The sequence below is a fragment of the Schistocerca piceifrons genome, chromosome 2, assembly GCF_021461385.2.
Source record: "Schistocerca piceifrons isolate TAMUIC-IGC-003096 chromosome 2, iqSchPice1.1, whole genome shotgun sequence".
In the NCBI taxonomy this organism is placed as follows: domain Eukaryota; kingdom Metazoa; phylum Arthropoda; class Insecta; order Orthoptera; family Acrididae; genus Schistocerca; species Schistocerca piceifrons.
Window position 1 is genome coordinate 547,513,511 of NC_060139.1, and position 144,179 is coordinate 547,657,689.

General features: G+C 39.9%; 1 protein-coding gene across 1 annotated transcript; it reads left to right on the forward strand.

Annotated features, from left to right (window-relative positions):
- Nucleotides 1-33,226: 33,226 nt before the first annotated feature.
- Nucleotides 33,227-102,811, forward strand: LOC124775573 (forkhead box protein J1.2-like). The gene is made up of 4 exons (XM_047250403.1): nt 33,227-33,407; nt 40,187-40,344; nt 102,251-102,436; nt 102,521-102,811. The coding sequence occupies exons 1-4, from the start codon at nt 33,227-33,229 to the stop codon at nt 102,809-102,811; spliced, it is 816 nt and encodes a 271-aa protein (XP_047106359.1).
- The last annotated feature ends 41,368 nt before the right edge of the window (nt 102,812-144,179 follow it).

Sequence of the window (144,179 nt, forward strand, 5' to 3'; positions counted from 1 at the left end):
GATGATGATGGCATTGAAACAGAGGATGACACGCGTAAAGCTGAAATACTAAACACCTTTTTCCAAAGCTGTTTCACAGAGGAACACCGCACTGCAGTTCCTTCTCTAAATCCTCGCACAAACGAAAAAATGGCTGATATCGAAATAAGTGTCCAAGGAATAGAAAAGCAACTGGAATCACTCAACAGAGGAAAGTCCACTGGACCTGACGGGATACCAATTCGAGTCTACACAGAGTACGCGAAAGAACTTGCCCCCCTTCTAACAGCTGTGTACTGCAAGTCTCTAGAGGAACGGAAGGTTCCAAATGATTGGAAAAGAGCACAGGTAGTCCCAGTCTTCAAGAAGGGTCGTCGAGCAGATGCGCAAAACTATAGACCTATATCTCTGACGTCGATCTGTTGTAGAATTTTAGAACATGTTTTTTTGCTCGAGTATCATGTCGTTTTTGGAAACCCAGAATCTACTATGTAGGAATCAACATGGATTCCGGAAACAGCGATCGTGTGAGACCCAACTCGCTTTATTTGTTCATGAGACCCAGAAAATATTAGATACAGGCTCCCAGGTAGATGCTATTTATCTTGACTTCCGGAAGGCGTTCGATGCAGTTCCGCACTGTCGCCTGATAAACAAAGTAAGAGCCTACGGAATATCAGACCAGCTGTGTGGCTGGATTGAGGAGTTTTTGGCAAACAGAACACAGCATGTTGTTATCAATGGAGAGACGTCTACAGACGTTAAAGTAACCTCTGGCGTGCCACACGGGAGTGTTATGGGACCATTGCTTTTCACAATATATATAAATGACCCAGTAGATAGTGTCGGAAGTTCCATGCGGCTTTTCGCGGATGATGCTGTAGTATACAGAGAAGTTGCAGCATTAGAAAATTGTAGCGAAATGCAGGAAGATCTGCAGCGGATAGGCATTTGGTGCAGGGAGTGGCAACTGACCCTTAACATAGACAAATGTAATGTATTGCGAATACACAGAAAGAAGGATCCTTTATTGTATGATTATATGATTGCGGAACAAACACTGGTAGCAGTTACTTCTGTAAAATATCTGGGAGTATGCGTGCGGAACGACTTGAAGTGGAATGATCATATAAAATTAATTGTTGGTAAGGCGGGTACCAGGTTGAGATTCATTGGGAGAGTCCTTAGAAAATGTAGTACATCAACAAAGGAGGTGGCTTACAAAACACTCGTTCGACCTATACTTGAATATTGCTCATCAGTGTGGGATCCGTACCAGATCAGGTTGACGGAGGAGATAGAGAAGATCCAAAGAAGAGCGGCGCGTTTCGTCACAGGATTATTTGGTAACCGTGATAGCGTTACGGAGGTGTTTAACAAACTCAAGTGGCAGACTCTGCAAGAGAGGCGCTCTGCATCGCGGTGTAGCTTGCTCGCCAGGTTTCGAGAGGGTGTGTTTCTGGATGAGGTATCGAATATATTGCTTCCCCCTACTTATACCTCCCGAGGAGATCACGAATGTAAAATTAGAGAGATTAGAGCGCGCACGGAGGCTTTCAGATAGTCTTTCTTCCCGCGAACCATACGCGACTGGAACAGGAAAGGGAGGTAATGACAGTGGCACGTAAAGTGCCCTCCGCCACACACCGTTGGGTGGCTTGCGGAGTATAAATGTAGACGTAGATGTAGACAATTGTAACTAATATTTTTCCAGCATAAATCGGTTCCACATTAACACATTAGCATATCTACAAATTTTCGTTGCCACACAATGTTTACAATCCACACTGTACCTCTGTGAGTAACTGTACTTTAATTACAACCACCCAGAACCTATTTAAATGGTAAGTGGTGGTTACTTTTATAGATCTGCATCTCAAAAAATAAGAGTATACATGAAAGTGTAGGTGGCTCCCCTCTCTGAAAGATTGTTGAAAGTGGAGCATCTAAGCCAATATGCATTAATTTTAAAAATGCGAAGATTTAGCTATTCATAGCCTTTCTGGGTGGCAAAGACGTATGAAATACAGAGAAGTAACAAATTCTTACGGAAAAAACTTAGTCATATGTGGGCTAAGATGGAAGTGTCAGCAATGATCAATGTGAGAAAGATGCAGGAGACAATGTAAACGACTGCGTCAAACACAGACACTATAACGTTTCTTAAGGATCTTGTCTCTCTGTGGCAAAGCTACAGACCGAGGTTCACAGACGATTTATGTGGCCGAAGTAAGCCACAGAAGAAATGTATCGAATGGTTATACTTACTTCGCAAACAAATCCGGAGGTAAGCTAGAGCTTGAAACGTTTGAGGTCTGAACATTACAAGGAAACTGAAGAGCCTAAAGAGAGATAATGAAGTTGAAGTGTGACTTAATGGATATTATTAAAGACATATGGCAGAAGGACAGACTTTATCGGGTTATAGCAACGTCGTCAGTGAAGGTTGCAATAAGTGCTGTCGTCCTTATGAATGGAAAGTAAATTATTATGAGCAACGCAGTGATAGAATTATTTTTGTGAGAATTACATCGATGTGAAATCCAACAATCATCGTACAGGTTTACATTTTATGAGTAAACAGAATGAATGTATAAGGAAAGAAAGGAACTGATTAAGTTTAAGAAGGGTTATGAAAATGTTATAGTAATGGGTGATTGGATCGGGGAGAGAGTGGGAAATTGCTGGAGAATATGGGCAATCACACTGTCATAGATTCAAATCACACTCGTAATTCCATTCAGAAATCCACAGTGGGTTTACCATGACGCACTTGAACAACACGACTAGGTCCATGACGTCTCGTATAAACACAGTTGGTTGCTTTTGAGGAAGGGACCAAACAACAAGGTCATCGGTCCCACAGCAGTAGGGAAGGATGGGGAAGGAAGTCAGTCATGTCCTGTCAAAGGAACCATCCCAGCATTTGCCTAAAGCGTTTTAGGAAATCATGGAAAACCTAAATCAAAATTGTAAGACACGGGTTTGAACCATCATCCTCCCAAATGCGAGTCCAGTGCGCTAATCACTGCACAACCTCGCTCGGTCGTACAAACATAGTAACGCAGACAAATTAAGACATACAGCATCATATACATAAACGATGAATTAATAAAGTTTCTTAAAAATCTTGTCTCTCTATGGAAGAGCTACAGGCCAAGGTTCACAGACTGTTTAGTGTGGCCAAAGTAAGACACAGAAGACATGTATCGAGTGGACATACGTAACACCCAACATAGGATGAAAATGATGGGAAGTGTTAGACAAGAATAAACAACGAATAAATTCTGCTACCAAAGGAACAAGAATACATAAGAGGGACGAAAAAAGGAGACCTTCAGAAGTGCTGGCGGAGAAATCTTCTCTGATCAGAATATGTCTGTTGATATCAAATACTGAACACTGACTGAAACTTAAGCTCAATAGCACAACATTATGAAAGCGAAACGTGTTCGACAGGAAAAAGACCATACGAATTTATTTATCAGAACAATAAATTGATGTCATCTCAAAAGTGATTTAAGAGAAGAGGGCTAAGATAGGTTTATAAAAACAACACAAATATGTTCTGGAATGATAGAATGAAAATGTAATTTGATGAGAAATTCTTACAAGATGAAGGGACACTATATGTGAACATCTGGAATAGTTAGGCGTTATAAAGACCCAGAGAGCAAAATTTGGGCTAACATATGCAAAATACATTACAGACAATAGTACATGTTGGAGTAATTCATAGATACACTATGTGGTCAAAAGTATGCGGACAATCCTAAAAACACACGTTTTTCATATTAGGTGCATTGCCCTTCCACCTATTGCCAGGTACTCCATACCAGCGACCTCTGTAGTCATTAGACATCGCGACAGAGCAGAATAGGGCGCTCTGCGGAACTCACAGACTTCGAACGTTGTCAGGTGACTGGGTGTCACTTGTGTCATACGTCTGTAGGCAAGATTTCTACACTGCTAAACATCTCTGGGTCTACTGTTTCTGATGTGAGAGTGAGGTGGAAACGTGAAGGGACACGTACAGCACACTTATGTGCTGCCGACCTCGTCTGTTGACTAACGGAGACCGCCGACAGTTGAAGAGGGTCGTAATGTATCATAGGCTACATCTATCCAGACCATCATACAGGAATTCCAAACTGCATCAGGATCCACTGTAAGTACCATGACAATTAGGCGGGAGGTGAGAAAACTCGGATTTCGTACATGATAAGCCATACGTCACGCCAGTAAAGGCGACACGACGCCTCGCATGGTATAAGGAGCGTAAAAATTTGACGATTGAACAGTGGAAAAACGTCGTGCGGGGTGACGAATCACGGTACACAATGTGGTGATCCGATGGCCTGGTGAATGTCATCTGCCAGCGAGTGTAGTGCTAACAGTAAAATCCGGGTCGGTGGTGTTATGGTGTGATCGTATTTTTCATGGAGGGATCTTGCATCCCTTGTTGTTTTGCGTGGCACTATCACAGCACAGGCCTACATTAATGTTTTAAGCACCTTCTTGCATACCCACTGTTGAAGAGCAATTCGGGGATGGCGATTTCATCTTTCAACACGATCAAGCACCTGTTCACAATGCACGGCATGTGGCGGAGTGGTTACACGACAATAACATCCCTGTAATGAACTGGCCTCCACAGAGTCCTGACCTGAATCCTATAGAACACCTCTGGAATGTTTTGGAAGGCCGACTTGGTGCCAGGCCTCACCAACCGACGTCGATACCTCTCCTCAGTGCGGCACTCCGCGAAGAATAGGCTGCCATTCCCCAAGAAACCTTCCAGCACCTGATTGAACGTATGCCTGCGAGAGTGGAAGCTGTCAACAAGGCTAAGGGTGGGCCAACACCATACTGAATTCCGGCGTTACCGACGGAGGGCGCCACGAACTTGTAAGTCATTTTCACCCAGGTGTCAGGATACTTTTGATCACATAGTGTACACATGTCGGACGATATTTTCTTCACTAGTATTTGGCCGGAAGAGGAGAAGAGGTCATAGACGTAAGGTTCTTCATCACAATACAAGTACTTTATGCTAATTTCCTGGATTAAACACCAACCTTCTCGCAGTTTCTAATGGAGTGAGGTCATGTGACAGAGGTGATCTGCCCTTCGTATGAGTACTTTAAGCTCGGTAGCCTCCTTTGTGTTGTTCGACAGGAGAAGGGCGTATTCCGGAAACGAAAACGACTTTCACCTCTCCATTCTCTCATCACCATCATCGACAGTTGGAAACTTGACACTACACTGTACAAATCCATTAAAGTCACTTAAACTTACGTAAGAACATCTCACACATTTGTCACTCTCCAGTATTGAAAAACGACGTTTCCAATTGGGAGGCTGAACGTACCCCGGTACTCTCCAGCCAATAATATCGTGCTATTATTTTATCACACTGAAAGAAATGTGCCGTACTTGATGATTTCTGTATTACAATTTTCATGCAATAAAAACATGTTACTTACTACCGCCACCAGAATAAACATTTACCAAAACAACGTAATTTTCTATACGATTTCTCATTATTAAATGACAAAATGGCGTAACGCTGCACAAAAACGTTAGTTGTCTTGTATTTTATTAACAAATGCATCGTGAGTGTAGCTGAATCTCTTATAATACAGTAACCTTCAGAATTTATTACATCTATATAATATAATTATTACTGCAGTCATTAACAACTAACAAGAATGAGTATTTGCATAAGTGTCCATCGCTTGTCCTGTCTTGACAAGTAATCTTTTCGGGCATATCATCAAAAGCACACAAAGTGTATATATTACGAAACAAAAAATTGTTGTGTAAAGTTATTTCGCAGAGTTGACGACTCAACGTCGTATGAGCCTTGACATGTTACGTTCCATAGCATGTTTTATCTAATACCATTTGCGGTTAATAAGGTAACACGCAGATACACAAATTAAAGTAACTCTGAAAATAATTAACAGAGAATAGTAATATCTATGGAGTGAGCATTTAGATGTGCAGAAAGACATTTTTGTTGCCAACATAAGACTCCAACAGTCACATCGAGAACGGTACGGCGTTAAGGTTTGACTGCAAACGCTTTGCAGATTTTGAATGTAATTGCATTACTAGTAGAGATAGGTCCAGATCAGAAGTACCATGTATTTTGTACATGCGTTTTATGGAAATCTTAATAATTTGCATTCAATACCTGGGATGGATTTGGCCTGACGCGTTTAAGGGGTAAATGTAAGGTCGTTTCGCTTATTTGCAGTTAAGTATCGCAGCTCAAATGCCGCTATTTTCTCGTTACAGAAAAACAGGGGATGCCCACTGCTGTAAAGGTTTTAAACTATACTTTATGCTACTGATGCATTTTTTATGTATGCTGCAAATTGGCTTCCTAGAACACCAAATCGAAACCGTACCGAAAACATCGAATTATGAGTTACGACTTTTAGTAAATTTTTGCGTTTTTACTTTCTATATATTTTTATATTTCTAATCTTTATCATCCTTCGAGAAACTAAAATATTAATCGCACGTATTCATTTTCATTGCCCTTGGTTCTAGTATTACAGTTTCCTTTTGTGACTACTTAAAAACAAAACACCAAGGTCTGGAGAGCTGTATAATCTAGAGGTCATGAGTCAGACTGCCATGTATAAACTTTGCTTGCTCGTGAAAATTGTCGACATTTGTTTACATTCACTAGACTAACTGATAATTCACTACGACACTACACAATTTATAATTGACTGGTACCACATTGCCATATTACGCAATTTATCTGGCGCTTGTCTCGTAAATATAGGACCATGCAGCCACATAAATTAGCCCTTACGATTTTATGTCTTCATTACACTGTGTCTCTATAAAATCAAAACACTAAAAGGCGCTTACTATTAGTACGATAACTATAAGCAGACCCGGGTCCATGTAGAATTACCCATGAGCCTTATGTTCTAATATTGTCCTCTACAATTTTAGGAAAATTATTCCCTCAAGGGCAGGAAACTGGAATCCTGTGTTTGTATGTATACTATGAAGTGATCATACAGATGCACAGGACAGGATTTTTGCCGCCAAGATACATTGGCTCCTAGGTCACGTGACCGTATCTATGAAAAAATTGTTGCTGCTTACATGTATTACGATTTGCGTCTGTAAAGGGACCAATTATTCACCATTGCTGTTACTAATAAATAAATGTGTAAAAACAGGACAAAATGTGTAGATTAAAGTTGCGTCCTTTGCGCAAAAGTTAAACAACTGAGTTACACCAAAACTTACGCGACATTACCCGTTGGGTGTAAGCGATATGAGCAGTACGCATTTCAGTACACAAATAGCGCACAATACTGGCAGACAGTAAAACAGCTAACTAATGCAGATAATTGATCATTTGTGCCACGAAAATTAATTCTTGCCGTCTGTACTTAACGTCATTTAGGATCAAAGAAATCAGTTTAATCACTAGCACACTATCTGTGGACACATGTATGTAAAAACTGTGCAAGTTTTGTATGTCTTGTATATTTACCGCATAGCATAATCAAGAGAATTTTTCCCCTGTCAATAAAACATAAAACTATATATGTTAATCACTAATCCGTCACTCTGTGGGTGTTGTTGTTGCGGTCTTCAGTCCTGAGACTGGTTTGATGCAGCTCTCCATGCTACTCTATCCTGTGCAAGCTTCTTCACCTCCAGGTACCTACTGCAACGTAGATCCTTCTGAATCTGCTTGGTGTATTCATCTCTTGGTCTCCCTCTACGATTTTTACCCTCCACGCTGCCCTCCAATACTAAATTGGTGATCCCTTGATGCCTCAGAACATGTCCTACCGACCGATCCCTTCTTCTAGTCAAGTTGTACCACAAGCTTCTCTTCTCCCCAATCCTATTCAACACCTCCTCATTAGTTATGTGATCTACCCATCTAATCTTCAGCATTCTTCTGTAGCACCACATTTCGAAAGCTTCTATTCTCTTCTTGTCTAAGCTATTTATCGTCCATGTTTCACTTCCATACATGGCTACACTCCATACAAATACTTTCAGAAACGACTTCCTGACACTTAAATTTATACTCGGTGTTAACAAATTTCTCTTCTTCAGAAACGCTTTCCTTCCCATTGCCAGTCTACATTTTATATCCTCTCTACTTCGACCATCATCAGTTATTTTGCTTCCCAAATAGCAAAACTCCTTTACTACTTTAAGTGTCTCATTTTCTAATCTAATACCCTCAACATCACCCGACTTAATTCGACTACATTCCATTATCCTCGTTTTGCTTTTGTTGATGTTCATCTTATATCCTCCCTTCAAGACACTATCCATTCCGTTCAACTACTCTTCCAAGTCCTTTGCTGTCTCTGACAGAATTACAATGTCATCGGCGAACCTCAAAGTTTCTATTTCTTCTCCATGGATTTTAATACCTACTCCGAATTTTTCTTTTGTTTCCTTTATTGCTTGCTCAATATACAGATTGAATAACATCGGGGAGAGGCTACAACCCTGTCTCACTCCCTTCCCAACCACTGCTTCCCTTTCATGCCCCTCAAATCTTATAACTGCCATTTGGTTTCTATACAAATTGTAAATAGCCTTTCGCTCCCTATATTTTACCCCTGCCACCTCCAGAATTTGAAAGAGAGTATTCCAGTCAACATTGTCAATAGCTTTCTCTAAGTCTACAAATGCTAGAAACGTAGGTTTGCGTTTCCTTAATCTAGCTTCTAAGATAAGCCGCAGGGTCAGTATTGCCTCACGTGTTCCAATATTTCTACGGAATCCAAACTGATCTTCCCCAAGGTCGGCTTCTACTAGTTTTTCCATTCGCCTGTAAAGAATTCGTGGTAGTATTTTGCAGCCGTGACTTATTAAACTGATTGTTCGGGTATTTTCACATCTGTCAACACCTGCTTTCTTTGGGATTGGAATTATTCAAAAAAATGGCTCTGAGCACTATGGGACTCAACTGCTGTGGTCATAAGTCCCCTAGAACTTAGAACTACTTAAACCTAACTAACCTAAGGACAGCACACAACACCCAGCCATCACGAGGCAGAGAAAATCCCTGACCCCGCCGGGAATCGAACCCGGGAACCCGGGCGTGGGAAGCGAGAACGCTACCGCACGACCACGAGATGCGGGCTTGGAATTATTATATTCTTCTTGAAGTCTGAGGGTATTTCGCCTGTCTCATACATCTTGCTCACCAGATGGTAGAGTTTTGTCAGGACTGGCTCTCCCAAGGCCATCAGTAGTTCTAATGGAATGTTGTCTACTCCCGGGGCCTTGTTTCGACTTAGGTCTTTCAGTGCTCTGTCAAACTCTTCACGCAGTGTCATATCTCCCATTTCATCTTCATCTACATCCTCTTCCATTTCCATAATATTGTCCTCAAGTACATCGCCCTTGTATAGACCCTCTATATACTCCTTCCACCTTTCTGCTTTCCCTTCTTTGCTTAGAACTGGGTTTCCATCTGAGCTCTTGATATTCATACAAGTGGTTCTCTTTTCTCCAAACGTCTCTTTAATTTTCCTGTAGGCAGTATCTATCTTACCCCTAGTGAGATAAGCCTCTACATCCTTACATTTATCCTCTAGCCATCCCTGCTTAGCCATTTTGCACTTCCTGTCGATCTCATTTTTGAGACGTTTGTATTCCTTTTTGCCTGCTTCATTTACTGGATTTTTATATTTTCTCCTTTCATCAATTAAATTCAATATTTCTTTTGTTGCCCAAGGATTTCTACTAGCCCTCGTCTTTTTACCTACTTGATCCTCTGCTGCCTTCACTACTTCATCCCTCAAAGCTACCAATTCTTCTTCAACTGTATTTCTTTCCCCCATTCCTGCCATTTGTTCCCTTACGCTCTCCCTGAAACTTTGTACAACCTCTAGTTTAGTCAGTTTATCCATGTCCCATCTCCTTAAATTCCCACCTTTTTGCAGTTTCTTCAGTTTTAATCTACACTCTATGGGTATAGTAATCTTGTAGTTGTATAAACAACGGTACCCCTACAGTATATATCGCTCCAAATACACTACGCACTTGAGAAAAATATGCGTTTTAATGTCTAATTTGATTGCCCCAATGTCGAAAAACATGCCACAAACTTCCAATACGAGAAATTTTCTGTCAAACTGCTTCGTAGCTTTTAGACCAAATACCGCATGAACAAATTGCATGAAGTGAGAGTAATTTTGATATCGTAACAGTTAGTGTAGGCCATGTACCTGAATAATTACTGGCTGTATGTTCGGAAATCTTATCAGCTTTCTGCAGAAATGTCTGCATTCCTTTAAAAAAATCGGCGTTGTATGTCTGTTGCTTCAGAATTACTTAGTTTCTTCATCATCCTTTCAACGAGATACGAAAGTACTGCATCTTTACGCTGTGGAATCTAAAAAATACTTTCGGGCATTTTGTGCCGTCGATTTGATTCTCAAATTTTTTCGGAGACTAGATTTGCCAGTCACATAAAGGCAGCCTTACCCGAAGGCTGCGCACGCGATCCGTCACTACGCTAATTATTAATCTGCACTCGAAACTACTACATTACTAATTTTAGTTTGCATACAAACTTGGGCAACAACCCGGTTTTGTGTGAGTGGCAGGTTCCTAAAGACATGTGACCTATATGTTTTATTGGCCCTCCATTGAAGTTGTATTGAAAGGACTTGACGTTATCATGAGTTTTGCGAATACGAAAGCTCGGAAAGTATAGTTCCTGTAAATATTTTTGAACTGAATTACTAATTAGGCCTCTATGTTTTAGTGTTATTTGTGTGATAATAAATGAAGATTCTAAAAAGTAGATTTTTCGTGTAAATACTGAAACAGAATTAATACCGCGCTAAAGATTTGATTTTTTTTCCCGATGGATTGGCCATTCACTGAAGTTCAACACCATCTGTGGCCGCCAAGGTAGTGCTTCAACCCAGGCGACGTAAGGGCTAGGGCCGTTTCTGCTATCAGATTTATGTAACTTTAAACATATATAGGTTTATTTGAATGTGTAAAACTAAAGCTCAAACAAAAACTGATGCGTTCTAAATTTTTATAGAAATTCAGATAGTAGGATCGAGCGACTTTGACAAAGGGCAGATTATTATGACGCAGAGTCTGTGGACGAGTATCTCGAGAATGGCGAAGCTGGCGGAATGTTCACCTACTACTGTCGTGAAAATCAACGGAAAGGGGCAGGACAGTGAAACTACCACCAGGCGCTAAATGGTTGGACATCCTCGACTCTTCACAGAAAGTCGGGTTCGGAGGCTTGTCTGATCTGTAAAGTAGGATAGATGGTGATCTGTGGCATCTCCCCGAAAGAGTACAACGCTGGTGCGCGCACAATTGTTCCGGAGCACACCGTTCATTGCACACTGTTGGGCATGGAGCTCCACAGCCGACCGCCCCTAAGCCGATCCGCGCCGTTGTGTCCAGTCTTTCTAGGAAGAATTAACCGTTAGTAGCTGAGAAGGGAAAATAATAATACTGTGTATAATTAAGTGCATATGATTTTAAATTATTTTAAAGCACTAAATATAACAAATCATTAACATAACACTGAGTGTATTTTCGAACATCCATCGTAGTTCTATTTTGCGCGTTAGAGATTGTCAAAAGAATTTTATTTACATGTTCTGTTCCATCCTGTGTGTTGTGCGTTATTACAAACTTGCACCACAGTATTGCTGACAGAGATGTTGCTTTCCATTGCCCACAAAGCTCGCAAAATCATTAATTTTGTTGATATAGCCTCGCGCCAAACGGCGTAAGCTGCTAAAGTGAAAGTCGAACGACAACTCTATACTTTCGAAGACTGACAGCAGTTCGTTTGAATTAAGGCTAGTGATACTACTTACTTAGCGACACGCCAGGATAGCCGAGAGCGCTAACGCGGTGCTTCCTGGACTCGGGTAGGCGCGCTGGGCCCGGATCGAATCCGGCTAGCCTGGATGTGATTTTTAGGCCGTTTTCCACATCCTACTTGGTGAATACCGGGCTGGTCGCCACATCCCGCCTCAGTTACACGACTCTGAGACATTTGTAACACAGTCACACTATTTCCCGATTTACACTAGACGCAGACAGCTCGGGTACACTAATTCCATCCTAGGGGGTATGAGGTGGTGGCAGGAAGGGCATCCAGCCACCCCTAAAAATTAACCATGCTAATTCCGTACTTAACCCTACGCACAATGCGGGATAAAGACAGTAAAAAAAAAAACTACTTACTTAGTCCCGGTTTTTGTGATTATGTTTTATGTTCTCTCCGCTATTTTTTTAAGTTTAGCGACAGTGTGCTTCTACAGCATGTTTGTCGACCATGTCTCAAAGCATTTCTATAATCTTTTCAAGTCTGTTGTAATGTTTAACCTCTTTACCTCCAGATGTCAAAACTGTGGTGACGAAAGTCATGGCTGTGGTGACGAAAGTCATGGGATAGCGATAAGCACTTATATAGATGGCGGCAGTATAGCGTACACAGGTATAAAAGGGCAGTGCACTGCCAGAGCTGTCTTTTGTACTCAGGTAACTCATGTCAGAAGGTTTCCGACGTCATTATGGCTGCACGACGCAATTTAACAGACTCTGAACGCGGGATAGTAGTTGGAGCTAGACGCATGGGACTTCCCGCTTTGGAAATCTTTAGGGAATTCAATAATCCGACATCCACAGTGTCAAAAATGTGCCGAGAATACCAAACTTCAGCCATTACTTCTCACCACGGACAACGCAATGGCCGACGGCCTTCACTTAACGACCGATCAACGGAGGACGTACGACGAACGTATCCTTTAGGACAGTGCGGTGAAATGTGGCGTTAATGGGCTGTGGCACCAGACGACCGGGCCGAGTGCCTTTGCTAACAGCGACATCGCTTGCAGTGGTTCTCCTGGGCTCGTGACCATATCGGTTGGACCCGACATGACTGGAAAACCGTGAGCCTGGTCAGATGAGCCCCGATTTCAAATGACTCTGAGCACTATGGGACTGAACTGCTGAGGTCATCAGTCCCCTAGAACTTAGAACTACTTAAACCTAACTAACCTAAGGACATCACACACATCCATGCCCGAGGCAGGATTTGAACTTGCGACCGTAGCGGTCGCGCGGTTCCAGACTGTAGCGCCTAGAACCGCTCGGCCACATAGGCCGGCGGCCCGATTTCAGTTGGTAAGAGTGTGTGGGCAGACCCCACGTAGCCTTGGACCCAAGATGCCATCAAGGCACTGTGGAAGTGGTAGTGGCTCCATAATGGTGAAAGCTGTGTTTACATGGAATGGACTGGGTCCTCTGGTCCAACCGAACCGATCATTGACTGGAAATGGTTATGTTCGGCTACTTGCAGATCGCTTTAACCATTCAGGGACTTCAAGTTCCCAAACAACAATGGAGTTTTTAAGGACGACAATGCGCCATGTCACCGGATTACAATTTTTTGTGATTGGTTTGGTGAGCATTCTGGACAGTTCGAGCGAATAATTTGGCCACCCATCGAAAATTTCTGGAACATAGTCGAGAGGTCAGTTCGTGCACAAAATCCTGCACCAGTAACACTTTCACAATTATGCACGGCTGTAGAGATAGCAGGGCTCCATATTTCTGAAGGGGATTACTGACGACTTGTTGAGTCCATGCCATGACAAGTTGCTGCACTACGCCGACCAAAAGAAGGTCCGACACAATATTAGGAGATATCCCATGATTGTTGTCATCTGAGCTTAAGTTTGTAATTTGACATATTTTACTTCTTAACGTAATGTCTAGTAATTTCTAATCAGTTTCAAGACTGCCCGTGTAAGTTAGAACCTGTAACGGTGGCAACTGCCCTACATACCAGCAAATGGGAACGATGATTACCTTATTCTTTCTCGTTAGTAAAATATGTCATGAGCTGGGTCCGTCTTCTTGGACACTGAGGTGGCTAGTAATAATACAGTTAATTAGAACACTCTGAATAGGTATACTTAATTAATTACAACAAAACTTATCGTTGCTCGCCAGGCTCGGCTGCACCTACGAAACTGCACACGTGGACTTGCGGTTCAGAACACCCTAAATGAGCCACTATTACTGAGTGGCGAATTGATAGAAGTGCAGAACGGCCTTACTGCGGCTTTACTACAGTCACTAGAAAACTCAAGTTCGTAGACACTAGTTAACACAGCTCTGATGGCGTTGGCGCGTAGGCACAGTTCACAGGAGACGATGTCTCTGCACTCACCGACAGTTGACACGGGCAGTGACACGGCGAGTAGGCACAATAACGAATTACTCCGACAGGAACTTGCTGGAAGTGGGCAGGATCCGACCTCAAACAGACCCGTCCTCCTGGTCTCTGGCGACGCTATTTCAGGGTAGAGGCGCGGCGTTGGCGCCTCGGAAATACGGGAGGAAAAGCTTCTTCGTAGCATGTCATTTTCGCCTAGTGGTACCGCTTTGCTGTGCGGTATCTCTGCGGTGCTCAATATTTCTTGCGCCGCCCTCGATTCTCCATGCTACCACTTATTGTTGCAGAATAGTGACACGAATTATTTTCAGACGAATGTAAAAAACTGGTGGAAGTCAATCTCGAGGAAGATCAGTTTAGGTTTCGGAAAAATACGGAAGTGTGCGAGACAACACTGGCCATATGACCTCTCCTAGAAAACAGATTAGGGAAATGCAAATCTACGTTCATACCATTCGAAGATTTAGAGAAAGCTTGATATTGTTGACTGGTCTATACTCTTTACAATTCTGAAGGTTACAGGGATAACATAATGGCCGCGTAAGATCATTCACACCTTGTACAGAAACCAGGCTGCAGTAATGAGTCGAAGGAAGCGGTTGTTGAGAAAGGAGTGAACAGGTATATGAGTCATAAACACAAAGATACGTGAAAAACTGCCGCATCGTGCATGCCGTTTATATTTAGCACTGCTTTGCTGCTTAATCTACTCGCAACACATTTCCCAGACAGTTATTCACACATGTCGCTGAATCTTCCTGTAAAATTATATCGTTGTACGACACATATGACGTCATAAACATTGAGCTGCATGAAAAGGAAAGTACACCGCGAAATTCGCGAAATATATGTGAACACAGAGGTAATGGGCTCATATTCAGTCAGATTATGTTTTCAAAGACTGTTTTCCGATGTTTCTTTTTACATCATTATTATCAACGAAGAATGAGGTACGTAATTATATGTGGACGTGACAAACAGGCACATATTTTGTGGGTCCTTTTTTCGTAAACTTAACGGAAAAAAAAGTCTTAGGAATTTTTCTTGACCTAACTGTTGTCTATAAATCAAACTAAAATGAAAAAAAAAGGTGCTGAAAGGGATATACCAACATCATCAGCAACTTCTCCGGCTGCAATTTGGCCATCATTCGTAATTTATTTCTCCTCTTCCACGATTAAATGATGTACGGAGACGTCCAGGGCTCTCGCCATCTTCAGTGTCTTAACGGCCTTCTTGGAAACGCTTATACCACTCGTAAGCCCTTGTTGTACTCACTGCAGACCCGCAGAAAGCAATATTTAACATTTCTGTGGCTTTGCTGCTCTTCATTCCGTAATTATACCAAAATTTAACACAAATTCTCTGATCCTTGTTTATGCAAATTAAAAACAGCCGACTACTAACAGATATTTCCTCACACCTTACAACAGACTAAATATCCGATAAGGTTAACTCTGTACAGATGCCTTACAGGCATGTTTATCAATGCAACAACGCAAAAGTCGCGCGAATCAGTCTAATACAGTGTAAAATACGCAAATGCCCGTTACTTTTTGGATACACCTTGTATATCATTTTCCAAATTTCGGGACTAACTCCAACTAAGGGTTGGGTACCAGAGTAGCATGGGAACTAAAGAGTATCGAAAACGGCTGTGAATTATTACAGAACTTAACGACTTACTTTAACACTGGACACTGGCTTGCGTGAGAACGTACTCACAGCCATGGGCTTGTGATAACCGGTAACATCCCAACTAGGTAAAGGCGCCCATGCACACACTTTCATTTGGCCCCTGAACGGAAGCTTCTCATCAGCTCGTAGCACATAGACTGCTGAGACAAGATCCGCCTCATTTGCCCAGAGCACCCGGCTTATAGCGTGTAAAGGAAACGAATTGTAATGGATTAACGCGTCGCAGAAGTGACACGAAAACTTGTGGCGAGTTGCTCATTTTTGTAAATAATATCAATCACTACGCACAGCAACGCACACAGATCAACGTTGTATTCTCAATGGCTACTTGTTTTTAAGACAAACAATACTGTTACGTACCTGAGGTTGACAGCGAGCGTAAACGTTACCGAACAGCAGGAAGACAGCCGACTTCAGCGATCACTCAGGGACCAAGTGTAACTAATGTCAACAAATCTGACACGGTTTACGAATTCGCGGGTCGCTCCGGCAAACTACAAGAAGTTCAATAACGGAAGACAGAAAGTCAAGACCGTCTAACAAGAAGAAGAAAACCAGACTTTCTGAACGTAGGCAAAACTACTGAAATTATCAGCATTCCCCTTATTTACACACTCGTATAGCCACAGTCTGCATATAAGACTACAATCGCAGTGCTGTCCGCCCCTGGTAGCGGAGTGGTCAGCGCAACGGAATGTTATATCTAACGGCCCGGGTTCGATTCCCGGCTGGGTCGGAGATTTTCTCCTCTCAGGGACTGGGTGTTGTGTTGTCCTTATCATCGTCATTTCATCCACCTCGACACGCAAGTCGCCGAAGTGGCGTCAACTCGAAAGACTTGCACCAGGAGAACGGTCTACCCGACGGGCGCACGGCATTTCTATTTCCATCGCAGTGCTAAGTGAAATACTGCACACTTCGATTTCATACAGTGTCAATTATGACGTTATCAAATGTCCTATTACAGTTCTTCAGATGTAGTTCTCAAGGTTTCGGACGTATACTTTTCAAAAACAGTATTTTCTGAGTTGCAGTTTTTTTGGATGTTATGCCGAAGCACTGTACTATTCACTGATGTAAAGAAATTAGTATTATTATTACATTAAAATATTTCATATTTTTACAGTAATTAATGAATTTATTATTATAATATTAAAAAAAGTTTATGTATTTTATCTTTTTAAAATTGTAAACATCTGTGTCACGTTAAAAGTGAGAATGACGGCAAGTTACATTTGTGAGGAAGGTTGAGAAGGGGCAGGGGGGCGTGAAGACAGCAACAAAAACACAGTGACCTGTAGGCTGTAACCTCTCTCCAGAATCGACCCCTGGACCCGCCCCTGATTGCAGAATATGCATTTACATCTATTCCTTTAAACTTCATAAGTATGTCCATGACGCTCTTCCTCGAGTCAAACAAACCTGCAATTATTCGCCCTGCCATTCTATTTGGTATGCGTCCCACACATTTGACTTAACTGAGAGAGTATGGTTCGTATGAGATTTAGGCATGTTTCCTTGCTTAAGGCAGGGTAATGTTCAGATACATGGGGATAGTGTCTGTATTCACGTTTATAGTAAGTAGTTTTTACCACCTGTGTTCCTAAATATCCATCCTTGTTCATGGCTCACAGATCCAGTTACACGTTGCCTAACTAAAGACTTCCAGGGGCAACAAAAATTTGATTTTCAGTTTGTCGAATACTTGTTGGCCCAACTTAAAAATTTAAAATGCTGCCAGAATCTACTCAATAAGAGGTATGATTTTATGTTAACGCTTAAAACGATAACAGAAATATTACACTAAGAAACAGTGTATATGTTGTAAAACACTGTAAATTCCGGCGCGCATATTACCATATATTATATTCATCCCGTATCCGTAAGCAAGAGGGGCGGAGCACTTGTTTCCTCCCCCCGCCTAGACTTTATTCATATACTAAGAAAATAACCATCAATTCTCTAGGATATAAGATTTTTATGTGATATATTAAAATTAGTTCTTATGTATCGAAACCGACCAACTCAATGTCTTGCGCCACACCCTTATACTATCCCCTCAACTCCTTGGAAAAATTTCTGCGGACGCCTATGCCGTATCTGAGGATAGCATGTAACAACTTCCAACAGACTTTACTCATAATTCCAAACTTTTCCCCGCTTTTATCCACCACATGACGGTTTTAATTCATTACTTCTTTAAAACTAACTCTGTGCGCGTCGCCGGCCGCTGTGACCGAGCGGTTCTAGACATTTCAGTCCGGAGCCGCGCTGCTGCTACGGTCGCAGGTTCGGATCCCGCCTCGGGCAGTGATATGTGTGATGTCCTTAGGTTAGTTAGGTTTATGTAGTTCTCAGTATAGGGGACTGATGACCTCAGATGTTAAGTCCCATAGTGCTTAGAGCCATTTGAACCATCTATGCGCGACGCATTTTGTAGACAGTCAACATAATGTCTGGCGATGTTTAATCGCAAGACGTTTTGCGATGATTTTTGACTGTCGATGAAACCTGGATCCATCATTACACACCAGAGTCAAAACGGCAGACAAAAAAGTGGACAGAGACTGGTATAAGTGCACTAAAAAAGACAAAGACCATTTCGACAACTGGTAAGGTGATGGCCACTGGTTTTTTTCCCAAGGTATAAGCCTAATAGATTACTTGGAAAAAGGAAGATCTCTAACTTGACCCTATTATGCTTCATTGTTGGATCGTTTAAAACTTGAGCAGACTGAAGAACGCCGGCCGTGGTGGCCGAACGGTTCTAATCGCTTCAGTCCGGAACCGCGCGACTGCTACGGTCGCAGGTTCGAATCCTGCCTCGGGAATGGATGTGTATGATGTCCTTAGGTTAGTTAGGTTTAAGGAGTTCTAAGTTCTAGCGGACTGATGACCTCAGGTGTTAATTCCCACAGTGCTCAGAGCCATTTGAACCATTTTAAGACTGAAGAACAGGATAATGCACCATCCCACACATCAGCGATAACAATGGCGAAAGTGTATGAATTGTTCTTTGAATTGATTGCTCATCCACCCTATTCGCCAGGATAAGCCCCAAGTAACTTCTTCATGTTCCCTAATTTGAAACTTTGGCTTGCTGGGAAGGAATTTTCATCAAATGAGGAAGTGATAGTTCCACTCAACGAGTATTTTGCACTCTGACAGAACCTATTTTTCCGATGGGATGAAAAAGTTGGAGGATCCCTGGACAAAGTGTATATCCCTCAAAGAAGACTATGTCGAGAAGCAGGTGAGTTGTTTACGCAACATACATTTTTTCTTGCTTTTTTACCGCTCTCATATGTCAAGGGCGTTCCAAGCATGAGAGGGCAGTTTCCGCTCTGCCAAACTAGGTTTCCACCTGTACGTTATTTTGGGCAACTTTTCCACATAGCTTATGAGAACAACAAATTATGTGAAAGTACTTTATTTCACATTGATTTTTTCTGGGATTAATTTTACGTAAATCATTAAAAGTCCACAAAAGTTGATAGCAACTTTCCATATAACGAATTGGCTGCCTAACTGAACCATGAAAAGAGTATTCGTTTTTGACGTAACCTATCCTCAAAGATTAATATTCACAATAAATTTAAAAAGCAATGTTGAATTTGATCGTTTAGTTAACATAGCTGAAAATTTAAATCTGCAAAAAACTCTTTTTAAATATGAACGATCTTTATGCGGAAATTGAATTATGGAACAAATTATACGATCAAATATATACTTCTGAAGCTTTCTCAGAGTTATCTACTGCACAAAAATGCCAACATAATAAGACAAATGATGATTGTACAATTCCTACAAATTAATTTCATTTTTGTTCTCGATTCCCACCATTTCGGCTTTCACAGAGAGCTTTTTTCTGTGATGAATATTAAGTCTAAATGGTGGGATGAAAGAAACGAAATGTCTCTGAATTTGACAAAAAATGAATTATTTATTCGTCTCAACTTAGACTCAGCATTGGCGTCACCTACCTCGCACACTGCTTCTTCATAGTCAATTCTCCGTGCAGGATTTATGCACTCGCTCAGTTGAGCAGCCTACACTCTCAGCAAACTCACGAATTTTTATTTATCTGTCTTGCATTACCATATTGCGGATTTTAGCAGATTTCCTTTGTGGTGACTTCAATTGGACGACCGGAGCACGCTTCGTCTTCGGTGCTTGTTCGACCACGTTTAAATTCATTAATCCAAACGTAAATGGTCTTCAGTGATTGTGCGGAGTCCGCGTGAACTTTATTCGATTCTGTTTTGATCTGTCCATTGTGCAATGTCAATCACAGTCGACATCCTGACCAATTCAGACGGCTGTCAACAATCGACTGTCGTGTTTAAATTCTTTATACGGTCGTTGGAATAATCATACTCACCAACCGTAAAGGCGCTATAAAAATTACCTGTTCTTTCATGGAAATTAATCAGACTTATCAATCCACCCTCGCATGCAGTGCCGTATATGCCTACATATAGATTTCAGACCCACACAGTTTTAGTAATAGTTAGCGGTTCTGGTTTTTGATCGTGTAATATGACTATTTTAGTTACGGTAAACACAGTTAGGATATGCAGCTCAATGTGTGCATGAGAAATACGCCAAACGAAAATGTAAATCGATATCAAGTTCGTGGCCTAGTCATCTTAAAAAAATATATAAAAACCGCTGGGCATGGTACTGAATTTTAATTAATTGTGTATTGGATATTTCTGTAAATAAATTATATATTTATTTAAATAAATTATATATTTATTTAAATAAATTAGATATTTCTTTAAATAAAAATACGAATTGTCGCTAGCGTGGTGTAAAAATTCACTTACTTGTTCTTACTTATCAACTTTTTTTCCTTAATTGCCAATAGAAGTGGGAGCTGATACCAAAACAAGCAATGTCCGCGTAGCTCATATAAATGATTAACGCAAGGTACAGTCTTTTAATTAACTTTAAAATGGTTATAAATATTTCTTTAAATAAAAATATGTTGCTAGAATGGCTCAAAAATCAAGTGAAACATCTAGTTCTCATTTTAATTTTATTCATAATTTTTACCACTTGTAAACTTATTTTTTGATCGTCAAGAGAAGTGGGAACAGGTTTTTTTTTCTTTTTTTGTTGTTGTAGGGAAGTAAGCTATCTCCGCACAGGGCGTAAAACGATTAACGTTGGAAAAAGAATGACGTTTCGCGCTTTGTAGCGAGCACCTGCCTTCCGTGAGGGTAGTGAGCCTTCTTTCCCGACAAAGTGTCGATGAACTAGGAAATGATTCGTCAGTCATTCATTATAGCTCAAACAACTCGATGCGGCATAAGGAATTGAATTACGACACGCAACAACGTAGCTGTATTCACGGATGGGTCTAAGGAGGGGGATTCCGTTGGCTGCTCTGTTGTTTTCCCTGATCGTGTCCTCAAGATTCGGTTACCTTCAGACTTCACTGTCTTCGATGCCAAATTATAGTCGATCTTGAGGGCGCTGCAACGGATGTGCCGTGCCTGCTAAATTCCTCGTCTGTTCCAACTCTCTGAGTGCCCTTCAGCCTCTGTAACACCTATACCCAGCAGATAAAGTAGCCCGGGATATACAGGACGCTCTTCTCCACTTACAAACGTTGGGTAATAGGTCACATGGGTATAAACGGGAACGAAACGGAAGATGCAGCAGACAAGACGGCGTTCCGCGACTATCAGTTCGTTCAGTATACCATGTTACCGCATCGTGACCGAGTAACTGGAATTGACAGACAATAAGCTGCGTCTAGTAAAGTCCACAACACGGCCTTGGCGTACCACCTTGCAGCCACGCAATGGGATGAGGTCCTTCTCACTCGTTTTCGCATAGGACACAGTCCTACGACTCATAGCTTTTTGCTCGGACGAGGGGACCATCCTATGTGTGGTGCTTGCGGCGCACGGATCACGGTGCCCCACATTTTAGTAGACTGTATTTTATATTCAGACAAGAGGGCAGCAGCTTATTTGTCATTCGATTTGTCCTCAATTTTAAATGACAGTGTCACGAACATGGTAGGTCTTTTTAAGTTATGTGCAGTGTCTGACTGCTTTCCTAAAATTTAAGAGCGACAATGTTAATGTGTTTTCAGGGTGCTTGGTTCATCCACGTTTTTTGTAAGTGATCAGCCTGTCGCATACACCTGTGAATCTATTTTAGTTTTCCTCTCGTGTTATTCGTGTTTTAATCGACAGTTTCAGCACATCTCACCGTTTTTACCCTTTCTTACATGGTCTGAGCTAGTGCAATTCTACGGGTGAGACTGAGAGGGAGTGAGTGCAATTTTATCTCGTATTTTTTTATTTCTATTATCGCATTTTGTACGTTTTAACCGCACTCATTTCTAATAACCTTTGTATGTATGCGCTATCACTATGTGAACTCAGGTTTTGCAAGCCTCTTGCAGGATCTAATCGTAACTTCACTAACGATAACTCGTTTACGGCCATCACCCTAGTGAAGGAGCTACAAAAGAGTAAACTAACTTATGTAGGAAGGCACAAGAGAAACACATGAAATTCTAAAAGAATTTCTACCTTAAGCAACGAGAAAGGTACCTTACTTCGTGTTTGGTTTTCTTGAAAACATAACAACAGTATCACATGTGCCTAAAAGGAATAAAGCTATAACTTTGGTGTCCTTTATGCACCATGCAGCTAAGTATCAGAAGAACCAAAAACCACGAATCTTTTTTTTTTTAGTAGCTCCGAAGGCAGTGTGGATGCTCTTCGTTTTCTACGCTCTGATGAACATTTCATTCATGACGTCATCGGTAATCTATTTGGCCATTCATCCACGCCTACAGAAAGCTCTACTTTACTCAGCACCTCAAAAAAAGAAAAGTATATCTAATATCTTGAATAAAAGTCTTCCAGTGACAAGTCATCCGGTCTTAGTAATATACACTCCTGGAAATTGAAATAAGAACACCGTGAATTCATTGTCCCAGGAAGGGGAAACTTTATCGACACATTCCTGGGGTCAGATACATCACATGATCACACTGACAGAACCACAGGCACGTAGACACAGGCAACAGAGCATGCACAATGTCGGCACTAGTACAGTGTATATCCACCTTTCGCAGCAATGCAGGCTGCTATTCTCCCATGGAGACGATCGTAGAGATGCTGGATGTAGTCCTGTGGAACGGCTTGCCATGCCATTTCCACCTGGCGCCTCAGTTGGACCAGCGTTCGTGCTGGACGTGAAGACCGCGTGAGACGACACTTCATCCAGTCCCAAACATACTCAATGGGGGACAGATCCGGAGATCTTCCTGGCCAGGGTAGTTGACTTACACCTTCTAGAGCACGTTGGGTGGCACGGGATACATGCGGACGTGCATTGTCCTGTTGGAACAGCAAGTTCCCTTGCCGGTCTAGGAATGGTAGAACGATGGGTTCGATGACGGTTTGGATGTACCGTGCACTATTCAGTGTCCCCTCGACGATCACCAGTGGTGTACGGCCAGTGGAGGAGATCGCTCCCCACACCATGATGCCGGGTGTTGGCCCTGTGTGCCTCGGTCGTATGCAGTCCTGATTGTGGCGCTCACCTGCACGGCGCCAAACACGCATACGACCATCATTGGCACCAAGGCAGAAGCGACTCTCATCGCTGAAGACGACACGTCTCCATTCGTCCCTCCATTCACGCCTGTCGCGACACCACTGGAGGCGGGCTGCACGATGTTGGGGCGTGAGCGGAAGACGGCCCAACGGTGTGCGGGACCGTAGCCCAGCTTCATGGAGACGGTTGCGAATGGTCCTCGCCGATACCCCAGGAGCAACAGTGTCCCTAATTTGCTGGGAAGTGGCGGTGCGGTCCCCTACGGCACTGCGTAGGATCCTACGGTCTTGGCGTGCATCCGTGCGTCGCTGCGGTCCGGTCCCAGGTCGACGGGCATGTGCACCTTCCGCCGACCACTGGCGACAACATCGATGTACTGTGGAGACCTCACGCCCCACGTGTTGAGCAATTCGGCGGTACGTCCACCCGGCCTCCCGCATGCCCACTATACGCCCTCGCTCAAAGTCCGTCAACTGGACATACGGTTCACGTCCACGCTGTCGCGGCATGCTACCAGTGTTAAAGACTACGATGGAGCTCCGTATGCCACGGCAAACTGGCTGACACCGACGGCGGCGGTGCACAAATGATGCACAGCTAGCGCCGTTCGACGGCCAACACCGCGGTTCCTGGTGTGTCCACTGTGCCGTGCGTGTGATCATTGCTTGTACAGCCCTCTCGCAGTGTCCGGAGCAAGTATGGTGGGTCTGACACACCGGTGTCAATGTGTTCTTTTTTCCATTTCCAGGAGTGTATGTTAGGAGTTCCAAGTGCCCTAGACAAGAAAAACAAAACCGTGTTGTTGAGTATGCAAGGCAGCGATAAGTGGAGATTGTAGTAGTTGTGTTTGTCACGTTATTAATAAGCGTTATTCGGATAACAATACCAGACCACACACGTGCGCTACGACGTCTGCAATCATCCGTCACCGATCGCCCTCCATGTCCTAACTTGGCCTCATCCTATTTTCATGTTTCCAAAACTTAAATAGCATATTTCAGGGCTATCATCTGATAATTGTGAAGCGGTGCAATCGGGGGTGAGGAGGCCTCGTCAACAAAGTCAAAAATTCTACAGTGAAGGTATCAACAAACTGGTCTCTCTTTGGGAGGAATATATTCGTCGTCAGGGTGACTATGTTGAGAAATAAATATGTATACATGTAGAATAAAGCTTTAGCATTTTGATAACTTTTGTTTTATTTAAAAAGTATTAGTTTTTACATAAATTTTACTTTTCAGCATACGCTAATACTGCGACATGGGCGCTCTTAACATCGAAAAGTTTGAAGTTGGTTTGGTATCGCGTAAAAGGTATTTCTTCCACACCAAATGTCGCTCTAACCAGGACCCATAAAATCTTTGACTTCCAGACGGCAGTTTCAGATTGTTGAGCTCTCCGGAGAAAAGCATTTTTGCAGATAACTTTAGTCGTTAACGAGATATTGCAGAAACAAGATGTCTTGTACAAACTTCCAGTATGCTTGAATATTGTCTTGTGATCCACAATGTCTGACAAACAGCTTCCTGTCGGGGTCAGTGTGGACCCCACTTGTTGACTGGTGGCATACCTAAATCACACGACCATGGTACACGTCGTAGAGGGGCGTTCAAAAGTCATACGAATGTATTTTCATAAAAGTTTTTTTTGTCGCAACAGCTATATTACCATCAGTATCTTATATTACAATATGTTATTTTAAAACTGAAATATTGATTTTTAATGGGTATGGGTATTAAGTTGTTTTTTATGAATATAATTGGCCATATTAATGTTGGTAAAGCATGTTAAAATTTTCGTTTTTTTAAGTTTCATCAATTCACTAAATCGTACGATTGTACAGAAAAATTTTATACATTTAACTACTGGTAAGTAACCTTAAATGTTTCGTTATAGGTTTTTAATGCGAAAATTGCCAAAAAATACAATTTTTCCAAATTAGTTTACTCAAAATTTGGCCTGGTAGGGCCAAGGATCGTATAAGACCTGAGTGACACAAGCTGCCTATCAGGGCCCCAAGCAGAGAGGCGACCCCGAGTGCAGTACTTGTATACAGTGCATATCACATATAGTACTGGAAACTGAAATGAGTGAATGTGTACAAGGTTAAAGGGTGGGGGTGAGGGGGGGATGAACACTTGTGTGGAAAAATGTTCTCGTTTGTTTCTGGGTAGTGCACACATCATAGTTTGAGCACGAACAACTCTATTTCATCATGGACTGTGCAATGTTTTTGTAATTATTGTACACCATCAGATGTACTAGGCCATGACGCACTTGCTGTTCAAGATGACAGTTATTTCCTGTGGAAAAGTTAGCCTGAGCTCCTCGTAAAATGTCAGAAGCCCTGGCTATACACAAAACTTCAGTTAAAGAATGATTGGATTGTCTTAATGCTTGAACACACACTTCATTGTCCTGTGTCAATCTGGTCACCAAGTCAGGTGTTAATGATTCTGTATTCAGTTTTCCACAAGAACACATGACTGAATTTTCTACTCCAAGTGAGTTACTAGTGTTCAAGGGCAGCACTGAAGAATTAGGCAAAGGGCTAAATTTTTGCACAAGATAGAGCTATGGAGTTGTAAATAATAGAAATGCTTACTGTCTCTCGGGGCATTTTATGTCACTTGCCAGAAAGTGAAGTGCTAAATGACTTTAGTTTACTTCCCAGATGTCCTGAGCTTCATTAAATGGTCAGAAAGCCAGACTGCCAATGATTGTAAGTGTGCTGGATCCGACAGCTTCTGTATGGACTCATGCTGCGATCAAGCTGTTGTTTTCAGAGCATGAAAAACTGCTTTTCCATATTGTTAATAACACTCAGCAAAGTGGCCTGAAAATTCCTGTTCCAGCATAGTGAGGATTGTGACTCCAAACAATCTACATCATTGCTGTTTTATGTCTGCTTCTTCAACAACACAAATTAAGACCTATTAAGTACAAATGAATCAAAGAATATAATAGATCCTGAGCCTTCTTTAACTATGAAGAAACAGAGACTTCTGGAGGTAGTACTCTTCGAAATTAAAACAGTCTATAGATTTACCTGCTGAACTGTTATTGCTGAAGAATGTTGTAAGTGTGTCCAACTGGGAAATACTCTTGTTACATACACATACCATCAGTTTGCTCAAAGAAGGCACAATGTGCAGTCTAATGGAGAACAGAGACACCAGTGCTTTAAGAAACAGACGTGATGTTACATGAAAACAGAGCATAACATAGACCAAATCAATGTCCGGAAAAATAGCAAAGAACTACAAGGTCTTCATAAATAAGTGTACCAGATAGCATGTAGTACACAACAGTGAGGTGAAATGAGTGGAATTGATGTTATCTGCTACAGTGCATAAATCTGTCACTCATTACCCTTGTGGCCTGGTGCTGGTAAATGTATCACTAGTAGGTTAGATTAGATTAATTATTCATTCCATAGACCCACAAAAGAGGGGATCCTCCTGGGTGTGGAAAATGTCAGATAAACACATTACAAAACTGTAAATAGAAAAACTTGAGTTTCATTAATTTTAATGATCCTCAGCCAATAAACAGTAAAATTATGTACATGAGTTAAAATTAAACATCTAATATATACAGGTTTATTACTTACATCTGCTTTCATTAAATCCATCATTCACACAGTAGCTAGTTACTTGGCTATTACACCCAAGTATTGTCAAATATTAAGTAAATTATTCATTTCAATGTTACTCAGTTAAGAACAGTCAAATTATGTACAAGATTTAAAATTAAACTTCCACTATTTACAGACTTAAGACTTACATCTGCTTTCCATACATCCATCATTCACACAGTAGGTAGTTACTTGGCTGTTACAACCAAGTATTGTCAAAAATTAAAGCATAATAAATTTTCATTAAAATGGTCTACTGCATCTGTTGAGAAATTCATGGATTGATTAGAAGGAATTGGTCACCAAAAATTCTTTTAAATTATGCTTAAATTGTGCCTTGTCTGAAACTAAACTCTCAATGGTTGCTGGTAATTTATTGACAGTATGCATTGTTGAATACTGGACTCCTTTCTGGGCAAGAGTAAGTGATTTTAAATCTTCATGTATATTGTTCTTATTCCTGGTATTGATACTGTGTACTAAGCAGTTAGTTGGAAAAAGAGATATATTATTTACAACAAATATCATTAAGGAATAAATATACTGAGAAGCTGTTGTTAGTATGCCCAATTCTTTGAATAGGTTTTGACATAATGTTTTGGATTTGCTCTACACATTACTCTTATTATATGCTTCTGTACTCTAAAAATTTTTTCTCGGTTTGTGGAGTTACCCCGAAATATGATACCATATGACACAATGGAGTGAAAATAAGCAAAATATACCAGTTTTTTTTATATTGCCTATGTGTGACATCATTTGCATTGCAAACACAGACTCGTTTATGCACTCTAGCAGCTCATTAGTATGTCGCTCCCAACTAAGTTTATTATCAAGTAGTAATCCTAAGAATTTTGCACTCTCAGCTTCTCCTATTTCCATGTCATCATGTTATATACACACACTAGAAGGAAATCTCTTGGAAGTTCTGAACTGCATATAGTGGGTCTTTTCAAAGTTTAATGACAGTCAATTGGCAATGAACCACTTATTAATGTCAGTAAAAATTTGATTAGCTGCCCTTTCTAAATTTTTATTTGATTTACTATTTATTGAAATGTTTGTATCATCCGCAAATAAGACAAACTTGGCATCTGGTAATCGAACAGATGACAGGTCATTAATATACACAAGAAAAAGTAGTGGACCTAGTATGGAACCTTCGGAAACACCACATGAAATTTCTTCCCAATCAGATGATGTCTGATTGCCTACTGCTGAAGTGCTACATAATGACACCCTTTGTTTTCTATTAGTAAGATATGACTGAAACCACTATGCAGCACTACCAGTGATGCCATAATATTTTAATTCACTTAAAAGAATGCTGTGATTCACACAGTCAAAAGCCTTTGACAGGTCACAGAATATGCCAGTTGCCTCTAATTTGTTGTCTAATGAATTAAGGTCATTTTCACTGTAAGTGTAAATTGCCTTCTCAATATCAGAACCCTTAAGAAACCCAAGCTGTGACTTTGACAGTATGTTATTTTCACTAAGGTGCTTAAGTAGACGACTGACCATAACCTTTCCAAAGATTTTTGAAAAAGCTGGCAAAAGTGAGATCGGTTGGTAATTTGATGGCATTTCTTTGTCCCCTTTCTTGTGGAGAGGTATAACTTCAGCATATTTAAGCTAGACTAGTGACCAACCAAACATACATGTAATTATATTGAATGATCAATCAATATGTCCAGTGGGATTACAAGACTTATTCACAGAATATCAGGACAATTTGGAGCTGTACAGAAGACTTCCTAGATTCCAGTGTTTGTACTTAATGGGGAGATATCATCAGAAGTGAAAGCAGTGTGTGTGATAAGACCATTATCATTCATATTGTGTGTGAATAATGTGTCAGAAGATAATTTTAGCTCTCTGAGATGATAGTTATATAGGAAATCATGTGGCTAGAAAACAGTTACAGAATGCAGCTGATACACAATGTGCATGAATATTATGTAATCCACACAAACATACAAAGAGGCCCAATATTTCATTACAATGCCAGTAATCATTGACAAATGTCAAATGTCTAGAAGTATCAGTTGGGAGTAGTTTAAGGTGAATCATGTTGGAACTCCATAAACCTATTCAAATACCATTCAACCACAAAAGACGTAGCATACGAAATCTTTATTATCCTCTTGCTTGGGTGTTCTTCATTGGACTGGAACAGTTACCAATTTGATTTAACAGAATAGAGAAAGAAGAATCAAAGAAGAGTTGTCCAATTTTTCATGGGGTTGTTAATTTGATGTGAGAGTGTCACAGAAATGTCTAACAAACTTCAAAGAGAGATGTTACAACAAATAAGTTTTGCATTGCGTAGAGCTTTTATCTCAAAATTACACTAGCCTACATTCCATTATTAGTGAAGAAATATCCTACCTCCTCCAATATGCATCTAGTGTAATGGTCATTAAAGAAAAATTAGAGAAATTTTGACATATAAAGAGACATACCAACAATTTTTTATCCCATACACCATCCATGAAAGAACATGAATGGAAGAGATTGATTCAGGCACTCTGTGTACCTGGCCTTCCACCATAGGTTAAATTGAGACTTGTGTGGTACAGATATCTATATTAAATGATATTAGAAAAAAATTTCTTTAAACTTTTCCTTCAAGAAAAATTAAAAGTAAAATAAAATACGTCAAATAAAATACATGATAGAGAACTAGTTTAGAAGTGGAATTCATTGTAGTTTATTTATTTGTTTGCTGTCCATACAACAATCAGTTTTCAGAATTGTCATACATTTTAGTTCACATATACAAAATTTTGGTTAACATACCGGATGATCAAAAAGTCAGTATAAATTTGAAAACTTGAAAATTTGAAAAATTGACACACATGCTTGGAATGACATGAGGTTTTATTAGAACCAAAAATAAAACAAAATATTGCTAGAAGCGTGAAAGATTTCTTGCGCGCATCGTTTGGTGATGATCATGTGCTCAGCCGTCACTTTCGTCATGCTTGGCCTCCCAGGTCCCCAGACCTCAGTCCGTGCGATTATTGGCTTTGGGGTTACCTGAAGTTGCAAGTGTATCGTGATCGACCGACATCTCTAGGGATGCTGAAAGACAACATCCGACACTAATGCCTCACCATAACTCCGGACATGCTTTACAGTGCTGTTCACTACATTATTCCTCAACTACAGCTATTGTTGAGGAATGATGGTGGACATATTGAGCATTTCCTGTAAAGAACATCATCTTTGCTTTGCCTTACTTTGTTATGCTAATTATTGCTATTCTGATCAAATAAAGCGCCATCTGTCGGACATTTTTTGAACGTTTGTATTTTTTTTAGTTCTAATAAAACATCATGTCATTCCAAGCATGTGTGTCAATTTGTACCTGTCTATCTACATTATTCCGTGACTTATTCAGTTTTCAAATTTATACTGACTTTTTGATCACCCGGTACATAGGTGCACACATTGATATAAATAGTGAAGGTGAGAAATCATAATTTTTTGTTGAAAAAACAAACTTGTGCTACATACACTGTATTACAGAGAGACATTGCAAGTTGAAACAAAGATCAAAAATTACCGTTTTTTGTTGCAAAAACAATCTTGTTCTGTATACACTGTTTTAGAAAAGGATATTACAGTTTGAAATCTTCTACTGAATAACAGCTTTTCTTTATTAATAAATGTTTAAGTTTATTCTTTAAGGTATTTAAATTAGCTGTCTTGAGATCAGATGGTAATCTGTTATAAAAGATTGTCCCTACATTTTTTTTATATATTATTATTATTATTATTATTTTTTTTTTTTTTTTTTTTTTTTTTACTTGCAGTTCTGTGAAAGTTTGCCCTTCCACGTGTATCGAACCTATTTACATTATGTTTGTTACATTATATTCTGGAATTTGTTTCATAAACATTATTGCCTGCAGGACATACATAGAGGAGATGGTTAGTATTTTATATTTTCTGAAGATTTCTCTGTATTGAGAGAGCAAAAAGACAGCAATTACTTAAGAAGTAAGGACTAAAATAGAAGCCTGGCAGTATATCACTTTCAAGTACTTTTTATCAGTACCCTGTCATAATTTCTGAATAACAGTTGATATCTCTCTGAGGAACTTAACTGAAGCATAAATGTCAGCCTCAACTCCAGAAATCCTGCAAATCACTGTCAACGACACTAAGCATCGACTAAATTCACTAAACCAAGCAAATACTGTCCTGTTATCACATGTTACTCTTTGCTGATTTATATGTTTGTTGTCTGATGATAGAATATACACAAATTGATCAAAAGTATCCGGACACCCCCAAAAACATACGTTTTTCATATTAGGTGCATTGTGCTGCCACCTCCTGCCAAGTACTCTGTATCAGCAACCTCAGTAATTATTAGATGTTGTGAGAGAGCGGAATGAGGCACTCTGCGGAACTCACAGACTTCGAACATGGTCAGGTGATTGGGTGTCACTTGTGTCATATGTCTGTATGTGAGATTTCCACACTCTTAAATATCCTTAGGTGCACTGTTTCCAATGTGATAGTGAAGTGCAAACATGAAGGGATACGTACAGCACCAAAGCGTAGAGGCTGACATCGTCTGTTGATTGACATAGACCGCCGACTGTTGAAGAGGGTCATAATGTGTCATAGGCAGACATCTATTCAGACCATCAAACAAGAATTCCAAACTGTATCAGGAACCACTGCAAGTACTATGACAGTTAGGTGGGAGGTAAGAAAACTTGGATTTCATGGTCAAGAGGCTGCTCGTAAGCCATACGACACGCTGGCAAATGCCAAATGCCACCTCGCATGGTGTAAGGAGCATGAACATTGGATGACTCGACAGTGGAAAAATGTTATGTGGAGTGACAAATCATGGTACACTGATCCGATGGCAGAGTGTGGATAATGCCCGATGAATGTCATCTGCCAGTGAGTGTAGTGGCAACAGTAAAACTTGGAGGCGATGATGTTATGGTGTGGTTGTGTTTTACATGGAGAGGGCTTGCACCCCTTGTTGTTTTGTGTGGCACTATTGCAGCACAGGTCTCCATTGATGTTTTAAGCACCTTGTTGCTTCCCACTGTTGAAGAGCAATTTGGGGATGGCGATTGCATTTTTCAATACGCTCAAGCACCTGTTCATAATGCACGGCTTGTGGCTGAGTAGTTATACGACAATAACATCCCTGTAATGGACTGGCCTGCACAGAGTCCTGACCTGAATCCTATAGAACACCTTTGGGATGTTTTGGAACGCCGACTTTGTGCCAGGCCTCACCAACCGACATCGATACCTCTCCTCCGTGCAGCACTCTGTGAAGAATAGGCTTCCATTTCCCAAGAAACCTTCCAGCACCTGACTGAATGTATGCCTGTGAGAGTGGAAGCTGTCATCAAGGCTAAGGGTGAGCCAACACCATATTGAATTCCAGCATTACCGATGGAGGGCTCCACGAACTTGTAAGTAGTTTGGGCCAGGTGTCCGGATACTTTTGATCCATAGTGTAAGTGTTATAAAGTTATCTTTATCATACCTCACAGCAAAGAAAATATTGCTCTACACTCTTTATCCTGTTAATAAATAAAGTGTTGAAATGAGAAGTAATATGCACTGAAGTCTTTGTTGTGTGCTTATGTGATTTCAATGTCACAATTATAAAGTAATCTCTGCTGCTTCACCTGCATGCACATGATAGCAGCTAGTAGAGTGAAGCTTGTATAGCAAGAGTTATAAACAGTAATCACCTATACTGACAAGGGAGGAATTATGTATGACAATTGTGTGTGTGTGTGTGTGTGTGTGTGTGTGTGTGTGTGTGTGTGTGTGTGTGTGTGAGCGTGCTGCGCGCGTGATCGTCAGGGGAGGGGGAGGGGGGGAGGAGCATGCACTTTCAACTAAGTATGAGTCACTACTATTACTATTAGAGAAGTATTTAGTGACTATTTAAACTGGACAATTAAAGATAACACTGTGAAGTCTTTTTAGATTTTACAAGTTGCCACTTTAAAACTGCAGTGGATCACTCATGAAAACATTTCTTTTTATATTTGCAGTAATGTAACAATTTTGGCACAATGAGCTCGGAATTTACGGAAGGAGGCCATGCTGGGAGTGATGTCGATCTTACCAGCCTCAACTGGCTACACAATCTCAATATCATGAGTATCTCATCTTTGCCAACACCACCGTCCTCACCTGGACCATCTCCACTGCCCGTTCACACTCAGCAACAGCCACTACAGCGAAATTCTCACTGTGAGTTCCACATTACCAAACTTCTCTTGTGATCTAGTATAAGTAACTAATTATTAGTGTGTAATCAACTAATTATTAATGTGTAAAACATAGTAACTATGGAATTACATACATACAGATTCCAAGAGAGCGAAAAAAGCGGATGAATTGTGTATTGGAAGTCTTTTCAGGTAGTCAGATTTTCTGCACACTGCATAAAAGCAGTTATGAGATGAAAAATAAAGAAGAAAAGAGGTGGCGATAGTGATGTAGAGACTGACATTCAGAAACAGTTTGTAGTCAGCTCAGTTTACTCTCTCATGCTCAGTATGGGTGTTTGCCAACATATAAAAAACATTGTATACACACACACACACACACACACACACACACACACACACACACAGGTATACAGCTGCATTGTCCTAGTGCTGAAACCCAACTGGGATGAGGGATTATGTTGGAGAGATGAGAGAAACAAATTGGTAGGGGTATGGGAAGGGAAAGTAACAAGAATGACGGCTGAGGGAAGAAGAGGCAGTAGGGGAAGGCACCTCTAGCACCAGTGAGCTTTCCCTGGTGTGGGCAGAGTAAGTTTCACGTGGTAACTGATGGTATAGGAGATGTGATTTAGGGAAAAGCAGTATAGACCAGAGAAAGGTGGGGGACATGGAAAGAACCGGGTGGATGAAGATTAAAAATTGAAGGATTGGACTAATGTGATGTGGAAGAGTAGGGGAGGTGAAAGTATGTCATTAGGGGTGAAGGAGGCTGTTGAACAGCAGCTAATGTTGTTTGAGGATGGAGGGATTGTGGGGCTGAAGTGCCTGTTGTAAGGATAGTTTGCATCTATACAATTTACAGTAGCTGGTATTGAGTTAAAGGATCCAAATGAAACGGATTGTGAAGTAGCCATTAAAGCTGAATATATTGTGCTTAGTGGGATGCTCTGCCATTGAGTAGTCAAATTTGCTCCTGGCCGAGTATGACAATGGACATATAGGCACCTGGTAGGTGGTCATGCTCACATAAAAGGATGTAAAAAAGATGCAACAGATGACGAGTGCTCTCACATGTGGTCCTGCACCTGATGGGGTAGAGAGTGCCCTTGAGAGACCTGGAATAGGATGTTTTTGTTGGGTTAATAGAACAGTTCTTGAAACTACATCTTTCATTCACGTGGCATCTACATATTTATCAACATTCTGCAAGCACCTTACAATGTATAGTGTAGGGTACTTCTGGTACCACTAACTGATCCCCCCCTTTCCTGTTCCACTCATGAATGGCACATGGGAAGAATGGTTGTCGGTAATTTTCTGTATTAGCTCTAATTTCTCAAATTTTCTCATCATGGTTATTTTGTGAGATGGGAGTAATATGTTGTTTGATTCTTCCTGGAAAGTTCTCTCAAAATTTCAAAAGTAAATCTCTCCATGATGTACAACAACTTTCTTGTAGTGTCTGCCACTGGAGTTTGTTGAGCATTTCTGTAATACTCTTGCACTGACTAAATGATCCCTTAATGAAATGTGCCACTCTTCATTCGATCTACTTTATCACTTCTGACAGTCTTACCTCGTAAGGGTCCCAGATTGATAAATGGTACTTGAGAATCTGTTGAACAAGTGCCTTGTAAGCCGCTTCTTTCATGGATGAGTTACATTTCCTTAAGATTCTGCCTATGAACGTAAGTCTGGCATCTGCTTTTCCTTTTTGTTTTATTTATTATGAATTACCTCGAAGAAAACTGTCTATTGACGCACAGTCAACACGGGTTTAGAAAACATTGTTCCTCTGAAACACAACAAGCTCTTTAATCACATGAAGTGTTGAGTGCTACTGACAAGGGATTTCAGATTGATTCCGTATTTCTGGATTTCCAGAAGCCTTTTGACACTGTACCGTACAAGCGGCTTGTAGTGAAATTGTGTGCTTGTGGAATATCGTCTCAGTTATGTGACTGGATTAGTGATTTCTTGTCAGAGAGGGTACAGCTCGTAGTAATTGATGGAAAGTCATCGAGTAAAACAGAAGTGATTTCTGGCGTACCCCAAGGTCGTTTTATAGGCCCTTTGCTGTTCCTTATCTCTATAAACAATTTGGGAGGCAATCTGAGCAGCTGTCTTAGATTGTTTGCAGATGACGCTGTCATTTATCGACTAATAAAATTATCATAAGATCAAAGAAAACTGCAAAACAATTTAGAAAAGATATCTGAATGGTGCGAAAAGTGGCAGTTGACCCTAAACAATGAAAAGTGTGAGGTCATCCACAAGAGTGCTAAAAGGAATTTGTTAAACTTTGGTTACAAGATAAATCAGTTTAATCTAAAAGCTGTAAATTCAACTAAAGACCTAGGTCTTACAATTACAAACAACTTAAATTGGAAGGAACACACAAAAAATGTTGTGGGGAAGGGTAACCAAAGACTGTGTTTTATTGGCAGGACACTTAGAAAATGTAACAGATCTACTAAGGAGACTGCCTACACTAAATTTGTGCGTCCTCTTTTAGAATGCTGCTGCATGGTGTGTGATCCTTACCAGATAGGACTGACAGAGTACATCAAAAAAGTTCAAAGAAGGGAAGCACGTTTTGTATTATCACGAAATATGGGGGAGAGTGTCACAGAAATGATACAGGATTTGGGATGGACATCATTAAAAGAAAGGCATTTTTCGTTGCGATGGAATCTTCTCACGAAATTCCAATCACAAACTTTCTCCTCCGAATGCGAAAATATTTTGTTGACACCGACCTACAGAGGGAGAAATGATCACCATGATAAAATAAGGGAAATCAGAGCTCGTACAGAAAGATATAGGTGTTCCTTCTTTCCGCACTCTATGCGAGATTGGAATAATGGAGAATTGTGAAGGTGGTTCGGTGAACCCTCTGCCAGGCACTTAAATGTGATTTACAGAGTATCCATGTAGATGTAGATGTATGTGGTCATTCCACTTATGGTCACTCTGAATAGTTAATCCTAGAAATTTGGCAGAAGAAATGTTTACATCAATTTGTCATCAGTAGTATAGTTGTGAAGTAGTGGATTTTGTTTTGTGTGTTTGCACAAAATGTTACATTTATTTACATTCATGGTCAAGTGCCAGTGCCTGCAGTGTGTTTTCGCAATATCTTACATTTATTTACATTCTTGGTCAATTGCCAGTGCCTGCAGCATTCATCAACCCTCTGTGGGTAACTTCGCTCTTTTATACATAGCATTGCTACTTTCTTATAGACAACTACATTATCTGTAAACAGTTGTAAAGAGCTTCCAAAACTTTCTACTATATCATTTATATACATTGTAAACAGCAACAGTCCTACCACACTTTCTTGGGGTACTCCAGAAATTGCCTTTACATCAGATGATTTTGTTCCTGTTGATTTTGTTCCTTTAAGAGTGACATGTTGAGTTCTATCTGCAACAAAGTCTTGAATCTAGTCACAGATCTGGTCCAACACTCAGTAAGCTCATATTTATTTATTCCACTAAACGGCAACATGGGGCAGTGTCAAATGGATGCTTTAAGTCAAGAAACATGCCATCAGTATGAGCACCTTCGGCTATTGTGCTCTGAATCTCACAGAGGAACAGAACAAGCCAAGTTCCACAAGATCTCTGTATGCAGAGTCCATGTTGATTTTTATTGAGGAGATTTTTGTTCTCCAAAAATGCCATAGTTCTTTAGCATAAGACATGTCATATAATTCTACAACAGATTGATGTCAATGATATAGCCCTGTAATTATTTGTATCTGTCCTGTGACCTTTCCTGAAAATGGAAATGACCTGCACTTTATTCCAGGAGCTGGGTACCCTCTGTTGCTCCAGAAAACTATGATAAGTTGCTACTAGAAGGGGTCCAAGTCCTTTCACATAATCTTTGTAGAATTTTACAGGTATCTCATCTGGCACTGATGCTTTTCCACTACTAAGCAATTGTTGTTGCTTTTCCATTCCATGACTGTTATCTCAATGTCTGCCATTGAGTAAATGGAGGGACTGTATTATGATCTTCTATGGTGAAACCATTTTTTATTACCAAATTCAGTATTTCAGTATTCCCTCTTTTATCTTCCTTTTCAGTGCCTGTATGATCACTGAGTGATTAAGTATTTACTGATTTTATGGAAGACCAAAACTTATTACTCATATTTTCCAAGCTAGTACGCATATTTTTCAAGCTGTTTTCCAAGCTTTGCAGAGGCTCTCCTGCATACCATGAGCCATGCCTGAATATCTGTGCTGGTATTGCCATTGGCTGGCACATAGTTTTCAGAACAGCCACCCAGTTTCAAAACAGTGAGCACACAGAAGCAGAGTGAAGTATTCATTCTGAGAACAGCCTCTTGGCTGGGGATAAGCCACATCTCCCTGAAATACTTTTTACCTGAAGTGACAGTCCAGCAGAAGTATGCAGGAGGGCTTCTGTGAAGTTTGGAAAGTAGAAGAGAGGTACTGACAGCTGTAGAGGTGAATCATGAGCTATGCCTAGACTGCTCAGTCAAAAAGAACATTATTAGCTAAAGGCAAAAGTTGAGGTCCCAAATTTGAGTCCTTGTCTGGTCAACAATTTTGATCTTCCAGAAAATTTCATTATTCATTCAGTTTACAACAACTGCTTCACTTTGTTAATGTATGGTTTGATTTGTTGCATAACCCATTGTGCTGTTATCTATAGAACATGAAGATGAATGAATAACAAACGTGAGCCGTTCACTGTGAACCTGTTGTGGGCTTGTTAAACTTTTGTCTTGACTGCATGTGGTATCACTGGTCAATATGGCTGTGTTATAAATAAACATTATAGTTTTAGAATGATCGTTTTATGTACTTGAAAGATCATTCAAGTCAATCAAGTATTGAAATGGAATGAGGATTAGACTTTGCACAATACCATATTTTATGTTTCCTGATTCTTAATACACTCTTGTGATACCTTTTTGTTTATGTTTTCATGTCCTTTATGTTGAGGAGATGAGACTTCACCTGTGAGAGGGGCAAACCCTAAGCACAATGAAGTTTCAGTTTCACTAGAAGTGATCACCATTAATTAAATTCAAGCCCTGCTTTAAACTACAAGATTTTCAGTAATTAAGAAGCTTTTTACCATTTTTGTTCAGCATTTTGTCTTCAAGATATCAACGCTAATGATTGTATAATTTTTTTTTCTTTATCTCTGATTATTTGCCCTTTAAAATTTCATAATAATAACATAAGTAACTGCATGACATTTGACTCTGAGATTTGAATATATACTTTTTTTTCTGAAGGCCGCGCTACTGTTTGTTTTATTCAGATTCTTCTTTCTGTCTGCATTTATTGAAGTGTGAGGGTTAACAACAACATACTTTTTGATTTTGGGAAGGGAAAAAATTCTGAATCAGACGTTTAAAAAAAAAGCATGGTTATTAGTCATATTATGCTCTCATCAACTGCGAGATGAAACCACTGACTTGTGACATTTGTTTTATTTATCTTTTTACATTTGGCAGTGCAATTCTGGGTCTGAGCATTGATGAAAATTTGCATCTCACAGTGGAAATAATCAAAATTTGCTCTAAAGTTTTCATTGAACATAAAGACCTCTTGTATGTACATAATCAGTTACAACATATTTGTATCATTCAGAGAAAAATGGTCCCAGTGTAGCAACATTTTTGAAGAGGCTATCAGTAAAGTGTTATGCTGATGGTATATGTTCCAGCTATCAATAATGAACCAACAGATTCTTTTAATAATTATTAGTGTTCTGCATTGAGATTATAAATACATTACACAGCTGTGAAGAACAACAGATGGAAGGCTTTGCTGTATTGAGAGAAATAGAAGTTATGAAACATAGTGGCAGATTAAAACTGTATGCCAGACTGAGACTCAAACTCAGCAACTGGACTTTCACGGACCATGGTATTACTGGGCAGAGATCTCTAGGCACAACGTATGACAGTTGTGAAAGATTTATTCCAGAAATGAATATTACTTTATGACTAAGAGGTACCCTTAGAAATTATAATTTCAATCCCCTGAAAAGCTAAAATAAGTGTAGGTGATATGGGTTGGAAATTGAATGTTTCTCACGTTTTCTCTCAGTCATCCCTTCCTGCTATGTATCTCATTTCATGCAAGATTTTTTACAACTTACTTTCCTTGACCTTCTTTTCCCTTTCTTTCTGAGCTTTGAGAGAAATAATCTGTTTGTAATTGTTTTGTGTTGACTCTACCATTGATTTCATTTCCTGTTGGTGAGGATGATGACATTTTTAACTGTTCATATTCACATGTTCAGTTTCTGTATTCCATTTATGTGAGATACTGTGCACATCAAAGTGCTACTTTGTACCTTAATGTGATTTTAAATTTGAAATAGTAAACAAAGAGTGACAGTTGCTGAAGAGATTCATATAGTCAATCAGTAAGTGGATGTCCTACAACCCTGTCAGATGTAAATATGAAACCAGAGGATTAATAATATTATCAAATAGTTGAGATCGTAATTACATCATGATTGAAGGACACAATTCAGTGACTACCAGGCTCTGCAACTAAAGTATTATTTATTAGTAATATTGGTTATTACTACAGGGAGGCACCTTAAAATAGGTTTCAGAGCTAACACATTGGTTGTTTGCTGTGATGGCTTTAATAACAGTCACTGTTTGCTTGCTGTATCATTTTACAAATTGCTAATCATTTTTAGGAGACTTGGTAGCACTTAAATATGAAAATAATAAATTATATTTCTTGAAATTCATTCCAGCTACAGTACCTGTTGCAAACATAGAAGATTATCGCAACTGTGGAGACCGTAAACCTCCTTACTCCTATGCTACTCTGATATGTATGGCCATGGGTGCCAATAGCAACAAAATGACGCTTTCTGCTATATACAGCTGGATTCGTGAGAACTTCCTTTACTACCGAAATGCTGATCCTAGTTGGCAGGTAAGGAAATTATGGAATAAATTGATGTCTGTTTCTGGTTTTTTTATTTGTTTCGGGCTTCTAACTGGATGTGTCCCAAGTTTCTGTTTCTCATTTGCAGCTTCCCATTTTCCTTTTTGTTTGAACTACATACACCATCTCTTTCATTATATTTATTTCAATTTTTAGTTTTATTTTCATTTTTTGCTTTGTTTTGGCACTGTTGAGTGCTTAATAATCAGTCTGCTTCCTTAACTGAATGGTCAGCACATCTGCCTGCCATGCAGTGACCCTGGATTCGATTCCCTGCTGGGTCAGAGGTTTTCTTCACTCGGCAACTGGGTGTTGTGTTATTCTCATCATCATTGACAAGCAAGTCGCCAGATGTGCGGTCAACAGAAAAGATTGCAACTCAGCAGCTGAACTTCCCTAAGTGGGACTTCGGCCATCAGTGTCATACAATCATTTCATTTTCATTTCATTTCACCGTCAACATCCAGATACGACTGTCTAGCAGACTTCCATTGAATTTTTGCAGTCTATACTAACAATTTTCCACTGGAAATCATCCAGCAGGTGATTAGCAGTCTTCGTCTTGTAGGAAGGAAGCTAGGGGGGGAACACTTGGGATCATCGATGGATTTAACAGGCATTTATCATAGGGATACACCTCAAGGCAGGCAAAGTGGAACAGAATGAAAGGAAAATCAACAGCATTTCAACCTGACCTGTTATGCTACTATGACATGGAATCCTATATTTATCATCAGCTTAATTCCTAGATCATATGATGTCCTTAAATCCTAAAAAATCCTCTTTTATGGATGAAGGTACCTCTGCTTACAAAAGTGACAGCTTCATCACCTTTTGTTTCTGCAAATATCTAGTGCTTAGAAGTTTATTTTTGTTGGATAGAAGTTATACTTTGAACCAACTAATAGGCTAATCAGTGTGAATACTGATCAGTTATTTTATTAAGCAGACAGAAAATATGTTGCTTCCACATGAGAGTAATTTAGCAGTATATTCATGTGTTTTTGCATTTCATCTCCTAGATAATGGAAGAGTATTGCTCATCTTTAGAGTTTTTGTATAATTTCTGTTACTCTTTGAACCTAGATATTCTACTGATTTGTCGAAAGAGTGGCTAATGAGGTCTGTTTTTAATTTTGAGTTGGTAGAGATTTCCAATTTCTTGCTTTATATTAGATGGGAAATTGTATACCTCCCCACCAGGCTGCATAACTACATTCTTAACATTAGATGAGAAAGCAATGTCTACATGAACATTATTTTTGTATCTTGTGGTCATACAAATTACTGCTCCACTGAAAGTGTTTTTTATTGTCAGCAGTAGACACCATTATGGAGGCAATCTGTTGAGAAGTGAGTGTAATAATTCCAAATTCCTGAAAAAGGCTTCTACTAGATGTAGGCCTGTTGTTATCTATTTTATATAATATTCTCAGCGTTCACTTCTGCTGAATAAATACTTTACTCACTTTAGGTTTTTGGCCCAGAAGATAATTTCACAAGACAACAAGGAAGAAAAACAAAAAAAGATAGAGAGTACTTTTCACTTCACATCAACAAATTTATCTGTGTGTTGACCCCATTTCAACTTGTCAGCAAATTGGGCCCAAGGAGAACAACAGAGGTCTAGTACCGATCCTTGTCAGACCCCACATATTTTATTTTGTTTAATCTTTCAAAAGGCTTTAATTGTGTGAATTACAAAATTATACATAGCATAACTGCCGTGTTATGGCATCAGTGTCATCCCTCTTACTTGGATGTAGTTTTACCTTTGTAACAGAAAGCAGAGAGTCTCATTGACAGATTGTGTCACAGGCATGAAACTAAATCCATGATCCAAAGGTGTGAATTACTTACACATGCGTGCCCACACCACCACTTGGGTAAGCCAGATTACATGTGGAAACACTCTGCTTGCACACCACCACACTAACTTAAGCATAAGTGACAAAAGTTAAATTACATTTAACTTTCTTGCATGAATTTGTTTCCTCTGCCATCACCTATGAGTTTCAGCAACTGCTGCTAGATGGATCTGCTCTCATATTGCTTAAATTTGTTCGTCAGCATAGGTCCTGAATTGTTTGTTTACATATATGAAATGTTAGTGTCATGGCCAAAAATGAAAAAGCTTCACCTAAGTAAATAAATACTGTGTCAAGTGGCAAAATGTTCTTAGTCCATGTGATACGAATCCCATTCTAGCATTCAGCAATTTCTTATAATCACATATTTGTAATAAAGGAGTACAGTGTCATTTGAAGTGATGAAACAAATTCTAGAAGTATTGTAACTGAAAGCACGGACTTGTTGACTTTCAATCTGTGACAGACAAGGAGAGTAGCAAGGTACATATTTATAATAGAGGGAAACATTCCACGTAGGAAATATATATCTAAAAACAAAGATGATGTGACTTACCAAATGAAAGTGCTGGCAGGTCGACAGACACACAAACAACCACAAACATACACACAAAATTCAAGCTTTCGCAACAAACTGTTGCCTCATCAGGAAAGAGGGAAGGAGAGGGAAAGACGAAAGGATGTGGGTTTTAAGGGAGAGGGTAAGGAGTCATTCCAATCCCGGGAGCGGAAAGACTTACCTTAGGGGGAAAAAAGGACGGGTATACACTCGCACACACACACATATCCATCCACACATATTCAGACACAAGCAGACATATTTAAAGACAAAGAGTTTGGGCAGAGATGTCAGTCGAGGCAGAAGAGCAGAGGCAAAGATGTTGTTGAATGACAGGTACATATTTAGCTGGTTCTAAGCATTTTCACAGTTTAATTCTTAATTTCTTGCATGTATTTATACTTAGGAAGTGTAGTACTCTGTTTTTGTAACTAAAAAGTGTAGATTCATGCAGGCTGTAGTGCACCTGTTATTTATTTTGAACAACCAGCTACACAGCTCAGCAATGTATCAGTCTCCATTGGTGACATACCAGGAGAATAGCAAGTTACATAGTTAGCTTCTTCTGTATGCTTTTATAGTTAATTACTAAGTTAATAGTACTAGGATGGATAGGATCTGTATGTTGTATGCAGATGTAGGAGGAAATGACCACAGTTTGTGAGCAGTTGGGGATGATTTTGATTGTAGTCAGCCATCTTCAGGCTGCTGCCTCTGTGTGTAGCAGTGAGAGAGAATCTGACATGTTGGCATGTCACATGTTATACCTCAGGTTTTGTTTGATTTGCACACAAGATGTGCTGCTGAGGCACCTCACAGCACACCTGCTGCAGGGTCCATCCTCACCAAAGGGCTGTGACACATTCACATTGCTCAAGGCACAGAATCAACATGGAGGCTGGCTGTCTGGCCTTGCCCACCCAGCCTGGGGGTGGACAGGTGGCCACTCCCTCAACAGGGTCCAAGCAGGCACATGGGGGGGGATGTGCTAATTATTGGGAGTTCCAGTGTTACAGAACCACTTAGGGAAACAGCATCCAGGTCAGGAAAGAAATTCAGTGTACGCTCAGTATCTGTATCAGGGTGCCTCATATGAGATATTGGAGGAGGCCCTGTCTGTAGCTGTTTAACATGCAAGGTGCAGTCATTGGCAAGTTGTAGCTCATATCAGCACAAATGATGTCCATCACTTGGGTTGTGAGGCCATCCTCAGTTCACATGTGTGACTAGCAGAAGTGATGAGGAATGCTGGCTTTGCTTGTGGAGTACAAGCAGAGCTTATAGTTTGCAGCATTGATTGCAGAGTTGATTGGGGTCTGTTGTTTTGAAGCTGAGTGGAGGGTCTCAATCAAAGGTTTCATCAGTTCTGTGATGGTTGTGGCTGCAGATTTTTGGACCTGTGTTATGGAGTGGAGAATTGTAGGATTCCACTGGACTGCAGTCAACAAAAATATTGTGTCTATCAAAGTCGAAATTGAGAGTAACTGTGAAGTTATATGAATGTGAGTGACAGACATGGGTGAACTCAAGTTAATTATTGGATGTTTTTACTAGCCATCGTGAAATTTTTAGAAATCACTCGAAGAAAGTCTACACTCAGTAATGTAGATATACCCAGAGAATGCAATACTAGTTGGAGGTGACTTTAATCTGCCAAGTATATATGGGGACATCTGGGGATTCATTTGTTGTATGTTATAAGTAGTATTTCAGCAGACAGATTATGAAAGCAAGCTCCTTTAAATGTGGAAATTGGAAACTATTATTTCAGAGGAAATATTTTTTTTATAAACATAAATAAAACCACATATATGCAAGTACATGCAAACATCTGACTTGAACAATATTACTGTGAATTTTGGAGACTTGAATCTAAAAGAGACAGAAGTTTATAAATTCCTGGGTATGACAGTGAATAGGTACCTGACTTGAACAATATTACTGCGAAGCTTGGAGACTTGGATCTAAAAGAGACAGAAGCTTGTAAATTCCTGGGCATGACAGTGAATAAGTACCTGACATGGGCGAAGCATACAAATAATATTTGTCATTAAGTGAGTTCAAATATATTTCTAATGAGAAAAATGTCAAGAACAGTAAACACACAAACACTGCTAACAATGTACTATGGGCTACTTCATTCACAAATTTCACACAGAATCCTGGTCTGGGGAAACTGTGCAAAGGTGCACATACAAGGAGTTCTAAAGCTAGAAAAGAGGCTGTAGGATGCATAACAAAATTATCTCCTAGAGACTCCTGCAGAAAAAATTCAGGGAACTAAACGTATTAAAGAAAAACATCACTATACATGTATGAAATGATTATTTATGTAGAAAGTAACCATGCTGCCTTGTCAAACAGAGATATCCATAACTGTAACACAAGAAATAAAAATGGTTATCATACTAAAGGGATTGAACTCTAATTAACAGACAAGTAGTGTGTAAAAGCAGGATGACATCTATGCAACAGTTTGCCAAACTATATAAAGATAACAGAAAAAATGTGTGCTTTCAAAAATAAACTGAATATCACTTGATTAAAATTTGTCCAGTGTAAAAGAATAGCTTGAAGCAAAAAATTAATGTGATGTTTTATATGTAACTGTGCAAATACACTGATATCCAAAACTAAAGCATCAAACAGAAATTTTGCAAGGTTGCATTCATTTTGCCACGAAACAGTATAAACAGGTGATAGTATAGCAGAAACAATGTAAAGAATACATAACGTAAACAGCTACAACATGCATAATGTTAGACAAAAATGTTCTTCATTTTTTCCAAATTAACAGATTTGCACACACATTGTGACAACTGGTTAATGTGCTCAGTATGGGGTGTGACCGCCTCTGGCACAATACAGGCCTGCTAATGTCGGGGAATGCTGTGAATGAGTCATCAGCCTAACATTGCGGCAATAGCACCCATTCTTCCTGCAGAGCTACTCACAAGTGCTGGAAAGTGGTTGGTGGATGCTGTCACGATGCAACCCATCTCCCTATCGCATCCCAGACAAGCTCTATGGGATTCAAATAGGGAGAGCAAGCAGGCCATGCCATGTGTGAAATATCTTCCATTTCCAAGAAAACATTGACAACTCATGCTCTATGAGGTCGAGCGTTATTGTCTATCAGTACAGAGTCTGCACCCACAGCATCAACAACCACACATGAGGTATGAAGGTCTCGTCATCATACCTGACACCAGTTAAACCTTGCTGATTCACCTGTACAATTTCACAAAGACCTGTTTGAGTGGTCAACATAATCCTTGTGCAAACCTTTAGGGATCCTTCTCGATATAGGTCTTTTCCCCACAGTGTTTGGGTCCCGAAATTATGTTCCACGTGCTCTCCAGATGAGAATCCGTCGAGAATCACTCTCCAGACCAAATCAGGACTCATCTTTGAAAAGAACATTGGCCCACTGTTTGACCATCCAGGTAGCACATTGACGACTCTACTCTAGATGTTCCCTTCTGTGAAGATGCGTCAGAGGTACACATACAGCATGTCTCCGGCAATAAAGGCCGCTCTGCTGAAGCCTTTTGTACACTGTTTGCCTCAGTGAAATGCATCCAGTGGATGCTGTGAGGTAAGGTGCCAGTTGCCGTGCAGTACTAAGACAGTACCATCATGCCCTTGCAGCCGAATAACAGTCCTCTGTCTCTCTGGAAGCAACAGAACAATTCACATTAAGCTGTCAGACCACATCAGCTTGCAGCTGTCCTCCTTCCATTCTTCCTATGGCCCTCCACCACAGAAAGTCTGGCAGGTGTCTTCCCTGCGCCGTACTGCACAGCCTGTGAATGTGTATACAGCGATTGTGGATGTGGGAGTATCCGACAGTCACTACCCCATTTGACTGGTGTCGTGACTTCATCATTGGCATGGTTGTCCGTTGACTGGAATGCTATCTTCTGTGCAGAACACAATCACATAGACATCTGTTGACAGTTTTTTATGATTATATCATGAATTAGATGTAGGATGGGGAAATAGTGGTTTGTTGCTTTAATTTTGGACATCAGTGTATGTAAAAACTTTCAGAAAGGATAAAATCTTTCGTTATTATGTATGTGTATAAACATTTTTTAAAATTGTGTTATGCTTGTATTTTAGAGCCTTATTTAGAAGAAACTAGTGATTTTACGTATATGCATGTAGTTATGCATTTTTTAAACCTGTAATTTTTCAAACTTGATGTAAACTTGTCCAATACCATTGTACAGAATGTTCTACAGACATAAATAAATAAATAAAAAGATATTATAGGTGGTGCTGACAGACAGTCTTGTAAAATAGCTATAAACAAATTTTCCGAAAACTGTCTGTAGCAGTTAATTTGACATTTCACACCCATTGGAAGTATTCTAGACCTTGTAGCTACGAAAAAGACTGACCTTATTGATAGTGTTAGTTTACAGCCAAGGATTAGTGATCATGATGTCATCATACCAACAATGTTTACTAAAATTAATAAATCCATCAAGAAAGCTAGGACAGTATTTTTGCTAGAAGGAACAACCAGGCAGTTGTTAGCATCCCACTTAGATGGTATGACGAACGTAGAAGAATTATGTCAAAGTTTAAACTGATTGTACACTGTGCTCTCGAGAACTATGTGCTGAGTAGGTGGATTAACAATGGAAATGACTCATTGTGGTTTAGTAACAAAGTTCAGTAAATGTTGAGGAGGCAGAGACTGTTGCACACTTGGGTCAAAAAAGAATGCACCAAAGTCAACAGGCAAAAGTTAGTAGAAATTCATGCTTCTCTAAAAAGGTCACTACACAAATTGTATAACAACTTCCACTGTCATATCTTAACAAGAAGCTGATAAAACGCTGGTCCCACATGTAATCACTAAGTGTGTCTAAGGGTTCTATCCGATCATTCGTTGACCAGTCTGGTGAGGCAATTGAAGAAAGCAAAGGGAAAGTTAAAGTTTTAAATGACTTAGTTAAGAAATCATTTGTGCAGGAGGATTGTACAAGCATTCCATCATGTGACTGTTACACAGACTCCCATATGGAGGATATAGTAGTAGTCAGCCCTGGCTGAAAGAAGCAGCTGAAAGAGTTGAAAACAAATGTGTTGCCAGGTTCAGATGGAATCCCAATTCAGTTTTACAAAGAGTACTCTACAGAATTGGCCCTTACTTAGCTTGCATTATCGTGGATCTCTCACCCAACGCAAAGTCCCAAGTGACTGGAAAAAAGGTGACTCCTGCATATGAGAAGGCTACAAGAACAGTCCCACAAAATTTCTGACCAATATCTTTAATGTCAGTTTGCTGCAGAATTCTTGAACATATTCTGAGTTCAAATGCAATAATATTTCCTTTGAATGATATTGTGAGAACCATGGATGAAGGACAACTCACAAATTTCATATTCATAGATTTCCAGAAAGCATTTGACACGGTGCCCCACTGCATGCAGGTCTAAGTATAGGAACTAGGTTCCCAGATATGTGAGTGTCTCAAAGATGTCTTATGTAATAGAATCCAATATGTTGTCCTCAATAGCAAGTGTTCATCAGAGACAAGGGTTACATTAAGAGTGCCCCATGGAAGTGTAATAGGACCACTCTTATTCTCTATATAGATAAATGATCTGATGGACAGGGTGGGCAGCAATCTGTGGCTGTTGGTTGATGGAGATGTGATGACAGGAAGATATCATTGAGTGGCTTAGACATTATTAGATTAGATTTACTTTCATTCCAATTGATCCGTAGTGAGGAGGTCCTCCAGGATGTGGAACATGTCAGAAAAACAACAATACTTGACAAATATTTACAACTAAAACAAATAAGCTAATGTACCATTCCACAGGTCCCAAGTGGAATGATCGTCATTTTTTAATGAACATTGTATGAAAGTCATTTTACAAATACTAGTGCACTGAATTTAAAATAAAAAAGTGTTTTATTTATTTATAAGGTAATAAACATGTAATACAACAACTATAATACTTATTTACAATTAACACATTACTGCACTGAAATGGTGCAGAAGTTAGATTGTACTTACACACACACACACACACACACACACACACACACACACACACACACACATTTACAATGAACACATTACTGCACTGAAATTGCGCAGAAGTTATATTGTATGTGTCTTATGTACTACCCTCTGGCTCCTACCCTTGTAACTGCCCCCGGTGTAAAACCTGTCCCATGCGCCCTCCCACCACCGACCTACTCCAGTCCTGTAACCCGGAAGGTGTACACGATCAAAGGCAGAGCCATGTGTGAAAGCACCCACGTGATTTACCAACTGACCTGCCTACACTGTGAAGCTTTCTATGTGGGAATGACCAGCAACAAACTGTCCATTCGCATGAATGGACACAGGCAGACAGTGTTTGTTGGTAATGAGGATCACCCTGTGGCTAAACATGCCTTGGTGCACGGCCAGCACATCTTGGCACAGTGTTACACTGTCCGGGTTATCTGGATACTTCCCACTAACACCAACCTGTCAGAACTCCGGAGATGGGAGCTTGCCCTTCAGTATATCCTCTCTTCTCGTTACCCGCCAGGCCTCAGTCTCCGCTAATTTCAATTTGCCGCCGCTCATACCTCACCTGTCTTTCAACAACATCTTTGCCTCTGTACTTCCGCCTCGACTGACATCTCTGCCCAAACTCTTTGCCTTTACAAATGTCTGCTTGTATGTGTATGTGCGGATGGATATGTGTGTATGTGCGAGTGTATACCTGTCCTTTTTTCCCCCTAAGGTAAGTCTTTCCGCTCCCGGAATTGGAATGACTCCTTACCCTCTCCCTTAAAACCCACATCCTTTCGTCTTTCCCTCTCCTTCCCTCTTCCCTGATGAAGCAACCGTTTGTTGCGAAAGCTTGAATTTCATGTGTATGTTTGTGTTTGTTTGTGTGTCTATCGACCTGCCAGCACTTTCGTTCGGTAAGTCACATCATCTGTGTTTTTAGATATATTTTTCCCTCTATTTATATATATATATATATATATATATATATATATATATATATATATATATATATATATATATATATATATATATATATATATAAAAATCAGTTGGTTTTACTGAGAAATATATCAATGGAGTAGAAGGAGTTGGCCACCAATAAATCCTTTAGGCTTCTCTTAAACTGAATTTCAATGGTTGTTAAGCTTTCTATGGCTGCTGGCAAGTTATTGAAAATGTGTGTTCCTGAATAATGCACACCTTTTTGTACAAGACTAAGTGACTTTAAATTCTTGTGAAGATTATTCTTATTTCTAGTATTGATTCCATGAATTGAGCTGTTGGTTTGAAAAAGTGATATATTTTTAATGACACATTTCATTAAGGAATAAATATATTGAGAAGCAGTAGTTAGTATCCCTAGTTCCCTAAACACGTTTCTGCAAGATGTTCTTGAGTTCACACCACATATAACTCTTACTGCACATTTTTGTGCCCGGAAAACTTTAGCTTGGCTTGATGAATTACCCCAAAAAATAATCCCATATGACATTATGGAATGAAAGTAAGCATAGTATGCCAGCTTTTTCATTTTTATATCCCCTATGTCTTACAAAATTCACATTGCAGACAGAGATTTGTTAAGACACTTCAGCAGTTCTGTGGTGTGCTCCTCCCAGTTGAATTTATTATCAAGCTGTAATCCCAAGAATTTATCACTGTCCACTTCTTCTATCTTCTTGTCATCGTATGTTAGACATATACTCGTGGGACACCCCTTACAAGTTCTGAACTGCATGTAGTGTGTTTTTTCAAAGTTTAGTGACAAAGAATTGGCTAGGAACCAGTGATTAATGTCCACAAATATTTTATTAGCTGATCTTTCTAAGACTACGCTTGATTTGCTATTTATTGCAATGTTTGTATCATCGGCAAATAAAACGAACTTGGCATCTGGTAATGTTACTGATGAAAGGTCATTGATATACACAAGAAAAAGTAAAGACCCCAAAATGGAACCTTGTGGGACCCCACATGTAATTAGTTCCCAGTTGGATGATGCCTGATAGCTTGATACATGTCTCTTTCCTAATAACACCCTTTGTTTCCTGCCAGAGATATAAGATTTGAACCATTTTGCAGCATTTCCTGTTACACTATAATACTCCAATTTACTTAAAAGGATATTGTAACTTACACAGTCAAATGCCTTTGACAGATCACAAAATATACCTGTTGCCTGCAATTTTTTGTCTAATGAATTAAGCACATTTTCACTGTAAGTGTAGATAGCCTTCTCAATATCAGAACCTTTTAGAAATCCAAACTGTGACTTTGACAGTATGTTATTTGAGATAAGATGGTTATAAAGCCGACTGTGCATTACTTTTTCAAAAATTTTTGAGAATGCTGGCAACAGTGAAATTGGACGGAAATTTGATGCTATTTCTTTATCTCCCTTCTTAAACAGTGGCTTAACTTCAGCATATTTCAGCCATTCAGGAAATATTCCACTGATAAATGACTGGTTACACAGATAGCTTAATATGTTACTTAGCTCAGAATCACATTCTTTAATTAACTTTGTTGATATTTCATCATATCCACTAGATGTTTTTGATTTGAAAGATTTTATGATGGACATTATTTCTGTTGGGGTAGCGAGGGTCAAATTCATATTATGGAAGTTGCTTGAAATTTCTGGTCTGAGGTATTCCATAGTAGCATCTACCGAACCTGACAACCCCATCTTTTCGGTGACAGTTATAAAATGTTTATTAAAAAGTTCTGCAACACTATACACATATGTCACCAATGTATCATTTACTCTTATTGCTATTTGTTACTCTTCATGTCTGGTTCTACCGGTCTCCTCCTTCACTATATCCCATATTGTCTTTATTTTGTTATCTGATATGACTATCTTTTCCTTGTAATATATTTGCTTTGACATCCGTATTACAGTCTTTAGTATTTTGCAGTATTTCTTATAATGTGCTATAGCATCAACATTGGAACTGTTTCGGATTGACAGATACAGTTTTCTTTTTGTTTTACAAGATACCCCTATTCCTCGAGTAATCCATGGCTATTTTGTAGACGTTGCTCTAACCTTGGTAAGTTTTGGGAGAAAACAGTGTTCGAATAAGGTAAGCACTTTATTAGCAAAAGTGTTATATTTTTCATTCATACCATGAGCACTGTAAACATCCGTCCAGTGAATGTCTCTGAGGAGTGTCCTAAAATAATCAATTTTTGGCTTATTGATTACCCTCTTGAGCTCAGATTTAACAGATTTTATATCCTGTTCAGTACTAACATTTAACAGAAGGAACTGCATGTCATGGTCTGAGAGGCCATTGACTATTGGTTTTGTAATATAATTTTGTTCATTGGACTTTTCTATAAAGATATTATCAATGGCTGTTTGTGAGCAAGTGGCTACCCTAGTGGGGAACTTTACAGTGGGAATTAAGTTGAATGATAGTGTTAAACTCAAATAAGTTCTTATTGGGAGAGTCTTTAAGGAAATCTACATTGAAATCACCAGCAACCACTATTTCTTTGCTGTTGGTTGTTAAATGGGCCAGAACAGCTTCAAGGTGGTTTACAAACAGATTAAAGTTACCTGCAGGTGCTCGATATACACTTAATATTATGAAGGATTTTTTGTGAAATTCTAATTCTGTTGCACATGCTTCCACATGCTGTTCTAGGCAAAATTTATGAATGACTATGTTCTTAAATTTATGACAGTTCCTAATGAATGTGGCAACTCCTCCTTTCTCCATTTCTGATCTAGAAAAGTGAGATGCTAACCTAAACCCTACAATACTTAAAAGTTCTATACCAGTGGTCACATGATGTTCAGAGAGGCAGATTATGACAGCTGGGTTTGAAGACTCTAATTCATCTATGCAGATAGTTAATTCATTAATTTTATTTATCAGTCCTCGAATATTTTGATGCAATAAAGATAGCTGACATTTCACATTGACTGAGTTAAAATTTGGTAGAGCTATAATATCTGCTGACTGTTGAAAATTCTTAAGCAATTGCTGTTTATGCTGATGTAATAAGCTGGAATTATGTTTTTTTATTTCTTTCTCAAACTTAAGGTTTGTCTCAGTTCTAACCTCTCTTAAAATTTGCTTTCTTTCTGTCCTCCCTACCCTAAAAAAGGGTCTTTTCTGAACCCTATAACCACTGGTATTTTACCACTCATGACAGTGCCTCCCCCTTTAACTTTCCTGCTATTTCCCCAGCCAATTTACCCTTCCCCTTCCTGTTGAGGTGAAGGCCATGCCTAGTATAATCCCACCTACTGAGAGAATCAACAGGAACCACACCAATGTGTGTCCCTGCACCCGACATAAGCAGCCGTTCCAGCTCCAAATTAACTCTCTTGACAGAAGAGTTCAAATGAGGTCAGTCATGCTGCCCAAGAACAGATACAAACTCAACACTAGTGTGCTTCGATGCTGATGCAATCTTCGCCAGGTCACTCTCTATACTGTACCCAGGATCTCTGTCAATACTGTTACCTGCCCCACCCACTATAACCACGGTGTCTTCCTTAGTGAAATCTTTGCAAAGTGATCCTAAATCCTCTGTCACCTGCTCCAGACCAGCACTAGGTTTAAAAAAATTGGTGACCTGGTATTCTGATCCTAGTTCATCCTGCAAAAGTTGGCCAACACCTCTTCCATGGGAACTACCTAACAACAACACTTTCTTTCTCTTTACTGATTTCCTTACATTCTTACTTTTCAATTTTCTGCTGAAAGTTTGTTGTGCCCTGTCTACACCTGCAACTGCTTGAGGCTCACCAGCTTCTAACTGAAGCAACAGGTCAAATCTATTTTCCAAATTCACCATGAAGCTGTCAGACAAAGTTCTAGGCCTGTTCCTCCTGTTGCCTGTTGCCACTTCCCACCTCTCTTTACCCTTCTCCCTCCTTAACCTGTCAAGATCTCCCCTGGCCTTGTCTAACTCAGCCTGAAGGGCGACAATTTTCCCCTCCTGTTCTAGTATCTTCCTATCTCTACTACAAATCCTACAAAACCACTGATGAGTCTCATTTACTTCCCCTATTCCCACGCCACTACAGTCACCCACATGGAAAAAACTACAGCACCCATCACACCAAAGCCCCGACCTAACAATTCTATGGCAAGTCAAGCACTTTTCACTCATGATAAACGTAATGGTTTATTAAGAATAAGTCAGTTAAACTACAGATAAACACGAAAATTCGGTTACACAAATTTGGCCTATACGCAACTGTGTGTAAACAAAAACAAAAGTGGAAAGTTTCTGAAACAACAACTTAAACTTTACGCTACTTTCCGGAAATGCTAGTTAAATAATGAAGAGGTACGCTAATTTAAATTGTTGGAGAGAGCAAGGAACAACTAAACGAAATTCTATAGATTTGCTGCAGCAGAAGGTAAACAGAAAATACGACTGTACAGTCTTTTCGCGTTTTCTGCTTTATTACGTAAAGAAAAATGAAACTTTTAATGGTACACTTAAAAGGCACACTAATACACCTATTTACCACATAATCAGTACTAATCTATATGTTTTATAATCTCAAATGACTTATCTTTACGAGAACACCAAAACTCGCACTAGTCGTCTGGCTGCAGGCTGCAGGGTGGATGCATGTATCCGTGATCTATAGTTGGTGTGATGAATGCAAGTTGCTCTAAGTCTAAAAAAAAAATAATGTAAGTTAATTCACATGAGTAGAAAAAACAGTCCCATAATGTCTGCTTGACACAGCCATATTGATTAAATATCTAGGCATAATGTTGTAAAGTGATTTAAAAGGGCCAATACATAAAAGTAGTAGTGGAGAATGGTCAACTTTGGTTTATTTGTAAATTTGTGGGAATGTGTAGTTCATCTATAAGGGAGACTGTATGTAGAACAATAGTGTGGCCCATTCTTGAGTATAGCTCAAGTGTTTGGGATCCGCAACAGGTTTGATTAAAGGAAGACATCAGACCAATTCAGAGGCAACATTTGTTACCAGTAGGTTTGATTGATGGGTGAGCATTAGGAAGATGTTTCAAGAACTAAAGTGGGAGTCCTTGGATGGAAGATGATGACGTTCTTTTCATGAAACACTATTGAGAAAGTATTAAAATGACAAGTGAAAATTTGTGTGGACTGGGACTTGAACCTGAATTTCCCACTTTAATTGAATGTGCCTTAACTGCTTTAGCTATCAGAGCAAGATTTCCATCCAACTCAAATTCTCACTACACAAGTAGCATCCAGTTTCCATTATTATCATTACTCATAGCTTCACCTGATTCCCGTAAGACTTTGAATGTAATGTGCATCTCAACTTAAGCTGCCACTACTCACTGTCAAGGTGCATTATATTATTCACACATGAATGAACAGACACCAGTTTTTGATTCAGTGACCATGTGTACATTTGATGTAAGAGAAATTCAGGTCTCAGCCACAATCAAGCACTAAAATAAATCCAATGGCGACAAGTGAAAATTTGTGCCAGACGGGAATTGAACCTGGTTTCACACTTTACTTGAGCAGTTGCCATAACTGCTTTGGCTATCTGAGCATACTTTCTGTCCAGCCCAGATTCTCAGTTTGTCGCACACTACATATGTGGCGCTCACTACCATTGGTCACAGCTCCACCTGATTCCTAGAGTTCAGACGTAATGTGCAACAGCACTGAAAGTAACATTGTTAACCATCAAGTCACATTTATATTGCTTGTACATATACATGATATCTGCTCTTTTGGGCTCATACAGAGGCATATGGACTGTCATTTTGCTCTCACTCTATTTGCAAGTGGAACAGGAAAGGAAATGATTAGTTGTTGTACAATATACACTCTGCCGTGAAACATATGGTAGCTTGCGGAGAATGTTTGTCAATGTAGATGTAAATATTACTGCAGAAGAGTGAATATTGTAAAAGTATTTTTTCTAATTTCAGGATTATCGTAATAATATTTCGCTTTGGTCATTGTTTGTAAGCATTGTGTGACGTGGAAATTTAAAATTTCTGCATCTACATTGATGCTCCATGAACCACCTGATAATATGTGGTGGAGGGTACTTCTGGTACTAACTGATCCTCCTCCTCCCTTCCCTTTTCCAGTTGTGAATGGCATGTGGGAAGAATGGTTGTTGGTAATCCTCTGTATTATTGAATTTTTTCATCATGGTCATTTCATGAGATGTATATTGGAGAAAGTAATATTTCATCTGGCTCTTCCAGGAAAGTACTGTCTTGAACTTTTGATTGTAACCCTCTGTGTCATGCACAATGCCTCTCTTGTAGAGTCTGCCACTGGAGTTCCCTCATCATCTTTATAATACTCTCATGCTGACTAAACAATCCCATGATGAAATGCGTCGTTCTTCATTACTTGTGCCTTTAGATATTTTAAACTACTCTTGACCCTAATATATGTAAATAAACAGTGTTCGTGTTGGTGCAGTCATTGAGTAATGAGTGTTCTGCAGAGTAGCATTAAGTAAGATTGCAAAATTAAGTACCTTACTGGTAGGGGAAACATTATATTTATTGCACCTGTGACCTGTAATATCATAACTTTGACTAATTCTAAAAATAAAAACAAAGTAGAACTGTAGAGACAGAAAACTCACTTTCCAATGTACATTTAGGGTATTATTGATAGCATCCAGTATTTTACCTAAAAATTTAGAGATGGTGCTGTTTGGAATGCAATACATGTATTACAGTGATGATAAAGTACACCAGTCGCCAGATATTGCAATAATACCTGTAATTTAATGTGAGTTGGTGTCACATCTTGCATATTCGTATTAGGCTTTTGTATAGAGCCAGATAAGTGTCTCAGAAGGAATTCAAAATTGACTTTATTTATTCAAAAATTATTTTTGAATGACACTTTGCCCTCTGCATATAGCTTCCTTATTAACGTAGTGGATTCCTACAAGATACCCAGTCCTGTTACCAACATTTGTGCATCTGTTTTTTCTTTGTCAGTGTCAATGTGAGTTCTTCATCTAGAAACTGTACAACCACATTAACTCCCATATGAACAACTCCAGTTGTCACCATATTGAGAGTTATGAAAGTAGCAGTTATGACTTTGGTATGTGGAAACAATAACATGTGCAGGGCTACTGGTAGGGAGATGCTTGTGTAACTAATTTATGACTGTGGAAACCTCGATTAAGCTCAAAACATGACATGTAACATATGGTTTCCCACAAGGATCAGTATTGGGTCCACTCGTATTGTTAACCTACAATGATTTTCCAACCACTTTAAAAGATGGTACCAAAACTGTAGTGTTGTACATGGGCATTGCTGCAGCATACTTAAATCTGTCATAAAATATGCTCTAAGTCATTGATTGATACAAAGATGATTAAGAATAATCCTGTTAAGTTAGTGTAAGATTGAAATATTCTGTTAAAAACACCATCGTAGACTGTAGAATTACTGCTCATTAGTGACCTGGTGAATTTTGTAACCTCCTTAGGCGCAATATTTTATGAAACTAATGTCTCTGGGTGGTACATGGAGCATATGCACAAGTAAATTTAATGATTCTGTGTTTGATTGTTGACTAGTGGGTGCAATGTTTTCTGCCACTTTGAAGAAACAGTCATTGACTTATGTGGCTAATGGTTTTAAAGTGTCACTATTCCTGCTAGATCTGTTTTCTGAGGACTCCATTTGCATCACCATAATTATTTGCTTCTTGTTTGATAATGTTTAAATTTATTCTTGTGTATTCTGGGATTATTTTTTTAATGCAATACTTGAGTTTTGGTTAATAACAGAATTTCACATCTGGCTGTAAAGGTTTTTCAACACTTGATAACAGCTTGTCTTCCTTGCACAAGATACATTAATCTAATAAATATCCATCTCTTGTCATTGCTTTTGTTTGCTTTTACCTGTGTTATTTTTAAGGGAAAACAAGACTCAAAGTATTATAAAACATGTTTAGGAAAGATTTAAATTTCCCATCTACACAGTCTGTGTTATTTTTAAGGGAAAACAAGACTCAAAGTATTCTAAAACATGTTTAAGAAAGATTTAAATTTCCCATCTACACAGTCTGTTTCATAAATTTCTCCCTAATCACCATGATTAATTCATTGTTTATGATTCACTGATACAGTTCTTTTCTTTTATGATGTATATCTAACTGTCCAGTATATTTTATTGTTAACATTTGATCATTATACACATATAAAATATTGATCATTGGTGTTACAGCTAAATCACTACATGTTTTTGGGGCTAAAAACTTGTTTATTGCTGTTGCACTATATTATTCTATATAAAATGTTACTATGCATTAATTTACTCATCGTAGCTGGCAATCAGTCGCAGCAGAAGTCCTGGAAAACAGCTACTGAAAAAAAATAACTATAAAGTTATTTAAATAATCAATCCAGTATCATGCTTCAGTTGAATACTTATACAATCTCAAAGTAAATAAAAGCATCTTTACAAATCTGAAATAAGTTCTAACATACTTACAATAACGAGATAAATCATGGTCAAAAAGCTTCATGCTTTCTGCCCAAATACACACAAAGTACTGACTCCCTTTGCCAACATGGCTGTAACTGTTTATACTTTCTTAACCATCCTGAACAATCCTCGGCATTGTTTAGAATAATTTTTGATTGATTGACAGTTAAAATTGACATAGAAAAACTGAAAATACATATATATAAAAACAAAGATGAGGTGACTTACCGAACGAAAGCGCTGGCAGGTCGATAGACACACAAACAAACACAAACATACACACAAAATTCAAGCTTTCACAACAAACTGTTGCCTCATCAGGAAAGAGGGAAGGAGAGGGTAAGACGAAAGGAAGTGGGTTTTAAGGGAGAGGGTAAGGAGTCATTCCAATCCCGGGAGCGGAAAGACTTACCTTAGGGGGAAAAAAGGACAGTTATACACTCGCACACACGCACATATCCATCCACACATACAGACACAAGCAGACATATTTAAAGACAAAGAGTTTGGGCAGAGATGTCAGTCGAGGCAGAAGTGTAGAGGCAAAGAAGTTGTTGAAAGACAGGTGAGGTATGAGTGGCGGCAACTTGAAATTAGCGGAGATTGAGGTCTGGCGGATGACGAGAAGAGAGGATATACTGAAGGCCAAGTTCCCATCTCCGGAGTTCGGATAGGTTGGTGTTGGTGGGAAGTATCCAGATAACCCGGACGGTGTAACACTGTGCCAAGATGTGCTGGCTGTGCACCAAGGCATGTTTAGCCACAGGGTGATCCTCATTACCAACAAACACTGTCTGCCTGTGTCCATTCATGCGAATGGACAGTTTGTTGCTGGTCATTCCCACATAGAATGCATCACAGTGTAGGCAGGTCAGTTGGTAAATCACGTGGGTGCTTTCACACGTGGCTCTGCCTTTGATCGTGTACACCTTCCGGGTTACAGGACTGGAGTAGGTGGTGGTGGGAGGGTGCATGGGACAGGTTTTGCATCGGGGGCGGTTACAAGGATAGGAGCCAGAGGGTAGGGAAGGTGGTTTGGGGATTTCATAGGGATGAACTAACAGGTTACGAAGGTTAGGTGGACGGTGGAAAGACACTCTTGGCGGAGTGGGGAGGATTTAATGAAGGATGGATCTCATTTCAGGGCAGGATTTGAGGAAGTCGTATCCCTGCTGGAGAGCCACATTCAGAGTCTGACCCAGTCCCAGAAAGTATCCTGTCACAAGTGGGGCACTTTTGTGGTTCTTCTGTGGGGGATTCTGGGTTTGAGGGGACGAGAAAGTGGCTCTGGTTATTTGCTTCTGTACTGGGTCGGGAGGGTAGTTGCGGGATGCGAAAGCTGTTTTCAGGTTGTTGGTGTAATGATTCAGGGATTCCGGACTGGAGCAGATTCGTTTGCCACGAAGACCTAGGCTGTAGGGAAGGGACCGTTTGATGTGGAATGGGTGGCAGCTGTCATAATGGAGGTACTGTTGCTTAAAACCCACTTCCTTTCGTCTTCCCCTCTCCTTCCCTCTTTCCTGATGAGGCAACAGTTTGTTGCGAAAGCTTGAATTTTGTGTGTATGTTTGTGTGTCTATCGACCTGCCAGCGCTTTCGTTCGGTAAGTCACCTCATCTTTGTTTTTATATATAATTTTTCCCACGTGGAATGTTTCCTTCTATTATATTGAAAATACATATATAAACATATGTTTACTCCATAACAGCTAGTACACTATGATATTAGTACATGTCTGTTATTTTATTCGAGAATAAATACTCGAATATGAAATTACAGTAATGAATTTTCATATTTTATTAATTACTAGAGGTTTCCTTCATAGAAAATATTCTCTTCATTCTATATATTCTACACATTAGTGTAATTAAGTTTCCATAATTATTTTATTCGTAACTTTTCCACAAGCACATATTTCCATACACCTCTATGTCAGAAATAGCTGTTTATGGTTAAAATTTATGTGTTTAAATGGGTTTCAATTAGACTGTTACGTTTCAACAACCTCCAAAAGGATTTGTGAAACTGAAAGTTGAACAAAACCTTTTTGACCGATCTATGTTACAGTACTCATTTTACAATCAATTGGATGAACAAACAATTTGCAAAAGATATGTGCAACCAAACACGTAAAATTATCATAAATTATTTTGTATCAAATTCAACTAGATTAAACAAAATATTAATTAATAGCACGAAGAACGAACAAATTAATTTGCAGAATTTGTCTGCAGCATGTATTACAACATGAATATGAGGTAAATTCATTTCAATCAGAAAATTATCTATAGGAAGTTAGCTGAATTGGCCTTGTTTCTGTATATTTATGTCTGTCATTAGAGCCTCCAGGTTCTCCTGAGTGCAATGGAGACACTGGCGTATATAACTCTTTCTCAATATTGGCAATGCATTGTGGAACAAGCGTTAGTATCGGATACTATAATACTCGAAATCCCTATTACTTTGTATTTAGCCACCTCCTATCATTGGCAAGTACACCTAGTATTAGACCATAGTATAACAAAGTGTTCAGTCTCATCTATGTGCAATGAAGAGCATGAACTGAAGTACACTGTAGACCTCTGCTCGTTGGAAGTTCTTCATTGCAAAAACCTGAAATGTAGCTCATACTCCACTCCTTGTGACCATCATATATTGTGTAATTGATTCTTTTGAATAGAATAGTTCAATCCAGCAAAATTCCAACTGTTCATACTTAAACATTTCCTGTCTTAAATCTCATATTGCAATTTTAACTTGTTCTTTGATAACATATCACTAAAATCATACTAGTACAAAAATTTTCAAGTGCTATGGTACTATTTTCTGTACTTTAAATTAAAATTTACATATAGTATTGAATAACTAAATATTTGATTATCATATAGCTCAATTAAACTCTTGGAGTATAGTTCCTCAACAGTTAGTATAATTCATTCTACAAGCATAGAATGGAATGTCTGACCAATTCCTATCTTTCAATATTTTCATTTGTCAAGACACTTCTGATGCTTCATTTCTGTCTTTACAAAACATATAATGATTATTTTTTATGAATATTTACGCAGTTACAATCATTGCCTCTTCCTTCACAGTATGTGTTAACGTATAGTAGTATCATACCCCACAACCATCATGGAATATAGTTATGTGATAGAGAGTAGTGTTGGTGAGCCATTCCTCATGATAATTAAAAAAAAACATTAGTAAGTGAGCCATTCCTCACAATAATTACAAACATTAGGAGTGACTATTCCTCACGATATTTAACAAACATTACACATGGTAGTACAGAGTGTAGTAGATGAGTCATTTCTCATGATAATATATTAAAAGAGCATATTTGCATATACATAAGTGTTCACAACTTTGAGTGCTGGTATATAGCAAAAGGGAAAAAAAATTACATACAACAAACTTAGACATTGATAAATGACAAATGAAAATATTGAAAGATAGGAATTGGTCAGACATTCCATTCTATGCATGTAGAATGAATTATACTAACTGTTGAGAGTAGTGTAAGTGAGCCCTTCCTCACGGTATTTAACTAACATTATACATGGTAGTACAGAGTGTGGTAGGTGAGACATTCCTCATATGTATGGCAGAGTGTAGTTACATCTAATAACGCAGAAATGTTAGCTTGATTCCTGGTTCCTCGTATAAAGTAGGCTTTAGTCATTTAGTAGGCTGACACGGTAAAAGAGAAGAATCTCAGCGAAAAGGACATACGCATGTGGACAGAGGCAAGGATAGCTTGGTACTCTAATGAGAAGTAAGAAACTAAATAGAAGATTCAGATGCTGGTATATAGCAAAGTAAATACATAAGTAAATGTTTACCATTTGGGTGACAACATACAACAAAATCCACCATAAATAAATAATATAGTTTGACAGAGCATAGTTACATCTAATAATGCAAAAATGCTAGCTTGTTCCCCAGATCCCCCTATAAAATAGGTTTTAGTCCCTTAATAAATTTGACATGGTAAATTAGAAGGGTCTCAGCAATAGAGACATATGCATGTGGACAGAGGGAAGGGTAGCTTGGTCCTCTAATGAGAAGTAAGAAATTAAATAGAAGGTTCGGAGTATTGGAGTTGAAGAAGAAAAGATGACAGACCCCAAAGACAGGAAACCCCCCTACCCAGGACCCCCAGTGTTCCAGTACTTCACTGTGGCGCCGGAGGGAGAAGAGTGTTTGGCATACCCTGCAGAACGGACTTGCCACAGCTTCACCTTCCCAGTCCCCAAAAATTAATGGCAACACTCCCTATTCACTCATCAAGGAAGGGTGAACAATTATCATTTTGCAGGGCAGAGTAAATTACATATATAATGCTGTACTGGTTAACCAAGTAACAAATGCTAGATCCTACCAGCTGACTTACAAGCAGTCCCTCTAGTATCTGGGTATGATCAAACATAATCAGTTACATAAACATGAGATATTGAAACCTGTGACACATCTGAGACATCTTCATCTACATCTACATGGATACTCTGCAAATCACATTTAAGTGCCTGGCAGATGGTTCATCAAACCACCTTCACAATTCTCTATTATTCCAATCTCGTATAGCGCACAGAAAGAATGAACACCTATATTGTTCCGTACAAGCTCTGATTTGCCTTATTTTATCGTGGTGACTGTTCCTCTCTATGTACACCGGTGTCAACAAAATATTTTCGCATTCGGAGTAGAAAGTTGGTGACTGGAATTTCGTGAGAAGATTCTGTCACAACGAAAGACGCCTTTCTTTTAATGATTCCCAGCCCAAATCCTGTATCATTTCTGTGACACTCTCTCCAATATTTCGCTATAATACAAAACGTGCTGCCTTTCTTTGAACTTTGTCGATGTACTCCGCCAGTCCTCTCTGGTAAGGATCCCACACCGCATAGAGAGAGAGAGAGATGGAGCTGCACCTACTGAGGTATAGAGAAAGTCATTTTCACCCTGCTCAATGCTTAAATGTGCCAAGACATATAGGGCATATTAGTTCAATGTACCCTCCATCATGCATTTTATAGTGCCTTGTGGTGCAGAGTACATACATAGTTGCATAGTGTAGGAAATCTCCTTAGTAGGTCTGCTACATTTTCTAAGTGTCCTGCCAATAAAACACAGTCTTTAGTTAGCCTTCCCCACAACATTTTCTATGTGTTCCTTCCAATTTAAGTTGTTTGTAATTGTAACACCTAGGTCTTTAGTTGAATTTACAGCTTTTAGATTAGACTAATTTATCGTGTAACCGAAGTTTAACGAGTTTCTTTTAGCACTCATGTGGATGACCTCACACTTTTCATTATTTAGGGTCAACTGCCAGTTTTCGCACCATTTGGATATTTTTTCTAAATCATTTTGCAGTTTGTTTTGATCTTCTGATGACTTTATTAGTCGATAAATGACAGCATCATCTGCAAACAACCGAAGACGGCTGCTCAAGTTGTCTCCCAAATCGTTTATATAGATAAGGAACAGCAAAGGGAATGCCTTAAATCACTTCAGTTTTACTTAATGACTTTCCATCAATTATTATGAACTGTGAACTCTCTGACAGGAAATCGCAAATCCAGTCACATAACTGAGACGATATTCCATAAGCACGCAATTTCACTAGGAGCCGCTTGTGCAGTACAGTGTAAAAAGCCTTCCGGAAATTGAGGAATACAGAATTGATCTGAAATCCCTTGTCAATAGTACTCAGCACTTCGTGTGAGTAGAGAGCTAGTTGTGTTTCACAGGAAAAATGTTTTCTGAACCCATGTTGACCGTGTGTCAATAGACCATTTCCTATGAGGTAATTCATAATGTTTGAACACAATATATGTTCTAAAATCCTGCTGCATATCGACGGTAATGATATGGGTCTGTAATTTAGTGGATTACTCCTACTACCTTTCTTGAATATTGGTGTGACCTGTGCAACTTTCCAGTTTTTGGGTACGGATCTTTCGTCGAGCGAACAGTTGTATGTGATTGTTAAGTATGGAGCTAATGCATCAGCATACTCAGAAAGGAACCTTATTGGTATACAGGCTGGACCAGAAGACTTGCTTTTATTAAGTGATCTAAGTTGCTTCACTACTCCGAGGATATTTACTTCTACATTACTCATGTTGGTAGCTGTTCTCGATTCGAATTCTGGAATATTTACTTCTCCACCTGGTATGCACATGGAGTGCACATTGGTTTTGTTACTCTCCTTGTCAGACAAGTTCCTAAGGGGCTCCATAACGCGGCTAACGTTGGAGCTCCCAACTACCAATAATCCCACCCTCTGCAATTGCCCGGATCTTGCAGGCTGAGTGGTTTCCTCTGAAACAGGACAGGTGACAGCATCCGGCTCAGCGACAGTGTCAGCCACAGACAGCACCTGGAACCTGTTTGTCAGACAAACCAGGGAGTCCTTACATGCGGCTGCCTGGGAAGTCTTTCATCACCTGCTTTGCCCCAGGGTGATCTCCCACTCAACCACAGGTGAGGGGTTGGCCTCAATGCGAGCAGTAACTGGGTTTGCCACCTGTGAGGACCGATCGGAGGGCTCTGATGTGCTTGATGTCCGTTGGATCCCCACTGCCGGACCACAACAGTGGCGCCCAACCACTGCAGCCTCAAGCTGTGTAACCAAAGCTATCACAGCCTGAAGCTGAGAGCGAAGTGTCACCAACTCGGCTCGCCTCCGCACATAACAATCGCAGTCCCTGTCCATACTAAAGACTGTGGAAAACCAAACTATTCAGATAAACAGACTATCGGCACGTGCTGCGCAACTCTACTATAGACCCTGACGAAAACGCATGAACTGTGTCTAGTAATACGCAGATGTTCAAAATCCTAACTACCAAAGCACTCAAATGAAACTAAATAATTTGCCCCTGATTTGGAACTTCTAATATGTCACAAAATTGGTTTACTTTTTAACGCAAATGAAAACGTGAGAACTGTGGCTCTTATATTTTAAATTTAGATGCAGAAACTCAAGAAACTAAACTATTAAAGCACACAGATGATACAATAAAATTCTCTCCTGGTTAGGAACTCGTAAATGACACAAAAGTGTTTGCTTCCCGGTTGCTGCGTCTATCTTGGTCGGCTAGTGCTGCCTGACACATGAACTTGAAAGTACTACATTGAGGTACAGAATTACTGTGTTCCTCTGATATCTGTTGCTGCTCAAACATAAATTATTACGTAAACATGAAAATATGGAAATAAGATAGCCAAATGCATCGAATTACAGCATATCTCCTATCAATAAATAAACAAAGTCAATTACCTCATTGGGCAGATCATCCAAGTGTTACAATGTTCAAATTATGTGATGTATTTTCTTATGCATCAATATATTTTCTAAACACCACAGAGTCAAGTGTGATAATGACAAAAGAAATTTTTTGTTTCACTCTCATAATTAAGCAGGAGGCAGGTTTGAGATATAAAATGAAAGTTACTGGAATCTCAGCCAAGTGATATATAAGCTCCCTTTCCAATTGACAAGGCATATAAAAGTCTTACATTAAGCTCATGGAAATAATGTTACAGAGTGATAGAATCAATTATAGTTATGATATTGCTGTTAATAATAGCTGGGGTAGGCTGTATGCCACAAGAAAGCAGTTTACCTCTTGGACAATGAATGATTACAGAGAATTAGGCTGCATGTGACAGCACATCATAGTATAATACATGTCAGTACATCACTAGTTCTAATTTTATGCCTGTAAGTTGTAGATTTAATTAAAGTAAATATATTTCTTTTGAAAGGAATAGAGCATTGATAATAAGTGGTTACTGAGAACCATGTTGCATTGTGTTAAGTAGAGGTAGAAGATATTTCAAACAGCAGCGTGTATGAATAAACACTCATAAGTTTGAGAATACATTGACTATAGGTGATTATAAAGGATTATGTTGCATGTAACAGTATATCATTGTATTAAGTCTAGATAGACCAGATTAAACAGATGATTATAGTGTGAAACATATCATGTTGTTGTCATGCAATTTACAAGAAACAGTAATTGTTAGCCTTTCAGACATCTATTTTCATGGAAAAATTATGTCAGTTTTCAACTGTGGACATGCACATAGACATAATGACTATTCCACTTGTAGGATCAAATGTCCTCATTTCTTTACAAGTCAAACTCAGACTTTAGAGCAACTGAACCAACATGAACATTTCAAGTCAGGAAACCACAATGATGGATAAAGGGATTTGCCCACAATAACTGTCAAAGGCACCTTGTTCTCGTAGCTTGAAAGTCGTTCCAAATTTTCATCCTTTTTCAGTGGTAGCTGCAAGTCAAGATGGTCACATGTAACAGTACAGTTAATTGACATTGGAAAATTGAGTATGGTAAATTGAGTATGGTAAATTGAGTATCAGCAGGTTACTTCCAGAATAAATACTGCTCAACAACTAGTTGACAGATTTCTCGTAGATCACCACCACATTTGACATAATGCAAGGTCATCAGATCCGACAGATCAGAAAATTGGGCACAGGTAAGGTAAATTCCAACATAGGTTAAGGCAAAGGGTAAAGTACCAGTGGTTACATATGAATGGGTTAATATTAGGAGTAAAATGATTACACCGAGCGAGGTGGCCCAGTGGTTAGCACACTGGACTCGCATTCGGGAGGGCAATGGTTCAATCCCGCGTCCGGCCTTCCTGATTTAGGTCTTCCGTGATTTCCCTAAATCGCTCCAGGCAAATGCCGGGATGATTCCTTTGAAAGGGCACAGCTGACTTCCTTCCCCTTCCACCCCTAATCCGATGAGACCGATGACCTCCGTGTCTGGTCTCCTCCCCCCAAAAACGACCCAACCAACCCCTTACACACAGGTCCAGTAAAATGGTTAGTTCAACCATTCTAAAGGTATGACAAATATATATTTCCTCACCAGTTATGTATTAATGACTCAATTAGACTTCAATTGAAAGTAGATGTCTGCAAGAACCATAACTATACCATGAATACAAATCCTTAATCTTTAGGTTTTCCTTTGCTATTCATTACATATGAATCATTAGTGGTCATCAGAGAGTTTTTAATAAAATATTGGAGAAATTTAACCAGTTTTCATTAAGAATCAGATTGTAAGCAAACATTTGTATATATTGAAAAGCATTGACTTGCTGTAACATATGGCAGTATTGAACAATACCTAACTCAAACATTTTGTATCACGTGAAGTTGATAGCTGAGCTATTTTTTCAGATTTGTGTAGACATTGTGACAAAGAACTCTTCCTATCTATACTAAGGAGATATCATGACATATACAGGGTGGTCCATTGATAGTGACCGGGCCAAATATCTCACGAAATAAGCATCAAATGAAAAAACTACAAAGAACGAAACTCGTCTAACTTGAAGGGGGAAACTGGATGGCGCTATGGTTGGCCCTCTAGATGGCACTGCCATAGGTCAAATGGGTATCAACTGTGTTTTTTTTTAAATAGGAACCCCATTTTTTATTACATATTCGTGTAGTACGTAAAGAAATATGAATGTTTTAGTTGGACCAATTTTTTCGCTTTGTGATAGATGGTGCTGTAATAGACACAAATGTATAAGTACGTGGTATCGCATAACGCTCTGCCAGTGCAGATGGTATTTGCTTCGTGATATGTTACTCGTGTTAAAATGGACCATTTCCCAACTGCGGAAAAGTTTGATATTGTGTTGATGTATGCCTATTGTGATCAAAATGCCCAACGGGTGTGTGCTATGTATGCTGCTCGGTGTCCTGGATGACATCATCCAAGTATCTGGACCGTTCGCTGGATAGTTACATTATTTAAGGAAACAGGAAGTGTTCAGCCACATGTGAAATGTCAACCACGACCTGCAACAAATGATGATGCCCAAGTAGGTGTTTTAGCTGCTGTCATGGTTAATCCGCACATCAGTAGCAGACAAACTGCGCGAGAATCGGGAATCTCAAAAATGTCGGTGTTGAGAATGCTACATCAAAATTGATTGCACCCGTACTATATTTCTATGCACCAGGAATTGCATGGCAATGACTTTGAACGTCATGTATAGTTTTGCCACTGGGCACAAGAGAAATTATGGGACGATGACAGATTTTTTGCACACGTTCTATTTAGCGACGAAGGGTCATTCACCAGCAGCGGTAATGTAAACTGGCATAATATGCACTATTGGGCAACAGAAAATCCACGATGGCTGCGACAAGTGGAACATCAGTGACCTTGGCGGGTTAATGTATGGTGCGACATTATGGGAGGAAGGATAATTGGCCCCCATTTTATCGATGGCAATCTAAATAGTGCAATGTATGCTCATTTCCTATGTAATGTTCTACCGATGTTACTACAAGATGTTTCACTGCATGACAGAATGACGATGTACTTCCAACATGATGGATGTCCGGAACATAGCTTGCATGCGGTTGAAGTGGTATTGATTAGCATATTTCATGACAGGTGGATTGGTCATCGAAGCACCATACCATGGCCTGCACGTTCACCAGATCTGACGTGTCCGGATTTCTTTCTATGGGGAAAGTTAAAGAATATTTGCTATCATGTTGTTGTTGTTGTGGTCTTCAGTCGTGAGACTGGTTTGATGCAGCTCTCCATGCTACCCTATCCTGTGCAAGTTTCTTCATCTCCCAGTACCTACTGCAACGTACTTCCTTCTGAATCTGCTTAGTGTATTCATCTCTTGGTCTCCCTCTACGATTTTTACCCTCCACGCTGCCCTCCAATGCTAAATTTGTGATCCCTTGATGCCTCAGAACATGTCCTACCAACCAGTCCCTTCTTCTCGTCAAGTTGTGCCACGAACTCCTCTTCTCCCCAACTCTATTCAATACCTCCTCATTAGTTATGTGATCTACCCATCTAATCTTCAGCATTCTTCTGTAGCACCACATTTCAAAAGCTTTTATTCTGTTCCTGTCCAAACTATTTATCGTCCATGTTTCACTTCCATACATGGCTACACTCCATACAAATACTTTCAAAAACGACTTCCTGACACTTAAATCTATACTCGATGTTAACAAATTTCTCTTCTTCAGAAACACTTTCCTTGCCATTGCCAGTCTACATTTTATATCTTCTCTACTTCGACCATCATCAGTTATTTTGCTCCCCAAATAGCAAAACTCCTTTACTACTTTAAGTGTCTCATTTCCTAATCTAATTCCCTCAGCATCACTTAATTCGACTACATACCATTATCCTCATTTTGCTTTTGTTGATGTTCATCTTATATCCTCCTTTCAAGACACTGTCCATTCCGTTCAACTGCTCTTCCAAGTCCTTTGCTGTCTCTGACAGAATTACAATGTCATCAGCGAACCTCAAAGTTTTTACTTCTTCTCCATGAATTTTAATACCTACTCTGAATTTTTCTTTTGTTTCCTTTACTGCTTGCTCAATATACAGATTAAATAACATCGGGGAGAGGCTACAACCCTGTCTCACTCCCTTCCCAACCACTGCTTCCCTTTCATGCCCCTCGACTCTTATAACTGCCATCTGGTTTCTGTACAAATTGTAAATAGCCTTTCGCTCCCTGTATTTTACCCCTGCCACCTTTAGAATGTGAAAGAGAGTATTCCAGTCAACATTGTCAAAAGCTTTCTCCAAGTCTACAAATGCTAGAAATGTAGGTTTGCCTTTTCTTAATCTTTCTTCTAAGATAAGTCGTAAGGTTAGTATTGCCCCCGTGTTCCAATATTTCTACGGAATCCAAACTGATCTTCCCCGAGGTCCGCTTCTACCAGTTTTTCCATTCGTCTGTAAAGAATTCGCGTTAGTATTTTGCAGCTGTGACTTATTAAACTGATAGTTCGGTAATTTTCACATCTGTCAATACCTGCTTTCTTTGGGATTGGAATTATTATATTCTTCTTGAAGTCTGAGGGTATTTCACCTGTCTCATACATCTTGCTCACCAGATGGTAGAGTTTTGTCAGGACTGGCTCTCCCAAGGCCGTCAGTAGTTCTAATGGAATGTTGTCTACTCCCGGGGCCTTGTTTCGACTCAGGTCTTTCAGTGCTCTGTCAAACTCTTCACGCAGTATCGTATCTCCCATTTCATCTTCATCTACATCCTCTTCCATTTCCATAATATTGTCCTCAAGTACATCGCCCTTGTATAAACCCTCTATATACTCCTTCCACCTTTCTGCTTTCCCTTCTTTGCTTAGAACTGGGTTTCCATCTGAGCTCTTGATATTCATACAAGTCGTTCTCTTCTCTCCAAAGGTCTCTTTAATTTTCCTGTAGGCAGTATCTATCTTACCCCTAGTGAGATAAGCTTCTACATCCTTACATTTGTCCTCTAGCCATCCCTGCTTAGCCATTTTGCACTTCCTGTCGATCTCATTTTTGAGACGTTTGTATTCCTTTTTGCCTGCTTCATTTACTGAATTTTCATATTTTCTCCTTTCATCAATTAAATTCAATATTTCTTCTGTTAGTCAAGGATTTCTACTAGCCCTCATCTTTTTATCTACTTGATCCTCTGCTGCCTTCACTACTTCATCCCTCAGAGCTACCCATTCTTCTTCTACTGTACTTCTTTCCCCCACTGCTGCCAATTGTTCCCTTGTGCTCTCCCTGAAACTCTGTACAACCTCTAGTTTAGTCAGTTTATCCAGGTCCCATCTCCTTAAATTCCCACCTTTTTGCAGTTTCTTTAATTTTAATCTGCAGTTCGTAATCAATAGATTGTGGTCAGAGTCCACATCTGCCCCTGGAAACGTCTTACAATTTAAAACCTGGCTCCTAAATCTCTGTCTTACCATTATATAATCTATCTGATACCTTTTAGTATCTCTGGGATTCTTCCATGTATACAACCTTCGTTTATGATTCTTGAACCAAGTGTTAGCTATGATTAAGGTATGCAAAATTCTACCAGACGGCTTTCTCTTTCATTTCTTAGCCCAATCCATATTCACCTTCTATGTTTCCTTCTCTTCCTTTTCCTACACTCGAATTCCAGTCACCCATGACTATTAAATTTTCGTCTCCCTTCACTATCTGAATAATTTCTTTTATCTCATCATACATTTCATCAATTTCTTCATCATCTGCAGAGCTAGTTGGCATATAAACTTGTACTACTGTAGTAGGCATGGGCTTCGTGTCTATCTTGGCCACAATAATGAGTTCACTATGCTGTTTGTAGTAGCTTACCTGCACGCCTATTTTTTATTCATTATTAAACCTTCTCCTGCATTACCTCTATTAGAGTTTGTATTTATACCCCTGTATTCACCTGACCAAAAGTCTTGTTCCTCCTGCCACCAAACTTCACTAATTCCCACTATATCTAACTTTAACCTATCCATTTCCCTTTTTAAATTTTCTAACCTACCTGCTTAATTAAGGGATCTGACGTTCCACGCTCCGATACGTAGAACACCAGTTTTGTTTCTCCTGATAACAACGTCCTCTTGAGTAGTAGAGATCCGAATGGGGACTATTTTACCTCTGGAATATTTTACCCAAGAGGACACCATCAGCATTTAACCATACAGTAAAGCTACATGCCATCGGAAAAAATTATGGCTGTAGTTTCCCCTTGGTTTCAGCCGTTCGCAGTACCAGCACAGCAAGGCCGTTTTGGTTATTGTTACAAAGCCAGATCAGTCAACCATCCAGACTGTTGCCCCTGCAACTACCGATAAGGCTGCTGCCCCCTCTTCAGGAACCACACGCTTGTCTGGCCTCTCGACAGATACCCCTCCATTGTGGTTGCACCTACGGTACAGCCATCTGCATCGCTGAGGCACGCAAGCCTCCCCACCAATGGCAAGGTCCATGGTTCATGGGAGGGGGGGATTTGCTATCATGATCCACCGAAAATGCCTGACAATATGCGTCAGCGCATTGTCAATGCATGTGCGAACATTACCGAAGGCAAACTACTCGCTGTTGAGAGGAATGTCGTTACACATCATTTTGAGCATTTGTTGCATTAATGTGGTATTTACAGGCAATCACTGTAACAGCATGCATTCTCAGGAATGATAAGTTCACAAAGGTACATGTATCACATTGGAACAACCGAAATAAAATGTTCAAACATACCTATGTTCTGTATTTGAATTTAAAAAAACTTATGTGTTACCAACTGTCCATCTAAAATTGTGAGCCATATGTTTGTGGCTATTACAGCGCCATCTCTCACAAAGCAAAAAAAGTGGTCCAACTAAAACATTCATATTTCTTTACGTACTGCACGAATATGTAATAAAAATGGGGGTTACTATTTAAAAAAAAAATGCAGTTGATATCCATTTGACCTGTGGCAACACCATCTAGTGGGCCAACCATGGCGCCATCTGGTTTCCCCCTTCAAGCTAGACAAGTTTTGTTCTTTGTAGTTTTCTCGTTTGACTCTTATTTTGTTAGATATTTGGCCCGGTCATGATCAATGGACCACTCTGTAAAGATATCAGGCATGTCACAAACGTCATCCCTATTTTATAGTACTAAGATGGCAAAAGAATAATTAAATAAGACTACCAATGGTTGATCAATATGGTCATTGAAGCGGTAGAAATAACATTAAAACAAAACTGTGTGAATCTTAAATCCTGGGAATCAGAACACTTCTGTCCCAATAACTATCTCCAACATAAAATTCCATTTTCTTTATGCTCCACAGACGGAGCCATTCTAGTAATTTAAACATAATAAATTTCTTTCTGTCAAATGTTCCTTTGCCAATTACACAGTAGATATGTTAAGGACAAAATCATGACATAGAGTATTTTCATACTTGATAGTATTTCAATGTCTATCCATTGACTTTCACATAATAGGTATAGTAACAGGTCAAACCAAATGAGAACACATATATAAGACTACAAACTGTCTAACCTATTGTTATCACATCCCAGATGTAAAGTGATAGAATTTCACTATAACTACACAGATATCTTAAGTAAACTTCATACCAACTCTAAACATTTTCTCAACTTTTCACAAATCATCAGCACAATGCGAGTACAACATTATCATCACAATGAGAGTATCATATCCAAAATTTAAAGTAACAGAACCTCATTATAATTGTACAGACATCATAAGTAAATATTACACCAACTATCCTCAAAATTCATACTCTAGTTGTATAATTAAACTACACATTATTAAACTCTCCCAAAGTTTGTACTCATATCCAGATAACCAGAAAAAGGCAGCTAGCTTAGTATGAAATACGTGCACTAGTTCCTTTTGGCATCCAGTCTCTAACTATTTGTCTGAATCAGAAAGTGGAAGAGGGTGAGTTTGTACAGAAAAGTAAGAGAGGATGTGACTTGAAAAGGAAAGAATCACACCAGCTCAGAGCCTTGGGTTCACCACCCCCAAATTGCAAAAAGTGCTTGCAACCTCCTGAGGAACATTTCGTTAGAATGATTTGAGGTTGTCATCATTTGAAATAGCATCTGTTCTGACTGTCCTCACACAATTGTTATGCTTGTCACTACAGGTTTCACTAGAATTCATAGCTTTGATAGAATCACACAATATTTTTGAACATCATATGTCAGATATTTAATATCCATACCACACAAACAGTCAGTCACATCATCTGGTTTTTTCATTGAAAGTTTCATGTAATAAATCCTTTCCTTCTCATTGAAGGACCATATACTAAATTACTCTGTTCATATTTTACTACATGATGAATCTTAATAAGAAAAATGGATATCATTTTGAAAGTACAGGTTAATAAAAAAATTGAAATTTAGTGTTGTTTTGTTCTTTCACACTCTAAGTTAAGTGCCTGATCAATATACAGGCTTGTGTCTTACAAATTGCACACTGTATACTGTAGGATAGTTGAAGGATCCTAACTGCTCTACTAACAAGATAGGATAGTAAAAGAGGAATGATTTCAGAACATAAATATGGAGTCACTGGCTGGAGTGAGGCACAATATGCCACATGGTGTATCTATGAAAGTACCACATATCACCTACCTGTTAAATTTCACCACAAACTACTGAAAAATGTTTCTGAGAGGATGTTCATCCCCAGATTTTGCTGTGACTATATAGTGCACAGAATGTATTCTCAAGTATTTTAACTCCTCAAATCACTGCTTAATTCATAATTTATGATGGACATAAGAATTTAAAAAAAATGTTCAAATATTCAGTGATAACAAAAGTAAAAATAAATTTCCTCTTATTGGTTATTTTACTTTCACTGAGTTAAAGTACTCATCATAGAGTTTGCTGAAGTATACAGTATGATCTTGATTGTGTAAAGTAAGATGCATACCAAATAAATTTCCAATGGTGTGTCAAATATCAAAGAACAAATATCAAGATGCTAAACGGGTGATTAAGGTTGTCTGCACAATATCAGCTATGACATGTTCCTCCAAATAACAACAAATTCAAATGGTCCTACATAAAAATCAAACAACCCCCACTCTATGAATAGACAAAATATAGGTAAAATATGCAAATATTCACACATAGATGAAATATGAATATAAACTACAAAAAAATATTTTACAGTTTTAGCTTCAAATGTGTTAAGTTATCCGATTTCTCACTTCTCAGTGTTTAAATTTGCAAAAAACAGTGGGCATTAATTGAGCTTTTTATGATTTGTAATTTTCTTTCAATTAGTGTTTTTATTATTATTGGGTCAGAATACTCATAACGTGTCTTAACAAGGTGTACAGCATGGGTTTGTCTGTGTGGCATAGAGTATACATTCTTCAACACAAGTTTACTATTTGCTGGTTGTTTATTCGGTTTTGTGGTACTTTCATTAAGTAGGTAATTGTTTTTGCAAAGTTCCCTCAAATTTGTCTGCTAGATACTGATTTCAACACACACATTTCCTTCCTTCACTACTTGTACACATTCATTGATTGAATTATTTTTAGGTACCTGTTCCAAAATTTTCATAGCAACTTTATTATCTGAGTGTACACTTTGACTAATTTCACTTAAGACCTTACACTTTTGATCACCATACTGACATTTGCTACTATAGTCAGTGACTACACTTAAACCTGTATCGCTAATTAGGCCTTCTTTTTCATTTTCACCAATACATTCAGGCACTGCTCTACTGGTTTCTAACTCATTATTCGAGCACACACCAGAATTTCTAGAATCATTCAGCATCAGACCATCAACTTTAACTTCTACATATACCATCCCATCTAATTCTGTAAGTAATATATCATCATCAACATCATTATCATCATCATCATCATCCGAAACATTTCATCACAAACATTGTCATCACACTTAATATTATTTTCAACACCAAACTCATTTCTCTCTTCACACACTTCTTCAACAACCTCAACACTGTGACTATTCTGTTCTACCACACCCTTATTTTCATGTCTATTATCTACTGCAATTTCATCTGGAATTGCTCTGTCATTCTCATCTCCATTGCCAAGCACATGAACATCAGCTTCCACACATACAACACCAGTATCAGCTTTTTCACTCATTTCACAGTCACTCAACATTCTCACTAAACCATACTCATCAGATCTGTTCTCATCACTATCAACAATTACTACTGCATTACTACTGTCAAAGAAATTTGTCAAAGTGGTTTCTTCTAGTTCAAGTTCAGATTTTTTACTTCTTCGTTCATCTTTGTTTTCATATCAAAAATGTTCCCAAAATTCCCTATCAAACTTCATTCTATTCACTTCAGGTTGTATTCTGGGTACAAAATTTTGGTATGTCCTATTTGTTCTGCCCCTTCCCCTTCTGAAATTACTACAGTGTGCCTGATTGTAATTCCCATGTCCATTTACCACGTTTCGCCAGGCTCCGAAAGAGGCAAGTCTTAGTTTACCGGACCATTTCTTCTATTTTCAAAATTGTTACTATTGTTTCCCTGATTTTGTCCCCACTGCCTATTTCTTGGTTTGAATATCCTGTTCTCTGGTCTCTGCCTATTATTTCTCTCCCCATTTCTTCTGTCGTCATTTCTGAGTATGCTATTAAAATGATAATTGAAAGCTCTGTTATTGTTATTCCTGCTATCATCAAGTCTGTCATTACATCTGTCATTTCTCTTCCATGCTAAGTCCAATTTATCTATATATCTAGGAAATTGTTCAATTGTATCATCAGGTCCCTAGACAAGACTCAACTGTACCCTGTTCGGCAATCTATGTTGTAATGCATCTATCTGGATCTTTTCATCTAGTGGTTTATCAAGGTGCACCAAAGTGCATAATTGTTGTTCACAAAAGATTTTCATGTGTCCGCTACCCGGTTTGAAATTTGGCCCATTCAAAAATTCTGACTTAATTCTGGCTTGTTTAGTTTCTGACCAGAATTTGTTCCTGAAAGCTCGTTCAATCTCATTAAACGACATTTTGGGTTTGATTGATTGGTTCACCCGTGACAAAGCCTCCCCAGCTAAAAATTTAAAAAAAACTTAATTTTCGAATTATCACTCATTTTATCATTGAAATTGTCTTTTATCTGGTACATGAAATCAACTGGATGTATATTGCCTTCCTGTGAAAATGTTTTTATGTTGACATTGTTCCACAATGGACTGTAACTACAGAAAGATTTCACAGAAACAGAATCTTCGATTTCTTGAAATTTAGATTTGAAGTGCGAAATTCTCATTTGCGATGTTAGTGAAATTTTGTATATTTTGGCCTGTTTCTGTGAATTTCTTTACGAAATCTTTGTTGAGCTTTTCCAATTGTAACACTTCAACAGTAGCAACTTTTTCGAAATTTTCCACAGAATCTAGGCTCTCTTCAAATTTTTAGTATTCCTGTTTTAAGATAACAATTTCCACTGCTATAGTCAACACATTGTTGGTATTCATGTCTACTATTTCCGAGCATTTTTCTAAACTGTCTTTTGTCTTGCGAGTTTGGGTTTCTTGTTTGTCTAATTTTTTATCGATTGAATCAAGTTTATGATCAAGAGTGATACTATGCTCATCAGTTGACCATTTTTATTCTTCCATAAGCTGAAATAACCTATCCAAGGCTGATACATTAGGTTCAAAAACATGAAATGGTGAACATACACTACTGTGGTCACTATCATTTTCGATTTCATTGTCCCGATTAACTACATTATTATCAGTAATATCTATGCTATTTTCCACGTTTCCATTAACCTCCCCATTATCATCAACTTCCCTATTGTTGTTAACCTCCCTATTAACCTCCATAATGACAAGGCAGATGGAAAACAATTTCCAAAAGTAAAAATTCAAATAAGTTTTGTACTCACAGTTTGTTTTTCCAAGTTGCATTTTACATAAGCCTCATGAAGTTCTTCTTTGTAGTTTTGTTCCTTTCCTTCGTTATTCAGTTATAAAAAAAAATGGAATAATATTTCAACAAGTGAATTAACTCTGAAACAAAATACAAGATTAGTTTACAGAATTACACTGCATCCCAGCTCCATACACCACATAAAATGTTACTATGCGTTAATTTACTCATCGTAGCTGGCAATCTGTCGCAGCAGAAGTCCTGGAAAACAGCTACTATAAAAAAATAACTATAAAGTTATTTAAATAATTAATCCAGTATCATGTTTCAGTTGAATATTTATTACAATCTCAAAGTAAATAAAAGCATCTTCACAAATCTGAAATAAGTTGTAACATACTTGCAATAATGACATAAATCATGGTCAACAAGCTACATGCTCTCTGTCCAAATACACTCAAAGTACTGACTCCCTTTGCCAACATGGCTGTAACTATTTATACTTTCTTAACAATCCTAAACAATCGTTGGCATTGTTTAGAATGATTTTTTGATTAATTGACAGTTAAAATTGATATAGAAAAACTGAAAATGCATATATAAACGTATGTTTACTCCAGAACAGCTAGTACACTATGATATTAGTACGTGTTTAAATGGGTTTCAATTAGACAGTTATGTTTCATATACTCATAGGGAATTTTATGGTGGAAAATAATCCAAATCTGCAACTTTAGGTGTCTTTGATCAGTATTTTCTGGCAGAAAATCAAATCTGATATCTCCATAAACAATGAGTCTTCAGTTACATCTACATAACCAAATTACCATTGTTTCTAGCTGTTTTATGGCTGGTATCTGTTCAATTTTGGTGTTTTCATTTAACATTCTGATATGCACTACACCCTCCAACTGTCCTTCCTTGTATTAATGAGGGTTCTGATGTTTTTTTATGGAGGACACTGAATGTATTTTCTATAGTATCTATGGCTTTGTCCAAGCTGCAGTATTTTGTACTCCTAGTAACTGTTTCGAAAAATAGGTCCTATGAATGTGTGTCTGTAAATGCATTGTTGTCACAGTAGATGATGCTGAGAAATGATAGTTCCTCTGTTCAAGTGCTGTGTATTCCTTGTGTGTTGCAGGCTATGTGACTGATGCAGTGTACTGTAAGCGGCAGAATGGTCCACTGTTCATGTCAGGAACAAGCTGAGTTTGTGTTTGTGTATGGCCAAGCAGATGGAAATGGTCGAGGGGCAGCACAGATGTATCAAAACAAGTACCTTCACAGACACCAACCACATTACACAACATTTCAAGCCCTTTTTGGGCTTTTGTGTGATTATGGGTCCTGTCAGACAGATGTCCAAAAAGAGCTAGAAATGTTGTATGACATATATGAGAAAAAGTACCACCACAGCTGTATCTTGAGAATGTCTTTATTGTCTCACACAACTAGTTGTGATGGCACATTACCATCAGCCTCAGGCCCCTGTGAAAAGAGTATTAGATGTCATTGGTGCATTTATTGTGGAGTCCTTGGTACTAGCACACATGGGCTAGCTTGCATTAGAAATCTTTACTTGACACTGTGTTGCTGTGCAGACAAGAGATTAAAGCTAGCCTATGTGTGCTAGTAAGAAGGACTCCTCAATAAATGCACCAGTGACATCTAATACTCTTTTCACAGTGGTGGAGCCTGAGGATGGCAGGTATGTGCTGCCAAAATCAGTTGCATGAGACAAAAAGACATTCTCAAGGTATACCTGTGGTGGTACTTTTTCTCATAAATATTATCAGCTGAAGTCCTTCAGCCATGCAATAGCATGGACATCCATAAGTTGTGTAATGTGGCTGGTGTCTGTGAAGATATTTGTTTTGGTATAGCTGTGCTGCCTCTCAACCATTTTCATCTGCTTGGCCATACACAAACACCATCTTGACTTGTTCACAACATGAATTCTGGCTTGTAGTCAGAGGAGCTTTCATTCAGCAGTGCCACCTACCATGGCAATGATGCATTTCCGGATACATGTTCATAGGATTTTTTTTCCTCCATTTCCAGTCAGAAATAAACCCCGGCAGTTCATCCGTTTTATTAATGTTCTGTATTTATTCTGCAACTCTGTCTTCTGAATGAATTCACCCTATACAGGGCTAGAGAATGCATTGGAAATCACTGGCGTAGGATAGTTTCTGCTTTGGTTACACTGGATGCTTCAGGCAATTATCCATGCAAGTAACGTCTTATCAGTAGCATTGAGACACAAAAGTTGCTTTCTATCATGTGGCTGGATGAGGGGTGTTGCATCAGTCATACCAATGTGTGAACATCCCTTTTCCCTGACTAACTAACTAGCTCTACTTTAAGGAAATATTCTTCATCAGGTTTCTCACTCAGAAATCACATTTGAATGTTGATTGACTCTGAAAAGATTATATTATGCCTCATGTAGGAAGGAGATACATCTACCAGTTTGTGTTGGAATTTGACAGAGGCAGGATCATGGCCTATCAGGACTGTTGTTTATCATTTTGTGGTAATGGTGCTCACATTAGTTAGAATCCCATGACTGTCAAGCAAAAATGGAATTGATGAGTTCAGGAAGGCCATATTCAGTACTATACAGAATCTCAGTGGTGTGTTGCATCTGACACCTGAAAAAATAAACATATAGTGTGTTGACCTGTGCAGGATCATAATGTGAGTCAGGAAGTGGGTTTGCTTGTATCATGATAAGTATCCACATGGACAGTGCAGTGTCATGTAGAGCACCACAGATTGTCAGCATGGCTACCATTGTTGTTGCTTCTTTTGACATGGTAGCACAGAGAGGCACACTAACAGTCATGTGCCAAACAACAACATTGGACACAGGAGTGGACCATATCATCTCTTTAGATGAGTCTCAGTTCTGCACACAGCATCAGGATGCTTGTATTCTGTAGGCTCCAGGGAGAATTAATGTTGTCTCTTCTGAGTGTGTGACATCAAGGCAAGAGGACATGATTAGGCATGCAGCCGAAGCAGCTGCCTCTTCTGCACAGGGGTCAGCCGGTCTCTGTCCCATGGAACCTGCCTTTCCAGTGGTTCCACCTGGACACTCCCACTACGATTACTGTGGCTGTGGTGGCATGCAAAATGAGCACAATGGGCCAGGAAGTGTACATGGACTACAGGGGGCATTCAATATGGAATTTTTCCAGTGAAGAGGAAATGGAATTTGATTATTCTGCATCTGTGGAGACCTATAGGTTAAAAACAAGAGATGATAACACTATGTCAGACAACAGACAGCAGCACACTGTCACTGATGAAGAAGGCTTTATTAACCCACTGAAGAAGAGGCAGCCAAAATAGAAGCAAGTCACAGGAGTGCCAGATATGGAGACCAAGAACAGATATGAAGCAATTCAGGAAGACACTCAAGCAAATCAAGAAGCAACTGATAAGCACCACATCCTAAGCAACAGAAGATACCTCCTGTCATGCTGCAGCATCTATAAACATACAAACAATTGTATGACTGCTGAAAGAATAATTGCAAATATCCCTTCATTGCCGGACAAGCAGTTGGGTATAAATTGAAGCTGACATTGATGTCTATAGAAGATTCATCAAAGTCATGGACATGGTAAGAGTGAGAGGGATACCGTACTTTATGTTTCCCATAGTGAGGCTATAGACATTATCTATGGTATTCCTAATAAGATGACTAACAAAGAACTGGAAGAAGAACTTGAAGGTGTTGGTTTTGTGGTGTGGCTAATTATGTAGACAGCTCAGGCACACAGGGGAAGACATTGTGGTGAGCTGTTATACTTTAAGACACAGCAGAACCTCAAGAAATATTTCAAGTGATGAGGCTTTGTATGCTAGCTGTCAAAGTTCAGAAGCTGAAAGCTTCCCACAGACCCACACAGTATTACAACTGCCAAGAATTTAACCAGGTAGCAAGCCACTACACTATGCCACGTGTTTGTGTCAAGTGCAGTGGACCACATGGCTATAGACTTTGCACAAAAGTGAGAGAAAGAGAGCCCTGCTAAATGAGCTTTCCTGCAAGTTACAAAGAATGAAGTGCAAGGAAGCCAGCAAAAGACAGCAAGGACTACCAACCAGGTCACCAAAGAAAACTGTAATACATCAATGCAACTAGGCATCTGGAGAAAATCCACACCAAGACAGACCATCCTTAATGGAATGAAGAGTGGTCAGGATTCAGAGTTATCTATTGGCAACAAACATCGTCAAGGGAATCAGAAGCCTGGCCCACAGTGACAGAGCAGAATATCTTGATCTATCAACACATCAGCAGCAACAACCAAGTCATCTCTGGAGAGAAAACAACCGACAGCAGTCACACACACAGCCCAGTTAGAACTTATGAACATTGCCAAGCTACTCACGATCCTGACAACAGCAATGGCTGATGTCAGTAGAACACTAGCCTGTTTACCTGGCACCATAACTGCTGCTCCAGACAAGCCATCAGAAGAATTACCCTTGCAGGAAGCCACACCTCAACAGCTCATTATGGCAAGGATCAGAATAACTGAAGATCTAGAGATCGCGATGGACAAAGCCAGTGGACTATTTCCTCATCTTTTAGATTTTCAACAGTTTTTAAGAGATGAAAACTTTGATTTATGCTCAGTGAATGAAATTCATCTGAAGCCCGACTTGAGAGCAAACAAGGCTAACTGTCACTGCTACAGTACTAATTGGCTGACTGTTGTTGGTGGCATAGCTATCTATATAAGGCATCTCTTCACCAGTACACTGCATCTGAACCAAAACTACAGTCAATTGAGACAATGGTAGCAGCTATTGAGATCACTTCAGCATCCATTACATTTGTAGCAGCTTATAGGCTGCCTAAAGAGTATCATAATATAGATTACACATGACAGCTGTTACTGTGGAGAGGGAAACTACCTGGTGATTATAATTAAACTTTCCCTATTTAACACATTACAACACAGAATCTAATTACTGTACAAGTACCAAACTTGGTAGCATTAATGTTCACTTCCCCTATTTAACACATTATAACACAGAAACTAATTACTGTACGAATACCAAACTTGGTAGCATTAATTTCCAGAGTATAGGGTGTATGATTTCTATGCATCACAGCACCACTGTCTGATTCCAACTATGGCCATCAGGTGCCATGATCAGTCATCATGATTCATAGTCTCACACACCTGACCAGTCGCAGTGCATTTATTGATGTGCAAACATGAGATTGGACAAAAGGGGCAGGGCAATATTGGTGAAGCTCTATTATCAAATCAACAGTAGTGCTGCAGCCACACTTAGAGAACATCGCCAGCTGAAAGGATTACAGAAGGGTCCCCTTTCTCCACCTGCTGTGTGATGAAGAAGTTCGAATCAACTGGAGAACTGGGCGTCGCTCCAGGAAGAGGCCAACAGCTGGTTGCACCACAGGTGGTTGATGAAATTGCTGTTGCTATGGCAGACAGTCTTGTGTGAAATTCCTGATCATCAGGAAGTGCGCATGCTGTGTCATGACAGTTGAGCATTCTGTGGTCCACTGCATGGAAGGTGCTTCAAATCATTCTTTGATGGTATCCATACAAAATCCATATCATATAGCAGCTTGCACCACAAGACACACAATGATGTGTTCACTTCACTCTCCACTTTCTTGAAAGGATTGAAGTTGATGAGGGCTCGCCTGGATCATCCTATGGACAGACAAAACTCATTTTTCTCTGACGGGTGACGTGAACCCACAGAACTGCTGCATGTGGGGATCTTCACCTCCAGTTACTGTGCATGAATTTCCTCTGTATGGTGAGCGTGTCACTGTACGGTGTGACTTCATGGCTGCAGTAATCATTGGCCTAGATTGGCACTCAAGGACCAAAGACATGCAGTGTGACTTGCCAGTGTTACTGCAATATGCTTCGCCAGCGTGTCATACCCGCCGTACAGGAGAGAGACACATAGAACTCAACAGTTTTCAAGCAAGATGGGACCCCACCGCTCATCACTTATGGGGTTTATCTGCTTCTCTGAAACATATTTGGAAACAATTGAATTATCAGCTGATCATTTCCAAATGGTTGGTTGACATGATCACTTGATCTCACTCACTATGGTTTCTGGTTGTGGGCTACCTGAAGGACAGGGTTTACCAGGGAAACATTCACACATGCGCTGATCTGAAGTGTAGCATATCAAGAGAGGTAGCCAGTATACCTACGGACATGCTTTGTTCTGCTGTGCAGTACGCAATCCTGCACTTTCAGACTCATCTGGACACTGATGGGCGTCATATGAGCTCCTTTTGTAGCAGTAGCAGTACCAGTATGTAATGGTATGAGGTACCATAGCAGCACATTAAAAACATTTCATTTGAATTGATTTTACATTATTTCTCTTCCACATGTACTTGAAGTTAATGCTACCAAGTTTGGTCCTCATATGGTAATTAGTTTCCATGTTATAACATGTTAAATGGGGAAAGTTTAATTATAACCACATGGTATTTATGGCTGGTGATCTCAACTCAATGCAGGCACCATGGATGTTGATAATCATCAACTACAGTGAAAGGTGCCTACTGCAGGTGGCTGAGAAACTCCATGCACGTGATTGTGGGTCGAATGAACCAACATACTACCCCCATGGAGAACATCATGATGTGCTTGATACAGCCGTCACAAAAGGCATCAATAAGTTTATGACAACTGATGTTCTAAAAGCCCTGCTTTCTTATCATCTGCCTGTCATATTCAGACTGGACATGTAATCAGTGACCACAGGCATCAAGAAGAATCTTCAGTAGACTAACTAGGACAGTTTTTGCAACCATGTGTTGTGCTGCTTGGTGTGGCCACTGGCTAAAAATGTACACCATGTTGATGACCAAGTTTATACTTTCAGCACCACCATTCTTGTAACCCTAACTGCATCTATTCTGGTACCAAGAAGAATGTGGAACTCTACCTACGGAAATTCAAGAAATGAGTAGAGAGAACCATTGTCTGTGCAGATATTGGCACCTTATGAGAGACCTCAATGTAAGCTAAGAATTAATTTGTTTGGGAAGAAAATTAAAATGGCACTCTCCAATCGTAAGCACCAACAAGGGGCTGACGAAGTCTCCTTCTGACAGCATGACACATCAGCATGGTACAAAGTCAGAATTTTCAACAATGCCAGAACACGAATACCATTCCTGGAAACTGCAGCAGGGATACTCTACTGGCCTGAAGAAAAAGCGAATGCCCTTGTTGATGTTTTTCAAGATAAGTTCAGACCATTTGACGATCCCCATGATTTCTAACACACCCATGATGTTATGTAGAGTATCGCCACTTTCCTGGCAGGGAATAGTGATGAAAAGAGGACATCCCACCAATCGCTGCAGAAGAAGTGACCTGTGTGTTATAATGTCAAGTTGAACACATATATTTCAAAAACGACACAACACATGTAAGTCACAGAGCAAGTTGACAAGCAAGACATGTGAACACGTTAACATTCAAATCAGCACTGGGTCCAAGTCTGGCAGACGCTGGCCAGCTGTCCTCTTAGGTGGCGCGGCTGCTGCATGGCTGGCAGACAGTGCCGCATGTAGAGGACGCGCGTAATTGCGCGGCGGCACTTTGAATGATCGGCGAGTCACAACACTTTTCCCCCCTTTGAAATTTTTGCACTGGTCTTGATCAAGGTGGCCAGTAGATTGCTAACATGCATAGGCATTGTTTGACTGGCCATAAAGTCTCGAGGAGGAGGCTTCCCTTACAGACGGAAGTGTCCCCGATGATAACGGGTCGAGATGACAGGAGACGTAGGGGTCAAATCTGCTGGGGCCCCGTGCACCAATCTGCCCATGGCGGCAAGTCCAGTTGATATAACAGGAGACATGGGCGATGTGTCGGCGTCTGTAAGAGAAGGAGGTGAATAGAGTTGCCCCGACAGATGATGGTCATCTGGTTCCTGCATGGGCACGTCTCCTGGTGGCTTCCGTTCTTGTGCTGGCACCGAGATGATGGTGAGAGGGCTGCGTTGTGAGTAATGAGAGATGCCAAGATCTCGAGCATCAGGTAGAGCCGAAGGTGGTGTAGCGGCATTTGGAACAGGCGTTGCCGGCACACTAGGCCGAAGCTGGTCCAAATGATGCACTGCAACACCCGTGTCCATCTGGATTTCATACAGGCATCGGCCACATCTACATCTACATCCATACTCCACAAGCCACCTGACAGTGTGTGGCGGAGGGTACCCTGAGTACCTCTATCGGTTCTCCCTTCTATTCCAGTCTCGTATTGTTCGTGGAAAGAAGGATTGTCAGTATGCTTCTGTGTGGCTCTAATCTCTCTGATTTTATCCTCATGCTCTCTTCACGAGATGTACGTAGGAGGGAGCAATATACTGCTTGACTCTTCGGTGAAGGTATGTTCTCGAAACTTTAACAAAAGCCCGTACCGAGCTACTGAGCGTCTCTCCTGCAGAGTCTTCCACTGGACTTTATCTATCATCTCCGTAACGCTTTTGCGATTACTAAATGATCCTGTAACAAAGCTCGCTGCTCTCCGTTGGATCTTCTCTATCTCTAATATCAACCCTATCTGGTACGGATCCCACACTGTTGAGCAGTATTCAAGCAGTGGGCGAACAAGTGTACTGTAACCTACTTCCTTTGTTTTCGGATTGCATTTCCTTAGGGTTCTTCCAATGAATCTCAGTCTGGCATCTGCTTTACCGACGATCAACTTTATATGATCATTCCATTTTACATCACTCCTAATGCCTACTCCCAGATAATTTATGGAATTAACTGCTTCCAGTTGCTGACCTGCTATTTTGTAGCTAAATGATAAGGGAACTATCTTTCTATGTATTCGCAGCACTTTACACTTGTCTACATTGAGATTCAATTGCCATTCCCTGCACCATGCATCTATTCGCTGCAGATCGTCCTACATTTCAGTACAATTTTCCATTGTTACAACCTCTCGATACACCACAGCATCATTTATGTATATTGTGAATAGCAACAGTCCTATGACACTCCCCTGCGGCACACCTGAAATCACCCTTACTTCGGAAGACTTCTCTCCATTGAGAATGACATATGGCGTTCTGTTATCTAGGAACTCTTCAATCCAATCACACAATTGGTCTCATAGTCCATATGCTCTTACTTTGTTCATTAAACGACTGTGGGGAACTGTATTGAACGCCTTGCGGAAGTCAAGAAACACGGCATCTACCTGTGAACCCGTGTCTATGGCTCTCTGAGTCTCGTGGCCAAATAGCGCGAGCTGGGTTTCACACGACCGTCTTTTCTGAAACCCATGCTGATTCCTACAGAGTAGATTTCTAGTCTCCAGAAAAGTCATTATACTCAAACATAGTACGTGTTCCAAAATTCTACAGCTGATCGACGTTAGAGATATAGGTCTATAGTTCTGCACATCTGTTCGATGTTCCTTCTTGAAAACGGGGATGACCTGTGCCCTTTTCCAATCCTTTGGAACGCTATGCTCTTCTAGAGACCTACAGTACACCGCTGCAAGACGAGGGGCAAGTTCCTTTGTGTACTCTGTGTAAAATCGAACTGGTATCCCATCAGGTCCAGTGGCCTTTCCTCTTTTGAGCGATTTTAATTGTTTCTCTATCCCTCTGTCGTCTGTTTCGATATCTACCATTTTGTCGTCTGTGCGACAATCTAGAGAAGGAACTACAGTGCAGTCTTCCTCTGTGAAACAGCTTTGGAAAAAGACATTTAGTATTTCGGCCATTAGTCTGTCATCCTCTGTTTCAGTACCATTTTGGTCACAGAGTGTCTGGACGTTTTGTTTTGAGCCACCTACCGCTTTGACATAAGACCAAAATTTCTTAGGACTTTCTGCCAAGTCAGTACATAGAACTTTACTTTCGAATTCATTGAACACCGCTCACATAGCCCTCCTCCCACTACATTTCGCTTCGCGTAATTTTTGTTTGTCTGCAAGGCTTTGGCTATGTTTATGTTTGCTGTGAAGTTCCCTTTGCTTCTGCAGCAGTTTCCTAACTCGGTTGTTGTACCACGGTGGCTCTTTTCCATCTCTTACGATCTTTCTTGGCACATACTCATCTAACGCATATTGTACGATGGTTTTGAACTTTGTCCACTGATCCTCAACACTATCTGTACTTGAGACAAAACTTTTGTGTTGAGCCATCTGGTACTCTGAAATCTGCTTTTTGTCACTTTTGCTAAACAGAAAAATCTTCCTACCTTTTTTAATATTTCTATTTACAGCTGAAATCATCGATGCAGTAACCGCTTTATGATCGCTGATTCTCTGTTCTGTGTTAACTGTTTCAAATAGTTCGGGTCTGTTTGTCACCAGAAGGTCTAATATGTTATCACCACGGGTCGGTTCTCTGTTTAACTGCTCAAGGTAATTTTCAGATAGAGCACTTAAAAAAATTTCACTGGATTCTTTGTCCCTGCCACCCGTTACAAACATTTGAGTCTCCCAGTCTATATCCGGCAAATTAAAATCTCCACCCAGAACTATAACTTGGTGGGGAAATCTACTCGAAATATTATCCAAATTATCCTTCAGGTGCTCAGCCACAACAGCTGCTGAGCCAGGGGGCCTATAGAGACATCCAATTACCATGTCTGAGCCTGCTTTAACCGTGACCTTCACCCAAATTATTTCTCATTCAGTGTCGTAAGATGTGGCGCGGACTCCATTTTGGCCGCCTACCATATCCTCGTGCCCATACAAGGTCGCCGGTGGTGAACCGGCCAAGTGAAGGCATCTGCGGCCATGAGAAGGAAGGCCGCAGAAGATGAAGTAGCATGCGGGGCTGCCGACCATGTAAGAGCTCAGCCGGGCTGTGGTCGCCCATGGGGGTGAAATGGTAAGAAGCCAGAAATTGGAGAAGCGCATCATCAGCAGCAGAAGAAGTCAGGAGTTTCCGCATCTGAGCCTTAAATGTGTGGACCAGTCGTTCAGCCTCACCGTTTGATTGTGGATGGAATGGAGGGGGTGTGACATGCATAACGCTGTGACGAGCACAAAAATCCGCAAATTCAGAAGAGGCAAATTGCAGACCATTATCAGTAACAAGAGTAGAGGGAAGGACTTCCAAAGAAAAAATGCGGGCGAGAGCACTTCTGGTTGCCGCAGTGGCAGGCGACGTGCAACGGACAATGAAAGGAAAGTTAGAGTAGGCGTCAATTATGAGTAGCCAATAAAGTTAGAGTAGGCGTCAATTATGAGTAGCCAATAAGTACCTAAAAATGGTCCCGTGAAGTCAGCCTGAATGCGCTCCCAGGGCTTCTCAGGCGAAGGCCACGGTGACAAAGATGACTTCGGGGCAGCGGCCTGTGACGCACAAGGGCCGCAAGCAGCGACCATGTGTGCAATTTCAGAGTTGATGCCACGCCAGTACACATGACGGCGCGCCAGAGATTTTGTGTGAGAGACGCCCCAGTGCCCTTGGTGAAGGAGGCGCAAGACCGAAGCATGGAAAGATGCAGGTACCACAACACGCGCCAAAGCATTGTTGGTGGAAAGGAGGATAACACCATCCCTAGCCGTGAGGTGGTAGCGCAAAGCGTAGTAGTTCTGCAACAGATCAGAAGTCTTAGCGGATGGACAATCTAGGCAACCCTTCTGAATACAGCGTAAAACCCGGGAGAGGGTAGGGTCAGAACCCGTAGCAGCCGCCAGCTGGTCCCCGATGATGGGGAATCCGTCCAAACCCGCTGCTCGGCAACATCCAGGTAGAAACACAAAAGTTCGTCCCTATCGAATGCCAGATCAGGACCCATGGGAAGGCGAGACAGTGCATCAGCATTCCCATGTTGAGCCGTCGGCTGGAAATGAATCTCATAATTGAACTGAGACAAGTAAAGAGCCCAACGCTGAAGGCGGTGTGCAGCCTTGTCGGGAAGCGACGTTGATGGATGAAACAAGGAAACAAGTGGTTTGTGGTCCGTAACAAGATGAAATTTGGATCCATAAAGAAAAACACCAAACTTATGAAGAGCATAAATAATGGCCAAAGCTTCTTTTTCAATTTGAGACTATTTCCTTGGGTATGGATTGTTCAGAATCATCAGAAAAATGGTGTGCAAGATTCTGAAGATGTTCTTCAGTGGTGGAGCCAGTGACAACAATGTCGTCCATGTAATTGATACACCCAGGGACAGGGAGGAATAATTGTTCCAAGAATCGCTGAAAGAGAGCAGGGGCGTTGGCAACCCTGAATAGCAATCGTTGGTATTGATAGAGGCCGAAAGGCGCGTTAAGGACCAGAAACTGCCGGGAAGCAGCGTCGAGAGGAAGTTGATGATAAGCTTCTGACAGGTCAATTTTAGAAAAATACTGGCCTCCAGCAAGTTTAGTGAACAGTTCTTCAGGACGGGGCATAGGGTAAGTGTTGATGAGGCATTGAGCTTTTACAGTGGCTTTGAAATTGCCACAGAGACAAGTATCACCATTGGGCTTAGCAACGACAATGGCAGGAGAGGACCACTCACTTGGAGTGACAGAAAGCAAGACCCCTGAAGCAGTGAGAGGATCCAGCTCCCATTTTACCCGATCACAAAGGGCGACAGGAATGGGCCGAGCCCGAAAAAACTTAGGCCGAGCAGTGGGTTTGAGCATGATATGAGCTTCAAAATCGTTTGCACGGCCTAACACAGGAGAAAAAAGGGACGAAAACGTCGTCAACGAGGAATCCAATTGAGCATAAGGAATGGCACCAGAGACGATATCGACAGAGTCATCTATGGAGAACCCAAAAACGTGAAAGGCATCAAAACCAAAAAGATTTTCCACGTTACTATGGTCGACCACAAATATGGTAACAGTGCAAACGACGGATTTGTAAGATACCTCAGCATTAAATTGTCCCAAGAGAGAAATCTTCTGTTTATTGTACATCCATAATTGCCAAGTGACAGGTGATAGGATTGGAGAACCCAACTGAAGATACATCTGAGAATTAATAATAGTGGCAGCAGAACCAGTATCCACCTGCTTGTGAACATCCCGACCAAGGATTTGGACTGTGAGGAATAACTTCCCTGAAAGGGAAGAAGTGCAGTTGACAGACAACACAGAAGCAGAATCAGCGTCACGGTCATGAACAACATGTATGCGGTCAGATTTGCAAATGGAAGACACGTGACCCTTCTTTTTGCAATTGTGACACACGGCCCAACGTTGGGGACAATCCTCGCGTGAATGTTTCGTGAAACACCGCGGACATGAAGGAAGGTGCCGGGGATTTTGCTGCAGTTTCTGAGAGGGTTGTTTGTGGTTAGGCCGAGGCTGCGCGTGGGAGCGTACTGCGGCCATGTCAGCCAGTGGGGACACGCCGCACGCATCGTCAACAGCGCACAGAGGTTGTATTTCCCCGACGTCACCCCACTCCTCTATTTGCGCTCCAGCGGCACGAGAAATTTCAAAAGACTGCGCGATGGATAGGACTTCATCTAGAGTCGGATTTGCCAACTGAAGGGCACGTTGCCTCACTTCTTTGTTGGATGCTGACCGGATAATAGCATCCTGTACCATGGAATCCGCGAAGGATTCTTTGTGAACGTCAGTAACAAATTGACACTTTCGACTGAGGCTGTGAAGCTCAACAGCCCAAGCGCGATAGGATTGATTCGGTTGTTTTTGACAACAATAAAAGGCAACACGAGAGGCTACCACATGCGCTTGCTTATGAAAATATGCGGACAGAAGTGAGCACATTTCAGCAAAGGACAAAGACACAGGATCTTTCAAAGGAGCCAATTGCAACAACAACCCGTACATTTGAGGTGGAATCCATGAAAGGAACAGAGACTTACATGTTTATTCATCCGTGACATGAAATGCCAAGAAGTGCTGTCGAAGACGTTTTTCGTAGTCAGATCAGTCTTCCGCCGTCTCGTCGTAAGGAGGGAAAGGAGGTATAGACAATGACGAGAAACGGTCCGCATTGGATGCCGTGACGAAATCGCGAATTGCTGACGTGAGAAGCGTTTGCTGTTCAATGAGACCTTGCAATAGTTGCTCAACAGTAGCCATGGAAACCTGTGGGTCAATGATGAAATGGAAAAATCCACTACCTCGTCGTCAATTGTTATAATGTCAAGTTGAACACGTATATTTCAAAAACGACACAACACATGTAAGTCACAGAGCAAGTTGACAAGCAAGAAATGTGAACATGGTAACATTCAAATCAGCACTGGGTCCAGGCTGGCCGCTTAGGTGGTGCAGCTGCTGCATGGCTGGCAGACAGTGCCGCATGTAGAGGCTGCGCGTAATTGCGCGGCGGCACTTTGAATGATCGGCAAGTTACAACACTGTGTTATAAGAGCTTTACCAAATAACAATGCTCCAGGACTCCCATGAGATCCCAGGAAAAGCATTAAAGGAACTTCCAAATGAAGCCTACAACTACCTGGCAGATATCTTCACCAACATCATCAGACACAAAAAGTATCGAAGCAGCTGGAAGCATCATGTCTGCTTCAATTGAAGACACTATTAGCAATTGTGAGGGGGAAGTGAGGTAGTGATTGTGTATCATTATACAAAATATGTTCAAGATGAATTGTGTTTATTCTAAGCAATGTTATCTCTGATCTTGGTTTATTCTTTGATTTTTGTAATTATTCCTTGTATTGATTCCCACTACATATTTATGCCTTTGCATCCTATGCTATTAAATGTTGCAATAAAGCAGATTTATTCTAAACCACAACAGTTTGCCACAATCATAAATGAATGTTTCATTATTTGAAGCATACAGTATTCCAGTTGTAAATAAAATGAAATTAAGCTGAAACATGTGGGTGGAAGCGTACATGTAAATTAACAGAAGGTGGCATTAACAGTAGATTTTAGAACCAGAGGGTCTTTCATGCTATATAGCAAAGGAAACGTTGGAGGAAAGGATACTATTCAAGGATTAATTAAAAACTTTTTATTGGTGCTTGTGTTTTCTGATATTCTACTCCCTGCTTTTTACACATCTGATTTGCAGTGAAAATCTATGGAACATAATGGGTAAGTTAGTGAATAGAGTTGTTTACATGCATCTGTCATCCGAATGAAGAATTTACTGGAAATGTTACATTTGAAGCTAGCAGCACTATTTTTTATAATAATGAAAGATGAGGGGATAAATCCACCAGAAAATACTGGATGTCCAGCCCTATTATTGCTTTCATTTTTCATCCAAAATTTTTGTAACTACTTCAGTTTTCTCATTTAAGAACTACAGATGGCGATCTTAACTTTTTAACACTGGAGAATTCTTGGCTGTTGGTTTTGTACATGTCTGTGTATGTGGTATAAGTAAGATGAGCATCCTAGACGTCCTTTCATACAAAAGTCCACAGTTATTTGGAAAGTTCTGTTTATATTTTCTCCTGAATAGTTGTCATGCCATCACTAACTTGGGACACTTTAACCTCACTTCAAAATTCACAGTGGCACCCTATTACTGTTGAGATATAAACAATTCCAGTTGTCAGTCACCCTCATACTGTGACCAGAATATATTTGCTTTTCCACTGATTTCATGGCAACGGAGGTGTCTCAGCTACTCCTTGTATCAACAGTAGCCTCTGCTTTCCTATGACAAAATTAGATTTATTGAAAAACTACTCGTCGCTGAATTACAAATTCATCATGTCTACATGACCAGTTTTGTTTTTATATTAGACCATTATCAAGCGTATCTGAAAGTTATGCTGTAGACAACTAATTAAGCAACTGGAGTGATTATTCATTAATTGAACAACGGTTGCCGAACTGCTGTCATCCAAACATGAAGAAACTAAAAATTAGATTCATTCCCATCATAATAAATATGAACATGTCACTTACTTATTTGTAAATGAAAACAGCTCATCCAAGTAACTGGTACCATTTTCTTAAAGCATGTATGAATTAATACATATGCTGTGTAATAATTATTAGTGACATCTTAAAAAGGCTTGTGGCCTCCATAATGTACTTTGCCAAAAATAAAAGAAATTATAAATGACAACCCTGAGGCTATTGTAAAGTTCCGTCTGAATGTAACAACATTATGAAAAGGATAACTGCTACACCCCATATAGAGGAGATGCTGAGTTGCAGATGGGCACAACAAAAAGACTGTCAGAAAGTGAGCTTCCAGCCAACAAGACCTTTGTTGAAAATAGACAGCACACACACACACACACACACACACACACACACACACACAAACACAACTCACACTCACATGACTCAGTCTCTGTGGATGCTGAGGCCAGACTGAGAGCAGCAGGGGATTATGGGAGAGGCGACCAGGTGGTGAGGGTAAGATAATGCAGGGAGAGTTCCCATGTGCACAGTTCAGAAAAGCTGGTTTTGGTGGGAAGGATCCATGGCACAGACTGTAAAGCATTCATTGAAATGAAGAACATCATGTTGTGTGGCATGCTCAGCAATGGTGTGATTCAGCTGTTTCTTGGCCACAGTTTATCGGTGGAAATTTAGGCAGATAGATAGCTTGTTGGTTGTCATGCCCACATAGAATGCAGAACAATGTCTGCACCTAAGGTTGTAGATCACATGCTTGGTTTCACAGGTGGCACTGCCATTGATGGGATAGGTGATACTTGTGACCAGACTGGAGTAGGTCATGGTGGGAGAATGTATGGGACAGGTCTGACATCTAGGTCTATTATGGGGATATGAGCCATAAAACATGGGGTTGGAAGCAGGGGTTGTTTAGGGATGGTCAGGATACTGTGTAGGGTCAGTGGGCAGCTGAACATCACTGTGGGAGGGGTGGGAAGGATAGTGGATATGACATTCCTCATTTCAGGTCATGACAAGAGGTAGTCAAAACTGTGGCAGAGAAGGTGATTTAGTTACTCCATTGCTGGGTGGCACTGACTCATGAGGGAAATGTTCTTCTGTGGCCAGATGGTGGGACTGTTGGAGGTGGTGGGTGACTGGAGAGATAAGGCATGGGAGATATGTTTTTGCACAAGGCTGGTATGGTAATTACAGTCTGTGAAGTCCTCAGTGAGACTCACACTGTATTTTGAGAGCAACCAATTGTCACAAGTGGCTAGGCTGTGTGGAAGGGACTTCTTGGTATAGAATGGGTGGCAGCTGTTGAAGTAGAGGTATTGTTGGTGGTTGGTAGGTTTGATATGGACGGGGGTACTGATGATAGCCATCTCTGACAGAGGTCGACATCAAGAAAGGTTACTTGTTGGGCTGAGTAGGACGAGGTGAAGCGAATGGGGGAGAAGGTGTTGAGGTTCTGGAGGAATGTGGATAGGGTGCCCTCACCCTCTGTCCAAATCACAATGCCATCATCAATTAATCTGAAGCAGGTGAGGGGTTTGGGATTCGGAGTGTTTAGGAAGGATTCCTGTAGATAGCCCATGAATAGGTTGGCATAGGATGGTGCTGTGTGAGTGCCCGTAGCCATACCCTGGAATTGTTTGCAAGTAGTGCCTTCAAAGAATAAGTATTTCTGGGTGCAGATATAATTGTTCATGGCAATCTATTGGGCGTTGGGAAAGGTAGTGATCTATAGTGGTAAGGCCATGGGCATTTGGAATGTTAGTGTAAAGATAAGTGGCACCAGTAGTGACAAGCAGGTCACCATATGGGGAGTGGCAAGTGTGAGGTGAGGGGTGGACTCTGGGGAGAGGTTCTGGGATGGGGTAAGGATTTGAGGAGAGACTGGAGATCCTGCTGTATTTCTGGAATGTGGTCACTCTGGCAGGGTATGTAGGTGGATGAATCTGACAGTTGGAGGTAACCTTCTGGCAGGTAATGCTTGTAGTTCAAAACAGCTGTGTTGGAACCTTTGACAGAACACAGGATTATAAGGTTGGGATCAGTTTTTAAGTGGTGGATTGAGATTTTTTCTGTGGATGTAGATTAGTTTGCACGTTGAAGGATTTGGAGAATGATGGTGAGGCAAGGTTCAAGGTAAAGAAATTCCAGAAAGTTAACAGGGGGTGATTTGAGGGCAGTGATGGTGGATCATGGTTGGATGGAGTAGTGAACTGAGTCAGGCAGGGTTCAACATTGGTCTTTGTTTGAGTCTGGTTGGTGGGGTTGGTGGTGAAATAGTGTTTTCACTGTAGGGATCAGGAGAAGGGGAGAAGATCTTTAACAAATCCTGCATGATTGAATTTGGGAGTGTGGCATAAGGTGAGCTCTTTGGAAAGGATTGACACTTCTACAGGACAGGGACTCTTAGAGGAAAGGTTCATGACTGTGTTTTGCATCTGTTTAGATTCTGGATTCTGTATGGTGGCAGGAGGGAGTTTTTGAGAATGGGGAGACATAGTAGGTTTGTGAGACAGGGTTCATCATCTATGAGGGGGTGTGGGGGAAGGTTTGGAGGTTGTTGTAGGGGTGGTGGATAGTGGTGGTCCAAGGAGGGAGTCGAAAGTGAACTGGGTGGAGAGTTTTATGAGATAGCATTGTGCACATTGCTCTAGTTCCTGGAGAACAAGAGTTTCATTGTGTGATATGGAATCCAGGCATTTGGGATTGCATATCAGGAGAATGTTGTGGATGGAGAGAAGGTATTGCAAGGAGGTTTGGGTCTAATTAATTTGTTTTTGGAGGACTATGTTGATGAGGATTAAGGATTGGCAGAACCTGAACAGATGGAGATCTAACCTGCTAACAGCACCTAGCTGCCCTACGCTCTCTCCACCCCATCCCTGTACACTCTCACAAGAATCACTTTACCATCCCCCACCCGCACTCTGCTATCCCTCCCCTTCCTGGCCCCTGCCTTCTCCTTATCTCCACCACCAAGCTGCGTCTTCCATCATGCACTGCTGCTTACAGTCTGGCCAGAGAATGTGGTCATGTGTATACATGAATTGTGCTTGTGTGAGTGTGTGTGTGTGTGTGTATGTTGTCTATTTTCAAGGAAGGCCTTGTTGGCCAAAAGCACACTTTTTGACAGTCTTTTTGTTGTGCCTATCTGCTTCTCAACATCTCTGCTATAGGATGAGTAGCAACTATCCTTATTATAAGAGTGTTACATTCCATCCTGGATTTTCCATTGTTTAATTCCACCCCTTTAATGAATATAATCAAAATAAATGATTTATTTGTCCATAATAACTTTTAGAGTCATGGACGCAGCCTGTTTTTAAACATATGAACATTAATAAGAGCTTAGAAATAAAAATAAATTATACACAACATTGAAAATCCTGGATTTAGTACAGACATTCAGCAATTAACAGTTGCTTTAATTTTGTCTTAAATATGTTTGCATTTAACAGTTTTATATTATTTAGCAGTCTGTTATAAAAATGTCTCCCAGTAGAAAATGGACTATGATTGTTGCTCTTTTATTACTAAATTTTATGTGGTAATCCTATTTTTTTCTTGTATTATAATTATGGATTTCCCTGTTGATTATATTGTGCTCCATATTTTCTTTTACAGGCAGTATAGTCCTGATAGCAAACAAATGTTAGTATATTATATGTAATAAAGTATTCTCTACAGAACTGACGTTTACTAATATTAGGTAATATCCTAATTGCTCTTTTCTGGGCTCTGAAAGCCCTATCCATGTGTACCATTGGTGCCCCATCCCAAATCTCGATACCCTATTGTAGGTGGGAATGTATGATTCCAAAATAGTTTTGTCGTAAGACAGGTGGCTCTATTATGCTAGAAAGGCGTTTTAGCAGGTAGGTGTTACAGGAGATTTTTTTACACATATAGCTGATGTGCTCCTCCCATCTTTCATCTACTGTAATACTCAGGAATTTATGTTTCTCAGTTGTTTCAACTGATAACTCTAGCTCAGTATCTACTTGCCTTGATTTAAAATTGAGTAGAAACTCTATCAGAATTGTCTTGTCCATAATTAGTGCCAATTTGTTTTTGGTGAGATATTCTGTGATGAGGTTGATGTTCTCTGTATTATTTTGCACTGCTTACTGTTTTGTAGAGCCCCAGCTTATGAAGGAGGTATCATCAGTGTAATTTACATGTTTGAATTTTGTGGAATTACTACTATATTAATGTACACAATAAACAAAAAAGATCCGATAATGCTTCCTTGAGGGACTCCACAGTTAAGAATTTTATAAGATGATTTTACTTTTTGTGTATGTCCTCCAGTTGTATGATACAGTTTAACACATTGTCTCCTGTCAGCAAGGTAGGATCTTAACAAATCTAATGCTACTCTTTTGACTCCATAAGTTTTTAATTAATATACAAGAATGGAATGATTTACAGAGTCAAAGGCCTTAGGTCTAAAACTGTGACAATAATTTTTTTTCCATCATAAAGTTTATCCAGTACTGCTTGAAAAAAAATGTAGCTACAGCTGTTATTGTAGACCTGCCCTTCCTGAAACCATGCTGAGAGCTTTTTAGCAGATTGCACTTGCAGAAAAGTGATTCAAGTTGATCAAGGAGTAGCCTTTCCAACAACTTACTAAGTATTGATGTCAATGAAATAGGCCTATAATTTTGTATATAATATGTGCCAGTCATATATATTAGTGACTTTCAACAATTCACAAAATGATCCCTCACTGAAGGAGCTATGTATTAAATGCTGTAGTGGCTTTAGTAGTTAAATTAGTGCATTCTCTCATAAATTTGGCTGAGATGTCATCCCAGCCACTGGATTTATTTGCTTTTAAGGTTGAAACGGTTTTCAGGATTTCAGGTTCTGTAGCACACTTCAAGAGGAATGAATTACTGACAATACTGGGATTTAGCACCTATGATGGGTCAACCACATCCTCTGTACTCATCTTACTAAATTGGTCTAATGAATTTCTCACATACTTCCTTTGGGTCACTCAGCACTTTTTCATTGCCTCTTATTATTAAGTTATTGCACACTCCATTGTTGCTTCCTCTGCTTTCCTCATTAACTCCATGCTGTTTTGCTAACAGTGCTGAATTGCCTCATCTGTTCTGCATACATCTGTGCTTTTAATGACTTAATTGCTGTGCTTTTAATGACTTAATTGCTTGCCTGTAGGTCTTTCTACAGGCTTTGTATTTAGATTGGAAGCACTGCAATTTGGTGTCTCTAAAATGAATATATAAATGCTTCGTATCTTCCTTTACTTTTAACACATTAGAGGGAAGTTTAAGATTCTTAGAACTGTCAGTTTTCCTTAATGGTTACGTATTTATTTAATTTTTTTCTCACTGGGCACGCTTGATTATGGAAGATGGTTAATGTTGTATAAAAATTGGCCCACTTTTCAGTAATATCTTCTGTTTCTTATAGGCCTACTTGATTCCAGTGTATGTGTGCCAGGGTTTCCTTTAATGTATGATAGTCTAGCTTTCTTTTATAGGTAAGTACGTCCCCATGAGATACTATTTCATTGTCTGTATCAAGCTCCAGTACTTGTACACTACAATCTGAAATGCGCTTCTCAACAGTTCTAACTACATGATCTTCCTTGCTTAATTTGTAATAACATGGTCAATAAATGTCTGAAAGTCACATGTTACTCTTGTTGGTGTTAAATTCATATGGGTGTAATTATAGAACTGTAAAATATCAGTATATCTAAGATAATTTATACTATTAGTTAAGGTGTCAATGTTCACACCACCTACTATTATAGTCTGTTTTTTGTGAGATGAAAGTTTATCAACAAGTTCCTCTAAATGACAAAAGAATTCTTCCATGTTACTGTTAGTGGTCTGTACAGGCTAGCTATTATTAAACTGCTTATCCTAAGCTTTATTCTTATTGCAGCTACTTCAAAAACCATCTCCCATGCAAACATATCCATCCAGTCAATTTTTTCACCCTGGGTATTATTTAAGACATAAATATCAATGCCACCACCTTTATGTTGTTTCCTACAATACACACTGACAGTTTTATAATTACTTAAATTAATGCTACACATTTCTTCAGTTTTGCATCCTAGTTCATTCATAAGATAAATATGAGACTATTGTCACTTAGAAATTTTTCAGTTTGTTCAATTTTGTTGGAAATATATTGGACATTTTGTGATATTGTTTTGAACTTACTGTTATTTGTGATGTTGTTGTCAAGTACTTTGCCTTCACATATGCATAGTGAAGGCTGTTTTACTCTGAAAAGGTTTCTGTAGGACTACCTTCACTTATGAATGAACTGTTTTTATATATGAGGCTTTTCAGTTCGTATTTATTCTATGAGGCTTCTAGTTTCACAGTATTGTAGGAGCTTCTATATTAGGTTTGAGGAAGTGGGGTAAGCCTAAAGCATGGTTGAAGTTTTGAGCTGGTCCACAAGTTGTACTTGAGCTACTTCTGTGGAAGAGCACAGGCCGGGGTCCTTGTATGGCAGTTTCATTTACCATGAATTTTTACAGCACTATAATGCACCAAGAGCAAAAAGAACTTCATTTCTTTTTATTTCATTTTATATTAAATTTTTCTCATTTCTGCCTGCTTTTCCCTTGACCACTTTGTTTATTACATTACATTTTATTTTCTCCGTAGGCCTATAGCTGGCTATTATATTGTCCTGGTGATTGTAATGAACAACCTTTAGTGATTGCTCTCAGATATAAGTGTTTCAATATTTATTTAAAACTTGTGTATAGGATACTGTTGTCCATGTCTCTCATTTCTACATATTCTGTATGAAGTTTCATGGTAGTATCCTCTTGCTATTGTTGCTAAATGTAGTTCTTTCTGTTTTGATGAGAATTTTGGTTTTGATCTTTCCATTTATTTTCAGTATTTTAACATACTGCCACATTTTGGCTGATAAGCAAATGAAATTGGCAAATATATTTTCAGTGTTTATTTTCTTAATTACTAGAATTCACTGTTTACAGCTGTGTTTCTCTTTTTCTCTCCCTCTCTTATACAGGGTGACCCAAAAACTTGTTAACATCTGAAAATGTAATAATTCACACAATAATGCAGGTAGAGAGGTAAAACTTGACACACGTGCCTGAAATAAGAGATGTTATTGAACCCAAAAATGAGTGCAAAAACTGGCCACGAGATGGCACTGGACAGCAACATGTCAGTGGCGCCACATGAAAATCATGTGGAAAACGAGCTGTAGTGACAGGAGTCAGATGCGCCAGCAGGCACAGCATGTTGACTTTACCAGAAAAGTCACTGTTAGTGAAGCTTTACTATCAGAATGCAGAATCCATTACTGCAGCTTTCCAATCCTATCACCGTAAGGAAGATATTCAAATGGGTAAAGATCCAGTGACAGGTGTTGCTGTGAAAAAAATGATCACAAAGTTTGAAGTCATGAGTTGATTAGATGATTGATTCCATAGTGGGCAAACAGACACAAGTTCTTTTGCTGTTCAGACAGTTCAGGAAGAAATAGAGACTTTATCAGGTTCATCTCTGTATGGTGAAGTCAGTGTTCATGAAGTCACATGTTGCACTGGCACTGCATGCTCTATTGTTTGGAGAACACTAAGGCATACCCTCCAATGCTATCTGCAAAAAATTCAGCATCATCATAAACTGTTAGCCATTAGTTTTGTGATACAGAGAGCATTTGTGATGTGGGCACTTAAAAAACTGGGGGTAGATGATGATTGGTTGTCTCACATGTTGTGGACTGCTGAAGCCCATCTCATACTTGAAGGGTCTGTCAGTATTCACAACTGCAGAATTTGGGCTACTGAAAATCCTAGAATGCTCATCAAAATCCCATTTCATGATGATATAAGCTCACAGTGTGACATGGATTTATCATATGAACCATGATTGGACCCTTTTTCTTTGAGGAAATGTGGGGTGCTGCTTTTCAAACTGTCAGCAAAATGAGTGCAAGGTACACTAACATGTTACAGAATCACATCATCCTTAGTCTGGATTATAAACACCTGCTCGGAGGTACTACTTTATTGCAGGGTGGTGCTCCCCACCATATTGATACACATCTGAAAGCTCTCTTGTGCACTTGATACACATGTGAAATATCTCTTATGCACATCATTTGGTTAGAGTCACGCTGAGCCACCACTTCTGTCTTGCTTGGCCTCCCAGATCCCTAGACCTCAATCTGTGAGATTATTGATTGTTGGGTTGCCTGAAGTTGCAAGTCTACTGAAGTTGTCTAATTTCATTAGGGATGCTGAAAGACAATATCCAATGACAGCTTCTCCATAGCTACTGATATGCTGTACTGTGCTGTTCACAGCATTGTCCCTCAACTACAGGTATTGTTGATGAATGATAGCTGACATGTTGAGCAATTGTTATAAAGAATGTCATCTTTGCTAAAAAATCAAGTTTTATGCTAATTATTGCTTTTGTATCACATGAAGTGTCATCTATTGGTCATTTTGTGCACTTTTTTGTTTCAGTAACACCCCATATCATTTCAAGCATGTGTGTCAATATTTACATCTCTACCTATATTATTCTGCCAAGTACTAAATTTTCAAATGTTAATAGCCTTTTGGGACACCCTGTACATAAGTAGTATTGCATTTCTCCTTATCTGGAGTCCTGTGACGACTCATAGACATTTATGTTTAACTACTGATAATCCAAATTCTTGCCAAAAATACTCATTTTGTTTCACAATTAACTTTTAAAATGTGAATAAAATGCTTGTTGTGTGGAACTTCATGCAGAAGTAACTGTTGCTGATTCATATTTGGTTTTTAGCAACATTAACTGATATGTGTATATTTGTTACAGAACTCAATACGTCACAATCTGTCACTAAACAAGTGTTTTGTGAAAGTACCCCGCTCTAAAGATGAACCAGGTAAGGGTGGTTTCTGGCGGCTGGATGTGGATCAGTTGGAAGAAGGGCGAAGAAGGAAAAGACGCTGTAGCACTCAAAGTGGTAGCAACGTAAAATCAGCCACGGCAAAGGTTAAAGTAAGGTCTATACAATGTGAGAAAAAAGATCAACAACAAAAGAAATTGCAACAGCAGCCACAGCATGTGCAACCACAGCTGCAGCAACAACACCAGCCACAACTACTGGCAAATCCTACAACACCTGCAATGTGTCTCAGCACATCACACCAACAACAACTACTTAGTGCACCTTCAATGGTTCCTACTGTTGTCTCTGTCTCTACTAATTCGGTCACTGATTCTACTTCAAATTCTAATTTTGTAACTTCCAACACATCCAGCAATGCTCCAATTGTCATTGGTGAAGATGATTTGGCCACTATGCTGCTGGCAAGTGAAGGATGGGATACAGCTCAGATAGAGCTTCTTGACTGGTTGCTTGATACACTATAAATCATTTTAAAAAACTGAGGCAGTGGCTTAAATTTCATCAAACCCAGCTGATTGGTGAATAATGCTTTTGAAGTACTGTGGTGGGAACTTGCATATTTAAAAACTTCTGTGACATTTCTTTTTAGTTTTACCCACTCTCTGCACATGGAATTCTTCGTTAGGCTGATTTCATTCATTGAATGGAAAACTCTACTATCAACAAAATGGTCTTTTACCAGTACATTTCTGAGAAATCTATTATTCAAACATCTGATTCATTCTTAAATTTTCTCTTCCATTCTATCTGACACAATATTTCTTATACTCTGATGTGTAAAAATGACTGGTAGTAATATTTTATCTTCTATTTCCAGCACAATGTGGTTCAAATGTTACTTCTGCCATATGGAAAAAATTACAAATTTATAACCAATATATCTGTGTGGCAACATACTCACAGTATTTATCTGAGTATATTATATCAGTTGAAACAATTCATGTTACCAATGTTGCATCAGTGGCAAATTACGTAGCAAAATTAAATGCAATATGGCATTCCTTGCATTGCTGTAAGTCCCACTAAAAAGCATTTTCAAATATCCATGTATATTTTCATACAAAATAAGTGACAGGAATTTGCTTGCCGTCCTACTTTGTTTGTGTTTAAAGTTAATTTTGTGTGTAAATGTAGGACTAAAATATTTTATACAGTTTACAGTACATCTTTTGGCCAAATGTCATGATTTTTTAAGTGATTTGTTTATGTACCCTAAATAAATTTTCATAAATGAATGGGCTAAATGAGGACATGATGAACTAAACAATAGCAAGCAGATAGAGCTGTCATAGTTATTCAGTTTTTCTCGTATGTACTTCTGTCTTTAAGAAGTATTTGTACAAAATTTTGCAAATCTGAAACAAATGCTTGAAAGGTCAATAATAATAATAATAAAAACAGGAAGACTATGTGCAATAACAGATAAAAAATAGCACCTAGGAGCCAAACACAAAAGAGGCACACTCTATGAATTACATTTCTTTGTGTTAGAACAAAACCAAGGTCTTAGTAATATTTGCCCTGGTGGCACCAAGCAGCATTAAGAGGTCAGATACTTGCAATGTAGTAGATGGTCTCATTTGCATAGTAAAATTTATTTAAGCAACTGGTTCTGGATGTCAAGCATACATTTTCAAGTTACATTTAATGATGAAGTTTCAGGAATCAGTGAGACTCATATGTTGGCGGCACACCAAGAATGTGATAAAGTAGTGAATTCACTGTTAATTGCAGCTTGAAGGAGGTAGATTGAAATCTGAAACTGGTTTTTTTAATCATATTGGTTTTACTGTGCAAGTGAAGCTATGTGCTATGTTTGTAGAAATCAGTCCTGACTGTTTATGCATACTAGAAAGCATCCTTGATTGTTTATTTATGCATCACTGTACTTACTATAGCTTTTAAGAACTGTGAAGACACTCGTGAGTTTAGGAAACAGCTGCACTTGTGCTTGCTTCAGATACTACTGTTTCGTGGATATTGTTTCTGGTTATTTGTAGCGATAATTTCCTGCAGTACGTGCTATTTCTTCATGATACTTGTAATGCTTTAATTTCAGCAGCTCATGGTCTAGTGATTAGCATTTCTGCTTCTAGATTGTGGGACCCCAGGTTCCATTCCAAGATGTGTTGGGGATTTTCTCCACTCGAGGCTGGGTGTGTGTTGGCTGCGTCACTCATCTCATCTTTATTAGATGCACAAATTGCCGAAGTAGCATCTAATAGAAAGGCTTGCACCTGGTAGACAAACAACCCCACACAGGGACTCCCAGCTAATAAAGCCATTTCCATCTGTGACATGAATGCCACCATGTCACATCTGCAGTCTTCTCCTATGTTCTTGTCTCTATGTAACTGTTATTGTACATTGGATCATGAATTTTTATACAAAGTCCATTAACTGAAACATGAAGACAACAGCAGCTCATTTGCCCTTTAAACATTTGTTGTACTGCACAAGTTAATAAGAAAATATGTCTCCCAGCAGCAGACAATATTATGAAACAGCAAACAATCTGAAAATAAAATAATTTGATCTATTATAATTAAAGCTTTTTTTCCCCATGATATATTATTACCACCAACACAGTTCAGCTATACCATTCTCTGTCCTCTTTCTTTGCAGTCATGATGAGCTAGATGACAAATATTTTGTTGTGCAGTCCAGCTGTGCTAAGATGAGAAGTATACTAGAGAGATTAAAATAATCTGAATTGACGTGTACATACACTTTGCTATTGAGAACACCATTTCCTTGCCTAATATTTTAAATTAAAAACCAATCAAATTGTTTTCTGTGATATTACAAAAGCACAAAAAATCACACAAGAAGTTCTATGCAACAGTTCATCATGTTCTCTAGTGTTATTTGAGTAGGTTTGTCCTGACACTGTGTGTCTTTCTGAAGAGCAGCCCAAAGACAAATAATTCTTCAGTATTGGTTCCATACTTTATGTATATATTTGGAACTTTCAGAAAGCAGAGAGAAATTTGGCTCATGGTTATATAAACTGCACTGGTACAGAATTTGATTTTTAAGCTAAGGCTTTTGGTTTGGGCAACATTGTAATAATTTTCAGCGTGGATTTCAGTGTGATGTTGCAGTTACAGTACTGCATTGGGCAATAGCTGCAATAATATGTAGGTTTAAATTAAGATTTATGCGATTCATGAATTTAAATGAGCCATATAAATTTCTTTTAGAATATGGTCAGTTACATGAGATAGTTGTAAGCAGTTTCCTCTACAAACAAGCAGCAGATATGAAGGATTTCAGTACATGTCAACATTTCTTCTTATTGTGTTTTGCAGTTCTGTTACTCCTGTACCTCTCTAACCTTACTGCTTCAAGCACATCTTTTATTGAAGCGCTAACACGGTTTCTGTACTAACTTACAGCTGTGTTAAAGAAAAGCTGGTTAAAAATTTTACCAATATTGTTTTATTGAGTTTGGTACTGGTTTTGATGCCTCTTTAATGGGGATTTATATTCCTGCCCAATGTTGCCTCCTTATATGATGTGTGCAGCTAGCAAGTATCAATGAAACAGAAATATGTGCAATATTTGTGCGCTTCCTGTTAAACTGCTTTCTTTATGATGAAGTGTCTTCTGAAAATGTTTCTTGCAGCAATACATCTTCCGAAATATGCAGACATATTCCACTGATTAAAATATGTAAAGAAATGTCAAATATCTTACAAAGTAATTGACCTGTGTGAAACAAAATGTTTATTGCAGACAAGTATTTTTGTATAGCAATAAATATAATGATAAGCATTTACATTGACTGCTAATTACTGTTTGACTATGAAATTGTCAAAGACATTGTCTCTGTGGAATTATTGTTGTTCTTAGCAAGGCTTTGAGTATCAAATATGCTTTTGGTTCTACTTTTTAAGTATCTGAATAAGCATGAAGCATTCACTACTGACTGTTTTATAGTATATATAAGTGATACAAACAGCACAGTTAGTGTTTTTGTATTTTGCTCGTGTGACATATGTGCAATGGAAGATTTGTGTAACATTTGTTGTCACTCACTGTTTTTCATGTAAATTTACACCAGTTTATGGCGTTGGATGAGCATTCCACAGGTGTTACCCATAACCCATTAATATTACTTTTAGGGATTCATAATGAACACATTCACTATGTAGTGAAGAGTATGCTGCTTCACCTAAAAGATTTGTGAAGTTGGAGAAAATAGTAAAGAATTATTGCTGCACTGAAGTTTTGAGTTAGTCTGTTGCTTGAGAACTTTATTTGCCTTTGATCTGATAGCTGAAATCAGTAAATATCAGGCAGTCATATACTGTGTTGCTGTATTTCATCTTAATAAACTGTCAACTAATACAGCTAGCAGCATTATTCAGTTGCCACATTACTTATGTAAACTCCATACATTGCATCTGCGCTGATTAGAATCAGCCAATCTAAATGTCACTGTGCAAAATATTAAGTCAACTTAAGGGGAGTAGTCAGTTTATGACTGTGAGATTGCATTGTTTTACAGTGTTTCACAATTATAAAACTGACAAAGAATCAAATGGTTATCTGTTCACTTGTCTTCTATGACTACTCTGTCTAAATTCTGAGAAAAAAATTATTAAATTGAATTATCTCTTAAGTACCAGTACGTACACCGAATCAATCATAATCCATCTTGAAAAATACTCTCATCCCATGTATGACACCAATAATTTTCTCCATTATACATTATTGCACTTAAATAAATGTCATCTCACATCTACAGATAACTGCCACTTAAAAATATGAGGTTGTTGACACAAAATGTGTGAGTGGTAAATTAAGGTTTTAAATAAAGAAAAACTCTGACGAGTGCTCATCCTTAAATAAAAAGGGGTAAATTACACGAGATAAATGTTTTCTATTTTTATGTGTGTGCATGTGTGGTAAAACTTTTACACGAAGAAAGGCAGTCCTCAGCGGAAGCTATAACACTGCTAGTATTAGAAAACTGAATTATTCTATTTTTGCAGACACTGGCACTCTGCTGAGAGATTTACTGGAGTGACTTCTTCCCAGTCTTCCTTTTTCAGTATTATAGCTTCTTGCTTTGGCTGTCTTTTTCACACAATGTGTGTCTGTGGGTCTTCTGTGAGAAAAGTGTGTTGGCACAAGCACCTTTTGTGCAGCTCATATGAGCAGAACATTTCTTCCGTCCACTTAAAGTGAATGAGATTATCTAGTTGTATTTAGGAGTTAATACATTATATGCTGTATACCGTCCTTAATGCCTCAAGAAAATATTAAAATAATGCCTTGTTCATTTTGTGAATTAGGGTACTAATATTTGCCTTGTTAGCATTCATTGCCACAGTCTTTTTAATGTGGTATCACATTTAATGGGTACTCCAATTGTTTTCTTATTGTTGTAGGTGTGAATATAAAATGTTGAATTAGAAAGCAGAACTGATCATGATGGAATGTAAATATAATCCTTGTGTTAGGATTGTGTTACAGTATTAAAATGTATGTGGATTTTTGTTTTAGTTACTACTAATATGAAAGGCTGTCTTCAGAAACATTTTGAGTGTGGCCACAGTCTTAGACAAGCACCATAAATCATCAATGTGACTATCAGTCTGACATCTGTGTAATTGCAATGATTACAACTAAACTTTCACTTGTGATTCATATTTATGATAGCAAGTGGACCAGTGTCAGGCAGTTACTTAGGACAAAGTGTAGTAAAGAAGGGCATGAAGCTTGTATTGGGGATGAAAGATTCAATAAATTAATACATAAGAGGTAATGGAGTTCCTCAATTTCCTTCCCTATCGACTTCTCCCACCAGCCCTTCATCTTCATCCCCCCCCCCCCCCCTCTCACTCTGTGTGTGTTTGGTGAACACACACGTGAATGTGCGTGCGTGCGCGCACATGCCTTTCTCTTTGAAATCGTGTGGAATTTTAAAGGGACCTTTGGATACATTAGTGACGTATTTGTTATTATGTTCTCTGTCTGTATCACTAATACCTGCAGTGACCAATGTAATGAGAGCAGAAACAATTCAGACAAAATCTAGCCACTATTTCATGACTCAGGTGTTCCTCATATGGAAAATTTACCATCTTGCCTGATTAATTTTCACTATAAAACTGATACAAAGATGCATAAACATTGCAGTGATTCAGTGTATGTGTCTTTTTTAGGACATCATATTTTCTTACTCTTCAAACCATTTACTATAATGCTTAATTCCAGCAACATACATTCCATTGTTCTCCAAATACTCCATTGTGTGGTGGGATATATAAACAGGAGTTTCAGTACACAGAAAACAGCCAGTTTAATGCAACTTAAGTGCAAAAGGTATGAAATATTTGGCTTGAATTGAATGTAAACACAGACTGCAAGCAACATGAGATACCTGGAAATACTGAAGAGAAAGTTCTTGGGCTGTGTGATACTGCCCATCTTTTTGGCTACATGTATATTTCTGGCCTCAAGTGGAACCAAATTTATTCATCAAACTAAGATGTTATGTTTTTACACTGCTTTAAAGGCACTGGTGAACATAATCATTCACCTTAAAAGCAGAAAGTCTGAAAAAGGGTTATACCACACAGATGAAAAAAGCCACTCTAAATGAATGAGTGAATGGACTAAGGGTAGGTAATATTACTAGCTACACACAATATGCTAGTGCAGATGTGTTTTTGAGGTCATATGCGTCCCTACTAAACAACTGTGACGGAAATAAATGGACTCTTGAGAGGAGCAATACTTAAATGGACAGAATCACTTTTCATGCTTAACAAGAGGGGTCCCCAGGGATAGGATTAACTTTTTGAAACCATCCAGAGCAGCAGCATAGCATAGTGGTTAAGATACATTTCTGAGAGTCTAAAGCTTGTGAGTTTGAATCACATCAGGCAATTGAAATGACATTTAAAATTATTTTTATTTAGATAATTGGTTTAAGTGTAATTTTTTATTCATATGCCTTTGCCATGCCACTTTAATCATTGCATTAACTTTTTCATTTGCTCTCTTTCTATCGTCCTATCATTCTTTTTTCATTTGAAATCTGTGTGCATGTAATTATAATTTTTTTTTTTTATCTGTCATAATATTTGAATGTCTGAAACTGTTGAACTGTTGCTCAAAAACAAAAGACAAAATAATCTGTTTATATTCACTGTAAAAGGTATTAAAACGTATTTTTCATTGCAAGATGTTCATTTTTTTGGATGCGATCATCATTAAAAATTTAAAACATTAATTCTTCTTCCACTGTGGGAAAAATAATGCAAATAAAGGTTTAAATGAAAGAATGGATTATAAATAAAATGGAATTCAAGAAAAATCAGAAATAGAAATATTATCTGCAATAACATGGACTAAAATATAAAATGATAAAACGGAAGAAATTAAATCAATATTAACATACAAAAATAATTGAATTCACATAAATAAATATCACACATGAAGAAAGAATAATAGGAAGAAAATGGGAGAGTAAATAAAATGTTAATTCAATGATTAAAATAACAAAGCAATGGGTTAAAGATTAAAAAGTAAATTGATTAAAAATAATGATCATAGTCATTTCAATAAAGGTTTAGAAATAAAATTTAAAAGCACTTGATGTGATTTCACCCCACAAGCTTCAGTATCTCAGGATTGTATGTTAACCACTACACTGCACTGCCATTCTGGACAACACTGCTATTTTTAAGGGTGTAGAGTACCATGTGAAATACTTTTTCATCAATTACTCACAAGTGAGGGCCCACTAGGATGAATGGCTGCAGCGTGCAATACCTGGAATCCTAATCTACACAACCCATACAGGTAGTTTCAAAAAGTTGAATCCACTGGTAGGGGATGTCTCCTTCTAAGTTTCAACTACAAAGCTATTTTAATTACTGTATAAATTATTGTAAAGGCTACAAGGTCCTCTGTCAGAAAGCTACCAGAGTAAAGGTGAAAGTGGAGAGTAAGACAAAATGATGGGTTAGCTTAATACCTGCAAATCTGTTATCAGTCTATCAATGCACTGGTGCTCAAAGTATCTGGCTAATCATTGCTCCACTTCTGGTGTAATTTTGCTTCCTTCTCTCTGATGAAGGAGTCTGTAGACCTGAAATTGTAGCATGTATTCTGTGGCTCACACTTTTAGTATGGAAGTTTTATAATTTTTCTTTGCATTCTGGAAGTCATCACATTTTGATTTTTCTCAGCTGTAAAGTCCTATTAATATTTAAAAAATATATTAATTATAAAACCACTACAATCACTAATAATATCTTCTTCCACTAGGAAAGTAACAAACCAAATGAAATGCTCACTGAGTAAGGAAGTGTAGGAAGTTGAAAGGCATATAACTAGGAAATGTATCACTGTAACTCAGTTTCTGAATTAGGCTCTGCTTTGGATCATGATGTAAGTGCGCGCACACATACACACACGCACACGCACACACACACACACACACACACACACACACACAAATATGCCCATCATGAAAAAGGGCAAGTTAAAAGGATGAATCAGAACATTGAACTTATTTATAGGCCTATACTACTTCACTTAGGCCTATACTAGTTCACACTTCATTGATACAGTGAATGGTTGTTCCTACTAACATCACTGCTTTTGTTCTACCCCGGTGTTTGAATTGTCATATTAAAATAAAACACTTACAGTGGTGACTTATTTTCTTAAATATGTCAAGATAAGACATCCTTTAAAAGTTTTGTAGCACACTAAGTGTGTCAAAACATTGGTCATTCATACTCTAAGACCACTGCAATGTGTATTATGCAGCAGATTGATATTTTAAAAAAATACCTTGTTGTTTAAACCACTTGTTGGTATTGTCAGTGTAAAGTGACATTTACTTTGGAAATTTTGTTTTGAAAACATTCAGACTTTCATTAAAAAAAGAAGGGAACAAATGGTAACAAACACATTTATAGATGAATGAAGCAATTTCTCTTCACATATAAGTCAAGTTCGTTGAAATCTTTAGAAAAACAGTTGAAATTTACTGCCGTCCTTCACATTTGCTATTGACTGAAGGATCAGTCAGAGAATTTTATTGATTCTGTGGACATTTATTCCATCATAATCTTCTGCTAGTACAGAAAAAAATAAAAGTAAGTTGTTTTATCGTACTTCATCGACCAGTGGCCACACAATCTTTACCAAACGTACAGCATATAAATGAATGTTGTTTATGTGTACTGTAATAAGTAAATTGCAAAGTGCTTGTTATAATTTCTGTAAGACATATTGTAAAACTGGTATTTTTAAATAGTTTACAATGTCACATATTTTTATATTTACAGTATTTTTCATTTCGAGCACAGATGTATTCAACATAAATATTTCATTGGTTCTAAACTTGGCAGCAAATCTTCCTGGAATAAATGTTTGTTGTGAGCTATTTAAGAAAAATTTTATGTGTGTTACATGTCCTCTGAATACATTTAATTGCACAGTCATTGTACATTTCATAGATTAGATGTCAATTTAAAATTTGTGTCCTCATGATGGCTTTTTACATTTTAAAAGAATGTTTATGTTTGTGAGATATTTTTACACTCTGCTAAAAAATATCACTTCTGTCATTGTTGAGACTAATGCCAGAAACTGAATGGTTCAAGTTATTGTTATATCTATACACTGCATCACTTGGCAGTTGTGTGTCCAATTGTTATCAGTTTGTAAGACACAGTGTTTCCACTTTGACTGGCATTGTGTGTACCCACAAGGCACTATTTAATGATTTGTACCATAAATCATGGATTGAAGAAAAATAAATAAATAAAAATTCTACAGGTAGTCAATTTAATGTATCATTCAACAAACCAAAAATCTTTTTTAAAAAAAATAATGACCCAAAATATTGTACCAGTACTGATATGCATACAAGGAAGTTTAATGTTGATTGGAGATAGGTCAACAGGAAAGATGTATAATGATTATGGCTTCATAATTGTGGTACTTTGAATTACTGTGTCACACTTCAATGGAAAATTTCTATTCTTCATTGAATTGCCTTCTTTTGTCATGATTTTATCTCATTTATGCACCATATACTCCATGTGGTGCAATAATTTATAAATATTTAAGCTGTATAAGTAGTTTCTATTAAAATAATAGCTCCCCAATGTTGGGGCACCAAGTAGAAAGTTGCACAAGAGGCACCATTATTGTGAGATTTCCATACAGGACATATCACCACTAGTAGCAGCCACTGGAGCACCAGGCTGACAGGAATGCCAGAGTGCAAGATTTTTATCACAATCAGTAGCAAAAATTGTCACCAGTGAAACTGTGAGAGTGAAAAGCAGGGAGAAGGGGGATGATAGATAATAAGTCACTTGTGCAGAAAAATGTTCTCGAACCAACCCTGGTTTCGCAGTCTGTAGATCTCAGTATGAAGCAAAAGTCTCGAAAATCTGACCTCAGTGAAAGAATTCATTAGTAGATATAGGCAGCTTCTGTACACCATACTAACTTCTAACTGAAAATATTGTTAGTCTAGCAACCTGCCCCAGCTTTGCACTGGTAGCACTAAGTACCTATGGCTGAACAGAATGTCTGGCAGAGCAGTAATAAATTATATACAGAAACTTTCATTGGGAATCAGTCTAAGTGATAATGTATCAAAGTCCTTGGGGTAGCTCTTGAGTTTAACCTTCACATACAGACAGAAAAAAACAGCGAGGAATTTTAATTCATCATAGTTCAACCAATTTGCATGAAATTTGTCTAAATTATATGCACAACTTTTCTCAAAATCAGTCTGTTGATTAGTGAAAACTACATCAAAATTCCTATAAACACTGGAAAATTATAGATTGAATAACGGTATGAAAGGGATAAATAGCTACACACCACATAGACAAGGTGTATAGCAGCTGACAGACATGATGGAAAAGAACTGCTGCTTATCATTGAGCTACTGCACTAAGTCTTTCACTAGATGTAGACAACATAACTCACACACAAACACTCATCTCTCTGCGCTAAGGCCTGACTGTGAGTGTGTCTGAGGTGTTTGGTGCTCTACTACTGTGTCTGAACCTAGATAACTATTCTGCAATTCAAACTTAGGTGCCTGGCAGAGGGGTCACTGAATAGAAGTACAGAGAGGGTGTTAGGTAGAGAGTACAGCAGAGTGTGTTAGTGGGGGAAGATGTTAGTGCTGCCTGTGAGAGCATGCAGGGATATGGCAGGGACAGGGTAGTAGGCTCATGGTGCTGGACAGGAAGCTGTGGGGGAGGGTAGGGTGGTGACATGGTGAAGGGGAAGAAGGAGAAGGACTACACAAGTGTGCTGGTGGGACAGAAGGCACGTGTAGGGCTGGAGTGAATGCAAAGAAGGGGGATTGGTAGGTGGAGGACAGAGACCAGTGAAGGTTGTGGCCTAGATGAATGAACAATATACTGAAGTGAGAGTTCCTTTCCGTACAATTCAGAAAAGTTGGTGTTGGGAAGAATCCAGTTGGTGCAGGCTTTGAAGCAGTAGTTGAAGTCTAGCATGTAGTGTTGGGCTATGCCTTGTTTCCTCAGCCAGTTACCAACCTCCACATCTGACTGGACGCAAAGGAGCACACCTCTCTTTTGATTCAGTACATCCAGGACTGGAGCAACTAAATTGCATTCTCCACCAGGATTTTGAGTAGCTCTTGTTGTACCTTGAAATGAGAAATACCACCACCACCACCATTCTCCTCTCTACCACAGAGGTATTCTACCAGCCACCCAACCTGTGCAATATCCATGTATATCCCTATTCCACCCTTGCTCTCAACCTTTTGCCTCATGGCTCATATCCCTGCAATAGACCTAAGTGCGAGACCTGTCTCATACATCCTCTCACTATCACTTACTCAAATTCTGTCACTGGCATCTCCTACCCTATGAAAGGCAGGACCAACTGTGGAGGCTCCCATGTGATCTACCAAATTAACTACAACCACTGTGCAGCATTCTACATAGGCATGACAATTAACAAACTGCCTGTCCCCATGAATGGCCACTGCCAAACTGCTACCAAGAGACAGCTGGACCACCCAGATACAGAATTTGCTGCCCAACATGAGGTTCTGGACTTCAACAGCTGCCTGTATCATCTGGATTGTTTCCATAAATACCATCTTTTCTGAACTGTGCAGGTGGAAATCTTCCCTGCAACATATCCTTCACTGCCATAACCTCCTGCTTCAGCCTTCAGTATTCCCTGCCCTCCTCCTGTCTAATTCCTTCCCTGCCTCCACTCCAGCCGTGCAAGTGTTTCCTATCCTGCCAACACATCTGCTTAGTCCTTTCCCTTCTCACCTGTCCACTTTATCACCCACGCCTCACCCCAACTCAACCCCAGCCTTCTGGTGATCAGCTTACTACCCTGTTCTCACCACTTCTTTGACCCACAGGCAGCACTAGCATTTTCTCCCACACTCACCCTGCTATACTTCCTGCTTAGCACCTCCTCTACACTCCCACTACCTGTCTCAGCAAAGATCACTGTTCATGTCAGATGTAGTCACAGTAGAGTCTTAAGGCCCAGAGATTACAATGGCCAGATATATGAATGAGTCTTTTTTTGTCTACATCTGAGGAAGGATTTAGTCTCATAGCTGAATTGAATCTAGAAGTATTTTTCATTGTGCTGTCTGTCACTCAGTTTATTCTCTGTGTGGTGAGTAGCTGTGTGTCCTTTTCATATTGTTGCAGTTCAAAATCTCTACATTAGTACCTGAAATTAGCCTTCACACACAGACAGAAAAATGTGGTGGGGACCTTTAATTTATATTATCTTCCAATACTTGCAATATCACTCAAAATACATAAAAGTTACTACTTTGAAGACAAGGAAGAAATTGTGTGTAAGTTTACTATTTGAAACAGCTCACTTTGTATATATGTATGTGTGAAGTTAATTATTCAAAAGATTTGCATTATCATAGACAGTTCCACTCTGAACTCCAGACAAAGTTGCAAATTTATGTGGAAATTGTTTTGCCTTTTCTATGGTTATGCATAACACATTTCACAAAAAACTATTAGTAGCTACAAATTCCATAGAAGAGTAACTGCAGCAATGTGTGATAGAAAGAATGCCAGTGTCTTTGAAAGACCCACTGCATGATGATCAGTAATAAATTTTTCATAACATTCATGTTGCTTGTTTTTGTAGAATAAGTGGGCTACATCAGAGCACCCAAAGTACCCAGGTACCAATCAATGGTATCGGCATCAGTTGCCAGATAATAATGTGCTCCATTAAAAGCAATGAAAATACTGAATCTGAAGTCAAAGAGGACTGTCTTGTTGCACTGTGCAGTGCAGTCGATGTCTCTGAATGTAACACATGTGCAAATGTTCAATTTTTCCTTTTCACTTTGTTTCTTCGTACTAAAATCTATGTTATGCATCAAAGTTTTCTTGTATTCTGATGTATTAAGTGTTCATTTACATCTAAGTTAAAGAACTCTCTTTTAGAAACATTTACTCAAAATGAAATCAAATATAAATATCGGAAATCAACACAGAATTAAACTTAATTGATGACTTCACTCATCCTCCGTTTGTAGAATCTTTCATCTATTTTCTGCCTCTTTTAATGACTATGACTATTTGTCGTATAAACTTAATATTACTCTTCTGCCTACTGGAAGTTCAATTATAGAGGTATTTGAAGAAGCTGCTCTCTTCCATGGTGTTACATGAGCTTTATGAAGAAACATTCAGATACGTGGCTGACATTGCATCTCTGATCCACATGGGTGTAGTTACAATATGTGTTCATTTACAATGTAGAATATCAATTTCAGCCAGGGAGAACAAAGCCTATCAGCATTTGTTGACAAAATTCCAAATACTCAGACAATTTTTCCTGGGGTAGATAGTGTGACATCATTTAACTACCAGCCTTAAATGAAGGTTCATGTCGGTCATAGAGACAGCTGTCAATCCAGTCCCAACATCACACAAAATGTGCTAGTAGTTACATCTGATACATTTTTCACTGATTTTCGGACCACAAAATGTATTTCTTTCTTGGCACTAAATATTAATTGAATGTTAAAGAGCATTTCATTTGCAAAATACACTATGTAACCAAAAGTATCTGAACACCTGGCTGCAAATGACTTACAAATTTGTGGTGCCCTCCATCAGTAATGCTAGAATTCAATATGGTGTTGGCCCACTGTTAGCCTTGATGACAGCTTCCACTCTTGCAGGCATACATTCAATCAGGTGCTGGAAGGTTTCTTGGGGAATAGCAACCCATTCTTCATGGAGTGCTGCACTGAGGAGAGGTATCGATGTCAGTCGATAAGACCTGGGATGAAGTCAGCATTCCGAAACATCCCAAAGGTGTTCTATAGGATTCAGGATTCAGGTCAGGACTCTGTGCAGCTCAGGCTGTTAAGGGGATGTTATTGTTGTGTAACCATTCCACCACAGTCCGTGCATTATCAACAGGTGCTCAATTGTGTTGAAAGATGCAATCACCATCCCCAAATTGCTCTTCAACAGTGGGAAGCAAGAAGGTGCTTAAAACATCAAAGTAAGCCTGTGCTGTGATAGTGCCATGCAAAATAACAAGGGGTGCAAGGCCCCCTCCATGAAAAACATGACCACACCATAACACCACTGCCCCCAAATTTTACTGTTGGCACTACACTCGCTCACTGACGTTCATTGGGCATTCACCATATCCACACCCTGCCATCGGATCAGTGTACCATGATTTGTCACTCCACATAACATTTTTCCACTGTTCAGTCATCCAATGTTTACACTCCTTACACCAAGTGAGGCGTCATTTGGCATTTACCAGTGTGTTGTGTGCAGCCTCTTGACCAAGAAATCCAAGTTTTCTCACCTCCCACCGAACTGTCGTAGTACTTGCAGTGGACCCTGCAGCAGTTTGGAATTCCTGTGTGATGGTCTGGATAGATGTCTGCCTATTACACACTACGACCCTCTTCAACTGTCAGCGGTCTCTGTCAGTCAGCAGACGAAGTCGGCCTGTAAGCTTTTGTGCTGTACATGTCCCTTCTCGTTTCCACTTCACTAACACATCAGAAACAGTGGACCTAGGGATGTTTAGAAGTGTGGAAGTCTTGTGTTCAGACGTATGACACAAGTGACATCCAATTACCTGACCACGTTCGAAGTCTGTGAGTTCTGCGGAGCACCCCATTCTGCTCTCTCGTGATGTCTAATGATACCGTTGTTGCTGATGTGAAGTACCTGGCATTAGGTGGCAGCACAATGCAACTAATATGAAAAATGTATGTTTTTGAGAGTGTCCGGATACTTTTGATCTCCGCGTACTTTTGATCTCAGACCACAGTTGTGGGCCAATATGAATCCTCAAATTAGAAAAATGAGGACATGCTAAAAAGTAACACCTCCAAATTTATGAAAAAACGCTTTTTAAATAAAACAAATATGATTAATGTTCTATACCTTTATTCCTCATGTCTACATATTTGCAGCCCTCTGCCACAAGAGGACTCTGAATTGCAGTGTGTAACATGGTGGTGTGTAAGGTGACTGTATTGGTGTGGAGAAATACCATGCTGTAATCGAGTTTCAAATTCAAAAATTGTCCACAGATGGGGCACTTTCTCCTTTAGCGTGACAATGCCAGACCACACATGAGAGCTGTGACATCTGCAATAACCTGACACCTTGGGTTCACTGTCGTCAACCATCCTCCATACAGCCCAGATTTGGTGCCATCCGATTTTCATCTGTTTCCAGAAAATAAAGAACAGCTTCAAGGACTTCCCTTTCATAGTGATGAGGTGGTGCAATGGGTGACGTTGTGGCTCTGTCAACAAAGTCAAACATTCTACAGTGATGTAGATAAAAAAATCTACTCACCAATTGGTGACAGGAGGACACACACTCAAAAAGGTTTAACTTATGCAAGCTTCTGGAAGAAGAGTTTTCATTCTACAGTGATGGTATCAACAGACTGATCTCTCACTGGGAGAAATGTGTTCATCTCCAGAGTGACTACGCTGAAAAATAAATACACAGACATGAATTATAAAGATGTAGAATGTTAATAATATTTGTTTTATTTGAAAAGCTTTCCAGCATACCCTCATAAAATTCATTCACTCATTCATTCATCATGTGCTGTAGATCACATCAAGAAAGAGAACTTTCAGGGATTTGTGACTGGTCAAGGTATACATGGCTAAAAGACGAGCCAATCGTAGAAAATTATTCTGTGTATTGTATTATTCTGTGTATTGTATTAACAATAAAGCAGCAGTCTTATGTCATCTAAATTTATTAAATTAATTAGAAAGAAAGCTGCTGCACTGAAAATAGCTACTGCCTCCTCAGTTATATTGAGTATGTAGGTACTGTTTACTTCTTATCAGTAGCTTAATATTTACTTGATAACATTGCTACCTAAATCTGCAGATACCGAGCCCTGTCAATAGTGCATTAATACTTGTCATGCAGCTTCACAACAAAACGCAGTTAATTGCCACATAGGTTACATAACTTTTCAATTCTTGAATTTGGAGAATTAGTGGCTAATGAAATATGTTTTAATTTATTAACTGGTTGGGATTCCCAAGCTCATGTTTTATGTTAACTAGCTAACTGACTGATTTTTCTATGTGTCGATTCCTTATTAATTTGACATCTGCTTGTACCCCAAGTAATTTTACACACAGTGTTTCATTTAGTATGTCTCCATCAACACCTACTTCTGGTAATAAGCGGTCAAGTTTTGCCTACCTGAAATCACATAATATGTGTCTCTGTGAGATTAATAATTAAACTGTCAGCAGAGCACACTAGTAGGCCTGTTATGTAATCATCTGAGCTTTGTCTAATAAGGTTAAGTTTGGAACCTTAACTTTTATGCTTGTTTAATTAGCAAACATTACAGTCTTTGAACCACATTTTGAAGTAATCAGAAGATCATAATAAACAAATAGAAAAATAAGTAAAAAAGAAAGTCATCACAAACAAACACCCCACTGCAACTCAATGGTTGTTGGTAACTGAATACTGTGCGAAGCACAAAATGGATGATCATACAGAATATGGTAATTATCATGAATTACTGAACCTTTCAAAATTAAACTGCACTGGATGCCCCCATGAGATGTGAATCATTGAAGAGCAACAAATCAGATCATCGATTATTCTCAAAACTTTCGGGGTAGCCCTTTAGGATGAAAGCGCCTCCTGTATCCAGATCCAACTCTGATAATCAAACCAGTAAGTAGAAGGTAATGAAAAAAATTAGTTGTATGTAGTATATTTTCTAATATTAAATATTTAATAATCATTCACCACACATCATGTTTCACAAATTCCATAATGAAGGAGAGTCTTCGAGAATGTGAAAGAAGTGAAGTTATATGTTAACAGGTAGACATACTTGCATGTTTTGCCCTCAGTAAGGTGTATCAGAGGAAAACGGCAGATAACATGTAACTATTTATTGTGTTCTGTTTTTATTTTCTTGTAATTCCTATTTAGGTCTTAATGTTACTACATAGCACTCCAGTTGAGGTGTAAATGCAGTCACTTATTCATTCATTCGTTCATAATGTTCTGTAGATCCCAACCAGGAGCAGAACCTTCAGGGATGTGGAATGAGTCAAGATATACATTAACTTGAATGTGAGGTCATCCAAATGATTACCAAATGGAATGCATTAAATTTTGGTGACACAATAAATTACTCAAACATAAAGCCTGCCAATTCAACTAAATACCTAGGAATTACAATTACAAGCAACTTAAACTGGAACGACCACAAAGATAATGTTGTGGGGCAGGCAAATCAAATACTGTTTTTTATTGCAGAACACTTTAAAGACACAACAGTTCTATTAAAGAGACTTTTTGCACTATGCTTGTCTGTCATCTGCTATAGCATTTCTGTGCAATATGGGGTTATGAGATAGGATTGATAGAGAACATTGAAAAAATTCAAAGAAGGGCAGCTTATTTTGTGTCACGTCATGAATGAGGGGAGAGATTGTCAAGGATATGATACGGGAGTTGGGGTGGCAATCAATAAAACGAGGGCATTCTCCGACTTCCTCCCCTGAATGCGAAAATATTTTATTGGCACTCACCTACATACGGAGAAATGGTTATTGTAATAAAATAATAGAAATCATAGCTCACATGGAAATATTTAACTGTTCATAGACAGAGACATTATAGAAACTTTATCTTATACTGTATTAACAGTAAACTATTAATGCATTGCTTAATGCTGCTAACTTCTATGCTGTCTAAATTTCATCAAGTAACTTAGTAATTAAGTTGCTACTTTGGAAACAGCTGCTACCTGCTCAGTTCTAGTATATAGTTACTGTTTATCTGCTATTAGTAGTATAATATTTAATTGATTGCAGTGGCATTTTTCAAAAGAATTTTTTACATCTATAAATACTGAGTCCTGTTTATTGTACATTATTACTTGTCATACAACTTTATAACAAAACTTGCCATGTAGCTAACCAAAATTTTAAATCTCTGAATCTACAAATGAGAAACACAAACTACCAAAATGAGATCTATAGGAATATTGCTAATGTGTTCATACTCATAATTATATGAATCACTTTATTAATCATATTCACATTAAGAGAAAAACAGCTTTTTTTTAAGAAAAAAAAAAAAAAAAAAGCCTTTGCTCCTCCTCTTACACAACTCAGTGGCTGTTTTTATCAACATCTTAAATCATCAGTACAGTTTGCTGCCAGCATCTCCAAACACAAATGCTCCCAATGTTATCTGGTTTCCCATTACCTCTGCTATTACTATGGCTCAGTCTTCTTTTCTCTTATGAATGCTTTCTAAACTCCTTTCAGTCACTTTTACCTTGCACTTCTCCTTGGACTTGTGGTGACTCCTTCCACTCACCATCACTTGTAGTAGCAGATGATAAGCTGTGCTGGCTGAAACCAGCAGTCACAGTGAAATCCCTGCCAGCCAAGGTACACTGCCTCTTCCCAGCACCCTTGGTGATCAGTCCTGCCACAGGTAGAGCTTAGAGTGCCACACTTTCCAGGGGCCATGCATGCCAAACCATCACTTGTTCAGTCTCCGCACCCGCTTTGATGAGGTAACATCTCCCGGTCGTGCTTTCAACGGCTCATACTGTGCAACGCCATGTGACTCTCATTGTCAGCTGCCATACACCACTGGAGTTGATGTTAACAGCAGGATTTCATGCCTGTGTCCAGCTTCTGTGTTTTTTTGTGGTGTTATCATGTCTTCCATGCAGCTTTCTCAAGCTGCATTTACTCGAGGGACCTTCGTTGACTGTGGCTGTACAAAGTCTGATGCCAGATTCCCAGGTTATCCCCCTAATATCGGCACTTGGACTACTGTGTGCAGTATAATGAATTTAGTGTGGTGAAATTCTGTGAGCACCGGTAAGTACCAGGCAGGTTTATTACCATTCCATCCCCAGCTGTTTTGGCACTCCTTTATGTCCAAGTGCACCACTGAAATGAGTTTTCTCTCTGACCCTGCTGGCTTCCTTTACTGCCAGATGAGTCTGCCTTACTCTCAACATTCACCTTTTTCCTGTGGATACATAAGACTTGAGTATGGATGTCAACAAGCAGAGTCTAATGTCCCCCTTCTCAGCACACGTCTTCTTGCACTGCTGGACAGTGCCGAAAATGTACTGTAAACTGTATAATAGTTCACTCTGTGCAAAGACCCCATTGCAAGTGAGGACCACCCCTGATGAAGAGGTTGCAACCCATTAAATTTTCTTATAGTAGCTAGCTTTTAGGAATAAATATCCAACACATGCACTCAAGTACCAAGTACCTCTTTCAGGACACCTCATTACTTATTATTTGTGCTTGCTAATTAGCATGCCTCTACAGACATGTCTACCTTTAGAAGCACAAAATGGAACCTTTAACCCATTCCTTCACTGTTGACCCCTCTAAACTGAAGTGCCAAATCTCATTACTGGAACAAACAACATTTTCTTTTTTATTGTTCTGATTAGCAAATCCCATGTGGTCAGAAATCAGTTTCCATTAGGTCGGCTGGATGCATCTTGCTTGCACCACCCGCTCATCGCTTTCCTTCCCCACACCATCCTCCACTTGCGCTCCCCCACTCCATCCTTCGTGTGCACCAACACTCTCTTCCTGCACCCTGCCATACATGACCTCTCTGCACCCCTCCATACATGGGCTCCGTCTGTGCTCACCACAATGCCCCTCTACATCCCACCCGCAGATGACAGCACAACTTCCTGCCCACCCTCGCTGCTCAACAAGCAGTGTTGCTCTGGTACCACATGCCTGGACAAGTTACAGGCTATCGTGGAGTGTACTGAACCTTCCTTTACAGCAACACATGGTGGAGATAGTATTGCTTGGTCCACACTGTGTGTGTCCTGCTTTCCTTCCTCTTTGCAATATTGTTTGCCAGTACCACCCCACATACCGTGACACACCGCCCACACTGTTATGTCACAGTATCAATGCCACACATTCCCACTCCAGCGATGGTCATGCCCAACAGGCTCTCCAACTAACAGTCTCACTTTACCCTTCCTGTCCCAGCACCTATGAGCACTTGGTGGTGTCAGAACCATGCATGCAACCTTGAGCACTACAGAACCATTTGACTCAGCAGTCCAAACGGGTAGTGTGCCCAGCACAAATCGACTCTGCAGACTCTCCCTTCAGTCGCACAGCTGCCCACTTGCCCCTCTTCAACCTGTGAGACCCAAGCCTGTGGTTTCCTTCCATCAAGGCAGTTTTTGCAGGACGTTCTACCACAAGCAATGCAACAAAATTCGGGATGGTTGTCAGCCACCTTGAATTGACAATCACAACCCAAGTCCAGGATGTTATTTCACACCCACCTCCCTCCTGCAGCTATGCAAAGCTCAAAGAGTGCATCATATCCTGCTTCATACCCCCCAGAGCTGCAATGGCTCCATGTTTTGTTATCATCTCAGCAGTGTGGGGACATGGGCCTGTCCCTGTTGCTGGATCACTTATAAGCACTCACTGAACTGCACATCCTCCCCTAAGATGTGCTTCTAAATTGCTGGCTCCTGCTGTTTCCTGCCCCCACACAGTCTGCCCTGGCCTCTCACATCCATTTGTCATTATGCGACACAGTGGTCTTGGCTGATAAGCTGTTTGAAACCCTGAACTCCTTTCTGGTCACAGCTGTGTTGCAGAATGGCAGCTATCACCCCATAGCTGCAACCGGCAGCTACCAGCATGACAGGTATTCACCTGCCCATCTCACTCCACCCTATTCCCCCATGCACGTGACATCTCTCGCACCACCTACCACTAATGACCTTCCATCTAGCACACTCGCTCCTGACTGCTACCAGATTCTGTCTCTCCTGAGCTCTGAGATGGCAGCACTTACTGCCAACATTACCTGCCAATACTTCGTGCACCCTCCTCCTCACCTGCATGATGCTGGCCCAGGTGAAAACAGCCGCCCCTGCTAGCATGGTTCTAACTGCCCCTTTGATGACCACATCAAACTAGGGGCAGCTTGCTGGTATCACCAGCAGTTTAGTGACTATGCTGCATACTGCAGACCCCCATGTTCCTGGACACCAAACCCCAGCATCCACTGGCAGGAGGCATGCACGGTTGCTGTACTACATCACAGCACCTATGCAGTAAGGGATTTAAGTGATGCTAGTTCGTCTGTCTACTACCTCATTGACACTGGGTCTGACTTATCCAATTTCCCTGCAGACTACTCATAGATCCTGGATTCCCTCTCCCCTCCTCATCAACACTGCCAATAATTCATGCATCCCTACTTAAGGGGTGCATATCCACTTGCTCGATTTAGGCCTTCAGTAAGAAAACCCATGGATCTTCACAGTGGTAGATGTTATGTACCACATTCTCAGCACCAAATTTCTCAGTAATTACAAGCTACTGGTCAATGTAGTCAAGTATTGTTTAGTCAACAGCACAATGCCATACATCTCACTGTGTCACAGCTCACATTTCCAGGTCCATATTCTCAACTCCTTGCAGAACTCCCCCTCTTCATCTAGCCATGCCATGCTGCCTGGAACATTCGCATGACACTGCACTATATCGCCACTACACCCGGCCACCTGGTTTCCTGCTGCACTTGCCCCCTACCCCCTCACAAGCACAAAATCACACAAAAGGAGTTCAAAGATCTGCTTGCCACTGGCATACTTCACCCTTCCAAAAGCTCTTGGGCTTCAGCTCTTCACCTGACCTCCAAGAAGGATGGATCCTAGCGGCCTTGCAGTGACTACCATAAACTCAATGCCTGCATCATCCCTGCCTCTTATTCTGTCCCACTTTTCTTCGCCTACAACAATGCCATCTCAGGAGGTACTACCTTCTGTAAGATAGACTGTGCTAAAGCCCATACACAAACCCCAGCCACCCCAAATGGCATAGATAAAACAGGCATAATTACATCTTTTAGCCTGTTAAAGAGTGCATTCATGACATTCAGTGTCTGCAATGCTACACAAACTTGACAGTGACTTTTGAACAGCATCCTCTGTGATGCACCAGGATGTTTTACCTACATAGATGATATACGTATTGACTCCCCGGATCTTACTGAACACCACCAACATTTACACAAAATTTTGTCCCACCTACAGAAAGCTGAGTGATTTTCAATACTGCAAAATGAGTTTTTGAGGCTATTGGGTCCATCCTACAGAAATGCATGGCAACGTCTGGGACACTTAGTCTCTGCTGCCAACTCCCAGCCCCTCCCTGATACAGGCAGTAGCTGACTTCCGACGTCCTACTACATTCAAAGGCCTCCGGCATTTCATCGGCATGGTCAACTTTTTCCGTCAACATCGTAAAGACACCGCTGCCATCCAAGAGCCCCTTACTGGAGCATGCCATGGTAGTAAAAACAAAGGCTACAAATTGGTCCCTTGGACCCAGGCCATGATCAAGAGCTTCGAAAAAACAAAACAGGACCTTGCCAATGTGGGCCTTTTGGCCCATGCCCACCCTAGTGCCCCCCCCCCCCCCCCCCCGCCACCCCCCTTCCCCCCAGCAATAGTGGCAGATATGAGCCATATGGCTATTGGGACCACAGCAATGCATGGACAACGTCTGGCAACCATTTGCCTTCATCTCATCCAAGGTCTTTGATGAAAAACACCACTGGGATTCATACAACAGCACGCTGCTTACAGTCCACAAAGCCTTCTTCTATTAACGACCCTCAGTTGAGGGATACAACTTTACGATCTGTAAAGATCACTGCCCCCTGTCCTCTGGTTTTTGCAGAAAAGACTTAGACCAAAACTCACTCCAACAGTTTAGGCTATAGGAGTACAATTCACTGCCAACACTGTCATGTTGCTGGCATCGATAATATTGTGGTAGATTGCCTTAGCCATGCCTGTGCCATCACTCAACCCTTAGACTACAATTTCCTGGCCACTACTCAGGAGGGTGACCTAGACCTAATCCATGCCCTTCAGAATGCTGACTCAGGCCTCAACCTCCAGTTAAGATCCAAACCCAGCTCAGACCATAAGATCTGGTGTGATATCTTCATGGAACCTTCACAACCTTATGGTTCCAGCAATTGATCCTGCATCTTTCTCCTTCTCACCTTCCAAAGACTGGCATTTGACCATGTCCATGTCCTCGCACATCCAGGCATCTGTGAGTCTCCCACCCCTGAGAAACAATGTATTGTCTACCTGGACATTCAATGTGACTGCAACAGCTGGGTCCAGTCCTGTATTCCATGACAGCATGCCAAAGTCAGAATGCAAGTTACTACACCTTTCCACCCAGAGAATACTGGTTCATGCACATACACCTCAACATTTGATGGACCACTACCCTCCTCCAATGGCTATCAATATCTGCTGACAATTACTGATGGATTTACGTGCTGGCCGGAGGCCACCCCTATCCATGATATTTCAGTCAAACTGTGGCTGCAGGCTTTATTCAGACCTGGATGTTCCATTTTGGGTGTCCCCATGACATCACTACAGATCACAGGCAGCAGTTCATCTGTGCCCTCTTGTGATCACTGACAGCCAACCATGGCTCCAGTTTCCACTATACCACCCTCTACTATCGTGCAGCTAATGGCAAGGTGGAGTGGTTACACCACACACTTAAAGCCACCCTTAGATGTTATTTTTTTTTAAATGGTCCACTGCCCTACTCCTGGTACTACTAGGATTACGGATTGCACACAAAACTGACCGGGGAATTTCTGCTGCCAAGCTGGTTTATGGCCAACCAGCCTCTATTCCCAGTGATTTTTTGAAGCAACCCCACATCCTACTGACAGCATCATCCCTGGTTTTGTGCAGCAGCTCCAAGTGTTCATGACCCAGACATAAGCAACACCTCTGCTATGTCATGCTGAGCACTGTTCCTTCATCCTCCATGATGGCTGGTGGTTGGATACATACCAACCACCACTCTGCCCTCAGTATTTCAGCCCACACTTGGTGTTGCAACACTGGGATAAGACATTCTACATTTATCTGAACAGAGCTGCAACAACTGTCTCTGTAAAGAGGCTCAAGCTAGCCTATGTCCTAGGGCCCTCTTAAGCCGACAAGCACAGCACCATCATGGTGGAGTTGCCCCCACCTTCCACCAGCCCCATTCACAGTACCACCAGTGCTGTCCGTAATACAATGCAGGCCAACACCGTCCCCTATGCTATTCCTGACATGCCACTGGCTTCCCCTAATGCTGTGTCTGACACATAACCAGCTGATGCCGCCTCTGACACCACCTCTGGCCTGCCACCCCCCAAATACACAACTGACACACATCCAAGTAGAGGACCCCTATGGCGCCACCTCACTGCCCTTTTCCCAGCCTCCAGCTGACACAGATGCCGCTGTGCCCCCATAGGCACCCACCAGTCCTGACAGAGTGCTGTCACCACTGCTGCTAGCACCCGCACCATTGGAGCAGCAACACTATTTACATGCTCTCAATCCCATACACAGGAGCTTCCCATACACATCCTCACACTGGAAATCGCAGCATGAGCATGAGCACAGCCATGACAATCTGCACATGCTTCCCAGCAAGCATTCTCAGTCAGCTCCAAACACCCCTCTGTGTGACGGGCACTGGCGTTTTTCTCTCAGGAGGGAACAGTGTGGTGACTCCTTCCATTCATCACCACTTGTAGCCACAGATGATGGGTCACAGACTGAAAACCAGTGATCAGCAAAAAACATGTTGGCCAAGGTACAACCACATCTCCCCAGAATGCTCACTGGTCACTTACACTGCAGGTAGAGCTTAGATCACCATGCTTTCCAGGGGTCACACATGCAGATCTGTCATTCATTCAGTCTCAGCTCTCACATCTCCTGGTTGTGCTTTCAGTGGCTTGTACTGCATAATGCCACATGGCTCACATTTTCAGCTGTCAAATTTCTCTGGAATTGATGCCAACAGCAGGATTTTATGCCTGTGTCTAGCTTCCATGTTTTTTCCTGGTCCAGTTAACAACCTTCCTTGACTGTGATTGTGCAAAGTCTGATGCTGGAAGCCCAATTTGTTCCCCCAATATCAGCACCTGGATTACTGTGTGCTGTGTAGTGTACTTTAGTGTGGTGAAGTTCAGTGAGCATCAGAAGAACCAGGCAGGTTTATTACCATTTCATTCCCAGCCATTTTGGCATCCTTTTACCACTAAGCATGCCTCTGAACCACATTTTATCTCTGACCGTGCTGGCCCCCTTGACTGTCTCACTCTTAAACTTCTCCCTTTTTTCCATGGATACCTAAGCCTTGAGAACGGACATCATTCCAGTAAAACCCTGTGTAACAATTCCCTTCTCAGCACATCTTTTCTCATGCTGCCAGACAATGCTGAACAAATTACTGTAAACTGTACAATGGATTGCTCTGTGCAAAGACTCTGGTGCAAGCATGGAGCCCCCTTGATTAAGAGTTTGTAACCCATTAAATTTTGTTAAAGTAGCTAGCTTTTAGGAATAAATATCCCAGAAACTAGCTCACATACCTCTTTCAGAAAGCCTCATTGTTTATTATTTGTACTTACTTTTATCATGTATCTACATATAAACATGTTTGCCTTTAGGACACAAAAGGGAACATGTTAAAGCTTTTATCTTCATCTTGGGTATCTTCCCAAGCATCCTACTCTTATCCATCCTTTCCACATGGCTGTATCATTTTCATATTTTCCTCCAGTGTTACCTTTCTACCACATATGAGGATTGAATGAAAAGTAATGCTTCCACATTTGTTAATTGGGTTTGGATGGGAATATTTTAATAAATCAAATGCAGAAATAATCCTTAGAATGTGATCTTTAATTACCAATATTCCCTTTTCCACATAATCACCAGCCAGTTGGATGCATTTCCGCCAACGATGAACAAGTTTTTTGAAGCTGTCATGGAAGAAGTCGACACTGTTTCTGCAACTACAGTCTCACCCATTCCCTCAACGTCTTCATCAGAAGAGTAATGATGTCTCTGTAGGCTGTCTTTCATTATCAGGAACAGATGGAAGTCAGATGATGCTAAATCTGGACTGTATGGAGGATGCCGTACAGTGGTGAGATTCAGTCTCTGAAGTTCTGCTGTGGTGGCACATGAAGTGTGCAGTTTGGCATTGTCATGTGACCCACACATTCTTGTGAAATGCTGATTGTGCTTGCAATTTCTCTGTGAGTGATATGATGATCATCCCGCATCAATCTGTCAACATTTTGCTTGTGAAACTTGGTGGTTGCTGTCACAGGACATCCAACTCTTTGTTTGTCACTCAGTTCAGATGTTCCTGCCTCAACATCTTTAAACTTACTCGCCCAACGATGCACAGTACTCACATCAACACAATTACCATAAACTGCTTTCATTCTCTGATGAATCTCCTTTGGGGTGACACATTCTGCTGTCAAGAATTCAATGAATGCATGTTGCTTAAATCACACTGACCGACCGTCTGCGCGGGGTTCCATACTTTACACTGTAAGAACACAACTGTTCACTGCTAAGGCTTCCCGCCAACTGGAACTGTAGAGAAGAGGCTGCGGAACAAGCCAGTACCTGCCACATACCAATGCTGCCAACTGTTGATGAGTTACAAAGGTGGAGGCATTACTTTTCAATCAATCGTATATTTTGTATCTTTCATATTTTTGTTACAAATATCTAACTTTTCTAAAACTTCATTTCACTTTCTTGCACCTTGAAATTTTAACCCTTGCCTTCATTACCCAGATTTCTGAGACTCACTACAGAATTGGTGCACAGTATAGACTGAGAGGAAAATTCACTTAAAAAAACTATATAATTATAAGATGGGCTTGCTGGTAAATACAGTACTTACCTCCAGGAGGAAAAATTCTTAGTGCTACCGACAGGCACATACAAAGGTAAAAGAAATAATCCTAGTTTTTGAATCTAGTGGTTTCTTCCTTGTGGAAGGATGAGGGATGGATTGGGGAAGGTTAAAAAGAAAGGGCAGGTCAGAAAGACCTCCAGTGCGAGAGGCTGAGGGGAAACAAAGATCATAGTACCAAGAATTTCACTTCTTGTGGGTAAGTACTGAACAGCAATTCTGACCCATAATTTCAGTGATATTAACATGTTTGGAATGTTATCTTCTTACTTGTTTGCAGGACTTCTTTGTTCCATATCATTCTCCTGGCATTCCTCATGAAACTATATGCTTATCTTGCACAATCACTTATCTCTTCGCCGGCCGGTGTGGCCAAGCGGTTCTTGACGCTACAGTGTGGAACCGCGCGACCGCTACAGTCGCAGGTTTGAATCCTGCCTCGGGCATGGATGTGTGTGATGTCCTTAGGTTAGTTAGGTTTAAGTAGCTCTAAGTTCTAGGGGACTGATGACCTTAGAAGTTAAGTCCCATAGTGCTCAGAGCCATTTTTGAACTTATCTCTTCATAATTTTTCCCATTTTCCTGCATCATACTCTCCTGGTATTTGAAATTGTACACCATTTTCAACTTCTCTCAATCCACAGTCATGTTATTGTTATAGGTCTATCCTTTTTTCGTCCTGTGACCAGTGCTTCAAACTCCTTTGTATCAAATTTTAGGCCACACCCTTTCCATACATTTAACAGCTTCTGTACTTCATCCTCATTTTTCCCTCACATCATCAAATCATCACCAAACAATATTTTTGGGGCCAGAAGGTGATCCCAAGAGTGATGGAGGAAATGGCTGTATGAAGTCATGATAAAGCACTTATTCCTTCATCCAGAGGTGGGTTGAGTGTGGTGGTGGTGACTGGAATCATGCAGCAGACTGCTAGTGAGACAATCCCTGAATGAATCAGACTTTTTCTCATGTTAGGTGCAGAGGTGTGGTCACCTCTAGAATGGAAGTTGTTGACCCCAGGGATGACATACTGAGCTGCAGAAGACAGCATCACCCACTGATATCAGCAGGGCGGCAGTAGCTGTCAGGGACCACAATGAAAGGCAGTCACATCCAGGCTACTTGCCCACCTTGGATCACAGAATACAACACAGGGAAAGACAGTACTCAAACCAAAGCTCCCAACTTGATCTATGTCAAAGGTGTGGGCATTCTCTGAGTGACAGTCTGTGACAAGGTGGTCCACAAGGACTGCAATACAGCAGCAGAATAGCCAGGCAGGTACCAGTCTTGACATGAACAGACCCATCACTAGGGACACTAGGGAGGTAAACACCCTCAGGAGGTAGTCACCCAGCAGGTGACTTGACAGTCTGAAGACATCAGGTAACCCACATGCAATCTTCTGCTCAGGTGGATGCCTGTAGCTTTTGGAGAATAAGCTCATTGTAGGTGACTGGCTGATTCGCCGTGTTTTGTAAACAGTATTCATCTTGAAGTTAGAGCCTGGCGCTGGTGGCATTATTTGACATCACATACACACCTGGATACTGTCTGAGAACATCGGAGTACACTGAGAGAGTAGGTCTGATTCAAGTACTATTTATTTGAAGCAGAGCAGCTACTGTTTTCGTTTTGCCAGCACTTGAGCCCAGAAACCAAAACAAGCTAGCATGCTTGCTCACCAATGTGAAGCAACATTGTTTTCACTTGGCCTGCTTTTCTCATCTGATCAACTTTTCTGGGTGCCCTGTCATAGCTGATGTCTCATCTTTGCTTTTCGAAAATTATGATAAGCATATTTTTTAGTGTCAGAACACTGAAAAAGTACTCTTGAACTCTGAACATGTATTCTTACTTTATGATGCATGGTCACCATAATGATGGCACATCATTCCATATGAAATCATTTTGCTGCATTGGCACCAGGCAGTTCAGTGCTTCAGATTATGTCGTGATGCAACATTTCTCCTTCCTTTGTAGAAATCTGGCCTTCAGATTTGTACCTGTTTACATATCTGTACAAAAAATATCTGAACACATGTTTTACAAGTTGACATAATAATATGAAATGAATAAAAGTTTTTTCTTCTCCCTTTTACTCTAATTTAGCATAAACCATATGGCTCATTGTCCAGCCCTTAACCTATGTAACTCTACATCATCATGTAACAGACTAATAAAATAAATTATCAAAACTTCCCTTTCTCAGCAAATTCCTCTAACCAATCATATTAACAGCAAGTAGTTCCACTCAGTTATTTTTCATGCTTGGCATTCTTCCTTGTTTACTACGCAGCTACTCTCTTAGCTCTTGCTTGACCATCTATTATTTACTGTGGGTAACCCATTTCATTGGCAGCTGATGAAGTGGTTGTTCATGGGGGTAGGCAGTTCTCCACTTGAGGCAGGTGAAGACCACACAAAGCAAAATCAGAACCATGACAGTACCATAAAGCAACATGTTCAAGATCTAATATTACTGTGCTGCCTATTGCGATCCTGCTGTACAGGCTGAAACATTTTCTCTGTGGTAAATCATCCCTTCTGCAAGGGTATAAACTCACCTTATGAATGTAGGAGGTCTGTTTTAGGGTGTCATTTATGTAAGTCAGGTTTATTATGGCTGTTGAAGTTTTGATAGCTGGGAGATGGACCATTGTATATCACACGTCGTACCATTGACTAATATTCCATTATCTTGTAAATCCAATCTCATGCTTCCCTTGGGTCTTCCCTGTTGAAAACAGTTCGTATCTTTACATCTGGAGTCAACACAGAGTAAATCCAATGCATACCCACCATCAGAGAGTATGGGTGTTGCATCAGAAGAGACATCTGACATCACACCACTCACCCTTTATTTAAGAATAATTACAGTTCACGTTCTCATGTGCAAGTCTGTATCATCCTAGTTTGGCATACCATCTGTCTGGCACAAACAGAGTTCATCGTTTGGTATCACTATGTAGTTACTCCTCTCCTTGGAGGTTTAACACCTTCTGCATTTTTACCTGTGCAAATTCAGTCATGGTATCCTGTTTCATCAGGTAGAGGGGGACTGTGAAGCACTGCTAATGCAGATCCATACTTGCCACTGGGAAATGGACCTAGCTCTATTGGTATTAATCTCAACTGTTGATATATGAAGAAACAATGACAAATTCTGTTCTGTTAGTTCTACTACATGCTGCAGTTCTGTCATTAATTCTTGCTCCAACTTTGGCGCACCAGTTAGGAATTGTTGTGGAGGTAGCAACATAGAACTTAATTGACAGTGTAGCACATGATGTACTGCCTCCTGCACTGCTGTCACCTCTACCCTTGCATCTCCTAGGCTGTCTGCCAGAGATCGCAGCTGCCTCCCTATGGTTACTTTCACAACCAGTAAGTTTGTTCAAGCCTGTACTTTACCCAAATCACTATTATTGTTCCCATAGTCACCTTCAAATATCCTATCAGATCCAAAGATAATTCTCGTATCATCTGCTTTTATTCAACATATCTTGATTCAAATTTGCCAACAGGATGGTATGCTGTTTCACAGTTCCTCTGTTAGTGTCCACTACTCCTCAAACTTGTAGCAGCATGTTATTTAGTTCCCAAATTTTATCCCTATCAGCTATACCAAACACTGTCTTAAATAATTTTCCACCTGCATGCAACCATCCTCTCTTTTCTTGCGATATGTATTTGGTGCCAGATCCAACTGATCCATTAAGTACTCATACAAGAGTCACAATCCTTGACCCTCTATCTGTATCTCCTGTAATGTTCCTTCCCCTCAGCTTTGACATGCAACCTGTTGACCTTTTTTTCCATCCTTATATCTCATTTCTTACTTAGCCTTAACATCCAACAGTGGCTAGTTAGCCAACATCCTCCTTCCTTGAAAATTCCAATCCTGTTTAGAGTTGTTGGCTCTGTAGTTCTCACATGAAGAGGTGCAGTATCATCAGAACTATCATACTCATTCTGGTTTTTCTTGGTGATAATGCCACCTGGGGGAAAGGAAACTGGACCTCTCTCCCTCTCACAAGATGAGTCATACTTGACTTACTACTACATCAACATCAAGTTAAAATAGCACTCTCTTGTTCACCTAGAAATTAAACATTTATCACCAAAAATTAACAAAACACAATATAACCACACTACAATAAGACAATGAAACAATTTTGTCACATATCTTACCATAAAACTACTTTATATACCCCACCCCATTGGTATCTATTAGAGTGATCTGAGAATGAAAGGCATGCCACATACCTTCCACTCATCAGGTACAATTTCCTTTCTTTCCTTCTTAACTTTAAGTTTTCTTGCTGGTAAAGGTACTGATTCTTGTGGCAAATTAATCTGCTATGGCCCTTGTTGATATGTAAGAGATTTGGCAGCATAATCTGCTGACCATTTCCACACTCACAACAGGTGTTTACCAACACAACATCCCACTTGCTGTTGCCACTCAACCACTTTCGTATTAACTTTTTTCACTCTTTCCTACACATCCCATAACATATTGATAAATCCCTTCACTGAATCCATTTTTCCCAACTCCAGACTTAATCACTTCAAAAGGAGACAGCATCTTATTAGTGTATACCACCTCATATGGGTGAAAGTCCAAGACTGTCACATACTTTTGAATTACATATAACTATGACACAGTGTAGGTAAATATCCCAATTGTTGCGATGGCTGCTCACATAATAGCTTAATATTCTGTCAACAACACAATGGATACATTCCATCCTTCCCTTTCATTGAGGGTGGAAGAGACTAGGACTAGTTCTTAGCTTCCAGCACAACTGCTTAATCAGCTTCAACATGAAATGGTGCCCTTATCTGTAATTATTGTTTTGGGATTGCCCAAATTTCAATAACCAGTCATGTAAAATGCCTGTGCTACCACACTCACTTGCTGATTCAGGATTGCAACCATTGCTACATAATATGAAAAGTGGTCTATGATGGTTAATACGTCATGGTTGTCCAATGGCGTGAGGCTGGCTGGATCCAAAAAGTCCATTCCCATCATTTCAAATTGCTTGAATGCTTCCAGTAAACTCTGTAGAAGTATGAGGTGATGAATGAGATAGGGAAATTGTGTACATTGTACACAATTCCTCTCATACTGGTCAACATCCTGTCTCCTTGCTGTCTGCCAGTGCTGCTCAGCCCATTTATTTGACAGTCAGTTGTTCTGCACTCTCCATGACCTGCTAATATGTGACTGTGCACTTCCTTCAACACTTTGTCCTTCAAAGCTGCAGGTACTACATTATGTGGCTCAAACTCCATCAGCCTATACAACAGCCCATTATGAGCACAAATTGCAGCTGTGTTCTAAATAACTGGCAATCTCTGTCATCTGCAAGCACCCTGAGCTTGCTTTAAATTTTGAAAGGATTCTACTAAGTTCTTGTATGACCCCAATTTGTCTGTCAAGCCATCAGTATCACTGTTTCCTGCCAGGTTTGTGTACTTACTCATAATCAAGTTCACTCAAACAATATTAATGCCCAGTGAGTTAATCTACTCAAAGGAGCCTTAAAACATAATAACCAATTTACTGCCTACCATTTAGGTAACAATGGAAGTAGGTAATAACACATATGACACTCATTGTCTCTTTCTCCATGATTGTGCATTTCCTTCAGCTTCATTCAGCTGCCTTGATCCATGTGCTTCTGGATTTCATTGCCATTTACATTCTGAATCAACATATATCCAGTCACCTGCTTCCTTTCACTGCAGGATAGGAAAAAGTCATTTTTTGTAATTTGAGAATATTAATACTGGTCTAATTGTTAGCACCTCTTTCAATTTCGTGAATGTGGTTCGACAGTCAATTGTCCACCGGAATTTCAAACCTCTTTTTAACAAATGAGTTAAGTATTATGTTTTCAGCATATCAACTTTTCTATAATAATTACATAGGTCTAAAAATGATTAAAACTGCCTCATTGGTTGTGGTGGTAAGAAAACATATTAATTTTAGGTCAGCCTTCATGCTGCCTTGGCTAATCACACAACATAGGTATGTTAGCACTGTGGATGCAAAATGACACTTCTGAATACCTAACACTGAATGTACCAAATGCAATCTCTTAAACACTACCCACACTCCCTGCTCATGCTCCTCTAGACCTTTAGAAGAGACAATAGTTTTATCAAAACTGACCCTACAGTGGCATTGTTTTGAATCCCCATAGTACTCCATCCAATAAATTCTGGAATGTGTCTGCTACATTCTTAAGACCAAATAGCATCCATAAATACTGATAGTGTCCTCACAGAATGATGAATGTGGCCTCAGGATGGTCTTCTGATGTCGTTTCCGACTAGTGAAATCCATTCTTTAATTCCATCAAGGAGAAATATCTTCATTGACCTAGATCTTCCATCATTTCTGTTATATGCAGTACTGGTATAGGATATGCATCTATCACCATTTTTGTGTTCAAAATACCAGTAATTACAACTAAACTTGCATTTCTTCACATCGTGTAATCATTTCTTTGGCACAATGACAATGTGAATTCCCCGTGGATTATTACCCCCCTCAGTAATGTCATCTTTCAAATGTTGATAGATGATTTGCTTCATTATCAATTGCAAGTGCCAAGGGATTCTGTATGTTTTCTTATAGATCCACCATCGAGAATTTCTGCTGCAACATAGGTGTTGCTGGTAATGGATCACTATGAATTAACAAATCTGCAAACTATATTAACAGAGTTTCCATAATGTCATGTCTTTTACTTTTTAATGCCATACTTCCTTGTGTAATGCAGATGCATCAATGGCTTGCTTGCAACAAAGGTCTCCTCTCAACCTGTCTATGTTGTTATCATCTACACTCCTGGAAATGGAAAAAAGAACACATTGACACCGGTGTGTCAGACCCACCATACTTGCTCCGGACAATGCGAGAGGGCTGTACAAGCAATGATCACACGCACGGCACAGCGGACACACCAGGAACCGCGGTGTTGGCCGTCGAATGGCGCTAGCTGCGCAGCATTTGTGCACCGCCGCCGTCAGTGTCAGCCAGTTTGACGTGGCATACGGAGCTCCATCGCAGTCTTTAACACTGGTAGCATGCCGCGACAGCGTGGACGTGAACTGTATGTGCAGTTGACGGACTTTGAGCGAGGGCGTATAGTGGGCATGCGGGAGGCCGGGTGGACGTACCGCCGAATTGCTCAACACGTGGGGCGTGAGGTCTCCACAGTACATCGATGTTGTTGCCAGTGGTCAGCGGAAGGTGCACGTGCCCGTCGACCTGGGACCGGACCGTAGCGACACACGGATGCACGCCAAGACCGTAGGATCCTATGCAGTGCCGTAGGGGACCGCACCGCCACTTCCCAGCAAATTAGGGACACTGTTGCTCCTGGGGTATCGGCGAGGACCATTCGCAACTGTCTCCATGAAGCTGGGCTACGGTCCCTCACACCATTAGGCCGTCTTCCGCTCACACCCCAACATCGTGCAGCCCGCCTCCAGTGGTGTCGCGACAGGCGTGAATGGAGGGACGAATGGAGACGTGTCGTCTTCAGCGATGAGAGTCGCTTCTGCCTTGGTGCCAATGATGGTCGTATGCGTGTTTGGCGCCGTGCAGGTGAGCGCCACAATCAGGACTGCATACGACCGAGGCACACAGGGCCAACACCCGGCATCATGGTGTGGGGAGCGATCCCCTACACTGGCCGTACACCACTGGTGATCGTCGAGGGGACGAGGGGACACTGAATAGTGCACGGTACATCCAAACTGTCATCGAACCCATCGTTCTACCGTTCCTAGACCGACAAGGGAACTTGCTGTTCCAACAGGACAATGCACATCCGCATGTATCCCGTGCCACCCAACGTGCTCTAGAAGGTGTAAGTCAACTACCCTGGCCAGCAAGATCTCCGGATCTGTCCCCCATTGAGCATGTTTGGGACTGGATGAAGCGTCGTCTCACGCGGTCTGCACGTCCAGCACGAACGCTGGTCCAACTAAGGCGCCAGGTGGAAATGGGATGGCAAGCCGTTCCACAGGACTACATCCAGCATCTCTACGATCGTCTCCATGGGAGAATAGCAGCCTGCATTGCTGCGAAAGGTGGATATACACTGTACTAGTGCCAACATTGTGCATGCTGTGTTGCCTGTGTCTATGTGCCTGTGGTTCTGTCAGTGTGATCATGTGATGTATCTGACCCCAGGAATGTGTCAATAAAGTTTCCCCTTCCTGGGACAATGAATTCACGGTGTTCTTATTTCAATTTCCAGGAGTGTAGGATGCCCAAATTGGCAATCAACAATCTCTTTTACAGCTCCAATTTGTCAGAGCTAAAACTATCAACACTAGCTGCAACCATATAATCACCATTTACTTTCTGCACACATTCCATGCATTTATGTACAAAACAGTATAAAGTATCCAGTTTGCATTGTGTTCCAATGGCTTCAACACATGGCATATTGTTTGGTAGGCCAGTACCGACATTTACCCAGGATAGCTTTCCCATAGCTATAAGTACTTCATCGTGCAAATTGAGAACGTATGAAAGTGTCTACAGTTTACTCGGCTCCATCTTCATGACTGGCAGACCTTGTCACAATATATCATTTGCAGCAGTCATTCTCAGCAGGAATAATACCCATCAACCTTGAAAGATCAGTTTTTTCATGATTGCACAGTACCCTCACTGACACAAGGCAATACTTCCAATAAATTCATGAACATTCCTTGCTCCAATATGAATATGATTCTGGTGATCCTATACCATTATCTCCTACCCCAAACAGTCTAGTAAGAATTCAGTCTTCTCTGATGCAGGAGGTTCAGACTAGTTACCGACACATGAGCCCACTAAAAACCTATGTTTCATTCTGTATACTATGCCCACCAAGCAGCACTCCACCACTGCATATGCCTTTGTAACAGTGTGATTTACTAAAAATACCTCCTAGTGGTTGAGGAATTCCTGTTGGCATTTAAAAAACCCATACCATGATGCCATCCAGTTTGCTTTCTATAATGACAATCATGCACCCCATGTCCCACAACACTGCATTCATAGCAATGCAGCTGATAGCCTTATTTCTGATTATTGTCCACAACTATAGCACACCACTTCTGAGGGAAAAAGCACTTAGCTTATCCTGCACCTAAGCTAAAATATCTACCAACACATTACGTGGATGTCCGTTAGAAAATACATCTAGTGCTCTGTGATCTGCCTTCTGTAGAATAATTTTATCCATCTCATTTTGCCTTAACTCATATGTTGGTGCAGTAATTTTCCTGATCCTATCTAAGAATGCTTTCACTTACTCATTTTGTTTTGAGGACATCCCATTAAATTGTTTCCTGAAGAATCTAGCACTATTCTGCTTCCAGTAATGCTGATAGAGTCCATTTTAAGTTGTTCAAACTAGTGTGTCTAATTCAGCCTCTCATGATACATAACATACTCTTTGCCTCAGCCACTGGCCATAACTTTGTCATATGCAAATACATTTCATCAGATCAATTACCCAGATTGTCTATATAGGGTGACTTATTCTCAGTTGCTCTGCCTGAAAAAGGAGGCATGACACCAGCTACAGTGGTATCCACAGGAGGAACAACTACACTGACTGCAGCTTTTGTCTCTACTGTTCCAACTAGTTCAACCTATCTATGCTCAGTATCTGACATTTAAGTGTTTACCTGCCTTTATAACACAGAAACCTTCTCCTGCGGGTCGTCTGTCTGTTTCACCACATTTCAGCTGCTTCCTGCATCATCACTGCTTGTGTTTCTGCCATTTGAGCAACCTATATCTAAAAATGCAATATACTTAAAGTACGTTGCACATCCATAAAGCAAGGACACCCACCACAAACACTCAGGCAGAAATACAAGAAATGTGTCATTAAGACTTATGATGAATCACAGCCCATTGAGACTCTGAACTTTGTTGTGCCTGATGTCCATAATGTCAGTCTGTCCTACAGATAATTTGTACTACCGGCATACACAGAAATTCATGATCTGCTAAATTCGATATTGACACCTCACTGGCCATAAATAGTAATCTCTATAATTCCATCTTAAATGCAACAAGTCCACAGAAACCTCTGGATTCTCAAACCACATGCACAAATTCCTATGCGCCTTAATCCCATCTTTCATGGCCTTACAAAAGAGCAGCTCAAAAATGCTCCAAAAATATGAAGCCCACTAACCAAACTCGCACTATTTTTCACTGCAAGCCAGAGTTTCTGAAAGCATCACAATTGAAAGTGACCACTTTATAAATGGCAGCAGCTGATGTTGCAGTACACACTTCTAACACCAAATTGATTGTGCCAGGAGGTGATCCCAACAGTGACAGACAAAACAGCTGCACAAAGTTCAGGATGAAGCACAGCTTCCTTTAGCTGAAAGTGGGTTGAGAGCAGTGGTGACTGGTATGAAGCTGTGAACTGCTAATGAGACATCCCTAATTTAATTAGAATTTTATTGTTAGGTACAGAGTGTCATCACTGCTACAGTCAAAGCCACTGCACCTGGAATGATATAGCGGGATGTGGAACCTCAGCGACCTGCCATCAGCAGGTCTGTCAGCAGGACTGCACAGTGGCAGTCAGTAACAAGGTGGATCAAGGCCAGGCAGTTACCAGTATGGACTTGAACACATTTCCCAATAGTGAAGTGAACACCCTCAGGACGTAGTCACTCAGCAGGTGACTCAGCAGCATAAAGATGCTGGAGTTGGTGTGTGTGTGAATGGTGGGTGTCTCTCTTTACTGATGAATGCGGTGGCTGAACACATTATATAAGTGCCTTTTAATTATGCCTACCTGCAACCTGATGTGTCTTCTTTATGGTAAGTAGCAATCTGTCTTTTTCTACAGTGTTGATAATAAAGTGACCAGTTTTTGTATATTATGCCTTCAGAGTGCTCACAAAATTTCAGATGCTGTTATAATAGCACAAACATCAAACATGAATTTTACAGAAATTAAAATCCTAGCCCACATCATGTTTCTCCTATCCTTTTGTATTTTTGCTTTGCATTCCCGCACAATAATTCAATTTAGTCTTCTGCATTACCTTTTTTCATTGAAGCTAAAGTAAGCTGCTTATCAGTACAATTACAAAAAATAGGAAGATTCTATAGTTGGATGCTCCAGAGAGTCACAGGATTTATGGAAACAAAATTAACTATGCAATATGCAGGCATGCGTGTACAATGCTTGCTAAAAATTCATTTGTGAACAGAATAACAAGATAGAAAACAGTCACTTTTTATGTTCTTCGAAATGATGTGCAGAGAAATTGCAAGTTTATCTTTGGATGAATAAATTTAAAAAAAAAAGATTCAGAAAGATAATGCATGTGCTCAAATATTAATAGTTTTGCTCAACTGTGGAGCAAACATAAACCTTAGTAAATACACAAAATGATCAAAACACTCATCATAACAAATGTTATAATGTGTTAAGCAGAAACATGCTAATTACTTGATTGTGTGAGTGAAGTAACCTATTGTTACTAATTTTAAAAGTCTTTAATTTCATAAACCTTATACCTCCAACTTCTTTCTCAACTTCTCCACCTTGCATGAATAACTGCTAGTCTTGAAGTCTTATAGTTCTCATTAAAATATTATTTGACCCAATGCCAGGGTCATTCTCCTCACAACACATAATAGCAGCCACTTGTTTGTGTGTTTTAGTCTAGTAAGTCCTCTCCTTTACCCTATCAGACTATTAGTAACTATTTTTCATTGACTATTTACAAATACAACAATCTAATACAAAGTGTGCATCACTTTTAGTCTTCATGGTACATTTTAATGAAATCACACAACATTTTTCAAGCATGACCTTCAGTGATAAAAGTCTGAGTAGACTTGCTACAGAGGAGGGCAATGAGGCTTATGCATGGATATGACTAAAGAGAACACTCTTGTGAAACTTCCATGATGCACCAATACGCAACAACATATTCTTTGAACCTCTATAAACATATTATATTTTATGAATCAACAAATTGAACTAAATAAGGTCAGCAGTATACTAAATTAACTAGTGCGCTTTTCATATATTTTATACATAGATATTTTCGGATACAGCTATGCAGGCTGAAGAAAAAATACTGCACTTGGCGGTTTGTATGCAATTCCTCATCCCAATTGAAGGCAAAATTGCACTGAGCAAAACCTACTCCTGCCAATATGTTTAATAGAAATGGAATTTAAAAAATGAGGCTCTGGCAAAACTGTAACTGCGTGCATCATGGCCAGGAACAGGTAGCATGAACTCTGTGCTGTGCCAGAACTTCCCATTACTTCAGTGAAACAATGAAATGCAGTAGGGAACAGATATGCAGACTTGCTGATGGTTGAGCTGTGTTCACATCAAACTTTCTTTTTCACTTAAAGCATCAAATTGTATGTAATTTACACTTCTAGAATGCAACATTTAGTGTATTTCTTATTGTTACCTTTATTTAAACATTAAGAGATAACAATAAATGTCTTACAGGTGCAAATGACCACTTTGTTTCATCCATGACACGAATAAAGCCCATATAAAATAATAGTGGATACCACTAGTAGTAGAATACACGGTAGGGATCACAAGCTGTGCACAGTAGGAAGCCATGCTACTGATGTCAGAGTGAACCCAACCAGCATTCATTAATTCATAGTTGTCATAAAATATTGTGTTGTAATTGCATTTATGGGCAAAGAAAAAATGTCGTTTACGGCAGTGTGAAGGTCTTGGTGACTGGGGATTTCAGTATGGAGCTATACCATAATTATCACTGTGTTGAGGGATCTTTTTGAGTAAGTTTTTAAGTGAAAAGTAATGGGTTGATGTGCGCTCCCCAGTTTTACTAACTACAACAATCAAGTTGATAAGTTAGGAGTTAACTTTCATATGTTTTCTAAAAACAATGACATGAACAAAATTGGATAAAATCTTGTAAACATGCAGATTCGTTTTCAGTTGAAAATGCTCAGGCCTGTACAATACATTTTACTGATTCAGATTATGAAAGGGATTTGAAAAGCAAAATGTTGAATACCCCTTCCATATGCGTATTGAAGACTGACACTGCTCCAACTCTAAATCTAACATCTTCCAATGCTGATGTAAGGCATAATAATGAGTCTAATAAAGACAAACGAAGTAAAAGATGTTTCACAGATAAATATATTACCAAATAATGAAGTTTACATGAGCATCTCTCTTTATCAAGCACTGAGTTACTGAAATCAAAACATCCTCGAACAGTGATTCAGGGATTTTTTTCTGACCGTCAACAACAAGTGGTTATGAAAGGATAGTGCACTAACTGGTCTTCTGAAGATATTCCAAGGGGGTACCTTTATGTTGCTTATCTTATAAAGTGTTATCTTTTGTTGAGAATGTATTTAAACATCCTCTTGCTAGTAAAAGCACTATTAAAAGAAGACTCAGGCAGTTTAGTGTTACACCAAGTTTTATTGAGCCTTAGTGTTTTGACCTTCCCATGAAACATGGACCTTAACGTTGGTGGGGAGGCTTGCATGCCTTAGCGATACAGATGGCCTTACCGTAGGTGCAACCACACTGGTGGGGTATCTGTTGAGAGGCCAGACAAACGTGTGGTTCCTGAAGAGGGGCAGCAGCCTTTTCAGTAGTTGCAGGGGCAACAGTCTGGATGATTGACTGATCTGGCCTTGTAACACTAACCAAAACGGCCTTGCTGTGCTGGTACTGCGAACGGCTGAAAGCAAGGGGAAACTACGGCCGTAATCTTTCACAAGGGCATGCAGCTTTACTGTATGGTTAAATGATGATGGCGTCCTCTTGGGTAAAATATTCCGGAGGTAAAATAGCCCCAATTCAGATCTCCAGGTGGGGACTACTCAAGAGGTTGTCGTTATCAGGAGAAAGAAAACTGGCGTTCTACGGATCGGAGCATGGAATGTCAGATCCCTTAATCGGGCAGGTAGGTTAGAAAATTTAAAAAGGGAAATGGATAGGTTAAAGTTAGATATAGTGGGAATTAGTGAAGTTTGGTGGCAGGAGGAACAAGACTTTTGGTCAGTTGAATACAGGGTTATAAATACAAAATCAAATACGGGTAATGCAGGAGTAGGTTTAATAATGAATAAAAAAAAATAGGAGTGCAGGTAAGCAACTACAAACAGCATAGTGAACGCATTATTGTGGCCAACATAGACACGAAGCCCATGCCTACTACAGTAGTACAAGTTTATATGCCAACTAGCTCTGCAGATGATGAAGAAATTGATGAAATGTATGATAAGAGAAAAGAAATTATTCAGATAGTGAAGGGAGACTAAAATTTAATAGTCATGGGTGACTGTAATTCAAGAGTAGGAAAAGGAAGAGAGAGAAACATAGAAGGTGAATATGGAT

Excerpts from the sequence above, each read along its gene's own strand:
- LOC124775573 (XM_047250403.1), top strand. The coding sequence starts at position 33,227 with ATGAGCTCGGAATTTACGGAAGGAGGCCATGCTGGGAGTGATGTCGAT. Across the intron at positions 33,408-40,186 it reads ACTACAGCGAAATTCTCACT|ATTATCGCAACTGTGGAGAC; the intron begins GTGAGTTCCACA and ends CAAACATAGAAG. Across the intron at positions 102,437-102,520 it reads CAGCCACGGCAAAGGTTAAA|CAACAACACCAGCCACAACT; the intron begins GTAAGGTCTATA and ends CCACAGCTGCAG.